This window comes from Hemitrygon akajei, chromosome 15 (assembly GCF_048418815.1).
Source record: "Hemitrygon akajei chromosome 15, sHemAka1.3, whole genome shotgun sequence".
NCBI lineage: Eukaryota > Metazoa > Chordata > Chondrichthyes > Myliobatiformes > Dasyatidae > Hemitrygon > Hemitrygon akajei.
This window is the reverse complement of record NC_133138.1, coordinates 79,251,056-79,395,234: the sequence shown is the minus strand read 5'-3', so window position 1 is coordinate 79,395,234 and position 144,179 is coordinate 79,251,056.

The window sequence follows — 144,179 nt, the reverse complement described above, 5'->3', positions numbered from 1 at the left end:
ATGTAGTGTTTCCAAATGTCCATTGAATGTTACCCCTCTGAACCCTGTCACAAACTCAGCCTTTTTGTGTGAACCATCCCCTAGTAGTCAGTATTGAAGTTCAGGTTCATCAGCTCCATATTTATAAATACTCTCCCATAATAATTTTTTTAACAAAACACTACTGTTTAACTAAAATAACCTAAGCAAATGCAAGTGGTTTTAGGTACAACACTCTTCCCACCACTGAGCACATCTACATGTTGCAAGAAAGCAGCATCCACCATTAAGGACCCCCACCATCCAGGCCATGTTCTCTTCTCACTGCTGCCATCAGGAAGGAGGAACAGGAACCTCAGGATTCATACCACCCGGTTCAGGAATGGTTATTACCCTTCAACCGTCAGGCTCTTGAACCAGAGGGAATAACTACACTCAGCTTTACACACTCCCAACACTAAACTATTCCCACAATGTATGGATCCACATTCAAGGACTTTTCATCACACGTTCACGATATATATTGCTTATTTAATTATTTTTTTTCTTTTTGTATTTGTACAGTTGTATTTTGCACATCGTTTGTTCGTCCCACCTGCTGTGAGCAGTCTTTCATTGATTCTATCGTGTTTCTTTATATTTACTGTGAATGCCCAGAAGAAAATAAATCTCAGGGTTGTATATGGTGACATATATGTAATTTGAGAATAAATTTACTTTGAACTTTGACAGAGCCCTTTCACAAGTTTAGAACTAAATTAAGTCCGGGTGATAGATGTGTCTAATGAGCAAGTACAATTACAATGAGACATGTACAATTACAATATTTAATAGACATTTAATTATGTACATGGATATGAAAGGTTTAGAGTGATGTGGGCCAAATGCATGCAAATACATTTTGGCAAGCACTTTGATATGCATGCATGAGTTGGGTAGAGGTATCTAATCCTATCAGTATATCTCTATGACTTGTGACTCTTATCTCATCATCCCCTCCTTGGGAAAGGAGGCCTAGACTGTCAATAATTCTTAATACCTTTTCAGCTTTGGGAATACTTTGATACAGTCCTTTACATTACGCTCTTTGTCTTCCACAATAGAACTGGTTATATGCATATAAAATAATCCTTGAAATAATTGAATTGAAGCTTTGATTAAGATGTGGAAATTTATGTCCTCAGAAGTGTCATGCAATAAAATTGACATCACTTCAAGTACTAGTGATTGGGGAATTCAGTTTGTTTGTGACATTTCCAAATGCCTACGAAAGGGCTCTTCTTCAGAAGTTAATTATTCTGCCTGAAGTTACTAGTATTCTGAAATTGCCAGGGGTGATGCGATAATTGAAACTGTTCTGTCCCTAAACACAGTTCTGATCTTTTTACTGATTCATCTATTTATCGGGAGCCATTGCAGCAGATTTTATCCGTGAGCACAATTTACAGCATTTTGCAGAGACTATATTCTAAATAAATACTTTGGAATTATTTTCAGGCTTGGTAAGATGACGAAACAAACACTAGTCCTCATAAAGGGATCAGAAGTGGACAGAATGAACAATTTCAAGTTTCTGGGTGTCAACATCTCTGAGGATCTATCCTGGGCACAACATACTGATGCAACTACAACGAAGGCATGACAGCAGCTATATTTCACTATGAGTTTGAGGAGATTAGGTATGTCAAAGACATTCAAAAATTTGTTATGGGTGTACTGTGGAGAGCATTCTAACTGGCTCTGTCGCTATCTGGTTTTGGGGGGTTGGTGTGGTGCACTGCACCAGACTCAATTGACTCCATCATGGGCATAAGCATCCTGAGCAACCAGGACATCTTCAGGAGTGATGCCTTAAAAAGGCAACATCCATCATTAAGCAACTCCATCACGCAAGACATGCCCTCTTCTCATTGCTACCATCGAGGAGGTGGTACAGAAGTCTGAAAGATCACACTCAACATTTAGGAACAGCTTCTTCAAATTTTTTATAAAATTCAGGCGGAAAACCGTCTTCTCCTGGAGATTTATTTAAATTTAAAGATTTATTAATTCCTACCTTTATGGAGCTAATATATCACGCGGAAAGTACACATAAACTTCCACAATCTTTTTCGACAGTGATCCTAATAGTATTGCCAAAAAAAGATAATCTTTTAAAACCAACATCATATAGGCCTATCTCTTCGTTGAATACAGATTATAAAATAATAGCAAAAATTGTATCTAATAGATTATCTAAATATTTACCAAAATTAATACATATGGATCAAACAGGTTTTATTTAAAATAGACAATCGGCAGATAATGTAACTCGGTTACTTAGCATAATTCACCTGGCACAAAAGAAGGAGGAAATGAGTGTGGCAGTTGCTTTGGATGCAGAAAAAGCATTTAATAGATTGGAATGGGACATTTTAATTAAGGTATTAGAAAAATATGGGTTAGGAAAATCTTTTATAAAATGGATTAAAACCTTAAATACTAGTCCCAAAGCTAAAGTAGTGACAAATGGTCAAATTTCAACATCATTCCAGTTAACAAGGTCAACTAGACAAGGCTGTCCATTATCACCTGCCCTATTTGTATTGGCGATAGAACCATTAGCTGAATTAATTAGAACCAATCCAGATATTGTGGGTTTCAGAGTTAACCAGGAGGAATATAAGATTAATTTATTTGCTGATGATGTTCTGATTTATTTAACAAACCCATTGCATTTGTTGCATAAATTATCTTTTAGATTGGAAGAATATGGGAAAATATCAGGGTATAAAGTAAACTGGGATAAAAGTGAAATTTTACCCCTTACTAAAGGAGATTATAGTCAATGTCGATTAGTAACTCAATTTAGATGGCCAACAAATGGTATAAAATATTTAGGTATAAGAGTCGATAATGATATAAAGAATTTATATAAATTAAATTATTTGCCATTATTGAAAAAAATACAAGAAGATCTTGATAAATGGATGATGTTACCAATAACATTAGTAGGCAGAGTTAATGCTGTAAAAATGAATATATTTGCTAGATTACAATATTTATTCCAAACATTACCAATACAACTGCCCCAGAAGTTTTTTCAAGAGTTGAATAAATGTGTGAGGAAGTTTCTTTGGAAAGGTAAGATGTCAAGAATATCATTGGAAAAATTGACATGTAAATTTGACCTAGGAGGGTTACAACTCCCAAATTTTAAGAATTATTATAAAGCAAATCAACTTAGATTTATTGCGTCTTTTTTTGATGAAGAAAAACCGGCATGGATTAGAATAGAGTTAGATAAAATAGGAGAAAGTATACCAGAAGATTTTATATATAAATGGGAATCCAAATGGATACGGGAAAAGAAAGAATCTCTTATATTAAAACATTTGATCGATTTATGGAATAAGGTAAATGTGGATGATGAGATAAAGAAATCTTTATTAGCAAAGAGAACCCTAATTCAAAATAGACTTATTCCTTTTACAATGAATAATCAACTTTTACATAACTAGTTTCAAAAAGGGGTCAGATATATAGGTAACTGTTTTGAAAGAAGTATATTGATGTCGTTTGATCAATGAAAGAATAAATATAAAATATCAAATAACACTCTTTTCTGTTATTTTCAATTAAAGGCCTATTTAAGAGATAAACTGTGTCAAACAATGTTAATGCCAAAACCTAATGAAATAGAAACTTTAATTCAAAAAGGAAAAATTTAAAAATTTATGTCTTGTATGTATAATTTGATTCAAAAACAGACAATTAAACCAGGAATTCATGTCAAGACAAAAATGGGAAACTGATTTGAATACTAAAATTGATGAAAAAAATTGGTCAAGACTATGTCTTGATAGTATGACAAATACAATAAATGTCCGACGTAGATTAGTACAATACAATTTTTTACATCAATTATATATTACACCACAAAAAATAAATAGATTAAACCCAAATTTATCTGACCAATGTTTCCGATGTAATCAAGAAATCGGTACTTTTTTACACTCTACTTGGTCTTGTTTTAAAATTCAACCTTTTGGGATAAATCTAAGACTTTTACTGGAACAAATTATTGGAATACAACTTCCACATAGCCCAATATTATTTTTATTAAGAGATATTGAAGGGATAATACCGAAACCTAAATTGAATAAATATAAGAAAAAAATTATAAAATTTGCATTGGCAGTAGCTAAAAAAGCTATTGCAGTTACTTGGAAATCAGATTCATACTTAACTATGGACCGTTGGAATAAGGAAATATATAGCTGCATTCCACTTGAAAAAATTACTTACAATTTAAGAAATGAATATGATATATTTTTGAAAATTTGGCACCCCTATCTACAAAAGATAGGATTAAATATATAGGTCCTTTGAAGATGAAATTATTAGTTATTTGGGGAAAAAATAAAGATATGTACTAAAGTTATTTTTAACTCCATGGAGCATGTGGGGATCCTCCGATATCCAGGCAATCTTTCTTCTTTCTTCTTTCTTTCTTTTTTTTCTTTTTTCTTTTTTTTTAGACAGGGATGTTAAGGGGGGAAGGGTTAAGTGGAGGGGGGAGGGCCAATATTAATTTTCATTACTCTATTATTCTTTTCATTTTATGTAATTCTCTTAAAAATTTAATAAAAAATATATTTTAAAAAAGAACAGCTTCTTCCCCTCTGCCATCCGATTTCTAAATGGACATCACCCCTAGGAGTCAGGAGACAGGTAGTTGGGTGACTGTCATGAGACGGAAGGGAAATAGATAGGAAGAGCAGAGCACGCGTGTGGCCGTTCCCATCAACAATAAGTGTACCGTTTTAAATACTGTTGGTGGGGACGACCTACCAGGGACAAGTTGCAGTGGTTGCGTCTCTGGCACCGAGACTGGACCCTCAGCTCAGAAGGGAAGGAGGGAAAAGAGGAGAGCAGTAGTGATAGGGGATTCAACAGTTAGGGGGACAGATAGGAGGTTCTGTGGAAGAGATCGAGAATCCCGGATGGTTTGTTGCCTCCCTGGTGCCAGGGTCCACGATATCTCGGATTGAGTTCTCAGTATTCTCAAGAGGGAGGGTGAGCAGCCGGATGTCGTGGTCCATGTAGGGACCAATGATGTGGGTAAAAAGAGTGAGGAGGTCCTGAAGGGCGAGTTTAGGGAGCTAGGTGCCAAGTTAAAGGACAGGATCTCCAGGATAGCAATCTCAGGATTGCTACCAGTGCCACGTGTAGGTGGGTTTAGAAATAGTAAGATAGTGCAGACCAACACATGGCTGAAGACATGGTGCAGGAGGGAGGGCTTCAGATTTATAGATAATTGGGCAGTTTTCCAGGGAAGGTGGGACCTGTTCTGGCGGGACGGTTTACATCTGAACTGGAGGGGGACAAATATTCTTGCAGGTAGGTTTGCTAGAGAGGCTCCAGTGGATCTAAACTAGATACGAGGGGGGAGGGGAACCAAAGTATAGGAACAGATGTATGGGAGAAGGAAGAAAAAGAAGACAGTAAAGTTCTTTGTACTGTTAGAGATAAACAGAGAGGAAGAGGTGGAGAATTTCTTAAATGCATTTATTTTAATGCTAGGAGCATTGTAAGAAAGGTGGAGGAGCTTAGAGCATGGATTGATACCTGGAAATATGATGCTGTAGCTATTACTGAAACATGGTTGCAGGAGGAGTGTGATTGGCAACTAAATAGTCCTGGATTTCGTTGCTTCAGGTGTGATAGAGGGGCAAGAGAGGGAGGTGTTGCGTTACTTGTCAGAGAAAATATTACAGCGGTGCTCTGGCAGGATAGATTAGAGGGCTCATCTAGGGAGGCTATTTGGGTGGGATTGAGGAATGGGAAAGGTGTAGAAACCCTTATAGGGGTGTATTATAGACCACCTAATGGGGAGCGAGAATTGGAGGAGCAAATTTGCAACGAGTTAGCAGATATTTGTAGTAAGCACAGGGTTCTGATTGTGGGAGATTTTAATTTTCCACACATAGACTGGGAAGCCCATTCTGTAAAAGGGATGGATGGTTTGGAGTTTGTAAAATGTGTGCTGGATAGTTTTTGCAGCAATACATAGAGCTACCAACTAGAGAAGGGTCAGTGTTGGATCTTCTGTTAGGGAATGAAATAGGTCAGGTGACGGAGGTATGTGTTGGGGAGCACTTCAGGTCCAGTGATCACAATGCCATTAGTTTCAATATAATTATGGAGAAGGATAGGACTGGACCGAGGGTTGAGATTTTTGATTGGAGAAAGGCTAACTTTGAGGAGATGCGAAAGAATTTAGAAAGAGTGGATTGGAACAATTTGTTTTATGGGAAGGATGTAATAGAGAAATGGAGGTCATTTAAAGGTGAAATTTTGAGGGTAGAATCTTTATGTTCCTGTTAGGTTGAAAGGAAAGGTTAAAAGTTTGAGAGAGCCATGGTTTTCAAGGGATTTTGGAAACTTGGTTAGGAAAAAGAGAGATATCTACAATAAATATAGGCAGCATGGAGTAAATGAGGTGCTCATGGAATATAAAGAATGTAAAAAGAATCTTAAGAAAGAAATTAGAAAAGCTAAAAGAAGATATGAGGTTACTTTGGCAAGTAAGGTGAAAATAAATCCAAAGGGTTTCTACAGTTATATTAATAGCAAAAGGATAGTGAGGGATAAAATTGTTCCCTTAGGGAATCAGAGTGGACAGCTATGTGTAGAGCCAAAAGAGATGGGGGAGATTTTGAACAATTTCTTTTCTTCGGTATTCACGAAGGAGAAGGATATTGAATTGTGTAAGGTAAGGCAAACAAATAGGGAAGTTATGGAAACTATGATGATTAAAGAGGAGGAAGTACTGGCGCTTTTAAGGAATATAAAAGTGGATAAATCTCTGGATCCTGACAGGATATTCCCTAGGACCTTGAGGGAGCTTAGTGTAGAAATAGCAGGGGTTCTGACAGAAATATTTCAAATGTCATTAGAAACGGGGATGGTGCCGGAGGATTGGCGTATTGCTCATGTGGTTCCATTGTTTAAAAAGGGTTCTAAGAGTAAACCTAGCAATAATAGGCCTGTCAGTTTGACGTCAGTGGTGGGTAAATTAATGGAAAGTATTCTTAGAGATGGTATATATAATTATCTGGATAGACAGGGTCTGATTAGGAACTGTCAACATGGATTTGTGAGTGGAAGGTCATGTTTGACAAATCTTATTGAATTTTTTGAAGAGGTTATGAGGAAAGTTGACGAGGGTAAAGCATTGGTGTTGTCTATATGGACTTCAGTAAGGCCTTTTGACAAGGTTCCGCATGGAAGGTTAGTTAGGAAGTTTCAATTGTTAGGTATTAATATTGAAGTAGTAAAATGGATTCAACAGTGGCTGGATGGGAGATGCCAGAGTGTAGTGGTGGATAACTGTTTGTCAGGTTGGAGGCTGGTGACTAGTGGTGCGCCTCAGGGATCTGTACTGGGTCCAATGTTGTTTGTCACATACATTAATGATCTGGATGATGGGGTGGTAAATTGGATTAGTAAGTATGCAGATGATACTAAGGTTGGTGGCATTGTGGATAATGAAGTAGGTTTTCAAAGTTTGCAGAGAGATTTAGGCCAGTTAGAAGAGTGGGCTGAAAGATGGCAGATGGAGTTTAATGCTGACAAGTGTGAGGTGCTACATTTTGGTAGGAATAATCCAAATAGGACATACATGGTAAATGGTAGGGCATTGAAGAATGCAGTAGAACAGAGTGATCTAGGAATAATGGTGCATAGTTCCCTGAAGGTGGAATCTCATGTGGATAGGGCGGTGAAGAAAGCTTTTGGTATGTTGGCCTTTATAAATCAGAGCATTGAGTATAGGAGTTGGGATGTAATGTTAAAATTGTACAAGGCATTGGTAAGGCCGAATTTGGAGTATTGTGTACAGTTCTTGTCACCTAATTATAGGAAATATGTCAACAAAATAGAGAGAGTACAGAGAAGATTTACTAGACTGTTACCTGGGTTTCAGCACCCAAGTTACAGGGAAAGATTGAACAAGTTAGGTCTTTATTCTTTGGAGCATAGAAGGTTGAGGGGGGACTTGATAGAGGTATTTAAAATTATGAGGGCGATAGATAAAGTTGACGTGGAAAGGCTTTTTCCATTGAGAGTAGGGGAGATTCAAACAAGAGGACATGAGTTGAGACTTAGGGGGTAAAAGTTTAAGGGTAACATGAGGGGGAATTTCTTTACTCAGAGAGTGGTAGCTGTGTGGAACGAGCTTCCAGTAGAAGTGGCAGAGGCAGGTTCGGTATTGTCATTTAAAGCAAAATTGGATAGGTATATGGACAGGGAAGCAACGGAGGGTTATGGGCTGAGTGCAGGTCGGTGGGACTAGGTGAGAGTAAGCGTTCGGCATGGAGTAGAAGGGCGGAGATAGGCTGTTTCTGTGCTGTAATTGTTGTATGGACATTGAATCCATAAACATTACCTCATTACTCTTTGCATTTTTATTTTATTTTAGGAGCAGGATGCAAGATGCAGGCAGGGACAACATACACTGAATGGCACAACCAAGTTGCAGGAATTGTGTACAGGAACATCTGTGCTGAGTGTGGATTGGTCACTCCCAAGTCCAAATGGGAAACACCCAAGTAGGTAGTGGACAATGACAGAGCTAAGATCTTTTGGAGCTTCCAAATACAGACTGATAAGCAGGTACTGGCCAACCAACCAGACATAATATTAAATAAACAGTTCATTTACAGTTTATTTTGAAAATAGTAATGAGAATTGTTTAAACAGAACTCGTGACTGAAAATGTAGAAACCTTCGATTTAAAAAAAACATAATGTTTCATGTAACACAATGTGGAAGTTAATTGGATGTCTGTTTCAGGCACAAAATCAATCTCCGTAATCAGCTTTTTAAATGGAAATGCTTCATCCATTTAGGAAACACTATACATAAATGTATGTTATGGATAAAAACCACAGATATGCTCAGCAATTCTTTACTATATTAAATAATATTCACTTTTAGAATACAATAGTGTGTACTTTTTAAAATGTTATCATTTTTCTTGCCTTCAATTTTCCAACTATTTGTAACATTCCATTAGTTTTTGGTCCCTTTATTTAAAATTGTCAATGACATTGGAAGCAGTACAAAGGAAATACGTCAGGCTAAATTCTGGGATGAGAGAAACTACACAAATTGGGATCTGTATTCCTTGGAGTTGATAAGAATGAGGAGGTGATCTTATTCAGATCATATAAGATTCAAAGGAATTATGTAAGGTGGATGTTGCAATGTTTTCACTAGTGTGAGAGGCTCAAACAATGGGATACAACTGCAAAGTTAGGGGCCAGTTCTTTAAAACAGAGGTACTGCATGTGGAAATAGTCACGCAGAGACATGGTGAATCTTTGGATTATCTGGCCTAGCCAGTGGTGGAAACTGAATCATTAGATGCACTTAACGTGGAAGCTGATAAATTTTTGATAGATTGAGGATCTAAGGTGTGTGGAGGAGCTGATGATGTCAGAGGTGGGCCATAAGCATATGTAATTGTGGGGCTGGGGCAGGTTCAAAAGGGCCTGATGTTTTATTCCTGATTATATCTGTTCTTGTTTTGGTAGAAGAAGTCAAAGGAGATATCTTGTGTGCTGAAGGACCCAGGAAACCACCTAGGGCTGCTCTGGAGCTGTTCCTGGCAGTAACAAAACTTTGCTTATAGCAACCCTACTCTTGGAAAGGGTTGAAGGGACAGGGTTTTTGGAAAGGAAGCAAGAGAAGAAAGCAACATGAACAGATGTTCAGTGTGCCCAAAGAGATTGCTTCTGTGTTGTATGATTCTGCTAAAATATTGATGATCTGCATGGATCAGATTACCTATCAACAAGCCCATAGCCTTTGATGATTCACTTTCATGACTCAGGTGTGCGACATCAATTGCAATTAATCCTTGCTTATCTGGCTCATCCACAGTTTCATAGGGAGCTGGAAGTTAGGCATTACAGAGTGGTTGATGACTCCTGTGTTTGCTTCACTTGCTGTGTATGCTGAAGTCGCATGCAACTGCTTTTGATGCTCCAATAATGAAATGTACAGTATGCAAATTAAATTCAAAACTATGTAATACAATTGACTCCTGTTGGGAGTTTGATTATGTAACACATGAAACAGGCGTTATGTAACATAGCTTAGTACATCAGCTTGAACTTTGAACAGGACATTGGTGACTGATTAACTAATAACGAATCAACCATTACTGTAGATTGCAAATTGTGTTGCACTGCACTTCAAGCCGGAGACGATATTCACTTTAAAGCAGGGTAGCCTCTAACTGGAGGCCACATTCTAGATAGTATGGTCGTGGTATTCCTGCAGGTAAAGCTGACAAAAATGCAACATTTCATTTCATACAAACTGAGGAGTACTGATAGTGTTTCTAACTGTATTCTGCTGAATACAGTGTAATCTAGAAGCAGGTAACCTGAACAGACAGATATACTGTCTATGTACCATTTTCTTTCTTATCAAAGTACATATATGTTACCATATACTACCTTGATGTGTTGGCACATGGTCAAGTGGTTAAGGCATTGGTCTAGTGATCTGAAGGTCGCTAATTTGAGCCTCAGCTAAGGCAGCGTGTTGTGTCCTTGAGCAAGGCACTTAAACACACATTGCTCTGCGACGACACTGGTGCCGAGCTGTATCAGCCCTTGCCCTTCCCGTGGGCAATATAAGTGGCATGGAGAGGGGAGACTGGCAGCTTGCCAGTCTCCCATACAACCCTGCCCAGGCCTGTGCCCTGGGAACTTTCCAAGGCGCAAATCCACGGTCTCTCGAGACTAACAGATGCCTATACTACCTTGAGATTAATTTTTTGCAGGTATTTATAGGAACAAAGAAATACAATGGGATTTTATGGAAAACTATATATAAACAGAGATATACTGTAAACTGACAAACACTGATGTACAAATGAAGACAAACTTTGCAAATAATAATAATAATACTGAGAACATGAGTTATAAAGAGTCCTTGAAAGTGAGTCTGTAGCTCTCAGAATCAGTTCAGCATAACGGTGAATGAATATATCCATGCCAGTTCAAGAGCCTGATGATTGTAGGGTAATAACTGTTCCTGGACCTGGTGGTGTGGGACCAAAGGCTTCTGTAGTGCTTGCTCTATGGTACTAGCAAGAAAAGGGCTTGGCTTGGATAGTGGGGTCTTTGATGATGGATACTGCATTCTTATGCCAGAACTCCATGTAAATGTGCTTGGTAGTGGGAAGGCATGGGCAGTATCACCACTTTCTGCAGCCTTTTCCATTGATGGTCATTGGTTTTTCCAAACCAGGCTGTGATCCAACCAGTTAGGATACTCGATACTGGGCATTCATAGAAGTTTGTCAAAGGTTTTGGTGATATACCACATCTATGCAAACTTCTAAGCAAGTAGAGCTGCCGTCATGCCTTCTTTGTGATGACATTTATAGGCTGTCTCAGGACAGATGAGCAAGAGGAGATCTGGAATTGATCAGCTAGGAATATACAAGGTAAATGGTAGGACACTGAGGAGTGCAGTAGAACAGAGGGATCTGGGAATACAGATACATAATTCCCTAAAAGTGGCGTCACAGGTAGATACGGTAGTAAAGAGAGCTTTTGGTACATTGGCCTTTATAAATCAAAGTATTGAGTATAAGAGTTGAAATGTTATGGGGAGGTTGTATAAGACATTGATGAGGCCGAATTTGGAGTAAATGTGCAATTTTGGTCACCTAATTACAGGAAGGATATTAATAAGGTTGAAAGGGTGCAGAGAAGGTTTACAAGGATGTTGCCATGGCTTGAGAAACTGAGTTACAGAGAAAGGTTGAATGGGTTAGGACTTTATTTCCTGGAGCATAGAAGAATGAGTGGAGATTTGATAGAGGTGTATGAAATAATGATGGGTATAGATAGAGTGAATGCAAGCAGACTTTTTCCACCTGAGGCTAGGAGAGAAAAAAACCAGAGGACATGGGTTAAGGGTGAAGGGGGAAAAGTTTAAAGGGAACATTAGGGGGAGCTTCTTCACACAGAGAGTAATGGATGTGTGGAATGAGTGGCCTGTTGAAGTGGTGAATGTAAGCTCACTTTTAACATTTAAGAGAAACTTGGACAGGTACATGGATGAGATGGGTATGGAGAGATATGGGCCAGGTGCAGGTCAGTGGGACTAGGCAGAAAAATTGTTCGGCACAACCAAGAAGGGCCAAAAGGCCTACTTCTGTGCTGTAATATTCTATGGTTCTATGGTTCTATAGGGTTGGGGAAAATGCGCAAGCTTGAAGGGTCGAGTTATCTATTCCTATTATTATGAGGTGGCCAGTTTAGATGGCCAGTTTGTAATGTGATGAGTGGTGTCCATCACCAAAGTCATCAGAAAGACAATGAAGCAGGTGATATAGAAGTCCTTATTCACTGCAACACTCAATAGAGTCTACCAAATTTTTATTTTAGACATCTCATTTCCATGCCTGCAAAATCAATGGTAATTGATGGTGATTCAATACAATTTCAATAGTTAAAATGACATCATTTGCTACAATGCTTTAGGTTAGATATGCTTCCTTTGAATTGCATATCTACAGTGGGAGATATCTCTGAATGTTCAAATACCTATGTCAATGCAACTTCCTTGAACTTATTTTCAATGGTTCAAATTACTAAAATCCATAGTTGCCTGGGTTGCTACAGGCCAATTAACACAGACTTATTTGTTTAACATTCGTCTGAATGACGATTTTATAAATCTTATCTCTTACTCTGTGGACCAGTTAAATTTCAATTTAGTGCTTGCAATTTACAATAAGAAATGAAAACTGTTTCTTGTTTGAACTAATATCTGCTATATTGACAACACTACAAAATACTCCCTAACGTCGTGCTCTCTCTCTTCTCTCTCTCTCTCTCTCTCTCTCTCTCTCTCTCTCTCTCTCTCTCTCTCTCTCTCTCTCTCTCTCTCTCTCTCTCTCTCTCTCTCTCTCTCTCTCTCACTCTCCCTCTCTCTTTCTCTCTCTACCACTTACCCAGGGCTTCTGTATTCTCCTGATCTATGCACTTAAATTCTTCCATGCCATACCAAATGCTCCTTCTCCACTTTGAGTATTCATTTGTCAGAGCTTCCCAAGAGTGAGTGGGCATGCGGCATTTATTCATGGAGTATTTGAGTACATCCTTGAATCTTTTTCACAGCCTGCATAGTTATCTCTTCCCATGACAGAGCTCAGATGGAGTTTTATATCAGGTTTGCAAAGAACATGACCAGTCCAACTTGGCTAAGTGCTTTTTGGGTCTTGGTGCTAGGACGTCGGCCAAGGAGAGGGCATTAGTGTTGAACTATAGACCAGAATCATCCTAATTGTCACAAGGGACCTGTACCAAATTTCAGCTTTGTGAACTTGCAACATTTAAGAAACAGATAGCTGTCAGCTTCTGATAAAACTGAACTACGTAAATGATTTTGGAAAGGAATCTAAAAGCCTGCACAATGTCACCTTGACTCCTGGCTGTGTGTAGATTTATCTGTTCATTGACTTTCTCAAGAAATTTCAAAAACCATTATGTTTGCTGTTAACTGCAGCTGAATTCAGAAGTTTATGGGAACCACAGACTAAATATTTTTACAGAAATTAGTTCCAAAATTTCTGGCCACCTCTGGGATTATAGCATCAAAATTCTAAAATAGATGTTGTGACACTCAGCAATTTTTGGAAAGGATGCAAGATTGTGTGATGTATTTCTGAGAGGAATGTAGTCATTTGGCAACCAACCACTTTTTCTTTATTTTTTTAAGCTTTTCGTTCAGCTTGTTGGTCACCTGTTAACTGAGAAGAGAGTAACTTTGGCTTTAGCAATGTAGTTAATGACTTTAGTTAATGACACAGATTCAAGTCTAGGATTAATAATAAGCAAATATGCGTTAAAGTTAGTCCAGGTAGCATTTTTAATTATATAAGTTGAACTTTGATGTCTAACATTTAAATTGTAAAAAATAAGCTTATCCTGGATAAGTCTTGCAGTTGAATAAAAATGTTGTTTTTATTTGCATAGAGAAGGAGGTTCACTGGCAAATTCTTACCCTTGTAGGTAAAGGTGAGGTACCACATAAACCACTGAGGTCTTTCTGAAGGAAATCTCACAATGCTTTACATAGGTGAGTAGTAGAGAGATACAAGGGTGGAAGAACCAGGAAATCTGGGGTGCAAGAGCAAAATTTATTGAAAGTAGCAAGCAAGTTGAGAAAGTGGTTAGAAGCAGTAGAAGAACAAAGAAATAATAAAACTGGTTTAGCCACAGCTGGACTACTGTTTTGAATTCTGGCCACAACATATTTGGAACAATCTTTTAAGAATATAGCAGGTCACTACAAAGATAGTTCCAGGAATTAAGGACTTTGCAGAGGAGATTCACTGGGTCATTGTGTGATCATTGCATTTCAGAGATCTGGTAATCCGGGTTTCCTGTGAAGCAGAGAAGGGTAAGGGTTATGCAAAATTGAGGATTATAGAGTAGATGGTAGGAAACCTTTTCCTGTAGTAGAGGTGTCTAAAACTAGAAAACCTAGGTTAAAAGAAAGGAGGTAGAAGTTAAGTGGAGACTTTGTGGTGAACTACATATATCTGCCTGGACACGCCCCTCTGCTGACTGCTCCTGTGGCTCCTCCCACAGACCCCTGTATAAAGGCGATTGGAGGCACTGCTCCTCCCTCAGTCTCCAGGATGTTGTGTGGTAGTCTCTTGCTGCTAATCATGGTCTCTTGAAGCTAATAAAAGCCTATTGTTCACCTCCCATCTCTGAGAGTTATTGATGTTGCATCAGACTTAGAATGTTTTCACCTAGAGGCTGTTTAGAGTTTGGAATGAATTTCCTGAGTGGCTGGTGGAAGCATGTACTCCTGAAACATTTAAGAAGTAGTGCCAAGCCATGAAAAAACTACAGACCAAGCACTGGTAAATGAGATTAGTACAGATAGGTTATTGATAATCAGTTTGACATGATGGACTCAAGGAGCCTGTTTCTGCATTTTATAACTGCATGAGTGAATGTTTAGGATGGTGAATGGTCTGCCTATTCGGTTGACTACTTTATTTTGAATGGTGTTGAACTTTTCAGGTATTGTTGGGTCTGCACTCAAATGGAAGATATTTGCCCACACTCCTGACTCGTGCTTTGCAACTTTGGGATATTTAAAGACAAATGATTCACCAGAGGATACACAGCCTTTGACCTGACATTGGAGTCATAATAGGTAAATGACAATCTAGTTGAGCTCTGCTCAGTTGTATTACCCAGAATGTTGGTGATGGCAGATTCAGCAATCATGATGTCCTGGACAGATGATTAGATTCGCTTTTCTTTGAGACATTAATGCACAGCATATATGTTACTTCTCATCTATCACTCCATGCAGTGTGAGTAACCAGATTTTTAAATGGCCGAAGTTCCAAAATAATATGTTATGTAATTTAATTGTACAGAATTTGTATAATGTATATTCAGTGCTCTTGAATTAAAATAAATGAACTAATTTTACCAGTCTCCCGAGGGCCTGCAAATGGTGTCATGGAGACGGGATTATTTATTGGGGTATACCACAGAATAAGGCTTTCTGATCCTTTGAGCCACGCTGCACAGCAATATCCCAATTTAATCCTAGCCTAATCATGGAACAATTTGCAATGACCAATTAACCTACCAAATAGAATGTCTTTGGACTGTGGGGGAAATGAGAGCACCCAAAGGAAACCCACATGGTCACAGGGAGAAATCCACATGCTTTACAGGTAGCAGTGAAATTGAACCCGGGTCTCTGGTACTGTAAAGCATTGAGCTAACGACAACTCTACCACGTTGCCCCATGACAAACTTGGCCTGTTTGGGTTACTGTTGAAGAAAAGGGATGATGTGGAATGTGTGCCATCCAATTAGTGGGAGGTTTATCTTGGTGAGGGACAATAAGGTTGGTCTAGGGCTTGCGTTCAGCGAGAGATGGAGAGGGAAGGTACTGGGGAGAACTGGTCGTAGCAGACGATCCGATGGGAGACCCATTCGTTCGAGATGGATGGCGAGTGACGTTTGAAAGGTGGTGCGTGCTTTCACGTGGACTGAGGGCCCAGCACGAGTGACAGAGAAGTTCAAGATGAGCTCCAACTTTTGCATATTTGTTTAATTACACTGGGCCCTTTACTTTTTGTTATTCTTTACTAAACCTTAATCAACAGAGCTGTAGTGGAGCGTGTATCAAGCTTCAGATTCCTTGGTGTCCACATTTCCGAGGACCTCACGTGGTCCCTGAACTCCTCCATCCTGATCAAAAAGGCGCAACACCACCTTTATTTCTTACGGAACATCAAAAAAGCTCACCTCTGTCCCAGGATACTGACAGACTTTTACCGCTGTACCATTGAGAGCATACTCACCAACTGCATCTCAGTGTGGTACGGCAATTATCCCGTATCAGACCGCAAAGCACTCCAGCAGGTGGTCAAAATTGTCCAGTGGATTATCGGCACCCAATTGCCCACCATTGAGAATATCTACCATAAATATTGCCTGGGCAGGGTGAAAAGCATTATTAAGGATGCATCTCACCCTAACCATAGAGTTTTTACTTTCCTCCCATCCGGTAGGTGCTACAGGAGCCTCCACTCCCACACCAGCAGGCACAGGAAGAGCTTCTTCCCTGAGGCTGTGACCCTGCTGAACCTCACATCACAGCTCTAAGCAATATTACACCCACCTTGTACTGTCTCAGTACTTTTATATTTGTGTGTTGTAGCACATACTTTTTATTCATAGTTATTTTGTAAATAACATTATTCTTTGCATTTCTAGTTAGATGCTAACTGCATTTCACTGGCTTTGTATCTGTACTCGGCACAATGACAATAAAGTTGAATCTAATCTAATCTTAAGTTATAACTCTTTAATATAATTCCTTTAATCGCATGCAATGTACTGTCTGTTATTTTGTGGCACTAATTTGCAACAGGGTAGCAAATTACCCAGCACCCACACAAACCGGGGTTTGGGGTGGGATCAAGCAGTCTCAATCTCACACGTTGACCGGAGATTGTCTCCAGTCAATCTCCGGAGACCGGAGGTTGTCTTCCCTAGACTTACGCAGCCAAGGAAACTAGAAAGTTTCACTTGTTAATGACATGTGAGTACATGAAATATTTTCCAGGTTCGACTGGCTTCTTAGAAACATAGAAACATTGAACATGTCCCTACTTTAGAACTACCTAGGTTTTACCTATAGCCCTCTATTTTTCTAAGCTCCGTATAGCCATCCAGGAGTCCCTTAAAAGACGCTATCGTTTCCGCCTCCACCACCGTCACCAGCAGCCCATTCCACACACTCACCGTAAAAAACTCTACCTAAAAAGTCTCTGCGTAAAAAACTTACCCCTGACATCTCCTCTGTACCTACTTCCAAGCACCTTAAAACTATGCCCTCTCGTGCTAGCCATTTCAGCCCTGGGGAAAAGCCTCTGACTATCCACATGATCAATGCCTCTTGTACACCTCTATCAGGTCATCTCTCATCCTCCGTCACTCCAAGGAGAAAAGGCCAAGTTCACTGAACCTATTCTCATAAGACATTCTCCCCAATCCAGACAGCATCCTTGTAAATCTCCTCTGCACCCTTTCTATGGTTTCCACGTCCTTCCTATAGTGAGGTGACCAGAACTGAGCACAGTACTCCGAGTGGGGTCTGACCAGGTCCTATATAGATACAACATTACCTCTCGGCTCTTAAACTCAATCCCACGATTGATGAAAGCCAATGCACCGTAAGCCTTTCTTAACCACAGAGTCAACCTGCACAGTAGCTTTGAGTGTCCTATGGACTCGGACCCCACGATCCCTCTGATCCTCCACACTGCCAAGAGTCTTACCACTAATGCTATTTTCTGTCATCATATTTGACCTACCAAAATGAACCACCGCACACTTATCTGTGTTGAACTCCATATGCCACTTCTCAGCCCAGTTTTACATCCTATCAATGATTCATTGCAACCTCTGACAGCTCTCCACACTATCCACAACACCCCCAATTTTTGTGTCATCAGCAAATTGACTAAACCATCCCTCCACTTCCTCATCCAGGTCATTTATAAAACTCACAAGGAGTAGGGGTCCCAGAACAGATCCCTGAGGCACACCACTCACTGGTCACCAACCTCCATGTAGAATATGGCCCACTACAAACAGCCTTTGCCTTCTGTGGGCAAGCCAGTTCTGGATCCACAAAGCAATGACCCCTTGCATCCCATGCTTCCTTACTTTCTCAATAAGCTTGCTAAAATCCATATACATTACATCTACGGCTCTACCTTCATCAATGTGTTTAGTCACATCCTCAAAAAATTCAATCAGGTTCGTAAGGCATAACCTGCTTTTGACAAAGCCATGCTGACTATTCCTAATCATATTATGCCTCTCCTGATGTTCATAAATCCTGCCTCTCAGGATCTTCTCCATCAACTTACCTACCTCTGAAGTAAGACCCACTGGTCTATAATTTTCTGGGCTATCCCTACTCCCTTTCTTGAATAAAGGAACAACATCCACAACCCGCCAGTCCTCTGGAACCTCTGTCCTCCCTCACTTCCCACAGTAGCCTGGGGTACATCCCGCCCAGTCCCGATGACTTATCCAACTTGATGCTTTCCAAAAGCTCCAGCACATCCTCTTTCTTAATATCTACATGCTCAAGATTTTCAGTCCTCTGCAAGTCATCCCTGCAATCGCCAAGATCCTTTTCCTTAGTGAATACTAAAGCAAAGTATTCATTATGTACCTCTGCTATTTCCTCTGGTTCCATATGCATTTTTACACTGTCACGCTTGATTGATCGTATTCTCTCACATCTTATCCTCTTGCTTTCCACATACCTGTAGAATTCCTTGGGATTTTCCTTAATCCTGCTCGCCAAGGCCTTCTCATGGCCCCTTCTGGCTCTCCTAATTTCATTATTAAGCTTCTTCCTACTAGCCTTATAACCTTCTGGATTCCTATCATTACCTAGTTTTTTTAACCTTTAGTAAGCTCTTCTTTTCTTCTTGACTAAATCTACACCTTTGTACACCGTGAATCTTGTACCCTACCATCCTATCCATGTCTCACTGGAACTTACCAACTCAGAACACCACGCAAATATCCCCTGAACATTTGCTGCATTTCTTCCGTACATTTCCTAGAGAACATCTGTTTCCAATTTATACTTCCAAGTTCCTGCCTGATAGCCTCATAATTCCCCTTACTGAAATTAAACGTTTCCCTAACTTGTCTGTTCCTATCCCTCTCCAATGCTGTGGTAAAGGAGATAGTATTGTGATCACTATCTCCAAAATGCTCTCCTACTGAAAGACCTTTCATTTCCCAATACCAGATCAAGTACAGCCTCTCTTCTTGTAGGCTTATCTACATATTGTGTCAAGAAACCTTCCTGAACACACCTAACAAACTCTACCCCATCTAAACCCCTCACTCTAGGGAGACGCCAACTAATATTTGGGAAATTAAAATCCCCCAACACAACAACCCTGTTATTATTACTCCTTTCTAGAATCTGTCTCCCTATCTGCTCCTCTGTGTCCCTGTTACTATTGGGTGGTCTATAAGAAACACCCTGTAGAGTTATTGACCCCTTCCTGTTCCTAACTTCCACCCACAGAGACTCCGTAGACAACCCCTCCATGGCTTCCTCCTTTTCTGCAGCCGTGACACTATCTCTGATCAACAGATGGGATCATGCCCCCACCTCTTTTGCCTCCCTCCCTATCCTTTCTGAAACATCTAAAGCCTGGCACTTGAAGTAGCCAACAGCATCATAGATCCAAGTGCTGATCCACTTGCAGGTTTATTTTAAACTTGCCATCTTCAGAAGTTTTCTGACAACTCTGCCATAGTTGGATGCATCAGCAAGGGAGATGAGGCTGAGTACAGGGCTACGGTGGGAAACTTGTCACATGGTGTGAGCAAAATCATCTGCAGCTTAATGTGAAAAAGACTAAGGAGCTGGTGGTGGACCTGAGGAGGGCTAAGGCACCGGTGACCCCTGTTTCCATCCAAGGGGTCAGTGTGGACATGGTGGAGGATAACAAATACCTGGGGATATGAATTGACAATTAACTGGACTGGCCAAAGAACACTGAGGCTGTCTACAAGAAGGGTCAGAGCCATCTCTACTTCCTGAGGAGACTGAGGTCCTTTAACATCTGCTGAACGATGCTGAGGATGTTCTATGAGTCTGTGGTGGCCAGTGCTGTTACGTTTGCTGTTGTGTGCTGGGGCAGCAGGCTGAGGGTAGCAGACACCAACAGAATCAACTAACTCATTCGTAAGGCCAGTAATGTTGTGGGGGTGGAACTGAACTCTCTGACGGTGGTGTCTGAAAAGAGGATGCTGCCCAAGTTGCATGCCATCTTGGACAATGTCTCCCATCCATTCCATAATGTACTGGTTAGGCACAGGAGTACATTCAGCCAGAGACTCATTCCACTGAGATGCAACACTGAGCGTCATAGGAAGTCATTCCTGCCTGTGGCCATCAAACTTTACAACTCCTCCCTCGGAGTGTCAGACACCCTGAGCCAATAGGCTGGTCCTGGACTTGGCATAATTTACTTATTATTATTTAATTATTTATGATTTTATATTGCTATATTTCTATACTATCCTTGGTTGGTGCGACTGTAATGAAACCCAATTTCCCTCGGGATCAATAAAGTATGTCTGTCTGTCTGTCTGTATCACAAAGGAGTTTGGAAACTGTGTACACTTAGTGCTTAAAATACTTTGAAATTTGGCAATAATTTTTTGTGATGGACTTTACATTGTTTGAATGGCTCAGTCATTGAGCAGATGCACCCTTACTGGAAGCCGGCCAGTGGGGAAGTGGCATCTACACCAGACTTTGAAGCGTGTGGCCCCAGGTTTGAATCCAGCCAGTTCCATCAGTATTGGGATGAGCGTTGAGCTAGCAACTCGTCCTATTATAAAACAGACCACTGCTAAAGAAACAGCAATTACCGCTGGATGTGCCACAAAACTTGGAGAGGAACTACAACCTTTGATAAGGCAATACTTTCTTACATCCATTAAATGCCAAATAGAAATTTATTCCATATTCAATTGACTGTTCTTTTTATATTTAGTTTAAAATATGTTTTAACAGAATATGTAATGAATTCCAAAGAAGGAGAAAGTACAACAAATATGACTCCTTTTACAAACATGAAGTTTGGCATGCCTATGTTTAAATTAGAACATAACCATTCTACATTCAGAAGTACCTGAATAAACATTGACGCAACTGAACAAATGCTTTATATTTTAATGCCAGTGATGAAGTGTAAATCAATTTGTTGATTTAGTTAAATGTTTATTTGGTTTTCCACATCCTGAAGTCTGACTAGAGGATCAAGTTTGCTTTCTTCAGTTTTTACTATTATATTAAATTGTCTTTTTCAGTTCATTTTTGCACTGAGTTAAAGGCAGCAGTGAGCCACAATCATTCTACTTGGCCCTAGGCTATGTTGGTTGAGGTGAAATAAAATAAACAGAATCCCCATTACTGATCTTAAACAATGTTGTTTCTCTGAGGTGAAATATTCAAATGTAGGTATTCAAAATGATGCAATACTTAGTATGTAGATGGGAAGCTAGAAGAATTGATGTATTTGTAATGAATTAATTGAATGTTGATCTCGCAAGAGTTTGTGCTAATTTTAAGTTTGGAGATGCAATCCAGGCAAAAGAGAGAAATGTAAGGCTTTGAGAGCATAAGGATACAATTCAAGGAAGCTGAGGAATGAAAGTGGGTTCTGTGACAATATGGAAGGGCATTGTATTTCTTTTATTTGCATTTCTGTTAAGCATGGCTGAATGGAGATGAGACTAGCTTGGAGAAAATACCTCTTTGTTATTAAAATTATGGTTAACAATATGTTAACAATGTGATTACATTACAGCAACAGAATAAAAATAATAAAAGCTAAATTAAATGCACAGAAAATTTATGAAGAAGAGATAGTTCATCAGTACATTTTGGGAAGCACAGTAGGTATCCTTTGTGAATCATGGCCTTAGTATTAAACATTTTTTTATTTTTAATCACATCTAATTGCAACCTGAAAATCATTTTGATCAAGCATTAGTGTTTTTATGAAACTTTATTTTTCTCTTGATCACCAGCTGAGGCAGCTGAAAACCTCATATGATCAATTATCCGTTCAAAGCAGGAGGCTGCTTGTTTGCCTGACTGGACTTGTGTGCATTGTATAATCTTTGACATGTTCAGATACGCCAGAACTGTGCAAGTCTTTCACTGACGGACAGCAGTTGCCTGAATTTAAGACTAAAAATTGGCCCTGATGTGTCTGTACAACCACATACCAAAAAAATAAAGACACACTCTCGGAAGAGAAGTTAACCAGTATAGTCACTTTTCAGAGAGATCAACAAATCAATGCGCTTTCGTAAGTTATCAGTCAATAGTTATTGCTAAAGGGAGTCATTGCATGAAAAGAAATAGATTCATACATTACATTTCCTCCCCCTTTAGATTAATGTAACATAAAAGTGTATATGTAACAAAACATTCAATTTCCCTTAAGAAACCATCTTCAAATACACACCCTTGCATAACAGCAGAGTTTTCTTGATTTTTCTCTTTTTAAATAGCAGTCCGTAACTAACTTCACTATACCAAAGATTCAGACTTTTGGATAGCGCTCTGTTTCTTCCCCTGGACCTGCAGAGTGGCGTTAGGCTTGGCCAGAGACGTGTCAATGACAACTTTTTTTGTTGCAGGTGTCATGTTGCTGTTGGTAATGTGATCAATCACTGAGAGGTAAGTCTGGTGGCTATAATGTATCTGCCTTGTTGGATGCAGTTGACTCAGGTGTGTTCTTTGGCTGAGCATCCAGTATCTGGACCACATGATGTCTCCATGTCTGAGCTCCAACATCCACCGTGTACGTCAATGGTCCAGTTCTTGTAGCTGTTCTACAGGGTGTCCACTTGCCTTTTCGGTAATCATGCATTTAGACTTAGTGTGCAACCTTGAACCTCCTGGCAGATTTATTTGGCAGCTGGCTGAACTGTTTATTCTGCACTTCCCTCTGTAGATCTGCTTTCAGGAGATCTATGCGAGATCTCAGATTCCTCATAAACAACATTGCAGGTGTTTGATTTATCATATCTTGAAGAGAGGACCAATACAGGAAAAGTAAGTTATCCGCCTTGTGCTGTAGAGAAATGTCCTCCTTGTCCATCACTTTAATGGACTTCTTGAAGGTTTGATTAAACCTTTCAGCTAACACATTCATTGCTTGATGGTGAAGAGCTGACTTGAAGTGTTTGATGCCATTTTTCTTCTTGAATAGTCTGAACTCCTCTGACGTGTATAATTATCTGTTGTCACTCACAATTTGTTCTGGTATGCCAAAAGGCAGGATACTTGGTAGTGTGGAGGAGCAGAGGGATCTGGGGGCACATGTCCACAGATCCCTGAAAGTTGCCTCACAGGTAGATAGGGTAGTTAAGAAAGCTTATGGGGTGTTAGCTTTCATAAGTCGAGGGATAGAGTTTAAGAGACACGATGTAATGATGCAGCTCTATAAAACTCTAGTTAGGCCACACTTGGAGTACTGTGTCCAGTTCTGGTCACCTCACTATAGGAAGAATGTGGAAGCATTGGAAAGGGTACAGAGGAGATTTACCAGGATGCTGCCTGGTTTAGAGAGTATGGATTATGATCAGAGATTAAGGGAGCTAGGGCTTTACTCTTTGAAGAGAAGGAGGATGAGAGGAGACATGATAGAGGTGTACAAGATATTAAGAGGAATAGACAGAGTGGACATCCAGCACCTCTTCCCCAGGGCACCACTGCTCAGTACAAGAGGACATGGCTTTAAGGTAAGGGGAGGGAAGTTCAAGGGAGATATTAGAGGAAGGTTTTTCACTCAGAGAGTGGTTTGTGCATGGAATGCACTGCCTGAGTCAGTGGTGGAGGCAGATACACTAGTGAAGTTTAACCGACTACTAAACAGGTATATGGAGGAATTTAAGGAGGGGGGTTATATGGGAGGCAGGGTTTGAGGGTCGGCACAACATTGTGGGCCGAAGGGCCTGTACTGTGCTGTACTATTCTATGTTCTATGTTTTATTTCTGGAGTAGATAGTCCTCAGTCTTTTCTGATGTGGTTGCCTTCATTGGTATGACTTCAGGCCACTTTGAATGAGCATCCACAGCAATCAGAGACATGGAGTCCATGAGTGGTTGAGCAGAGTCAACATGCACTCTTTGCCATGGTGAAGACGGCCACTCCCATAGGTGCATCGGTACCTGTGGGGGTGCATTTGAACTTCGTGATATCCTGAACAGCTTTTGATCAAGTCTTTAACCTGTCTATCTATTCCTGGCCACCACACCTAGCTCCAGGTGGGATTCTTCAGTCTGTTGCACAGTTCAGAGGGAACCACAACATGACAATCCACACATCAGGGTTCTTTGACGTACAGTCAGTTGGTCTCGTTACACTGAGAACTCTGGAAACAACAGATTACTATGAGCTGATCATCCATGAATAGTGATGTCATAGACTTCTGACAATGTCGGGTCACGCCTTGTGTCTCCTTGTATTTCAGGATTTGTTACTGGCAGGTGGTCCACCAGTACTGTGTGGAACACTTCTGCTGGGTCACAGAATGAAGGCTTTCTTCTTCAGCTGTCAACAGTGGAAGGCGTGACAAGCTGTCAGAGTTGCTGTGTTGTGTGGTACCCTGGAACTCTATGTCATGAGAATGGGCTCCGAGGAAAAGTGTCCAATGTTGCTATGGGGTAGCAGGCATCACTGGCATTCCCCTCCTGGGATTGAAAATGGACCTAAATGTCAGTAACTAGAGTAAATTTTGTCTGAAGAGATAGTGGTGGAACTTCTTTATTCCCCATACTAGATTAAGAGCCTCTAAATTGAATCCTATGCTCATCAGTGATCTTGAAACAAATGCAATTGAATGTTCAGCTCAATCTCTCATAGAATGTGACAAAATAACACCAATGCCATGAGGGGACGTATCACACCCCTGATGGGCAGGGATGGGTCATAATGGGTGAACAGTTCATCTGATGTTATTAATCTCTTTGTTTCCTTGAATGTTCTTTCACATCTTTCTGACCATTCCCACTTTGCTGCTGTCTGTAATAGTGCCTTCAATGGGTGCAGCGCTGTAGCAAGATCTGGAAGAAGCCGGTGGTAGTAGTTTACAAGGCCCAAGTACGATCTGTGACACATTTCCATTTTGGGTGCCATCAGCACTGCTTCAGTCTTCTCTTGTGATTTACGTAAGCCATGCTTGTCAGTGACATGTCCACAATATGAGATTTCATTCTTGAATAACTCACATTTCTTTCTCTTTGTGCACAGACCATACTCATTAGGCCTGATAAGCAATTTACCAAGGTTCAGGAAATGCTCTTCATCATTCTTGCCAGTCAGAATGATGTCATCAAGGTAACTTTGTGTTCCTGGAATACCTTAGAGCACTTGGTCCATTTCTCTTTGCCAAATTGCTGGAGCTGATGTGACGCTAAAGACGAGACGATTATATTGGAACGACCCCTTGTGAGTGTTGATTGTGAAGAATTTCCTGTTGACACCTCAGTCTCTATTTGCAGATAGGCTTGTGGCAAGTCAGTCTTTGAAAACCTCTCCCCAGCTGTCAACGATGCAAAAATATCTTTTATTCTATTCATGGCGGAGATACTGCACGTTATGCAGCACAGGGTTAATGCTCACTTTGAAGTCCTGCAAAGCCAAAGAGCTCCAGCCTTCCCTTTCTTGATCACTGGGATAACTGGCATGCCACTCCGCTCAACACTGAAGAGAAGGCCAGACGCCTTCAGGCTCTGAAGTTCAGTGTCTACTTGAGGACATACATGGCACTGGACGTGCTTTATGGAATTCTGGTGTTGCTGCTTCATCCAGTTCAGTTCATACATTTGAATTTACCAATACCTTCTCAAACACCTTCTTATTAGCATTAAGGAGCTGTGACAGTCTCTGGTTGGTGCCACCATTTGTGCTGCAGTTGCCTGCTGATGACACATTGATAATTTGTGTGCCAGTCTAGTTGGATTTTTCTCAACCATTCACATCCAAAAAGTGTTGTCCCTCCACTTTTCAACATATAAAGCTCTAACTGCTGTGTTTGGCCTCTGTACATCACATTCACTTTCAGTTTGCCTTTGGGAGACACATTTTCACCTGTGTAGGTCTTTGGCATCGCTGAGGTCTTTTCTAATAGTAGCTTAGAAAACAGTCTGTTGTAGTCAGCCTCTGACAAAGCTGAACCTGCGTCCAGCAGTGTTTTCAGTTATGCACCAGACATATCTGTTGCAATCATATAATTTTGCCATCTGCTTCAGTAATGGTATACAATTCTAGGCATGACAGCTCACGTTTATCAGACTCTGTGTTGACTGAATCATTTCACATTCATTCACTTCATGCATGAAAAGTTTCCATCTGTGTGGTTATTCCCTCTGGTTGTGCGTTTATCCGACTTACACTCTCTCTCTATGTGGCCTTGTCTGTAACACTTTCTGCAAACCATTTCTCTGATCCAATAAACACCAGGGGGAGGGAAAGATGTGCTTGGTGACAGGATCCTGTTGGAGATGGTGGAAGTTTCGGGTTTCGGAGCATTACATGCTGGATGCGGAGGCTGATGGGGTGATAGGTGAGGACAAGAGGAACCCTATCCCTGGTAGAGTGGCGAGAGGATTGGGTAAGAGCAGACATGCCTGAAATTGAAGAGATGCGGTTGAGGGCAACGTTGATGGTGGAGGATGGAAAGCCCCTTTCTTTGAAAAAGGAGGATATCTCCTTCATTCTTGGTAATGAGATCCGGTTGGAGATGGCAGAAGTTTTGGAGAATTATATGCCTGACACAGAGACTGGTGGGGTGATAGGTGAAGACTTCATCACCTCCCCCTTCAGGTTTCACCTATCACCTCCCTCCCCCAACCTTTAAATCTGCTCCTCAGGTTTTATTTTTCCAGTCCTGCCAAAGGGTTACGGCCCAAAACATCGACTGTACTCTTTCCCTATATGCAACCTGGCCTGCTGAGTTCCCCCAGCATTTTGCATGTGTGCCTTGGATTTCCAGAATCTGCAGATTTTCTCTTGTTTGCAATTATTTCTCATCAGCCCTTTATCCAACTGATGGCAGGTCTTTTCCCTCGGAATTCTCTCTAGTACATGCTCACCATTAAAGTCAGACTCACTGGCCTGTCCATACTTCAGTTCTTGAACATTAGAACAACATTAGCCATATTCCAGTCCTCTGGAACTTAAGTATCTCTAGGAGGCCTTCCTGGTCTCTCATCACGTATAAGAGTGCACTTGGTCTGGGGCAGGAGATTTCCCCATTTAATGTCTCTCAAGTTTGTAAATATCTCCTTCCTGATGATGTGCAAGACCTCACTATTTACTAAGCTCATGTCTATCGATGATATAGTACTTTGTAAACACAGACATGAAATACATAGTAAATATCCTGACCACCTCCACAGATAGGCGGCCCTGATGGTCTTTAACAGTACATAGTTTCTAACTAGTCACTCCTTTCCTGTTAATAAAACTGAAGAACTTCTTGGATTATCTGTAACTCTGCCTACCAATTCCATGTCTTTGCCTTTTTGACTTCCTGATTTCCCTCTTAAGGGAATAACTTTGCTCGCCCCCATTACTGAACTGTTCCCACAACCTATGAACTCACTTTCAAGGGCTCTGCATCCCACGCACTTGATACTTATGCTTATTGATTTATTAATATTACTTCTTTTTTTTCTTTTGTATTTGCATAGTTTGTTGTCTTTTGCTTATTGGTGATTTTTGTCTGTCCTGTTGGGTTATATTTCTTGGATTTTTCTGAGTGTATCCATCAGAAAATGAATTTCAGGGTTGAATATGGTGACATATACAGTAAGTACTTTGATAATAAATCTACTTTATCTTATATACACTTCTTTCTTCCTCCTGACTGCAGGTTTCACATCTCTTTTCAACCATGGTTCCTTCACCCTTACATCCTTTCTCAGCCTCAATGGGATAAAGCTATCCAAAATCCCATGCAAGTGCTTCCTAAACAGCCTCCACATTTACATTGTGCATTTCCCTATTCCCTATCATCTCCACTCCTAATAAGACCATAATTTGCCCAACCCCAATTAATTATTTTTCCATACCATCTGGTCATATCCCTGTCCAAGGCTATGATAAAGGCCAGGGAGTTGTGGTCACTGACTCTGAACTACTAATGCATTGTAAAATCTGTCTTCTGATCAGGTTGATGCATACTGTGGTACTAAATCTAGAATTGCCTCTCCTCTGGTTTGCCTATCCACATATTGTGTCAGGAATCTTTTCTGGACACACCTAACAAATTCTATCCATCTAAACCTTTTGCACTAAGGAGGTGCCAATCAATATTAGGGAAATTGAAGTTTTCCATGTAAACAACACCATTATTTTTGGATCTTTCCAAAATCTGCCTCCCGATCTTCATCTCAGTGTCTCTGCTGCTACTGGATGATCCATGGAATACTCCCATTAGAGTGATAGCTCCTTTCCTGTCACTGACCTCCACCACACTGATTCAGTAGACAATCCCTCCACAACATCTTCATTTTCTTCAGCTTTGATGCTATCCCTGATTAATATTGCCACTCCCATTCCCGTTTTACCCTCATCCATGCCGGGACACCCAGCAGCCGTTCCTGCCCTTGTAACAGCCAGGTGTCTATAATGAACAAAACTGTACTGCTTTATGCTCTGAGTTAATCACCCTTGTTCCTAATACCTCTCACATTAAAGTAGACACATTTCAACCCATCTAACTGGCTGAATTTATACCCCGTCCACTGCCTGTCCTTCCCCACAGTCTCTCTACATGTTGTATCTACTGTTAAAACAGCTATTCTATCCTCAGCCCTATCATCGGTTTTCATCCTCGTGCCAACCTAGTTTAAAACTTGCCCAAAAGTTCTAATGAACCTGCTCACAAGGATAGTCCTCCCTTTTAAGTTCAGTTGTAACCTAATCACAAGCAAGAGAAAATCTGCAGATGCGGGAAATCCAAGCAACACATACAGAAAGCTGGAGGGACTCAGCAGGCATGGCAGCATCTATAGAAAAGAGTACAGTCAATGTTGCAGGCCAAGACCCTTAAACTGGACAGGAGAAAAAAAGATGGAGTGGAGTTAAAAGGTGGGGCGAGGGGAGGAAGAAGCACAAGGTGATGGGTGAAAGCGAGAGGGGAGGGGTGAAGTAAAGGGCTGGGAAGTTGATTGGTGAAAGAGATACAGGGCTGGAGAAGGAAGAATCTAATAGGAGAGGACAGAAGGCCCTGGGAGAAAGAAGAGGAGGGAGGAGAATGAGAGATGCTCAGGCAAGGAGATAAGGTGAAAGAGGGAACGGGAGATGGGAAATGGTGAAAGAGAGGGGACAGAGCTATTCCCATTTTGAAATGTCTGCCATGGACTCGTCTACTTTCATGATGAGGCCACATTCAGGTTGGAGGAACAACATCTTATATTCTCTTTGGGTAGCCTCCAACCTGATTGCACGAACATCAATTTCTCAAACTTCCACTAGTGGCACATCGAATCAATGATTCTGTGCTGAATGCCTTTTAGAACAAAGCACCCAGCAGGCAACAGCAATGGCCAGGGATTTCCCGATTTCTATCTTTTTCATTCGATATGCAGGTGTCAGAGTTTCCTGTCAGAATTATAGTGTACTGGTTTAGAATCTTGACAGGTTCATTGCCATTAAAATGGCAAATTCTGATTCATTATTTCCACTGTCAAGTATAAGTTACTAACATGATTTTCTTATTGATTATTCTGTTTCAGCACGAAATGCAAAGGATTATGTGGGATTTGCAACAGGATTTGAAACATTCATTTTATTGTCAGGGTTTCATGATGTACTTTGATTTTAACTTTCAATTGAATAAAAGTCAGATTTCTTAACTCAATGCCTCAAATTTTCAATAATCAGATTATATTTATAACGTAATGGAAATATTCAAAGTTGTTGTATCAGCAGAAAAGTTTTCCGTTGGTAAAGGCTTTAGGTGCAGTTTCAAGTGCAGTAAAATTTTGTTCTGTAGTAAAAGATTCAGATTCAGATTTATCACAAGTACATTGAAACAAACAGTGAAAAGCATCATTTGCATTAACAACCGATACACGCAACGATGTGCTGGGGGCAGCCTACAACAGTTGCCAACATGGCATACACATCATGCTCAGTAGAATAATAAAAATCATAACAAAACGAAACATACATAATGACAAAACAGTTACAGTAAAACAACTCATGTTCCTCCACCCACCCATACACATACATAGTCGTCTAACCCCAGAACAGGCTGTCTTGTGCCTCCAGCCTTCAGCGGTCCTGTAGGTTCAAGTCTACAAGTATGTATGGAGTGTATGGGGTGTCAGGGAGGGGTAGCACCTCTGGTGGGGGAACGTGTCGTGTTCTTTTCAAGACGGTTAGTCCACCTTAGTCCACCTGGCACTCAGCCCTCACCTGTGACTCCCAGTAGCTGTTTGCATGCGACAGCGGCCACACCCCGGCAATGGCTTCAACAAGCTGGCTAAACCAGGTGAGGGTAGCCGATGAGTCTCAAACCCTCAGTGAGATAGGGAGTTGTCAGCATGTGAAGACAGACTCCAGTGGATTGAGCGGACGAGACCAATGGAAGGTCCAACGGTCAAGAAGGCGGTCTCTGCAAGCGTCATGGAATGTGTAGAGCACAACAAGACACAGAAGATGTCCTGGTCATCCACTGCGCCTACTCCCATCTCCAGCCATCTCGACTCTTGTCTTGCCACTGGATCCAGATGGGAATTGGGAAGAGAGAGTGAGGCTGATGTTGTGTAACTCTCCCTCACTTAAATCCAAATCGAGCGCAAGTCTCCACACCATCACTAATGTTGTCGAGGTCTACATCGACATTGATGATAGACAAACAACAGATTCAAGACACTGGGCCATCAACTTCCCCCAGGGACTTGCAGAGATCTTCGGACTTGGGGCGCTTGCCATTGCGCCTTGATTTCTGGACATCTGTTTGACGTCTGGGCTTCAATCTGGACTTCTGATCAATCTTCAGTCTTCATTCTTCAGTATATGGCCAGAACTTACCAATGATGACAAATGAGTTCACTGGATCAGGACTCGAACTGCCGACTAGCCAGACCAGAGAACATCCTCACTGGTCTGACGGCCCAACTTTCAACCACATCTACTTCTCTGGCCTTCAAACACAGAGGGAAGGCTTAGACTCCACTTTGTCTTCTAATTCCCCCACATCCCTGTCTCTAAACCATAAACTGATCCCGAACTTCCTCTCTGTCCCCAAAGTTATCCCTACAAAGCTAAAGAACTTTTAAAAATCAACTGAGCCTCAACCTCAACCAAGGCCACATCTCAGCACCATCTTGACCAGAAGGAGAAAATTGGTTAATCTATTTTTTTCAAACATCATACTGGATTGTCATCCTGCTCACTGTGTTCATTTCCAGTGCTCCTTTAATCTGACATTCACCCACACATTCCCAGTGCCCCCATTCACCCACACTCCTGGATTTCAACTCACCAGGTTAATTAGTAAATTTATCATCCTATTGTGTATTTTCTAAAGAAAAGTAAATTAAATGTGTGTTGGGTATTAATGGAAGAGTGTTCATAAAATCTACCACCAAAGTCCTGAATTTGCTAGAAATCTTTGTCATTGTTAAAGATAGTAGAAGGTTTGACATACATTGTTGTTTGACATACATCTTAATGTCCCTTTAAATTATAAAATTTCTCATGCTAAGTCGTTAAGATGATTTACAATGGTCTGGAGACTTTTTTCAGAGAGATGCAATCAGGAAGCAGGAATAGTCAGGAAGAGTTAACCTATTGCATTATTTTATTTCTCTCCGGTATATCAGCAGATGTTAAAATCATCAGTTGTGTTACTTTTATTTATGGTCTGGGTTTGGCTATTGGCTGATTTCCAAGACTATGACCAAGATGGCAGCACCACACATAGATTAGGAAAGAACTCAAGGAATAAAATTCCTTTGCTTATCTTTCTCAGTAAACATCCTAATTTTAGCCCATATTTTGTGTCAGGCTATGACAGAAAATTTAATCAGAAAACAAAATCTTCAAAGCTTCAACAACACACACAAAATGCTGGTGGAACACAGCAGGCCAGGCAGCATCTATAGGGAGAAGCACTGTCGAAGTTTCGGGCTGAGACCCTTCATCAGGACTGCCTGGCCTGCTGCGTTCCACCAGCATTTTGTGTGTGCTGTTGTTTGAATTTCCAGCATCTGCAGATTTCCTACTGTTTGCTCTTCAAAGCTTCATTACTTTTATTTTTCCTCCTTAAAATCTGTTGCTATTTTCACTCTCCCCTCACCTGCATCCTATCTGAAGTTACAAAGACATACAACAAAGAAGCAGATGGAAGTATCTGATGGGAGAGGAAAGAAGAGAAAGTGTTCTTTGATTATGTTGGCTACTTTAATGGGCAGCAGAGTGTAAGCGGAATCTTTGGAGGGAAGACTATGTTCATGATGTTCTGAGCTGTGCCCAGCTCTCTCTGCAACTTCTACTCTCAGGCAGAACAGTTACCAATTCACACCTTGATGCAATGGAGCAGGATGCATCCCATTGTACGTTCTTAGAAAAATGTGTCTACATGGTCTTTTTGAAATTCAGCATAAATTTAGCAGCATATTTTTCTCAAGTTGGCCATTTCATAGCTCAGAAAAATTTGATATCAAGCTTGAAGTCAGTTTACAAATTGGGTTTATTGCCTTTGATTCCATCATTGATACCAGTGTCCTTTGATAGCAAGTTTGAGTCATATTTCATAAATCATGTGAGTACAGTTAATCATTTTCCAAACATGCTTATGAACAGAGTGTGGTGTAGAATTTCTTGTATTTTTGGTTTTCTTGAATATTCTTGTTCTTCTTGTATGTTTTCTTCTGGTTTAACTTTCCTGTGCTTATTTGAATTTTAATATGATTTCCTTTTTCCAGAAAGTTTTCAGTAGCAGGTGTCATATCACTTGAATCTGGCAATTTTATAGATTAATTGTTATCACTAGCATTTCATTATCCCCAATCTGAGATCAAGACAAACATGACCGCTTTTTCTTTTTCTTTGTTCTCTCAGCTCCTCTTTCTATGTTTTTTCAATTGTTGTGCTTATAACACTCCATAAAACATTTATGCCTCATTCCTGACTTCCAAAGAACCTTTGGATTGCAAAAATATCAGGATCCAACAAGAGTAATTCTATTTCCCAATTTATTCTCCCTTGTATGCCATTGATTATCCACCTAAGCTGGAGATAACTGACAGGCAACAATTAAACTAACAGCCAACAATTCTTTGGAGTGTGGGAGGAAAACAGAGCAGCCAGAGAAAATCCATGTGTTAGAGAGAAGGGTCAAACTCCACATACTCAGTACCTGAAGTGAAGATCAAGCCTGGGTTGCTGCAGTTGTGAAGTAGCAGGTTTACTGTAGTGCCTATTTGATGTAATCCATCCAGCATACCGGTTGAATCAGAAATGGAGGCAGGTAATGTATTATCAGACCATCCATACATCACCCATCTCACTCTTCCAGATCTGCACCTCCCAGACAACTGGCCACTTGTTCCCAGTTCACCTGTGGAGCATGTTGAGACAGCTTACAGATTCATGTGGCACTTCGGGTAGTAAAGTGATACAGCTGGTAGAGCTGTCTCCTCATACCCAGCAACAAGGATTCAATGATGACCTCAAGTGTTTACCTGTGACTGTGTGGGTTTCCCCAGGGAAACCCAGGGAGCTCTGGTTTCCTTCTATACCTGGAAACATATGTTGGATGATTGGCAGCTGTAAATGATCCCTTAGTGTGTTGGTGGATGGTAGAGTCTAGGAGGAATTGATGAGGATGTTGGGGAAATAATGACACTTTAACAGTGAGTCTGCTGGGGTCATATAATGTGTCCGGTGTTCCCGGTGTGGCCTCCTGTATATCAATGAGACCCGATGTAGATTGGGAGACTGTTACGCCAAACACCTATGCTCTAACCACCTGAAAAAGCAGGATCTCCCAGTGGCTATCCATTTTAATTCCACTTCCTGTTCCCATTCCGTTATGTCTATCCATGGCCTCCTCCACCATCATGATAAGGCCACACTTAGGTTGGAGGAACAACTCCTTATATTCCATTTGGGCAGCCTCCAACCTGAGGGCATGAACATTGGTTTCTTGAACTTTCAGATATGCCTCCTATTCCACCACACCTTCACCATTTCCCATCCGCTTTTCCCTCTCTCACCTTATCTCCTTACCCGCCCATTGCCTCTCTCTGGTGCTCCTCCCCCCTTTTCTTTCTTCCAGGGCCTTCTGTCTCTTTTACCAATTTACTTCCTGGGTCTTTACTTCATCCCCCTCCCCCTTCAGGTTTCACCTATCACCTTGTGTATCTGTCTCCCCTCCCTCCACCCTTTTAAATCTACCCCTCATCTTTTTTCCTCCAATCCTGCTGAAGAGTTTCGACATGATACATTGATTGCACTCTTTTCCTAGATGCAGCCTGGTCTGCTGCGTTCCTCCAACATTGTGTATGTACTGATCAGGAATAATCAGTACGGTTTTCTGCATGGGAAGTCGTGTCTAATGAACCTCTTGTTTCTCAACCAGGTAACTAATAGGACAGATGATCCGGCATGGCAGGATGATCTAGAAGGTTAGGATGCAGAGGATTCAGGGGGAAGTAGGGAGGGGAATTCAGAGGGTGTTTTTGATGGTCGATTCTCCAACTGGAGGCCTGTGACTGAGGTGGTGCTGTTGGTGTTAGTGTTGGGAATTTATATTTATGTATCTGATTTGGAAATTAGTTTATATAGGGTGATTATTAAGTTTGCTGATAATAATAAATTATGTTGATAGTGAAGCAGGTTATAATGAATTGCAAAAAGATCTTTGTTGAAGAAATGGACTGTAGAATAGCAAATAGATTTCAAAGGTTTGTTTATTATCAAAGTATGTATCCATATACAATTCTGAGATTTGTCTTCTCCAGATATCCATGAAACAAAGAAAACTGTGTAAGCTGTACAAGGAGAACATCAAACTCAGTTCCTTGCACAAAAAATAACAGCAATACAACCAAACCCCCTCCCCCAAACAAAACACATGAACATCGACTCCCCGACCCCTCTCCCCACACAAAATGCAACAAGAATATTAAACCCAAACCCCTCTCCCCCGCTACACAAAAAAACTAACAGATCGTTAGACAACTTATCTACTTAGATAAGTGTGAACTAATGCACCTTGGATATCCAAGCCTGGATAGGACATACATAGTGAATTGAAGGACATTGACGAGTGTTGAAGAACAGAGAGATCTGGGAGTACAAGTAAACTGTTCACTGAAAGGCAAGTGGTGAAGAAGGCAGTTAGTATGCTGGCCTTCAACAGTCAGCGGACTGAGCTCAGGTGTACGGGCATTATGCTGCAGTTCTATAAGTTGCTGGAAAGGCCACATTTGGAGTAGAGTGTACAGTTTTGGCCACCCTATTACATTGGCAAGCTGGAGAGGGTGCAGAAGGGATTTACAAGGATGCCTGAGTTATAGGGGGAGGTTAACCATGCTGGATCTTTATTCCTTGAAGTTTATAAAATTATAAGGGTTGTGGATAAGGAAGATGTTCATAGTCTTCTCCGCAGATTTGGGGAGTCCAAAAATAGAGGGCACAGATAGAGGAAAGATAGTCAAGAGATCAGAGAGGATGGATTCTTTGCAACAACGAGTAGTGGGTACGTAGAATGAATTGCCCGAGGACAAGGTCAAGGCAGGTACAATTGCAACATCTAAGAGGCACATGACAGGAGGGGTTTGGAGGATTATGGGCCTGTAAACAAAATTATTATAAAATTCGTTAGGTGTTCTTTGCTGGTTCAGCTCGCAGTGTTTGTATATGTATTCACAAATGAAAGGAGTTGACACGTGTGTTCATGAAAACACTTTATTAGAACCAGCACAAATGCAATACAAAAGGAGAAGCAGATCTCTACAACATTAAGTGGTAGCAGTATGGAAATCAAAATAATACGCACTGTCCTTTACCATTAATTATCATTTCTGTCGTGATGTAGCCACATGCAGGTTGGAGGAGCAACACCTTAAATTCAGGCTGGGCAGCCTCCAACTGGATGGCATGAACATCAATTTCTCAAACTTCTGGTAATTGTCCCCCGTCCGCCCCTGTTCCCGTCACCATTCCCCATTTCTGTTTCCCTCTCTCACCTTATCTCCTTACCTGCCCACCACTTCCCCTGGTGCTTCTCTCCCTTATCCTTCTTTCACGGCCTTCTGTCCTCTCCTATCACATTCCCCATTCTCCAGCCTTTATCTCTTCCACCAATCAACTTTCCTGCTCTTTACTTCACCCCCTCCACCTCTCCGGGTTTCACCTATCACCAGACACCTTGTATGTCCCCCATCTTTTTACTCTGACTTCTCATCGCTTTACTCCAGGTCTGAAACAGCGACTGTTTACTCTTTTCCGTAGTTGCTGCCTGACCTGATAAGTTCCTCCAGCATATTGTGTGTTGCTTGTCATCCTGTAAATGAGCTGATCTGCAAAATGTCGATGGATTTCCATACTGCCTCTCCTCTCTCTTTCTCTCTATGTCTCACTGTGACTCAATATATTCTGACTCTGCCGCTGTCTCGAGGACAAAACTCTCTTCCCCTTACACCAAGAAGCTGCCTTTTTTATATCCTTCAAAGCCCTTTACACTGGTACTTTTCCATGCAGTTGGTAGCTGCACCTGCACAGTGACCTCGCCGTCCCTTGAAAAACATACTTTTCACCATTTTCCACAGTTATGGCTCTAGACTTGTACTCCCTTAACTTTCTCAAAACATTGCTGTGGACTGGTTCCCTTGTACTTTCTCAAAACAATCCCATTCCAAGCTAACACTATTTTGTCTTACAAATTTCCATTTTATTTTAGCATATTCCAAGGAGGAACCACATTGAACTTTTTCCTTCCAGGGAAGTGGGTCAAGCAGGGTTTTGGGATAATGTGTTTAGCATGGTCCACTGGGGCTGAGAAGCTTGTTCCAGTGCTGTATTACTCAGACCTTTCCCACTTATGAGAAATAAACTCTTCCCAGTTCAGGGCATGATTTTCTATGCTATCCTGCTCTTTGGCAACCTTACTCTCAAATGTTCTCCCCCTGACACTTCCTCCACTTGTCTGGCTGCAACTCCCTTTGATCACCTCTTCTCTGTTAGGCCTACCTAATACCGTGTTAAAAATCTCTCCTGAATGGCCTTAGAAAATTCCATCCTCTCTCGACAATCGTCCTACAGTCATAGATAGATGCATCACTGAATCAGACCCATCAGCCCTCTGAGTCCATGCCAAACATGAACTATTCCTTTATGCAAATCCCACACATTAATTCTTTATTTCTTATTCGCTCCACATTCCCACAAACTCCCTCCAGATTCTTCATTAGCCTGCACACCAGAATCAATTTTCAGGGGCCAATTAATCTACCATCACATTGTGAGTGCTCATTTTCTTCTGTCAGATTACAATATTACTTTGGTGGTAAACCTGAAATTTTCACTTTATTTTTGACTCGAGCATTTTCTTTTTAAGGTTTTGTTTTATTATTTAGAAATGTGGTAAACCAGCAACAAACTTTATGTGAAGCTGCTTTCAGATTTATTCTCACAGCACTTTCATACCCACTGAGACTAACTTGTGTGACGGTTATGTATTGACAGGCTAGCAGAATATCCAAAAGCTGCATCTAATCTACCAAAGTCTGCTAACAATCTCTAAGGCTTTCTTTGCAATTAAACTCCAATATTGAAATCCTGTCTTCCATTAGAATAATTACTTCTATTCCTTTTAATTGGTCATTTAAAAAATTAATTAGGGCATCTCAGCTGCTTGATTTTTTTCTTGTGCACCATTGTGACTGTGAGATTTATCTTCCCTGTTTGTAGGTAAACAATTTAGCCAAAGTCCCGTCCTCTCCAATATTACTGTTCCCTATTCTCCTCCCTCTTTCCTATAGTTTAAACTTCTTTATCTCAGCACAGTCCTTGAATTAAATTGGAATGTTCCAATAGGACATGAAAGAAAATTGGATGATTTTACCATAAAGGAGTGCTGTTCATGAATTCTGGTCATCTGACAGATAAATAATTACTTTTCAAAAGGTTTCAGTGTTGTGGGAAATGTAAGAGATTAACATTAGTGGTTCACCACAAGACAGCAAAGGGCCAATGACCACTTTTTCTGTCTCATCAAGAACACTGGTAGTATTTCTCGTAGCCTCCCAATCATGTCATGGATTCTTCAATGCCTGCTTGGGAAGCTAGGAATGGCTTTGGTTTAATACCTGTTTCAAAAGCAGAATTGGCAACAGTTCATCACTCTTCCAGCTTTGTGTCAGCCTAGACATGCTCAACTCTCCAATATGTTGAGTTTCAAGGTGAGCTTCCATTAAGTCTTTCTTTATAAATGGAGGGTCTTCGCTGTCAACCAAAGGTCAGCTGTACACTGCAGCTATGCAATATTGGGGAGAAATAGAGGTATTAAAACATTCAAGGCATTGAGATATACATGTTTGCTGTGTTTATAAAATGTTTCTGCATATGTTTTACAAATAACCCATGCAGTGGTGAAAGCAACACACACACAATGCTGGAAGCAGTCAGCAGGAACATCTGTGGAAAAGAGTAAACAGTCAGTGTTTCGGGCCGAGATCCTTCTTCAGGGCTGAGTGGCAGGGGTGGGGGAATGCCTGAATTAAAAGGTGCGGGGGAGGGGAAAGAGTCTAGCTGGAGGATGATGATAGGTGAAGCCAGGTCGGTGGAAAGGGTCAAGGGTTGAAGAAGAAAGACTCTGATAGGAGAGTGGTCAGTAGGAGAAAGGGAAGTGATAGGCAGGTAAGATGAAGTGAAAGGTCAGAGTGGGGAATAGAGGAGGGGAGCTTCTGCTTGGACACCCATTATGTGCTGTGATGCATGGGCAAGCAGTAGAGAGTACCATTGGATCTGTTCCTTTTTGTTCGGAAGAAGGGACATTGCTCAGTGTTGCCACTTCTGAACAATCTGATGTGCCTGGATATTTGTAATGGAAGGGAAGAAGGGAGAAAACAGTGTTATTATGCTCAGCTTTTGTCAATCGTTATTGTACAAGTGGAGAACTCCATTCTGGGCACTGAAAATTTGGATTTTTTTTCATACCCTAAGACCAAAGATTTGATACCTTCATTAAAAAAAAGTGGAATAGTTGGGGGAAAATGCTGGAGAAAAAGAAACAAATTGACCTGGAGTCTGCTGATGATACCAGACTTGACAACCACTTCAGCAACTAGGTTTCTCTACAGAAAACGAGAAACTAATTTTTGCCCATCTTTGTCAGCTATTTAAGTTACTGTCAAACCTTTGGCTAATTTCATTATGCCGTGGCAAATCTGCTGCACGACTCATCAGTAACAGTGGTAGATTATGCCTGGAATAGAAGATTTCCCAGGGTATGAAGTGGAATTGAAGCATGCATCAATGCCCAGGAGTAACATTCTTGTCAGAATTTATGATATATTGTGCAGAATCTGACATATTTCTTTATTAACCTTGATTTGGGTTACATGGAAGCAGAAAAGTAAAGCCCATTTTAACAAGGGAAATATTCAAAGCATTTTAATTCAGACAGTACTGCAATACAAAGACAATGGAAACTAAGTTGTCAAGTATAACTTGGAGCAATTGAAAATATTGGTATATGATTTGAGCATCTGTAACCAAGTGTAATGTTTCATCACTGTCTGTCTTCTTTTGCCAGAGGAAGTGAGATGGTAATTTTCATCAGTAAAAATTATGAATTTGAATCTGATGAAGTTACCTAACCAGTAACATGATTTCCATGATGTACTAAGCAAGGTCCGCATCTCTGCAGTTCCTTACCTCTGTTCTAAAAGGTCGGCCCTCAATATAGAGGCCGTGTCCTCTAGTTCTGGATATCTCTACCATAGGAAACATCCTCTCCACATCTACCTTATCTAGTCCTTTCAATGAGATCACCACGCATTCTTCTAAATTCCAGTGAGTACAGGCCCAAAGCTGCCAAACACTCTTCATATGTTAACCCCTTCATTCCGGGAATCATTTTCATGATCCTCCTCTGGCCTCTCTCCAATGACAACACATCCTTTCTGAGATATGGGGCCTAAAACTGTTTACAATACTCCGTGTGGCCTGACTAGTGTCTTATAAACACAGCATTATCTCCTTGCTTTTATATTCTATTCCCCCTGAAATAAATGACAACATTGCATTTGCCTTCTTTGCCACAGCCCCCCAGCACTGTATTCAATCTGTCACTTTTTTGCCCATTCTTCCAATTTGTCAAAGTCCTGCTGCAATCACATTGCTTCCTCAGCACTACCTACCCCTCCACCTGTCTCTGCCTCATCCACAAACTTTCCCATAAAGCCATCAATTTCATTTTCCAAATCATTAACAAACAATGGGAAAAGTATCTGTCCCAATACTGACCCCTGAGGAAAACCACCATTCACTGGCAGCTAAAGGAAAGGTCCCTTTTATTCTGACTTGCTGCCTCCTGCCTGTCAGCCATTCCTCTATCCATGACAGCATCTTTCCTGTAATGCCATAGGATTTTACCTTGTTAAGCAGCCTCATGTGTGGTACCTTATCAAATGCCTTCTGAAAATCCAAGTAAGTGACATCCACTGCCTCTCCTTTGTCCACCCTGCTTGTTACTTCCTCAAAGAACTCTAACAAATTTGTCAGGCAAGATTTTCCTTTACAGAAACCATGCTTTCTGATTTATTTTATCAATAGTCTCCAAGTACCCCGAAACTACATCCTTAATAATAAACTAATAATAATAATAATAAACTTAATAATAAACTACATCCTTAATAATAGACTCCAACACTTTTCCAACCACTGAGGTTAGGCCAATTGGCCTATAATTTCCTTTTTTTTGCCTTCCTCCCTTCGTAAAGAGTGGAGTGACATTTGCAATCTTCCAGTCCTCTGAGCCATGCCAGAATCAAGTGATTCTTGAAAGATCATGACCAATGCATCTGTTACCTCTTCAGCAACTTATCTTGCGACTCTGGGACGTAGTCCATCTGGTCCAGGTGACTTAACCACCTTAAGACCTTTCAGTTTGCCCAAAACGTTTTCCTTTGTACAAACGTTTGTAATAGCAGTGGCACTCACTCCTGCTCTCTGACACTCACGGGTGCCTGACACACTGATAGTGCCTTCCACAGTGAGGATTGATGCAAAGTGCCCATTAGTTCATCTGCCAATTCTTTGCCCCCATTACTACCTCAGCAACATCATTTTCCAGTGTTCCAATGTCATCTCTCACCTCACTTTTACTCTTTATATAACTGAAAAAATGTTTAGTATCCAGCTTTATACTATCAGTTAGTTTGTCCTCATATTTCACTTTGTCCCTTCTTATAGTTTTTTTAGTTGTGTTCCGTTGGATTTTAAATGCTCTCCCAATCATCCAACTTCCCAATCACTTTTGCTACATCATACATCCTTTCTTTGGCTTTTATGCAGTTCTTAATTTCTCTTGTTAGCCTGGGTTGCCTACCCTTGCCATTTGAGAACTTTTTTTTCTATGGGACATATCTATACCACACCCTGTGAACTATTCCTAGAAACTTCAGCCACCTCTGCTTTGCTGTCATCCCCACCAGTATCCTCCTCCAATCCACCTGGGCAAGCTCCTCTCTTGTGCCTCTGTAATTCCCTTTATTCCATTGTGATACAGACACATGTGAGTTATGCTTCTCCCTCTCAAACTGCGGTATGAATTCAAACATATTTTCATCACTGTCTCCTAAGGGTTCCTTTACACTAAGCTCCCTAATAAGATTTATGTTATTACACAACACCCAATTTAAGATAGCCTTTCGCCAAGTAGGCTCAGGCACAAGCTGCTGTAAAAAGTCATCTTGTAGGCATTCAACAAATTCCCTCTCTTGCATCTGACACTAACCTGTTTTTCCCAATCCCCTTGCAAATTGAAGTCCCCCATTACAATTGTGTCATTACCCTTATTACATGCCTTTTCCAGCTCCCTTTGCAATCTCAACCCCACAGCTTGGCTACTATTTGGAGGCCTATATATGATTCCCATAATATGGTTTTTCATCCTTGCAGTTTCTTAACTCCACCCACAAAGATTCATCATTCTCTGACGCTATGTCACCTCTTTCTAATGATCCAATTCCATCTCTTACCAACAGAGCCACACCATCGCCTATGATTTCCTGCTCGGGCTTTTGAGGTAAAGTATATCCTCTGATGTTAAGCTCCTAACTATGGTCTTCTTTTAGGCACAGCTCAGTGATGCCCACAACGTCATACCAACCAATCTGTGGTTGCACCACGAGTTCGTCCACCTTACTCCAAATGCTACACGTGTTTAAATACAGCACCTTCATTCCTGCATTGTTCGCCCTTTTGAAATTTGCCTCTGTGGTACAATTTAACCCTTTTCACTGTCTGCATTTGTACCCAATCATTGGCTTGTCCTTCCTTACATTCATGTTACCCCCATCATCTGCTTGTAAACCTGCTGGCTCATCTTCAGCTCTATCATATTGATTCTTATTCCCCTGCCATATTAGTTTAAATCACTCCCAACAGCTCAACTAAACATCTGCCTGCAAGAATATTGGTCCCCTTAAGATTCAAGTGCAACTGATCCCTTTTGTACAAGTCACACCCTCTCCAGAAGAGGTCCCAATGATCCAGAAATCTGAATCCCTACCACCTGCTCCAATTCTTCAGCCATGCATTTATCAGCCACCTCTTTCTATTCCCATCCTCACCGATGGGTGGTACAAACAGCAATCCTGAGATTACTACCCTTGAGGTCCTGCTTCTCAGCTTCTTTCCTAACTCCCTGTATTCTTTTTTCAGGACCTCCGCTCTTTTTCTATCTATGTTGTTGGTACCAATATGTACCACAACTTCTGGCTGCTCACCCACCCTTTTCAGGATATTGTGGACGCGTTCAGAAACATCACAGACCCTGGTACCTGGGAGGCAAACTACCATCCTCGTTTCCTTTTCGTGTCCATAGAATTACTTATCTGCCCTCGTGACTATAGAGTCTGCTGTTACTGCTGCCATCCTCTTCAGTTCCCTACCCTTCTGAGCCACGGGTTACCCATTTATCTGTCCCTTGTAGCCTTGGGGTGACTACTTTCATGTAGCTCTTGTCTATCACTGCTTCACTTTTCCTAACAAGTCAAAAGTCATCAAGTCTCTAAGGAGTCTCTCAGGAGCTGCATCTCAATGCACCTGGTGCAGATGTAGCCATCAGGAAAGCAGAAGCCTCCTGGAAATCCCACACTGGCTCTGTAGACATACCCCCTATTCTCTCTGGAGAAAAAAGAAGAAATAAGGAAGGAACCCACCTACTTACCTTGTCTTCGTCTGTTCTTGCCAAAGCCATGTTGAGCCAAAGCTTTACTACTCTAACTCCAATGACAACTACTCCCACAATGACCACTCTGCTAGGTAGTACCTCTCTCGTATAGGACTGGGTTTTTCAAGGTTGTTCTCTGTACCTGAACAGAAATGCTGCTGTAGCAGCTGCGCGGTACTCCAGTCAACGGCTCCCGTTGAGAACCTTCCTGCTTGTTAAAACTCTTCACCGGGCCTGCATGGGAATGCTTCTGCTTCATCTGCGCTGTTGTCCAATCATCAAGTTGTTATTCATAGCCATGGATCAACTGGATAGGATGTTTTCTAAGGCATTTCTATAAGAATTGTGAAGGTGGAGGTTAAAGTGCTAAATTTCTTTAAGTTCTTGAGGAAGTGCAGGTGAGCTTTCTTGACTGTGATATCTATATTGTTTGGCCAGGATGGGTTATTGGTGATATTTAAGTGCTCAAACCTCTCAAGCTCAGCCCTGTTGATGTAAACAGGAACATCTGTATGGGGGGGGGGGGCGATCAAGTATTGAAAGGCTCTTGATAGGATGCTCCTTACAGTGGGCATGTCAAAGACCAGAGGGCATAGACTCAGAATTCTAGAACATCCTTTTAGAACAGAGATAAGGAGGAACTTCCTTACGTGGAATGTTGTGAATCTGTGGAATTCATTGCTATAGTGGCTGTGGAGGCCAAGTCATAGGGTATATTTACAGCAGAGGTTGATAGGTTCTCAATTAGTAAAGGGTGTCAAAAGTTATGGAGAAAAGGTAGGAGAATGGAGGAGAGAGGGCTAATAAATCAGCCATGATGGAATGGTGGAGCAGATTGGTCTAATTCTCTTCCTATGTCGTATGGTCTTAAGGTCTGCTGTAGACCTGTATCAGCAGTATTTCAATCGCAGTGGGTCAAGACTGTCTGGAAGGCAAGCGTTTGTGAGCCACAACCAGTCTCTCAAAGTACTCCATGATGGTAGATGTCTGAGCCACTAGGCTCTAATCATTAAGGCACGTTATCTTTCTCGGTACCAGAATGGTAATTGTTTCATTCAAGCAAGTGGAAACCTCAGAATGAAGTAAGGTAAGATTAAAAATGTCTGCAAATGCTCCCACCAGCAGGGTCTCTCAGGACACAGCTGGGACCCCATCCCAGCCAGACGCTTCCTCTTTGGAAAATGGGTCTGACGTCTGTAATCGTGACTGTGGATTTAGGTGTGTTGGAAGTTGACGGAGCAGGTGGTGACATTCCATTTCCCTTCTGCACAGAAGATGAATGTAATGCATTGAACGCAGCAGGAAGCGAAGCGTTGGTAAAGTCAGCCAGTAAGCATGTGGATACTAAATGGAAGTGTCACTCTAAGGATCTGTAGGGATCCGCAGGGTTTCACTGAGTAACTTGGCTGAAATAATAGGGAATCAGACTTCAGCCATCAACCCTCATTGAAAATACCAAGCTAGATATCAGGAAAGTGGAAAACTGGAAAATGGCAATGGTACAGATGATACTGACAGATATGACAGTGTGGGAAGTGCACCGTAAATACCTTAGAGCTCAAGAAATAGAACGTTTTCCTAAAATTGTGAGAAGCTTTTATTCTGTGTCCACAGGAAAATACAGATATCTTAGTAAAAACATAACTAAGAACATTTGGAGGTTGAAAAACTAATTGAAAAGAGTAGTATAATAATAGTATTTATTTCACGGAGGTGGTAATAACAAGAAAACTACTTTCCCATCAGTCTGAGCTCTAACCATTATTCCTTCTCTCTGCCTCCTACATCAAATTCTTTTCCTTGTTAAAATATTGTTTCTGCAGTACCGTGTGTTCAGGCCAAGTCAGGTTGCATGGTCTTGGCTTGTATCTCCTCAAGCTTCAAGTATTAAATGGAGCAGTAATGTAACTGATATGGGGAAGGTGATTAATCAATTTGAAAAACTAGGTGGAAAGAAATTGTTTCCTCTGCTTAAAAATAATTAGAATGGGATGATTAGATGCTGATGTCAGTACAGGAACATCAAATACTAGTTAGATCAGAATGCAGTACTACTTACTCCATGAGCACATCTACATGCAGTGCAGTTTTAAGAAACATAGAAAACCTACAGCACAATATAGGCCTTTCGGCCCACAAAACTGTGTCGAACATGTCCCTACCTAAGAACTACCTAGGCTTTACCCATAGCTCTCTATTTTTCTAAGCTCCATGTAACCATCCAGGAGTCTCTTAACAGACCCTATTGTTTCTGCCCCCACCACCACCACCGGCAGCCCATTCCATGCACTCCCCACTCTCTGCGTAAAAAGCTTACCCCTGGCATCTCCTCTGTACCTACTTCCAAGCACCTTAAAACTATGCCCTCTCATGCTAGCCATTTCAGCCCTGGGGAAAAGCCTCTGACTATCCACACGATCAATGCCTCTCATTATCTTATACACCTCTATCAGATCACCTTTCATCCTCCGTCGCTCCAAGGAGAAAAGGCCGAGTTCACTCAACCTGTTCTCATAAGGCATGCTGCCCAATCCAGGCAACATCCTTGTAAATCTCCTCTGCACCCTTTCTATGGTTTCCACGTCCTTCCTGTAGTGAGGCGACCAGAGCTGAGCAGAGTACTCCAAGTGGGGTCTGACCAGGGTCCTATACAATTGCAACATTATCTCTTGGCTCTTAAACTTAATCCCATGATTGATTAAGGGCAATGCACCGTACGCCTTCTAAACCACACAGTCAACCTGTGCAGCTGCTTTAAGTGTCCTGTGAACTTGGACCCCAAGATCCCTCTGATCCTCCACACTGTCAAGAGTCTTACCAGTAATACTATATTCTGTCATCATATTTTACCTATCAAAATGAACCACCTCACACTTATCTGGGTTGAACTCCATCTGCCACTTCTCAGCCGAGTTTTGTATCCTATCAATGTAACCACTGACAGCCCTCCTCACTAACCACAACACCCCCAGCCTTTGTGTCATCTGCGAATTTACTAAACCATCCCTCCACTTCCTCATCCAGGTCATTTATAAAACTCACAAAGAGTAGGGGTCCCATAACAGATCCCTGAGGCACACCACTGGCCACCAACCTCCATGCAGAATATGACCCATCTACAACCACTCTTTGCCTTCTGTGGGCAAGCCAGTTCTGGATCCACAAAGCAATGTCCCCTTGGATCCCACGCCTCCTTATTTTCTCAATAAGCCAAGAATGGGGTACCTTATCAAATGCCTTGCTAAAATTCATCTACACTACATCTACTGCTCTTCCTTCATCAATGTGTTTAGTCACATCCTCAAAAAATTCAACCAGGCTCGTAAGGCACGACCTGCATTTGACAAAGTCATGCTGACTATTCCTAATCATATTATGCCTCTCCAAATGTTCATAAATTCTGCCTCTCAGGATCTTCTCCATCAACTTAAAATTTATATATTGAGATACAGCATGAAATAGGCTGGTCCGGCCCATCATCCCCCGATTTAACCCTAGCCTAATTACGGAACAATGTTCAATTAACCTACTAAGTGATACGTCTTTGGAATGTGGGACAAAACCAGAGCACCTGGAGAAAACCCACACATTCCATGGAGAGGAGGCACAAACTGGATAATGCCAGAATTGAACTCTGAACTCCGACACCCCGAGCTGAAATCGTGTCACATTAACTGCTACACTACCATCAAGGACCAACTACATGCAGGTCATGCTCTCTTCTCACTACTAACATCTGGAAGGAGGTGCAGAAGCCCCAGGACACACACTTCCAGGTTCAGAAGCAGTTATTACCCCTCAAACATCAGCTCTTGAACAAAAGGGATAATTTCACTAAACTTCACTCAACTCAACACTGAACAGTTTCCACAACCTGTGGACTTATTTTCAGCGACTCTTCATCTCATGTTCTTGATATTTATTGCTTATATTTTTTTCAGTTCTTTGTATTTACTGTGAATGCCCACAAGAAAATCCATCTCAGGGTTGTATACGATGATATATATGTACTTTGATATTAAATTTACTTTGAGCTTTGATCAAAATAATTTGCAGAGTGTTGCAAACTTAGTCAGCTCCATCATCGCAGTAGCCTATGCAGTATCCAGGACATCTTCAAGAAGTGAACCTTCAAAAAGGTGGCATCCATCATTAAGAAGTTCCATCACCCAGGACATGCCCTCTTCTCATTGCTACTGTCAGGAAGAAGAGCCTGAAGCACACACTCAGCGATTCAGGAATAGCTTCTTCCCCTCTACCATCGGATTCCCGAATGGACGTTGAATCTATGAGCTCTACCTCATTACTTACAGAAAGTTACAGTTTTTTTTTGTATTATTATGTATTGCATTGCATTGCTGTTGCTAAGACAACAGATTTCACAACAAATGCCAGTGATGTTAAACCTGATTCTGGTTCTGAACTTTGAGCAGGTTGCATTCTATGAGCTGATGAGGTAAGTTTCCTTTTACCTGGAGAGATAGAATCTTGAACTCAGCATCTTAATATGTGGACATTGGGTGAGGTGAAAGTCCGCGTCAATTCAAACAATACTCAGATACCTACACACCCAGTGCTGGGAGTTGTGATTAGCTTTGGCTCACTTGGAGCTGACATTCAATAGTTGAAACACCTGTATCTTAACTTCCAATAATTCTATAGTATTAGAGCAGATCATTCTAATACCTTATACAATTAGATCAGCTCCATTTTCCTAGCTGTTACCAATAGTCAACAATTTCTCCATTGATCAAAAGAAGACCAAAAGCCATGCCCCATATTTCTGGATGCTCCTCCTCCCATCTTCAAGAAAAGAAACATGCTCCTCAGCATCTGGCTTCCCGATCCATCTCAAAATCTTATGTACTTCGAGAAGATCATCTCCAATATCTCCAATAATTATAACTTGCTCAAATTTTCCTCAGAAGGTAATTCTTTCCTACTGGGAATTCATATTCTCCCAAGAGCCTATAATGTAAATGTAACTCTTCTTAAAAAGAAGACCAGGGTCTTCAGGCTTCTGCACCTCTTCCCTGATTGTATTAACGAGAAGAAAACATATCTCAGATGGTGAGGGCCCATAGTGATGGATGCCACATGCTTGAGGTAATTCCTCTTGAAGCTGTACTTGATGGAAGGGAGGATTGTGCCCATGATGGAGCTGGCTGAATCTACCCAAATGTAATGGCAAGAAGAGGGCATGGCTGGATGGTGGGGGTCGTTGATGATGGGTGTTGATTTCAATAGGTTCAATGGGTGCATTTAATGTCAGAGAAACGTATACAACATACATCCTGAAATTCTTATTCATGCAGACATCCACAAAAACAGAGGAGTGTCACAAAGTATGAATGACAGTTAAACGTTAGAGCCCCACAGCCTCCGCAGCTCCTTCTCCCATACACAAACAGCAACAAGGCAATGGCGACCTCCCCCAAACCCCACCAGCACCCTCCACCGAGCACTCAAGCGTGCAGCAAAGCATCATTAAAACACAGACTTGCAGGACCCAATAACTACTCATTCACCTGGTAATTCAACATACCACAAGCTTTTTCCCTAATAAGGGAGAAAGAGTCCCCGGTTTACGGTAAGAGGGGAGACATAACAAACAACTCGCTGATTTACGACGTTAAAAGTCCATTGTGTCGCTTTTTCTGAGCTCTGTGCCCAGAGAGTCGGCACCAAGAAGGCACAGCTCTCCTGGCACACAACCCTCGGCAGCTGACCCACTGGTCCCGATGTTCTGTGTTCTCCCACGATGCTTCAGTTTCATGGCAGCACTCCATGCAAAACAAGCTTAATGCTGGGGAGGGCTTTGCCTGTAACGGACTCAGCTGTATCCACTACTTTGTGTAGCATTTTCCATTCTGGGCATTGGTGTTTCCATACCAGGCCAAGATCCAACCAGTTAGGATCCTCTCCACTCTGCATCTATAAAAGTTTGTCAAAGTTTTTGGTGACATGCCAAATCTATGCAAACTTCTAAGAAAGTAGAGGCTGAAGAAGTTGAAGGTCTCATGAACTACACCCTTTCTTTCATTACCTAATAGCAGAACAAAAGCTGCATGTTTGTGCATAATTATTCATCCTTATCAATTTCACACACTGAAAAATGTCCCCAATACAATGTTGGACTTGATTAATTGGCATTTGAAGTTTTAATCTTATTTTGTGCTACAGAATAGAGGAAGGACTTGAGGAAGACTTTTAAACTCTAAATCTCCATCTCATTTGATTCCCTGCATATTTTTAACCTAACTCTTTGGGGTAAGGATTTTCCATCCAATGAGGCCCTTGTAAAACTGGCTATGATTTCCTAAAGAAGGAATATTACTTTATGTGCCACAGCCACCTTTAAAAGGCCCATTTGAGTGGAATCAATGATTTTCTACACATGTTTCATTGCAGGAATTAGTGCAAATTTTATGCTCTGGGTGCTTCGGTTACCAGCACATCTGTGACTTATCTGCCTGAAGTTTTATTTTTTGTGCCATCACTGGAATCACATTTAGAAATTCACAGCCTACCATTAATCCCTCCCCACTTCCCAACACACACAGGTCATTGAGTACTTCATGTTAATGCTCACCAAAAAGAAGAACAATTTAGGCTAACTGGTTAGCCAGCTCTTAAGGCCTTGTAAGGCTGCAGCTAAATCCAAGTGGTTTTGCAGCTGGATTGCTCCTATTAAGCAATGAGTTGCAAATCACTGTCTTCCTTCCGGAGAAATTTAAATTTTAAGTCTCCTTTAATATTTCAATGCCTCAAAGTAACACACCTCTAATAATACTAGTAATAATAGTAATATTACTATTACTATTAATAGTAAAAATACTAGTAATAATAATAGTGGCATTCCCTTCTGCTATTGCAATATGGCCAAGGACACCCAATATAGAATATTTTCATCAAGATGTTTAAAAATGCATTAAATTTTAATTTCAAGACAAAACAAAAAGAGAAAGGGCTGCAAATCCTCAGTGGAACACTCACAAGATGCTAGAGGAACTCAGCAGGCCAGGCAGATTCTACGGAAACAGTCAGTGTTTCAGACCGAGACCCTTCATCAGGACTGGAGAGAAAAGATGAGGTCAGAGTAAGAAGGTGGTGGAGGGGAGGAAGAAATATGAGATAATAGGTGATAGATGAAACCGGGGTAGGGGGGAGGGTGAAAGAGATAAAGGGCTGGAGAAGACGGGATCTGACAGAAGCGGACAGAAGGCCATAGAAGAAAGGGAAGGTGATGGGTACGTAAAGAGATAAAATGAGAGAGGTAAACAGGAATGGGGAATGGTGAATGTGAGGAAGGGGGCATTAGCAGAAGTTTGAGAAATTGATGTTCATGCCGTCAGGTTGGAGGCTACCCAGATGGAATATAAGGTGTTGCTTCTCTAACATATCACAATGGGAATGGGAAGTAGAATTAAAATGGGCGGCTACTGGGAGATCCCGTTTTTTCTGGCAGATGGAGTGTAGGTGCACGGCAAAGCGGTCTCTCAATCTAGATCAGGTTTTGCCGATATACAGGAGGTCACACCAGGAGCACCAGACACAGTAAATGATCCCAACAGACTCACAGCTGAAGTGTCGCCTCACCTGGAAGGACTGTTTGCGGCCCTGAATGGTGGTGAGGGAAGAGGTGTAGGGGCAGGTGTAGCACTTGTTCCACTTGCAAGGCTAAGTGGTAGGAGGCAGATCAGTGAGAAGGGACGAATGGATAAGGGAGTCGCATAGGGAGTGATTCCTGTGGAAAGGAGAAAGTGGAGGGAGTGAAAGACATGCCTGGTGGTCTGATCCATTTAGAAATGGTGGATGTTTCGGAGAATTATGTGCTGGATGTGGAGGCTGGTGGGGTGGTAGGTGAGGATGATAGGAACCCTATCCCTGGCCGAGTCAGGAGGCTGGGGAGAGAACAGAAGTGAGTTTGTTGGGGTCATCTACTTATCAGGTGCTTCTGGTGTGGCCTCCTGAATAATGGTGAGACCCTGCCACGATGAGGCCACTATCAGGTTGGAGGAGCAACTTCCACTGATACACAGCCCTCTCCTTCACCATTCCACATTCCCATTTCCCTCTCTCACCTGCCCATCACTTTCCCTTGGTGCTCCTACCCCTTCCCTTCCTTCCATGGCTTCCTGTCTTCTCCTGTCAGATTTCCTCTTTTTCAGCCCTTTTTCTTTCACCAATCGACTTCCCAGCTCTTTACTTCACCCCTCCCCTCCTTGCAGTTTCGCCTACCACCTACTACTTATATTTCTTCCTCCCCTCATCCTACCTTCTTACTCTGACTTCTCATCGTCTGATCTTCAGTCCTGATGAAGGGTCTCAACCTGAAACATCGACTGTTTACTCTCTTCCATAGATGCTGCCTGGCCGGCTGAGATCCTCCAGCATTTTCTGGGCGATGCTTGGATTTCCTGTACCTGCGGATTTTCTCTTGTTTGTGGAGGAACTTGGTGGGTTGGGGAGAAATTTGAGCAGTATCTTTTGAGGGGATGGGAAGGGATTTTTGATATTTCAGGTCAGGACCCTTGTGTCAAGGGTCCAGCCCAACAGCTGAGCCAAACTGTCCTCATAGTCAGGTGTTACAGCCCTGGAAAACTTCAAACACGATTGCAAGGGGCAATTGCGTTTTAGTTCCTTTTCTATGTAATGAAAGGAAATTTCCTTTTAATTAGTGTTGTTGATGCATTGTGTGTTATATTTATTGTGGAAACTGATAACAGCAAACAGTGTGATTAATCCAACCTTTTGGGGGCAGATTTTACCCCCTGCTGTTTTCACTAAATTGATTTAATACTTTTGTAAAAATTGCAGTTTGCTATTTTAATTGTATTTGTTATGTTCTGTCTTGTAGCCTGCAGGTTCGGGCACTAGACTGGTAAATTGCACAAGTTGAGGCATTAAATGGAATAATTGTGATATTATAATTTGTGAACTAATGGCAGGGAATATTGAACATGGCATAAATTCAGTCAGGCTGGTCAATGACCCTTGACCCCGCTGTTGACATGTTGCCTTTGAGGGTATGCAAATCACTTGCCAAATTTCCCATGTTCCAGAGGAGAGCACACTTGATTGACTCCAAACTAGTGCTGGATGTCCTTGAATAGTCAAAGATTCTATTTAACTAAGCTTTATTTTACTGTATGAAGTCCATTCTTCATCACTTACACAACATTGAATGGGGAATTTGCTAGGAGGCAGTGAAATCTTAATTTGCTTTAGAAGAGTTCTGTGCTATCCTAAAAGAATGGAACTCTGATACCTCTGCTGAAAGTGGCTGATCAGAAAATGACAGGTTTTTTTAAAGTGATATGTATTTATCATCTGTGGGTAACTTAATTTTAACAAAAAATGAACATTACCAATAATTTTAAGAGCTTAAGTGACACAATTGCCATAATGATTAATTCAAACTATGGAAATTCTGGTTTTTGAGAACAAGGTCATCTCCCAAGGCAAAAAAAAGGAAAATATTCTAACTGTGAGAAAGTCTACAGATGTTGGAAGTCCAAAGCAATGGACACAAAACGCTGGAGGAGCTCAGCAGGTCAGGACCTTCAGGACCTTCTTCAGTCCTGATGAAGGGTCTCGGTCCAAAACATCGGTAGCTCATAGTCTATACTGAGTGGGAAATAGGTTTTCATTGAAATTGAACTGCATGGTGCACAAAACATAGCACAATTGAATTTCTAGGCAGCACACACACAAAATGCTGGAGTAACTCAGCAGGCCAGGCAACATCTATGAAAAAAAAGTACAGTTGATGTTACAGGCTGAAACCCTTCGGCAGGACGCCCGTAACATCGACTGTACCTTTTTCCATAGATGCTGCCTGGCCTGCTGAGTTCTGCCAGAATTTTGTGTGTGTTGCTCGGATTTCCAGCATCTGCAGATTTTCTCTTGTTTGTGAATTTCTAGGCAAAAATGTTTTGATTTGAAGTGCTGTCACAATAATTATAAAGGAAAAAATCATCGCTGCACATGAAGTTGAAACAGCAAAGTTCCACAATGAGCTTGTAAGTGACTGATAACTCTGCTTTTGCTGGTATTGGTTAACAAATGAGTGCTGGAAAAGATCCTGGCACAATTCCCTGTTCTCATCATTGTATCATTTATTGTATGAAACAGGTAGATGGGTCCAAAACTCTATGATTTTATTTGAAAAAAAAGAAAGCAGTTCAGCAGTCCATTAAACTATCCACACAAAGTATATATATAGATGGAACTTCTGGACTTGTTGCTGACAATGTTATTTCTTCCAAGCTGACAACTATTGTGTGCAATACTAGCTAAGCTGTGAAAAAAAGACAAGTCTAATTAAGTATCAAATGTAAATTCTCAGCTGCTTCATTGTATATTCTAACCTTTACAGGTGTAGCACTTGTTCCGTTTACCAGGATACAAATTTACAAGGACTCCCTTGTCCACTCGTCCCCCCCATCCCTTCCCACCAATCTCCCTCCTGGCACTTATCCTTGAATGCGGAACAAGTGCTACACCTGCCCTTACACTTCCTCCCTCACCACCATTCAGGGCCCCAGACAATCCTTCCAGGTGAGGCGACACTTCACCTGTGAGTCGGCTGGTGTGGTATACTGCGTCCAGTGCTCCAGGTGTGGCCTTTTATATATTGGTGAGACGCGACGCAGACTGGGAGACCGTTTCGCTGAACACCTACGCTCGGTCTGCCAGAGAAAGCAGGATCTCCCAGTGGCCATACATTTTAATTCCGTGTCCCATTCCCATTCTGATATGTCTATCCATGGCCTCCTCTATTGTCAAAATGAATCCAAACTCAGGTTGGAGGAACAACACCTTATATACCGGCTGGGTAGCCTCCAACCTGATGGCATGAACATTGACTTCTCTAACTTGGCCAGGTGCCCCTCCTCCCCTTCTTACCCCATCCCTGACATATTTAGTTGTTTGCCTGTTCTCCATCTCCCTCTGGTCCCCCCCCTTTCTTTCTCCTGAGGCCTCCCATCCCATGATCCTTTCCCTTCTCCAGCTCTGTATCACTTTCACCAATCACCTTTCCAGCTCTTAGCTTCATCCCACCCCCTCCGGTCTTCTCCTATCATTTTGCATTTCCCCCTCCCCCCACTACTTTCAAATCTCTTACTATCTTTCCTTTCAGTTAGTCCTGACGAAGGGTCTCGGCCTGAAACGTCAACAGCGCTTCTCCCTATAGATGCTGCCTGGCCTGCTGTGTTCCACCAGCATTTTCTGTGTGTTGTTGTTTAAAGCATGCTAAAACTCTTTTCTGTAATAATGTTATCGCATCAGACCAGCCTGTTAGAGGGAAACCCCAGCTCAATGTCGGTGGTTGGGAGTTATGCGTATTTCCCCCAGTTACTTTACCCTACAATTCCACTTTATTGAGTCATTCCATGAAGAATCTGGTAGCAGAGCCTGATCGTGGTAAGGTTCCTCTACGTTACCCTGAGGAATACTCTCGCCAAGCATTTGAATATGGATTGGAGTGGGAAATGGAACCAATGTTTACATACGATAATTAGTGTTTTTAATTAGACTTTGACAGTAGAGCACAGAAAAAGAAGATTTGGCACATCAAGCGTTTTAATTTGTTGTTTTAATTTAATTGTTTAAAGGTTTAAAATCATTTTGGCCTTACTGAGGGTTCGAGTTCAAGTGTAGATGTCATTCAACCATAAATGAATACCCATGACTACAGCCGAACAGAAGTGTTATTCCAGGGCCAAGGTGCATGACACAGAACCAACAGTCATACACAGCACAAGACTCATATAGCACATACAATATAGAAAGCACATAAGATATCAGTAAAATACAGGCACAGAAAAGAAAAGCCAAGATCCTGAGTCAACTGATGTTGCAGGAGTTTGCAATTGAACACAATATAGCTTGACCTTTGCTGACCAAACACTGGGAGGGGGCAGCACTTACTTGGATGCCATGCGGACCACGGTCCAGGTGCAGGTCCTATGGACTAGAAAGTTTAAATGATTTCGCATTTACCAGATGGACCAAAGGTCCTGTTTCTGTGTTGTACTTTTCTATGACTCTCTGTGACTCTGTGATAATTAGGCAGAACACATGCAATACAATGCACACAATCCTCATTGTTTGGCAAGGAGTATTTTCAGCCATCAATAAAGGATTATTTATTAAGCTTCAACTCAGGTTATTTCAAGACAGTAATTTCATCTTAGGTACTCAAACAACAACAAAAAAGGCATCAATTAAGAATCAGTGCCACTGTGACCCCTTGCTTTAGATTGCATTCTGTGGCTTGCTGACAGGTGTCTGCTCATCTCTCCTATCAAATGTAATACTTACTGTGATGATTCACTACTAAACCCATTGCTAATCTTGATGTGCTATCTTTAGGCAGCAAATGGAAGGATTCAAATTGATTTCAAGAATTTCATAGGGGAAATTATATAGCTAATGACATTAAAACTTCAGGATCTGCTTGTTTTTTGGCTTTATATAACTAGATTGTTGAAATTTATTTATTCCCAAAGAAGCAATGTTGAACTGACAGTGCCAGTTGAGTTATTTTGCATGAGTTTCATGATGACAGTTTAGTTGAGCAAATGTAAAAACAAGGGTTTAAAAGAATTAAATGTGAATCCTTCCATCAAGTACATATTTCCTTGTTCAGAGAAGCATTTGTTGACTGCTTAATGTTGTATTTGAGTAACAAAACCAAATGATGAGTAACTAAAATCAGCAACGTATTTTAAGACTCAGTAATTACTTCCAACTCTTGTTGCCTAGACTAGGCAGGATAATTCAAATGCAATAATTGTGATAATTTTAAAATTATTTTATTTGGTTTCATGTTGATATTAAATTAGCAACATTGTTGCTAATGTCAAACTTTCCACTTTCAATATTGGCCAGTCAGATGCAAGTTTATTTTATTGACATGATGAATAGGGCTGAGTAAGAATATGTCATATTGGAATAAATAATGTTAATTGATTGAGAAGTAGCAATTTCTCTACCATATTTCAGGCAGACAATTTCTGACTTCTCAGGATACATTTTAATATAATAAGTGCAAAACATGACCTTGAAGGAAGCAATGGAGAAAGGCATGGCCAGCAATCCAAGGAGAAAGCGTGAACCACATTCCCAGGTTCGAGCATGCTGTATTAGCCACAACATGTCAGTAGTGTCAAGGTCACCACATTCCTCAATATCATCAATCAGGTGGTCACTACTGTCCTCCTTCACAGTCAGTAATGTGTGCAGATGACCAAGTATCGACCCCAGCATCAGTCAGTAGTACAGACAAAATCTCAACAGACTGTTCCTGAAGCACCAATGTCTGACGTCAAGATGGAAGAAAAACAAGAAGAGGAAGAAACTGTGGAACTAAAACAAGGAATTAAACATAACAAGAAGTGCTGCAGGACCAGTGACCAGAGAATCACTATTTGCTTTTCCAAAGCTTCTCCATCATAAACAAAGCAAGGGTGTAGTAGAGTGCTCTTGATCTTTTTGGGTGTGTGCAGCTCCAGAAACCTCCCAGAAGCTTGACACCACCCGCTCAACTCAATTGACAACCAAACCACCACACAAAATATTTCCTCTTTCTGTCATTGGTTTTCTTTCTCCTAACCCAAATGCATTTGCAATTATTCTCCCGGCTTCTACTACTACACCTTTCAGATCCATGACCTCTGCCACCCAGTAGAGAATGCCAGAGAAAGCCACTACTTGCAGGATCCACCAAGTTGTACATCATCCTGTCTTGGAAATATATCATTGTCACTGTGTCTAAATCTAAATCTCACACATCTGCAAGATTCCCTTCTCTAGAAGAATAGTTCCTGATAAAGATGGCATTCTATTCAGGCAAAAAGGATGGCAAATTAATGCTTGATTTGACTGTGTTCGTACATGTTGAAATGGGGTGGACATCTTGCTGTTTTATATGAACTTATCCAGGTTGCCCTTGTGACTCTTCCATTGTAACCAAATGCATCAATCAAGCTCCTAGCTGCTAATTGTTATTCAGAAATTTAATAATAGAAGCAGTCAATGCATGAGCATCTTGCAAGAACCAAGAATTTTACTCTGACCAAGAAGCGACGAAACAAGTTGTACTTCCATAAACGCAAAATATTTCGGAGGTATCGGCCTGACTTCTCCAAGACATGGGATTTCAGTTGCACTGAGCCAACAGCAATGTTGAGTAGAGTACTTTGCAGGCCAAAAGAATCAACCAAGCTATTAGGCATGACCAATGTGGTCTACAAAATCCAATAAGGATGGTTATGCAAATGTTAAACTGGGAGAAAACTATCCACAAGGGTTCATAAACACCCATTGGCTGTAAAGCGGCATAACCAGCTCTCCCTAGTCTTTACACATGAAGATCAAGAGGGGCACACATTCGACTAGGCATCAGTGACAATCATGGCACACTTGACATGCAAGTGAATTCCTAGAAGCATGGTTTTCCATAGACAATTCTGTAAACAGATATGTAGACCTCAATCCTACTGATGAGCTGATGCAGGCAAAATTCCAGACCACAACACACAAAGTTTGCCACAGAACCAATGAACCACGAGATTTGCTCCCCACATCACAATTGAGTTTCTGAAATGGTGACCAATCAACTGATTGATAAGTATATAAAGACCAAGCATTCAGAGGACACACCACAATTAGCAGCACACTATTGATGTCTCTTCGTATGGTGATGAAACATTTGCAAGTAAATTGATAAGATCAGAGAACAACTCAACCCAAGCAATGACATCAATATTTACTGTACTGTAAATATGAGCCAGTTAATTAGTCAGATTGAATCAAGAACATTTAGTATTTGGTAAAACTTTACAATTGATAAGAAGGCAGATAATTGAGCAGGCTGATTCTCTAAGTAAACTACTAACACCACGTACATGAGCCACCTAAGACCTAGCCCATACAAACTCCATCAGGTCTGCAGCCTGAAGATTTTAATATTAATTAATTTGATTAGGTTCTGGTCATACATGCAAGGATGCAATAAGATCCTGTGCTCACATGATGTAGACAGTGTACATGGAAATAATAAATACAACAATAAATGCGGTGACAATTGCAAAAGAAAATGGTGCAAAGATAGATTGCACTGCAAACTGACATAGTACGAAAATAAATGGTAAAGTGACACTTTACTGGGAGAGGGAGAATAAAATTTTTGAGAATGTTGTAGGGAGGAGATGTGAAAGAAGTGATTAGTTCAGAATATGATAGCAATGGGAAAGAAGCTGTTCTTGAATCTGGTCATCCAGGTTTTCAAGTTCCTGTCTGTTCCCTCAGAAAGTAAAAGAGGGTAAAAGGCCACTGACAAAGCTACTAGACATTCTAAAGCAATGTACCATGAGAGTAGACTGGATAGAAGAAAGTGACGAGTCTGTGATGGACTGGGCAGTGTTTACCTTTCTCTGCAGGTTCCATAAGGCAAGAGCAGAGCAGCTTCCAAACCAAACTGAGATGCAACCTGTTGGGCTATATTCTATAGACCCTATATAAAAGTTTGAGAGAATTTTCATGGACGTGCTAAATCTGCTCAGGTGCCTAGGATAGTAGATGCATTAATGTGCCTCCTCAGTATGAAGGAACCAGATTAGGTTGCTGGTGCTTTGCACGCCTAGGAACATGAAACTGCAAAACATCTCTACAACGACACTTCTATGTACTGTACTTATCATTTACGTCTGGAGAAATATTGTAGAAAACTTCTTAATACGAGTCCAGGTGGACTCTCTCATTGAACCTAGTTAGTATTTTTCTGGTTTGAATCTCCTTGTTCCATATTTTGTGAGTGAGGACACCCATTGGAAGGAACCTTGTGACAAAGAAAAGGAAGGAGAAAATCAAAACATATTATTAAAACTCCTCTTCCTGAACTATGGAAACTCTGAGAAGAATGGGCCAAATTAAATTTCTGCTCCAGTATTTTGTTCTTTCCAGTTTTATTTTGATTATATTTTATATCACTGCTTCAAAGAATTGGCAGTGATCAAACCCAGTTGCCCCAGAGTTCCAGTTACCTCACTTTTTAAGTGTTCAGCCTTTGACAGCTAGCTTATTAATTTTTCTCACCAAAAGATAGCTTAAAAAGAAAGGCACTTTATGAATTGCTCAATAATTGTTCAAAGCTGAAAAATCATTAGAATGTAGAATTACCCGAATGCAACAGTTGGACAGTCCTTTGCAGTCTCACAGCTATTGATATGGCTCAGCCATGTAAATGAATAAAGCTCTTGGAATATGGCATTGACAATTTCCTGTGGCTCTATTGAACAGAACCCCATTGTTGCCAATCCAGCAAGGAAGAAAAGAATGCACCAGAAAATGATTGTGTAGAGTACACCATAGCCAGCTGTTTTCACTGGGTGCATTAAAAAAATGTGTACAAACACTGAAGCTGTTAAAATTATAATGGAATGGAAAAATGTATTTATGCATTAACCCCACATACTTTGATTCCTTAGCACGAAAAGTCTACCAGTCTCTTGGGCTTCATTATGATGCAACTACGAGAGCTCAAAACTACCAGCTCAAAGCTCTAGTGACCCAGGTTCAATTTTGACCTTCAGTGGTGTCTGCATGGTCTCGGCATGTTTTTCCTTCAACTGTGTGGGTTTCCCTCGGTGCTCTGGTTTCCTCCCATATCCAAATATATGTGTGTTAGTAGGTTAATTTACCACTGTTAGTTACCTCTGGTGTGTAGATAAGTGGTGGAATCTTGGACAGGGTGAGAAAAATTGTAGAGGGAATAAAATGGAATTAGATTAGGATTAATTAGAAGCTTGATGGTCAATGTGGTAATAGCGGACCAAAGACCTATTTCTGCGTGGTATGACTGTATGATTATGTGACATTTTCTTGAATGTCTTTTTGACCAGAAAACTCCAAAAATTACTATTTTTTTGATAAAGAAATTCTTTTCCATCTCTGACCTATATGTCTACCCAACCTTATTTTGGTTCTATGACATTTGGTTTTCGATACCCCAGCCAGGAGCAACAACCATCGACACCTTCCTAATCCCATAAGAATTTTGTACAGTGAGATAACCTCTCAGCTTTATACAACAAATACAATGTTCTTAGAATCAATGGATGAACCTTCACTGTACTGTCTGATTTGCAATTTGATCCTTCTTTTGAGTAAGGAGTGCAAACCCTACATAATGCTTTGTAACAAAGCTGTGTCCATGAACTGCAAAACATCTACAATGATGCAGTAAATGCAGGGCTGAATTGAGCTGACCAGTTGGCAATGGTTTCAAAGAGTGTTGCTCGTTATCCACTTTTCCTACCTCAGGAGTTGCGGATTTCTGCACTTGTGTTGTCAAACTTGTGAAGATAAAACTTCCTGAAGTTCAGATCCTGCCACATTTGCCTGTTATTTCAGTAACTGGAGTTCCCATGAAGCTCAGCAAAAGAGCAAAAAAATCCATGAAGAGAAGGTCCAGATGCTCACTACTGTCCTGCCTTCAGCTTCCTGCGGGGAGAACCGATCTGATAAATGGGATGGTTAAATGATAATTTTATTTTAATATTAGCAGAGCTTTGTCTCTGGCATCCAAATATTTAGTATTGGCTGATGGAGGATGTAGAAGACAAGTATGATCAGTGTCCCTAGCCCAGAAAGATCCAAAATAGTCATTTTTCTTCAAGATTTCTTCATGTCACTTCCAGAACACAAGTGTAAAGGAGAAAAAAATAATTGTTACTCCGGATCCAGTGCAGCACAAACAAAACCTTAACAAGATTAAGAACAATATAATAAAAAACACAATAAATATAAATACATGAGATAGATTGATTGTATGTCCTTAAAATGACTCTAGGCACAGGAGTGTCAATATATAAGGTATCTCTGACAGGAAATGATAAAGTAATGGTGATAGGGGTTGTGGAGGTGTGGATTGGTGGTTGGAGGTGATGATCAGCCTTACTGCTTGGTGAAAGTAACTGTTTTTGCATCTGGTGGTCCTAGCATTGTAGTCTCCTCCCTGAAGAGAGTGGGACAAGCAGTCCATGAGCAGAGTAGGTGGGATCCTTTATGATGTAACTGGCCCTTTTCTGGAAACTTTCAGGCTTTATGTCCTTGATAGCAGGTAGGCTGTGCTGGCAACATATTGGACAGTTTTGACTACCTGTTGTTGAGTTTTCCTGTTTGCCGCAATGCAGTTTCTGTATCAGTTGTAAACTCAGTCAGCTAGTCTCCCAAGCATCTAGGACATCCTCAAGGTGTGATTCCTCAAGAAGGTGGCATTTATCATTACGGACCCGCATTACCCAGGACATGCCCTCTACTACCATCAGAGAGGAGGTGCACTCAATGATTCAGGAACAGCTTCTTCTCCTCTGCCATCAGATTTCTGAATGGGCATCAAACTCATTAATGCTACCTCACTACTTTTTTTCCTCTTTTTGCACCACTTATTTAATTTAACTTTTTAAAATATTACATATACTTCTTACTTTAATTTACAGCTTTTATTACTATGTATTGCAATGTACTGTTGCAGTACAACAACAGATTTCACAGTGATGTTAAGCTTGATCCTGATACTGATGCAGTGATGCAGAATGTTAGGATGCCGTCTACTGCTCATCCGTAGGACATGATTATGGATGTACATAGTCCAGATCTCTTCAGCTTCCTCAGAAAGCAGAGGTGTTGCTGAGCTTTCCTGAACGTGTGATATGTGTTGTTCTGGGACCATGAGAGGTTGTGCAGGATGTGCTCCCCCAGGGGTTTGAAACCGCTCGCAGTTTCCACTGATGTGTCCCCATTATACAGAGGGGTCTGAGACCTGAATTCAATACCATCTCCTTTGTTCTGCTGACATCGAGGAAGAGGTTATTTGCCTGGCAAGCAGGCCTCGAGCTTTTCCACCTCCTCTCCATAGGTCACCTCATCGTTATTGGCTATGTCGTGTCATTGGCGAACTTGACAATGTGGTTGCTTGGGTGTTGGTCCATGCAGTGATGTGCGAGCAGAGTGTACGGCAATGGGCTCAGCACACAGCCTGGGGGGGAGCACTCGTGTTGAGGATGATGGGGATAGAGCAGCAGTTATGCATCCTGCCTACCTGCTCTGTTGGTGAGGAAGTACAACGCTCAGTTGTACAGTGGTGCATTTAGACCAAGGAGTGGAACCTGCTCACCAACGTCTATGGGACATCGTGCTGAAAAGCAAACTGAAAATCCAGAAGCAGCGTTCTGACAGATGAGCTTGCCTGATTGTGTTCTGGGACGAGGAGAGGTTGTTTGAGATATGCACTTGCAATTACTCGAGTTTCCACTGCTGTACCGTTCACCAGTAGTGTTCTTCAGCAATATTTTTCATCCCCGCTATGGCAAGCTAGTGATCTCTGTCATCTGGAAACACAAGGGAATTTGGGAATGCTGCTAATGCAGAATTCCCCTCCAAGTCAAGTACAGCCATCACTTCTTTTCCATCACTTAGGGAATAAATGTTGAAACTTTCAAATAAACTGCACTTTCAGAAGGGCTGTAATGGTTCAAAAAGATGGTTGTCACCAACATCTCAAAGGAAACGAAGAAGCAATAAATCTTGCCTATGCTCATGATATTTGCATTTCAAATGAGAACAGCGAAACACAGAAGCAAAAATATAGGAAATGTAGGTAGTTGCCTTTGTTTTCCCAACTAATTGAGAGCCGCTGTTGCCTAAAGAAGTAATACATAATACATTTGATTAGCTCCCACATGACTTTGTGTTTGGTAGGTCATGTCTAATCAATCCTATAGAGTTTTTCGAGGGAGTTACCAGGAATGTTAATGAAGACAAGGCAGTGGATGTCTCCGTGGGCTTTAGCAAGGCGTTTGACAAAGTCACACTTGGGAGTTGGTCAAGATGATTCAGTCATTTGGCAGTCAAGGTGAGGTAGTAAATTGGATCAGATATTGGCTTTGAGGGAGAATCCAGAGAGGTAATAGATGGTTGCCTTTCTAACTGGAGGCCTGTGATTAGTGGAGTGCCATAGGGTTTGGTGTTGTTTGTCACTTATAAGACCATAAGACATAGGAGCAGAAATAGGCCATTCAACTCATCAAAATTGTTCTTCCATTCTATCATAGCTGATTTATTATCCCCTCAAGCCTTCTCCACATAACCTTTTTCACCCTTACTAATCAAGAACCTATCAACTTCCATTCTAATGGTTTGGCCTCCATAGCCACCTGTGACAATGAATTCCACAGATTCATCAGCCTTTGACTAAGGAAATTCCTCCTCATCTCTGTTCTAAAGAGACATGCATGTATTCTGAGATTGGTCCCAGACAACCCCTTTCCACATCCATCATCTATGAGATCCCCCACTCATTCTTTTGAACTCCAGTGAATACAGGCCCAAAGCCACCAAATGTTCCTCATACCTGGGATTATCCTTTTATTCCTGGGATCATTCGCTTGAAGCTCCTCTGGCCCTCTCCAATACCAGCACATCCTTTCTTTCATAAGAGGCCCAAAACTGTTCACTATATTTCAAGTGTGAGCTGACCAATACCGTATAAAGCATCAGAATTACATCCTTGCTTTTATACTCTAATCATTTTGAAATAAGTGCTAAAATTATATTTGCCTTCTTTACTACTGAATCAACCTACTTAACCTTTAGGAAATCCTGCACTAGGACTCCCTAGTCCCTGAGCACCTTTGATTCTTATATTTTCTCTCCATTTAGAAACTAGTCAATGCCTTTATTCCTTCTACCAAAATGTTAGACAAGTTAGAAAAGTGCCTAATTGAAGTAAGGGGAATTATGAGGCAATCAGGAAGGCAGTAAACTGGAAACTTAAATTGGAAACAGATGTTCTCAGCGAAAAGTACGGAAGAAATGTGGCAGATGTTCAGGGGATATTTGTGTGGAGTTCTGCATAGGTACATTCCAATGAGACGGGGAAGTTATGGTAGGGTACAGCAACCGTGGTGTATAAAGGCTGTAATAAATCTAGTCAAGAGGAAAAGAAAAGCTTACAAAAGGTTCAGAGAGCTAGGTAATGTTAGAGATCTAGAAGATTATAAGGCTAATAGGAAGGAGCTTAAGAAGGAAATTAGGAGAGCCAGAAGGGGCCATGAGAAGACCTTGGTGGGCAGGATTAAGGAAAACCCCAAGGCATTCTACAAGTATGTGAAGAGCAAGAGGATAAGAGGTGAAAGAATAGGACCTATCAAGTGTGACAGTGAGAAAGTGTGTATGGAACCGGAGGAAATAGAAGACGTACTTAATGAATACTTTACTTCAGTATTCTCTATGGAAAAGGATCTTAGTGATTGTAGTGATGACTTACAACAGACTGAAAAGCTTGAGCATGTAATTATTAAGAAAGAGGATGTGCTGGAGCTTTTGGAAAGCATCAAGTTGGATAAGTCGCAGGGCCCAGATGAGATGTACCCCAGGCTACTGTGGGAGGCGAGGGAGGACATTGCTGAGCCTCTGGTGATGATCTTTGCATCATTAATAGGGATGGGAGAGGATCCAGAGGATTGAAGGGTTGTGAATGTTGTTCCTTTATTCAAGAAAATGAGTAGAGATTGACCAGGAAATTATAGACCAGTGAGTCTTACCTCAGTGGTTGGTAAGTTGATGGAGAAGATCCTGCAATCTTCTAGGGCATTAAGAAGTGCTGTAGAACCAAGGCATCTTGGAAAACAGGTCCATTATTTACTGAAAGTGTTGTCATGGGAAGATAGGGTCATAAAGAAAGCTTTTGGCACCTTGTCCTTCATAAGTCAAAATATTGAGTACAGGGAAGGGGATGTTATGTTGAAGTCGTATAACATGTTGGTGAGGTTTAATTTGGAGTACTGTGTGCAGTTTTGGTCACCTGCTTACAGGAAAGATGTGAATAAAGATTGAAAGAATACAGAGAAAATTTACAAGGATGTTGCCAGAACTAGAGGACCAGAGTTATACGGAAAGATTAAATAGGTTAGGACTATATTCTTTGGAATGTAGATTGAGAGGAGATTTGATAGAGCTTTTCAAAATTATGAGGGGTATAGATAGGGTAAATGCAAGCAGGCTTTTTCCACTGAGGTTGGGAGGGACTACAATTAGAGGTCATGGATTAAGGGGAACATGAAGAGGAAACTTCTTCACTCAGAATGTTGTGAGTGTGGAATGAGTGCTGGCACAAATGGTGCATGTGAGCTCAATTTCAATGTTTAAGCGAAGTTTGGATAGGTACAGTACATGGATGATAGATATGTGGAAGGCAATGGTCCAGGTACAGGTTGATGGGAGCAGGCAGTTTAAATGTTTTGACCAAAGGGCTTGTTTCTCTGCTGTAATTTCCTGTGACTCTAAAAATCTATGTCCTGGTAAGCTGGTCCAGAAAGTTAAGGCACATAACTGGATCCAAAACTGCCTCGATGATAAAGGAGGGATCATTTCTGTTTGGAAGTCTGTGACTAGTGATATATCACAGGGATCAGTGCTGGGATCTTTGATATTTGTGATGTACATATATTAACAGTTTGATGTGAATGTCAGTGGTACAGTTAGCATGTTTCCAGCTAACACAAAAACTGACTATATCCTGTTATCGCTTTAGACAAGATGAAAAGCTGGGTGAAGGATTTGCAAATGGAATTTAATCCTGACAACTGCAAGGCAATGTACTTTGGGTGATCAAATACTGGTAGAGCTCATGTAGTTAACTGTGGGGCACTAAGGAGTATTAAAGAAGAGTGAGCGAATGGTTCCAGTCCCTGTAAGTGGTAGCACATGTAGATACAGTGGTGAAGAAGGCAGATGGCACGCTTGCTTTTTTAGGTCAAGGCACAGAATAGAGAAGTATTTTGTTCATTTCAAATTTCAGAGTAGATTTATCCTCAAGATTGTATACAACGTACAAGCTTGAGATTTGTCTCCTGACAGGCAGCCATAAAACAAAAAAAAAACAAAAAGAACGCATAACAAAATAAGACCAACGAACGTGCAGAGACAGGGAAGAAAACAAATTGTGCAAATGTAGTACCCCTGAAGAAGGGAGACAAGTGAAACATAAAAGTTGTAATGTTCATGCATCAGTAATTTCATGGTGAATTAATATGGCGTGTATTGCCTCACCCCAAGCATTCTGGCTGGCCTGAGCAACCAATCGATGGCGGATTCACTGCTCAATACTATAAGAGAGTACCTTGTACACAGATTCTCAGAAACTTCAACTAAACACATTTTCATGTTTTTGAAGGATTATCCCTTTGTTTCTCAACATGAAATAATATTTACATTAAATAAATTAAGTCTTTTTACAAATTATTTGAACAATTTCTTATAACAACACTGAACAGATTTCAACCTTGTCACACAAACAATTAAAGTAAGAAAACAGTAAGGGTGCAAGCGAGTCCACAGAAATGAAGCCTGGGGCAGCCGGAGCAGGCCACAGCCTCAGTTGGGCACATAGCAGAGTAAACGTCACGGAGCCTGAAGACATGAAGCCTGGGGCAGCCGGAGCAGGCCACAGCCTCAGTTGGGCACTGTGGTGAACTACATATACCAGTGTGGTTTGCTCCCAACAGACCCCTGCTGACTGCTCCTGTGGCTCCTCCCACAAACCCCTGTATAAAGGCGAATGAGGCCTGAGGCCGGCCCTCATTCTCCAGGATGTTGTGTTGTTCATTCTTCCAGTCAATAAAAGCCGATATATCACTTCTTACGTCTCAGAGTGAGTTATTGATGGTGCATCAATTTTATTGACTGGAAGTTTTTAAGCATGGAAACCGTTTTACGTCCGGAAAGATTGGATCTGGACCCCCAGGACCCTGAAGCGGCTCTTGCCTTTGAACACTGGCTTGCATGCTTCCAATCATACTTGGAGGAGGTTAGTGCAACTGACCCTGATGTTAGGCACAGGATTCTCCTCTCGCGAGTCACCCCAAAAGTTTATTCCTTCATCAGGGACCTCTCGACCTACGACGGGGCTCTGGCCGCCCTCAAACGACAGTATCTGCGGCCGGTGAACACCGTCTACGCAAGACATCGTTTGGCTACCAGATGGCAGCGGCCTGCGGAATCGTGCGCCGAATTTCTCCGAGCCCTACAGACACTCGTGCGGACTTGTGAATGCCAAACGCTCACGGCAGAACAGCATGCGGAACTCTTGGTACGAGACGCCTTTGTGACGGGACTGAGGTCAGTCTTGCATGCCCGGATGTGGGCGGCCATCTTTGCCGGCGTCACCATGCCCTGCCCCTACCTACTCGTGTGAGACGTGGGGGCCGCCATCTTGCGTGCCCGGATGTGGGCGGCCATCTTTGCTGGCGTCACCGAGCCCCACCCCCGACTCACCGGTGCTTACCAGGCACCAAGACGGCAGTTCAACTCTGGCCACCGTAACCCTCGACCAAAGTGCCCCACACCAGCTTGCCAGGTCAATGATGGACATCCTGGTGGAGGGCCACAGGACTAGCTGCCTGTTTGACACGGGCAGCACTGAGAGTTTTATTCACCTGGACACGGTGCAACGCTGTGGACTCGTGACACGGCCGGTACGTCACAGGATCACCTTGGCTTCTGGGTCGCATTCCGCAGACATCCGGGTGGGTTGTGTAGCGACATTGGTGGTGCAGGGCACAGAATATCGGGACTTTCCGCTACTGGTCATGCCTCAACTGTGCGCACCTGTGCTATTGGGGCTGGACTTCCAGAGCCATCTCGAAAGTGTGACTATGGCATATGACGTGCCCCTCCCACCGCTCACTGTCAGGAATCCTCAGTTTGGTGGGACTTCGCCATATACCCCGTTACTGCACACACATACACACCGAACCACACGTCCCGCCCAACACTATGCCGATAGCTGTGCTACTGACACCACTTGCAGTCTCTCAACCCTCAAGATCCCTCCCCCATCGCTGTTCGCCAACCTGACCCCCGACTGTAAACCGGTGGCAACTAAAAGCAGGAGGTACAGCGCAGGGGACAGGGCCTTCATTCAGTCAGAGGTGCAGCGGCTGCTCAGGGAGGGGATCATCGAGCCAAGCACAAGCCCTTGGCGGTCCCAGGTGGTTGTTGTTCGGACTGGGCAGAAAAGTAGGATGGTTGTGGACTATAGTCAAACCATCAATAGGTTCACGCAGCTTGACGCGTACCCTCTACCCCGCATCGCGGATATGGTCAACCAGATCGCTCAGTACAAGGTGTACTCGACTATAGATCTGAAATCCGCTTATCACCAGCTCCCCATCCGCCCAGAGGACCGCCCCTACACCGCCTTTGAGGCGGGCGGCAGGCTCTATCACTTCCTGCGCGTCCCATTTGGTGTCACCAATGGTGTCTCGGTCTTCCAGAGGGAAATGGACCGGATGGTGGACCAGTACAAACTGAAGGCCACATTTCCCTATCTGGATAACATCACCATCTGTGGTCGCGACTGGTCGGATCACGACGCTAACCTCCAACGATTTTTCCAGGTGGCCGTGGCTTTGAACCTCACTTATAACAAGGACAAGTGTGTGTTCAGAACCACCCAACTCGCTATCCTTGGGTATCTCGTGGAGAACGGGGTCATTGGCCCTGATCCCGACCGTATGCGCCTCCTGTTAGAACTCCCTCTTCCCACCACTCTCAAAGCCCTCAGACGGTGCCTTGGTTTTTTTTCCTATTACGCCCAATGGGTCCCTCACTACGCAGACAAGGCCCGCCCCCTGGTCAAGTCCACCACATTTCCCCTCTCTGCCGAGGCCTGCACGGCCTTCAGCTGCATTAAAGGGGACATTGCCAAAGCAACGATGCACGCTGTGGACGAGACCATTCCCTTCCAAGTAGAGAGTGACGCCTCCGACTTCGCGCTGGCTGCTACCCTCAATCAGGCAGGCAGGCCAGTAGCATTCTTTTCTCGTTCCCTTCAAGGCTCTGAACTTCGGCACTCCGCGGTGGAGAAAGAAGCCCAGGCCATAGTGGAAGCTATTAGGCACTGGAGGCACTATCTCGCCGGCAAAAGGTTCACCTTGCTGACCGACCAGCGCTCAATTGCATTCCTGTTCAGCAACCAACAGCGGGGCAAAATCAAAAATGATAAACTTTTGCGGTGGAGAATGGAACTCTCCACCTACAACTATGATATCCTGTACCGGCCTGGCAGGCTCAATGAACCCTCTGATGCCCTATCCCGGGGAACGTGTGCTAGCGCACAGCTCGACCAGCTGTATGCCCTTCATGCACATCTTTGCCATCCGGGGGTTACCCGATTTTACCATTTTGTTAAAGCCCGGAACCTGCCGTACTCCCTGGAGGACATCAGGACGATGACCAGGGACTGCCAAATCTGCGCTGAGTGCAAACCGCACTTCTACCGTCCTGACACGGTGCAACTTGTCAAGGCCACCCACCCTTTTGAGCGACTGAGTGTTGACTTTAAGGGCCTCCTTCCCTCCACCAACCGCAATGTCTATTTTCTCAGTATTATTGACGAGTACTCACGGTTCCCCTTTGCCATTCCCTGCCCCGACACCTCTACCGCGTCCGTCATAAAAGCCCTGCGCCAGCTCTTCACTCTGTTCGGATATCCCTGCTATATCCACAGTGATAGAGGGTCCTCCTTTATGAGTGACGAGCTGCGCCGGTACCTGCTAGCTAGGGGCATTGCTACTAGTCGGACCACGAGTTACAATCCCCGGGGGAATGGACAGGTGGAGAGGGAGAATGCCACGGTGTGGAAGGCCACACTTTTAGCCCTTAAGTCCAAAGGGTTGCCGGTTTCTCGATGGCAGGAGGTCCTCCCTGAGGCTCTCCACTCTATCCGCTCCCTGTTATGTACGTCCACCAATGCCACCCCTCACGAACGCCTATTCTCTTTTCCCAGGAAGTCTGTCACTGGGACCACCCTACCAGTTTGGCTGACGTCCCCGGGGCCAGTGCTGCTCCGAAAACATGCGAGGAGTAATAAATACTCCCTGCTGGTCGAGAGGGTTCACCTTCTACATGCGAACCCCCAGTATGCCTACGTGGTCTTGCCTGATGGGCGGGAGGACACGGTCTCTGTCCGTGACCTGGCGCCCGCAGGAGCAGCAGACCACTACCCCGAACACTCCACGGTAACTATGAACCCAGTACCCGAGGTGACACCGCGCACACCGTGCCCAGCACAGACTCCTCACGACACTCATGTACCAGACACCTCGTACGCGTATAGTCCGGACGCCTCGCACACACGTGAGGGATCACTGACACCTCCAGTTAGGCCAGAACCAGCACAACCTCTGTCCCCTGAGCTATCACCACCTCCGGCATCTATGCAATCACCACCTCCGGCACCTGTGCAATCACAGCCGGAACTACGCAGATCGCAGCGACAGATTCGACCACCTGATAGACTTACCCTGTAAATATACTTGTAAGAAACTTCGCCACCTGGGGACTCTTTTCCAACAAAGGGGGGGTGAATGTGGTGAACTACATATACCAGTGTGGTTTGCTCCCAACAGACCCCTGCTGACTGCTCCTGTGGCTCGTCCCACAAACCCCTGTATAAAGGCGAATGAGGCCTGAGGCCGGCCCTCATTCTCCAGGATGTTGTGTTGTTCATTCTTCCAGTCAATAAAAGCCGATATCTCACTTCTTACGTCTCAGAGTGAGTTATTGATGGTGCATCAGGCACATAGCAGAGTAAACGTCACGGAGCCTGAAGACATGAAGCCTGGGGCAGCCGGAGCAGGCCACAGCCTCAGTTGGGCACATAGCAGAGTAAACGTCACGGAGCCTGAAGACATGAAGCCTGGGGCAGCCGGAGCAGGCCACAGCCTCAGTTGGGCACATAGCAGAGTAAACGTCACGGAGCCTGAAGACATGAAGCCTGGGGCAGCTGAAGTAGGCCCAGAGCCTCAATTCAGCACAAAGCAGTGTAAATGTTACAGAGCCTGAAGACATGAAGCCTGAAGCAGCTGGAACAGGCCCACGGCAACAGTTCAGCATAGCAGAGTAAATGTCACGGAGCCTGAAGGCATGAAGCCTGAAGCCTGAAGAGCAAGCCATAGTCTCTGCCTCAGTGTAGTGAAGAGCAGAATAAGTGTTGTTGTGGAGGAGTAAGCAGAACCAGCCCAAGCTTTGCCTCTGGTACCGGCACTCTGCCTTTTCAATCCATCTGCCCAAGCATATAAATTGTCCAAACACTGGGACATTCCTCGCTCTAAGACCCAGATCCTGTCACATTGATACATGGTGGGCCTGGACCCTGAGCCACGTTTCAGCCGACCTTTCCAAATCGGCCCAGTGCTTAGATCGATCAAAACTCGCTTTAGGTTTAGGTGGACAGGCCCCTAATCTGCCTCTCCTACGCTCCATCTTTGCTCCACTCCACATGCCCTGACTTCACCTCAAATTTGCCTGGACCTCACTTAGACTTCACCTTGAAAATGCTTCGATCGCACCTACACACTTCAACCCTTGACTCAGCCTTACCTTCTCTCACCTGTTCATTGTTTGGAGTGATTGATTACCATGATCTTTCACAGAAAAAGTGATACTAATAAAGTATTTAGTTGTATTCCTTGTTTTGTTAACTGCCAGTAGGTTGTCACTCACCCTCAGCAGTGGCATCTTAAACCAGAAGTTCTATAATGTTAGCTTGGAAACCGACAAAATGCAGGTTAGACGCATTTTGTGTATAGAGTGCCTTTGTATTTACCACACTAAAGGAAAGATGTGCTTATGCTTGAGGAGATTTCATGTTGCCAGGATTAAAGGATTTTAATTATAAGGAGAGATTGGATAGGATGGGCTTGTTTTCCCTGAAGCAAAGAAGGCTAATCTGGTCTGGATAGAGGCATATAAAATCATGAGCGACATTGATTGGATAGATAATATGAATCCTTGGGTAGAGGTGTCAAAACACAATAATTTAGAATTAAAATAAGAGGAAGGAACATTTAAGAAGATTTAAGGGGAAAATTTTTGTACAATGACCATGGTTTTTATCTTGAAACAGCTGCCAAAGGAAGTGTTGAAATCAGAAATAATCACTATGTTTCAAGAGACATTTAGACATGCACTTCTCTGGGTACAGTGAGTGCAAGGCATAGTAGACTATGGACATAATGTGCTAACGTGGTTGGGTGAAAAGTCGAATTTGGCATGGACACAAAAGGCCAAAAGGCCCTTTTCTGTGCTGTAAAGTTCAAAGACTCCAGGTTAGTCTTTGGGTACTAAATACTATCATCTTTTTTGATAATGCATCTTTCCCAAAATGAAAATATCTCAAACAAAAGATCAAGAAATATTAAGTTCAATTGATATTCTGCATAGATTGACTTTCTGCCATTGTTTGTATTACTTTGTGACATGTTGCACTCTAAACCACTCCTCTGTAAGCCTTCAAGGAGATTCTCAATATTAAAATGGTTCTTTTGAGTGACAAGAACAAACTCATAAACAAGCTTCTCAGAATGAAGACTCAATGCTTCAGAAACATGGGGATGGTGATTATTCTAAAAGTAACGAAGTTGCCTTCCCCATCTAGGAACCATCATGAGATCATCGGCCACAAGCGTGCTGTGCAAACAAAATGGTGTCAAGCCAGCCATCCTTCAATCTCATGCCATCTACTCCCAACCTAAGCTGATTGCATCATAGAATTTTACATTTGTGATACATAATGCATCTTCTATATCATTAGAAAAATGAATGATGTTGCATTTTTTTTAAATACAAGATATATAATTTCTGCATTTTTGCAGCAAATTATATGATGACATAAGCTGCATCATGGAAAAGGGATGACTACACACATTTTTTATCAATAAAGTAACAAATATTTTCTCCTGAACAGACTGTAGTACATGACAAATAACAACAGGAAATTGTATATCTTTCATAAAGCTATATTTGTTTTTTTATTATGTTTTGCACAAGTTGTGCAAATATAATCACCAGTTTTCCTGTGCATAATATTGTCTTTCATTGATGTGAAAGCAATCTCAGGATTGCTACCAGTGCCACGTACAGGCGGGTTTAATCAACACATGGCTGAAGACATGGTGCAGGAGGGAGGGCTTCAGATTTATAGATAATTGGTCAGTTTTCCAGGGAAGGTGGGACCTGTTCCAGAGGGACGGTTTACATCTGAACTGGAGGGGGACAAATATTCTTGCAGGTAGATTTGCTAGAGAGGCTACAGTAGATTTAAGCAAGATACAAGGGGGGGGGGGAGGGGAACCAGAGTGTAGGAACAGATGTATGGGAGAAGGAAGAAAAGGAAGATAGTAAAGTTGTTTACACCATTAGAGATAAACAGAGAGTAAGAGGTGGAGAATTTCTTAAATGCATTTATTTTAATGCTAGGAGCATTGTAAGAAAGGTGGATGAGCTTAGAGCATGGATTGATACCTGGAAATATGATGTTGTAGCTATTAGTGAAACATGGTTGCAGGAGGGGTGTGATTGGCAACTAAATATTCCTGGATTTCATTGTTTCAGGTGTGATAGAATCAGAGAGGCAATAGGGGGAGGTGTTGCATTGCTTGTCAGAAAATACAAGAGTGGTGGTCTGGCAGGATAGATTAGAGGGCTCATCTAGGGAGACTATTTGGGTGGAATGGAGGAATGGGAAAGGTGTAGTAACACTTATAGGGGTGTATTATAGACCACCTAATGGGGAGCGAGAATTGGAAGAGCAAATTTGTAAGGAGATAGCAGATATTTGTAGTAAGCACAGGGTTCTCATTGTGGGAGATTTTAATTTTCCACACATTGACTGGGAAGCCCATACTGTAAAAGGGCTGGATGGTTTGGAGTTTGTAAAATGTGTGCAGGATTGTTTTTTACAGCAATACACAGAGGTACCAGCTAGAGAAGGGGCAGTGTTGGATCTCCTGTTAGGGAATGAGATAGGTCAGGTGATGGAGGTATGTGTTGGGGAGCATTTCGGGTCCAGTGGTCACAATGCCATTAGTTTCAATATAATTATGGAGAAGGATAGGACTAGACCCAGAGTTGAGATTTTTGATTGGAGAAAGGCTAACTTTGAGGAGATGCGAAAGGATTTAGAAGGAGTGGATTGGGACAATTTGTTTTATGGGAAGGATGTAACAGAGAAATGGAAGTCATTTAAAGGTGAAATTTTGAGGGTACAGAATCTTTATGTTCCTGTTAGGTTGAAAGGAAAGGTTAAAAGTTTGAGAGAGCCATGGTTTTTAAGGGATATTGGAAACTTGGTTCGGAAAAAGAGAAATATCTGCAATAAATATAGGCAGCATGGAGCAAATGAGATGCTCGAGGAATATAAAGAATGTAAAAAGAATCTTAAAGAAAGAAATTAGAAAAGCTAAAAGAAGATACGAGGTTGCTTTGGCAAGTAAGGTGAAAATAAATCCAAAGGATTTCTACAGTTATATTAATAGCAAAAGGATAGTGAGGGATAAAATTGGTCCCTTAGAGAATCACAGTGGACAGCTATGTGTGGAGCCAAAAGAGATGAGGGAGATTTTGAATGATTTATTTTCTTCGGTATTCACTAAGGAGAAGGATATTGAATTGTGTAAGGTAAGGGAAACAAGTAGGGAAGTTATGGAAACTATGACGATTAAAGATGATAAGGAAGTACTGGCGCTTTTAAGGGAATATAAAAGTGGATAAATCTCTGGATGCTGACAGGATATTCCCTAGGACCTTGAGGGAAGTTAGTGTGGAAATAGCAGAGGCTCTGACAGATATATTTCAAATGTCATTAGAAATGGGGACAGTGTCGGAGGATTGGCGTATTGTTCATGTTGTTCCATTGTTTAAAAAGGGTTCTAAGAGTAAGCCTAGCAGGATTCTCCATTAGGCGCTCATGGAGTGAGGTTGAATTTGGCTTCTCTCCATTACCATTATTTTTATTAACCCATGATCACCCTTATTTAACCTATTTTTATCTACACTAGAAGACTTCTATTTTTGAACTTTTTCTCGAGCTTTGATGGTGAATTTTTGAAGAAACAAGCACAGAAATGAGTATGATGAGCTCAAGGTCTAAAGGGACAGATTCAAAAAACGGGAAAGATGCCAACAGGAATGGTAAGAAGAAAAGAGGTTAACCTAAGCAAACTGTATTAACTTATGAGACAATGTTGGATCTTTTAAATGCACAATCTATTGAACTCACCAAAATATTAAAAATTTTAAGGTACTCCAGGACTCTTTGACTGCACTTGATCACGAAGTTAAACAACAACAATCCAAAATTACAGAACGAAAGAAAGATCAGAAAACTGATTGTTTGGAACAAACTCTGTCTTCATTAGTTAAGTAGTTGGAGAGTTGCAAATCCAAGATCATCGATCTCAAAAATCGATACAGAAGACAGAATCTATGTATAATCGGTCTCCCCGAAGATATCGAGAAAGGGGACCCTTTAAAATTCTTTTCTCAACTTTTAAAGCATGTGTTTACCTCTGAATTTCCAAACGAACCCCATTACTCGACCGCGCCCCTCGATCTTACCCCCGATATCCAAACCCTGGGGCCAGACCACGAGCAGTGATTGTCCGGTTCCATTATGTGCATTTTAAAGAACATCTTATCCGCATTGCTCTTCGGCAAGGCATAATTAAATTTCAAAATTATGAATTCCGTCTCGTGGAAGATTATAGCCCAGAAGAGATGAAGGCACAATTGGCTTTTAAATCTTTGATGTCGGAATGTTATGAAAAAAGTCTCAAACCAGTGTTACTTTATCCTGCACATCTCAGAATTTCTACTTCAGATGGACAATGCCATATTTTCCTTTCTACAAGCGCAGCTCAAAGTTTTTTGGATGAACGTTATCCATCTGCTTCGGACACTCATTTTTAATTGATCTATGGTTTTGTAGTCCTGGCTCTGTACTTAAAAGTCTACAATTTTCTTATGAAGTTCGATCTTTATAAGTTTAAGATTTTTGTTTTTGGTTACTAGTGTAGTGATACTTTACACTTTAACTATAGTTTATTTTACTTGATGTACTCGTCTTTTTTCTCTCCTTTTAATTTTGCTAATCTTTTTAAAAATTATTTGATTTTTGACATTTTTATTAACGATTGACGGGGGATTTTTTTTGGAGGAATATCTTGTTTCTCTTTTTGTTTTGTATAATCAAGATGGCGGTCCGTTGTTCTTAACTCATATTTCCTCTTGTTCTTTCATTTCGCCATTTTTTTGCATTCTTCTTCCCATAATGCCTTTTTGTTTTTTGAAGTGTTATTTTTAATTGCTTATGTTTTTTTCCGATTTATAATATACGCTGACGTTTACTTTCTCTTTCCGTTTTCAGAAATCATTTTATGAAGTTTGTGATAATATAATCCTTTTTTCTGGATTTTGGATGGTCTTTTTAACAGATTTTTGGAGTTGCCTTCTGGAGAAATGGGGGTAGAATTAGTGTTATTTCTCTTTCTGGCCTTCTTCAGGCTCAGTCTTGGGTCTTTGCAGGTGGAGGGTGGGGAGTCTTTCTATATTTTAGTTTTCTTATTTGGGCTGACTTAGAACTACAAACATGTCTGCAGTGTCGTCACCTCCGGTTCCTCCCTGAGCTTTTGTTCCTCTTCCGGGTTCATGAGTTCGTATTATGGCTAACTCTTTACATACCAAAGGGTTGATTCTATGAAATTATGGCTCAGATTATTAATTTTGTCTCTTGCAATACAAATGGTTTAAATCATCTGATTAAACAGAAGGAGACTTTTAAAGTATTCCAAAGACTGAATGTTCATAATATTTTTGAACAAGAAACTCATGTGAGGAAAGAGGATAATCAGTGTTTTTTTAGGTTTTGGAAGGGTGATCAGTTTCACTCAAATTTGCAGGCTAAAATGAGAGGTGTTTCAATTTTTATTGATCCCTCAATTACATTTGTTCATCATGATACTGTTTCTGATCCAAATGGCAGATTTTTGTTTATTACTGGGTTACTTTGTAATAAAAAAATGGTTATGGTTAATGCTTACTCTCCAAATGTGAATTATCCTGAATTTTTAAATAATTTGTTTACTGTTTTCCTTGATCTAAATGAATATATGCTGATAATGGGTGGTGATTTTAATTGTTGTTTGAATCCTTCGATGGATAGATCTATATCTACTCATGCCTTACCAAACAAGTCGGCTACTCTTATCAATTCCTTCATGAATGATTCTGGAATTTTGGATATTTGGAGATTTCTACGCCCCAAGGATAAAGTGTTTTCAGTTTTTTCACACATTTATCATTCTTACTCTAGAATTGATTACTTTTTTATTGACTCTCATCTCATTCCATCTGTGATTGACCGTAACTATGACATTTTTGCCATTTCTGATCATGCTCCAATGAAACTTTCTATCAAATTAATGGATACAGCTCCTAGTATTAGACAATGGTGATTTAATTCCAATCTGCTTCAAGACTTGGATTTTGTTAAGTTTATGAAGGAACAGATTGATTTCTTCATTTCAACTAATTTTACAAAAGCAATTTCCAATGGGACACTTTGGGACACTTTTAAGGTATATATCCGAGGTCAGGTTATTTCCTTTTCTGTTGGTATGAGGAAACGTATTAATAATGAAACATTATTATTGGTTGATACGATCAAAGAAATTGATAAGAAATATTCCATTGCTCCTAGCAAGGAGCTTTATAAACAGAGAGTCGAGCTTCAAATGGAATATAATTTATTACTTACATCCTCGATTGAAAATCAATTAATGAAAAGCAGAAGTGTGTTTTAGATACATAGTGATAAATCGCAAAAATTATTAGCTAATCAATTGAAAACTGCCTCGGTTTAATGTCAAATCATTAAGATTCATAAACAAGATGATAATTTTCCCTTGATTCTAACCTCATGTATGACTTTTTAAGGAAATTGAATTTCCAAAACTATCACTTGAAGAACGTTTAATATTAGAGACTCTCATTACAGATGAAGAAATAAAAGGTGTTATTCTTTCAATGAATTCTGTTAAAGCACCAGGTCCAGACAGTTAATCAGTAGAATTTTTTTTAAGTGTTTCTCTTCCATTCTCTCTCCTTGGCTAGGTAGAGTTTTTAAAGCAATTAAACCAGGTAAATTACCACAATCATTTTATAGGGCTTCTAGTTCCTTAATTTTAAAAAAGAATAAAGATCCTACTGATTGTCCATCATATCGACCGATATCTTTGTTGAATGTAGATTCTAGGATTTTTTCTAAAATGTTGGCAATTAGGTTGGAGAAGTCATACCTTGAATTATATCTGTGGATCAAACTGGATTTATTAAAAACCGTTACTCTTCTTTTAACATTAGGAGATTAATGAATATTGTTTACATTCCCTCATGTAGTACTCCAGAATGTGTCATTTCATTAGATGCTGAGAAAGCATTTGACAGAGTTGAATGGCAATATTTATTTACTGTATTTGAGAAATTTAATTTTAGTTTGACATTTATATCTTGGATTAAATTGGTATATAATACCCCAGTAGCTTTGGTTAACACTAATAATGAAAGATCTCCCTTTTTTCGCATATTTCGGGGCAGCAGGCAAGGTTGTCTATTTGATATTGCTCTGGAACCTTCAGCAATTGCTATTCGAGAAACACATAATATTTTTGGCATTACCCGCGGGAATGAGATACATAAACTATCATTATATGCAGATGATTTATTATTGTATATTTCTAATCCTGAGGAATCCATTCCAGCAGTTTTATCTTTGTTGGCTCAGTTTAGTAATTTTTTCAGGTTACAAGTTGAACCTTAATATGAGTGAACTGTTTCTTCTAAATATGTAGGTTCCAATTTATGGATGTTTACCCTTTAAATTGGTTACCGACTATTTTATATATTTAGGGGTTAAAATTACAAAAAAACATAAGGATTTATTTAAGGCTAACTTTTTACCTTTAATTGATCAGATTAAACATTTATTTACCAATTGGTCACCAATGTCTTTGTCATTGATAGGTCAGATCAATGCTATCAAGATGATTATATTACCTAAATTTTTATATTTATTTCAAGCGGTACCAATTTTTTTTCTGAAATCTTTTTTTGATAGTGTTGATTCTAACATTTCTTCTTATATTTGGCAGAATAAAAATCCGAGGCTAGGCAAAAGATACTTACAGAAGTCTAAAAAGGAGGGTGGTCTGGCGCTGCCGAATTTTGGATTTTATTATTGGGCAATTAATATCCGCTATTTGAAATTTTGGCTAAGGGACTTGGATACAACTTCAAGCCCTCATTGGGTAAATCTCAAATGTAAATCGGTACAAGGGTTTTCACTGGGTTCTCTTTTAGGGACTTCACTTCCCTTTGCTCTTTCTAAATTGTATAAACAATTGGATAATCCAATAGTTAAATACACTTTACGAATATGGTTTTAATTTCGGAAAATTTTTGGATTGAATCAATTTATTCCAGCCTGTCCTATTCTATCTAACTTTTTTTTCTATCCCTCTATTATGGACCAAGCCTATTTGACTTGGAAAACTAAAGGTATATTACGATGTTGTGATTTATTTTTGGATAATTGTTTCATATCATTTGAACAATTATCTAACAAACATAATTTACCTAGATCCCATTTCCTTAGATATTTACAAGTTAGAAACTTTTTAAATACTGTCCTTCCTACTTTCCTGAATCTATACTCTATGGATAGTTTGGAAAAAAATTTAGATTTAAATCCTTTTCAGAAAGGTGCAATAGCAACTATCTACAATATAATTATGAAAATTTGTTTAGCTGCATCTAATAAAATTAAAAATGATTGGGAAAGGGAACTTAAGCTTACTTTACCTATCGAAAAGTGGGAAAAAAATTCTTCAATTAGTTAACTCATCCTCTATATGTGCTAAACATTCGTTGATACAGTTCAAAGTAGTGCACAGGGCCCATATGTCTAAGGATAAATTAGCTTATTATTATTCTCATATAAGTCCAGTGTGTGATAGATGTCACTCTGAGACAGCCTCTTTAACCCATATGTTCTGGTCATGTTCCTCTTTAAAAAAATATTGGGAAGATATCTTTGACATTGTTTCAACTGTTTTGCTTATTGATTTACAACCTCATAATATTACTGCAATTTTTGGTTTACCAATGATAGAACCACACTACTTAACCTCTTCAGTGCGTCAGATGATTGCATTTCTTACATTAATGGCTAAAAGATCTATTTCACGGAATTGGAAAGCGATTAATCCTCCCAACACATTTCATTGGTTCTCCCAAACTATGTTGGGTTTAAACTTAGAAAAAATCAGAAGTGTTATATATGATCCATCTATTAAATTTGAAAAGACTTGGAGGCCTTTTATATGATGTGATTTGACCTCTTTCCAAACCTACTCTCTTGTGTTAATGTATGCACGGAGGTTCAGAGTTGATGACACTAATGGTCCTTTTTTTGATGTTATAAACAGCCCATGTTCTTTTCTTTACTTAGTTTTTTTTTTTGGTTAGTATTGTTTAGATTAGTTTTTTGTGGGGGTATATTTTCATTTTTTCTTTGTTTTCTTTTTGGATATGTTAATCCTTTTCTTATGTATTCTACATTTGTACTCAAACATTTTGGGAGGTTTATTACCTTTGTAACTTATTACCTAACTGATTATATAATTATATACATTATCCATTAACAATGTAATCCCAATAATTGTGTAGCAATATTATGTTATATCCATTATCTTGATATTAATAAAAAGATTGGAAAATAAAGAGTAAACCTAGCAATTATAGACCTGTAAGTTTGATGTCTGTGATGGGTTAATTAATGGAAAGTATTCTTAGAGATGATATAAATAATTATCTGGATAGATAAGGTCTGATTAGGAACAGCCAACATGGATTTGCGTGTGGAAGGTCATGTTTGACAAATCTTACTGAATTTTTTGAAGAGGTTACTAGGAAAGCTGACAAGGGTAAAGCAGTGGATGTTGTCTATGTGAAATTCAGTAAGGCCTTTGACAAGGTTCCACACAGAAGGTTAGTTAGGAAGGTCCAATCGTTATGTATTAATATTGAAGTAGTAAAATGGATTCAACAGTGGCTGGATGGGAGATGCCAGAGAGTAGTGGTGAATAACTGTTTGTCAGGTTGGAGGCCGGTGACTAGTGGTGTGCCTCAGGGATCTGTACTGGGTCCAATGTTGTTTGTCACATACATTAATGATCTGGATGATGGGGTGGTAAATTGGATTAGTAAGTATGCAGATGATACTAAGGTTGGTGGCATTGTGGATAATGAAGTAGGTTTTCAAAGTTTGCAGAGAGATTTAGGCCAGTTAGAAGAGTGGGCTGAAAGATGGCAGATGGAGTTTAATGCTGATAAGTGTGAGGTGCTACATTTTGGTAGGAATAATCCAAATAGGACATACATGGTAAATGGTAGGGCATTGAAGAATGCAGTAGAACAGAGTGATCTAGGAATAATGGTGCATAGTTCCCTGAAGGTGGAATCTCATGTGGATAGGGCAGTGAAGAAAGCTTTTGGTATGTTGGCCTTTATAAATCAGAGCATTGAGTATAGGAGTTGGGATGTAATGTTGAAATTGTACAAGACATTGGTAAGAGCAAATTTGGAGTATTGTGTACAGTTCTGGTCACTGAATTATAGGAAAGATGTCAACAAATTAGAGAGGGTACAGAGAAGATTTACTAGAATGTTACCTGGGTTTCAGCACCTAAGTTACAGAGAAAGGTTGAACAAGTTAGGTCTTTATTCTTTGGAGCATAGAAGGTCGAGGGGGGCCTTGATAGAGGTATTTAAAATTATGAGGGGGATAGATAGAGTTGATGTGGATAGGCTTTTTCCATTGAGAGGAGGGGAGATTCAAATAAGAGGACATGAGTTGAGAGTTAGGGGGCAGAAGTTTAGGGGTAACACGAGGGGAACTTCTTTACTCAGAGAGTGGTAGCTATGTGGAACGAGCTTCCGGTAGAAGTGGTAGAAGCAGGTTTGATATTGTCATTCAAAGCAAAATTGGATAGGTATATGGACAGGAAAGGAATGGAGGGTTATGGACTGAGTGCAAGTAGGTGAGAGTAAGCATTCGGCATGGACTAGAAAGACTGAAATGACCTGGTTCCGTGCTGTAATTGTTATATGGTTATATGTAGGAATAAGGAAGTACAGAAAATTAAATAATTTTTCCATGTTTCATGAGGACGATTTCTAATGTAAAGTTCAACTAATCAGTGAAATGCTGTAAGACATCTTCAGATCGAGCATCCCTCAACCTCCAAGCTCTGAGTCAAGTCCTGTAACTTACATCTGATGAGTCATTAGAGGTATTCCTACAGGATGTGTGTAATTTTGTATTCAATTTCAAAATGGTGTTCTTAATCTTTTTGGCATTCAATTTTGGCTGATTAAATCCTTGTGTTAATAAGGGAGTTGTTCTACTTCTAATATACAACTAAGAATGTGAAATGGGGATTAGATCCCAGACTTTATAGTTTATCAGAAACGAAATGTTTGTTTTCCACGTCTGTGGGAATAGCTGAAATTGTTTGGAACCCTAGGCAAAATGGCATTTCTGTGCCACAAGACAACACGGCAAAATGCATTGCAGTGAAATTGCTCTTGCTGTGGTATTTCAGCATTAACCCATTAACCAATGATGAGACTTGCTTCACTTTAACACAAACCCTTAATGAACAACCATCTACTATGGGTTTTCCCAGATGTGTTCTTTTATTTTCTTTGGAATCCAATCACTCCTGTGCTCCTTGCAGGAAAATATAGTCCTAAATTAGATTTCCTCCATACAAAGCAGCTGGTTTGCTCTGCCACGTATCACCAATAAAATAGACCAGAATAATTCATATGGGCAAAGCACTAAAACCAAGGCCCAAAACTCTTGGGGATCTGGGAAGTTGAATAATCTCCATTAAGTTTTCAAGTGTTTGCAAATTGCTTCTGAATTTGTTCTTTATTAAAGACATTTCAATCAACAAAATGATGAAGCATTTCTTAAAATATATTCCTGCTAGCCAGCATGCCATTCTCTCATTATGACAGAGAAGCCTGGAAAACAGCAGCTGGTTGAGTGTATATCATCCCTGTGGTGCACTTCCATCAGATTAATGAAAAGTGTATATTTAATTTGATAGGGACAATGGTAGCCAAAGAATTCGTAGCTAAAACTTAGATGAAGCTGTGCTATAAGCAAAGAAGAAGGACAGCCAGACAGATGGTTGTGAGATCCATTGAGTGAGGATGTGTTCAATCAGATTAGTTCCAGGAGAGGTTCCAAAATGCTGTGATGTAAGGGGTGGAATTTATGCAGGTATCTTAGAGTGTACTTACTCTGGGTCAGTTTGACACAGTGCAGGTCAGATAAACCTTTCACACTTATTGTTATGGCTTCAGCATCCAGTCATTACTGACAGCCAATAGTGGTACTTTAATCAAAGACTGAAGAAACTCAGATACTGAAAATATAAAAACAAGAAGAAAAGCTGGCAATATTCAATGGGTCACAGAAATGTTTAAGATTTCAGATCTTGCATCAGCCATAAGAAATTTGAGAACAGAGATATTTTTAAGCTGCAGAAAAGGGTAAGAGGTGGGGAGGACAATGGAAATGTCTGGGATAGGGTGGAACGAAGAAAGGGACTGACAATGGTGACATTAGTTTGTTAACTACAGATGATTTGTCTGAAGGTGGTGTAAATATGAGGAGATAAATGAAAACAGAGATAACATTCTTGGGAGCTTATTTTTGGATGGTTGTCTGAGGTAGTGCCCTATGTTTGTTGCCTTGAGATAGCTATTCTCCTGAAGTGCCCACACTTTAGAATAACACCACAGTGAGATGGGCACAGATGGGTTAAAGTGAATTATTTTGTAGTTTGCTGGGAAGTGATTCACAGATAATAAATCAATTTGTAATGACGAGTGCAATTGCCGAATCTGCTGTGCTGCCGAGTTTCTGGTTGTGACAGGGCCCTTTTGTCAAACACAGCTCCAGAGGCATCACTGACCTGTGCCCACTGGAAGTCACAGATGAACGACATGTCCAAGATGTCTTTCACTGGGACTCAAGACAGTTCTCCAGGACCATACCCTTCCCAATCCACAAGGTGCTGGACCTTACCATGTATCCAGCGAGATGCCAGGAGGCACTGCACTGTATAGGCCAGTGAACCATCTACCCAGCAGGGAGGAGGGGGGAGGCAGGGTGACTGGATCCAGGGGAGAGCTAGTAACTGGCTTGAGTTGGGAAACTTGGAATACTGGGTGGATCTTCAGCGACGCTGGTAGGCACTTTGTTGACAACTTCTTCCACAACAAACAGTGCCACTTAGCACGGTGCTAATTTAGAGCTCTTGACTTTCAGGGGAGGATCCCTTGATGCCAACCAGCCTGCCAGGCATGTTGTTTCTGGGTGACCTGCAGAGAAGCCCTGGCTTGTCTCCAGGTTCACTTGTAGCACTGGATCAGCTGTCCAGCAGCAGGAACTCCTACATCAATCTCGTCTCCCCTGGACGACGACTGGAGGTTATTGTGGGCGATCTCTGCCCAAACCAATTGGGAGCTCCTGGGCATGGGGTTGGAAGAGGAAAGGAGGTGCAGAGTTCCCTCCAGCTCCTCACTCACTCTGGCCATTGGGTTGGGGGTAGAAACCAGATGAGAAGCTGGCCGTGGCTCCTGAAAGAGTGCAGAAAGCATTCCAAAGACATGGTCCACGATCAGACACTGTGTCTTGAGGGAAGCCATGGAGCCTGAAAGCATATTGAACCATGAGTATGGCAGTCTCACGAGCCAACGAGACCTTAGGGAGGGAAGCCTTGGAGAATCGATCCATAATGACCAAAGTGGTGGTGTTTCCAGTAGACAGGGCAGCCCAATGATGAAATCCACCAAGCAGTGGGACCAGGGGTGATGGGTCACAGGCAGAGAACATAGCAGACCTGCAGGATTCTGGCGTGATGTCTTATTCTGAATGCAAGTGGCGGAACAGGCAGATTCAAAGTCGTGGGCATCCTGGGACATAGATGGCCATCAAACTCCTGGGTCCCTTGAGGAGTGACCCCACTCCAACAGTTTGGTGTGCATCATAGCAGGGACAAACAGCTGGTTGGGATGTTGCCCACCCAGGCCAAGGTGCAATTGTTGGGCAGCCCTCGCCTCTACCTTTATTCTGCAGATCACTGAGGAGCAATACACGAGCGAGGAAGAATGGGCTGTGGATCCGCATTGTGCTCAGATCCATCGAACTGCCAGGAGAGAGGGTCACCCCTGGGTAATCTTGCTCTCAGGACAATAGGTGAGGATGAAGTTCAACCAGGTGAAGAAGAGAGCCCACTGGGCTTGACGAGAGTTTAGTCTCTTTGTGTCCTGAATGTAGGAGAGGTTTGTGTGATCCATCCGAACTAAGAGAAGATGATTAGTCCCCTCCAGCCAGTGTCGCCATTCCTCCAGGGCCTCCTTGAGAGCTGGAAATTCCCGGTTCCCAACATCATAATTACTCTCAGCCAGAGTCAAACAATGGGAAAGAAGAGCACAAGGATGCAGCCAGCTATCCGCAGACGAGTGCTGAGAGAGTGCAGACAAGCTCCAGTGCCGACATCGGGTGCATCCACCCTGACTATGAACGGCCGTGATGGGTCTAGTGTTGCAGCATTGGAGCCGTGGCGAAACGCCGCTTTAACTCTGAAAATATCTGGTTGGCACCGTCTGTCCAGTGGAATCCTGCGAGGTCTTCCTGGTGAGTGCAGTTATAGGAGCCGAAATTCCAGATGAAGTGGTGATAAAGTTCGCAAACCCCATGAAGCTCTATACCTGTGACAGTAGATGGTCTGGGCCACTCTGTAACTGCCTGAACTTTACTAGGTTTCATTTGAACACTGGATAAGTTAACTATTTAACCCAAAAATGAAACTGGATCTTGATGGAACTCACATTTCTTGGAATTGGAGTATAGGTTATTTTTGAGAAGCCGTCTAATAACCCTCCGGACATGCTGGACATATTCCTGATGAGAGCGGGAATACATAAGGATGCTGCCTAAGTACACAAAAGCAAATTGGTTCAACATGCCCCTGAGCACATCGTTAATGAATGCCTGGAGTACAGTGGGGGCATTGGCCAGACCAAAAGCCATCACCAGGTACTCATGATAGCCATTAGAGGTGTTGGAAGCTGTCTTCCACTCATCCCCTTCTCTAATGTGAACCAGACTGCAAGCATTACGCAGATCAATTTTGGAAATGGTTGCTCCCTGGAGATGTTGAAATGCAGATGCCAGCAGGGGAAGATGGGAGCAGTTCTTCACAGTGAAGAACTGTTGTTCAGGGGCTGATAATCAATGCAGGGATGGAGCTTGCCATCTTTCTTGCTCAAAAAAAAAGAAGCCTGCCCCTGCTGGTGAGGCTGACAGACAGATAAGCCCCATGGCCTATGCCTCCTTGATGTATTCCTCCAAGGCCACCATTTCAGGCGAGAGAGGGAAGAGAGCCGGCCCAGGTAGGACATCTATGGTCATTGTGGGGCAGGGAGGTGGCCTTCCTTTCACAGAAGACCTCAAGAATATCCGCATATTCAGCCAGAATCCCGGATACATCCCCATCTTTAGCTGACGCAGGAGAAGATTCATGGAACGGAGCTTGAGCTGGACCCAGACAGCTAGGTAGACATGCTGGTCCCCACTCTTGCAGTGCTTTCAGAGACCAGTCAATCCATGGGTTATGTCGGGATAACCAGGAGAGACCAAGCATTAGCGGCTGTTCAGGGAATCAACCACATAGGGGCGGTCTTCACTATGGTTGCCAAATTGGAGGGGTTGGATGGAAAGATTAACCATCCTGGGTCTTTACATTGATAGAAACAGAAAATCTACAGCACATTACAGGACCTTTGGTCCACAATGTTGTGCCAATCATGTAACCTTCTCTAGAAGCTGTCTAGAATTTCTCTACTATATAGCCCTCTATTTTTCTAAGCTCCAAGTACCTATCTAAGAGACCCTACTGTATCCCCCTCTACCACCTTCGCTGGCAGTGCATTCCATGCACCCATCACTCTCCGTGTGAAAAACTTATCTCTGACATCCCCTTTGTACCCACTTCTAAGCACCTTAAAACTATGCCCCTCATGTTAGCCATTTCAGCCCTGGGAAAAAGCCTCTGGCTATGCACACGATCAAAGCCTCCCATCATCTTATACACCACTACCAGGTCACCTCTCATCCTCCGTCGCTACAAGGAGAAAAGGCCAAGTTCACTCAACCTATTCTTGTAAGGTATGCTCTCCAATCCCGGCAACATCCTTGTAAATCTCCTCTGTACCCTCTCTGTAGTATCCACATCCTTCCTGTAGTGAGGTGACCAGAACCGAACACAGTACTGCAAGTGGGGTCTAACTAAGGTCTTATATAACTGTAACATTACATCATGGCTCTTGATCTCAAACCCATTGTTGATGAATTTCAACACACCATATGCCTTCTTAATTCCTAGGTACTGATATCTCATTTTCTCATAATTCCTGCGTCATAACTCTCCATCTTTGAGCTAGAGAGATGTGCATGAGATTCTAGGCTGCAACGGAATTGATCAACGCCTTAAGTTCATGGGTCCGAGACACCCACGATAAGGAAGCTGCAAGCATTACACTATTAGTGGAAGCTGACCGAAGAGAGAACCGACCCATCAGGACTCCCCTCCCTGCTGACGGATATCCTCTTTTATTGGATGCTTGGGACCTGAAGCCCAGAAATGTCCTGGATCACTAGAATAGAGGCAGGAACCTATTCTTTGTCATCGCTTTCATTCCTCCTGAGACAGGCGCATGCACTCCACTTGCACAGGCTCCTCCTTGAACTGAGTGCTGTGTGATGAGTGAGAGGGTGAGGAAAGGCGATGATCAAACAGTAGCTAAGAAGATTGATACCTTTTTCCCTGTGCCACTCAGTTACCCGATCATGAACTCGAATAGCCAGATTAATCAGGTCATCCGGACTATCCTGCTCGTCCCGTCGGTGATCTTGTGCCGGACCCTTGCATTCAGTCCACATGGAAGACAGTGATGAGAGATCTTTTATTCCATCCTATCTCTAATGCAAACGTGCAGAATTTGGCTGCATAGGCCTTCTCTGTCCCTCTGTCTTGGCGCAGGTCCAGGAGTCAGAGGCAGCCTCCTGACCCCGAACTGGAAGGTCAAAAACCCTCTGAGGTGTCAGAATGACTGGGCTGCAGGGTATCCCTGCTCCCGTAAAATGCTGAACAGACTGAGTGGAGGTCTATCTAGGAGATTGACTATGTACGCCAATTTTCACGCATCTGTCAGCTCACATTGGGCAATAAAATTTCTGCAATCATCAGGATCACCAGAGTATCTGCCCGGTGGTAGAATACTTGTTTTTTCTATGGATGCAGGGGTCTGTGGTGGTCTGAAAACGAGTGTCAGTTTGGGACTGGGAGCATTAGTGGCTGAGGTTGTCAGGGCAGCAGAAAAGGAGGACCTGTGAGATGCGGGGAGTGGGACTGACATGGCCAAAGACTTCTGAATTGCACTGGTGAAGACACTAACAGTTCTCAGATGACACTGACTGTCCACGGAGTTTGTGGATCGCCAATGGAAATCGCAGACACCAACTCCAATTGTCTGCACTGAGCTGCTAAACGGTTACTGCGAGGGATGATACTCCAGATTAAACTAGACTTGTTGACACAAGATTATCTGCCTCATTGACTAGTGACTAGCCCTGTGACTGGTGGTGTGCCACAGGGATCAGTGCTGGGTCCATTGTTATTTGTCCTCTATATCAATGATCTGGATGATAACGTGGTAAACTGGATCAGCAAATTTGCTGATGATACAAAGATTGGAGGTGTAGTGGACAGTGAGGAAGGTTTTCAAAGCTTGCAAAGGGATCTGGACCAGTTGGAAAACTGGGCTGAAAAATGGCAGATGGAGTTTAATACAGACAAGTGTGAGGTATTGCACTTTGGAAGGAAAAACCAAGGTAGAACATACAAGGTAGATGGTAGGGCACTGAGGAGTGCAGTAGAACAGAGGGATCTAGGAATACAGATACAAAATTCCCTAAAAGTGGCGTCACAGGTAGATAGGGTAGCAAAGAGAGCTTTTGGTACATTGTCCTTTATAAATCAAAGTGTTGAGTTTAAGAGTTGGAATGTTATGGTGTGGTTGTATAAGGTATTGGTGAGGCAGAATTTGGAGTATTGTGTGCAGTTTTGGTCTCTGAATTACAGGAAGGATATTAATAAGGTTGAAAGAGTGCAGAGAAGGTTTACAAGGATGTTGCCAGGACTTGAGAAACTGAGTTATACAGAAAGGTTGAATAGGTTAGGACTTTATTCCCTGGAGCATAGAAGAATGAGGGGAGACTTGATAGAGGTATATAAAATTATGATGGGTATAGATAGAGTGAATACAAGTAGGCTTTTTCCACTGAGGCTAGGGGAGAAAAAAAACAGAGGGTATGGGTTAAGGGTGAAGGGGGAAAAGTTTAAAGGGAACATTAGGAGGGGCTTCTTCACACAGGGAATGGTGGAAGTGTGGAATGAGCTGCCAGATGAAGTGGTAAATATGGGCTCACTTCTAACATTTAAGAGAAACTTGGACAGGTACATGGATGAGACGTGTATGGAGGGATATGGGCCAGGTGCAGGTCAGTGGGACCAGGTAGAAAAATGGTTCGGCACAGCCAAGAAGGGCCAAAAGGCCTGTTTCTGTGCTGTAATGTTCTATGGTTCTATTGCTTCAGTAACTTCACCCAGAACAGAATCAATTGCCTATAGCTTGTCCCCTACCTGAACAATGAATCTCAAGGCCAAGGTTAGCTGTTCTCTGTCTGCTGGGTCCATCTTTGTGTGGTCAAGACTTGCTGTCACTACGTTCGGATATGGCCCAAGTGTCGAGAGAGAGAGAGACACTGAAGCCAGTTGATAGTTCACAGACTATATTGTGAGCAGGGTTTTAAGAGAAAGGAAAATAACAAATTCTGGGCCAAACAGGGCCGTTAACTAAAACTCTTGAATGGAAAACTAGATGCCAACACTGTGGCTGAAAGGAATATCTAAACATAAAACGAACACCACTAGTCTTCAGTGACAGTCGACTCGACAGTCCACTTTCTCAGGCAAGGCTGAATGCAAGCAGGTAGCATGACGTTGCTGTGCTTTGCTTAAGTCTCGACAAGTGCTATATTGAAAAGAAGAGAGTTAAATACTGCCATACTGAAATAATAATTAGCTGACACGTGTATATTCATGAGCGCAATTGCCAAATAAGGAATTCTGCCACTTCTATCCAGTCTTTTCTCCATGAAGCACCAGGCAATGTGGTTGACTGATTTTTTTCAGCAGGCAACTAAGAGAGGACAACTAATGCTAATCTTGCCAAAGCCATCCACGTCCCATGAAGGAAGAAATGAGAAGAAATCCTGCTGAAATCTCCATAGGCACACTGGAGAATGTCAAGCACGATAACATGAAGGGCCAAGGCCACATTCACAGTCAGTGCTGTCCCTGACTTACTCTGTTTGCAGCTGATTTTACCCTTACACAAAGAAAGAACTTAGTGCATTGAAATAGATTCAAGAATAATCAATCTCCAAAGCTCTTCAGCAGCTTTGCCCTTCTCTTAACAGCTTGCCTTGCTCTGGAAAACGTGTCTTCAGTTTTCCAGACATGTTTGGTTCCTAGAGGGGGTCTTAATGGGATATTTATGCATGGAAGCATTTTGCTTCAGCTCCAGCTTTTAAATCAACTTAATTCACCACCCAGGACATTGAAACTTATTGAAATCTTCAGAAGCATCTATAGTCGTACCGGTGGCCTGATAAAAAGATCATCAATTGACACAGTTCAAGATAATCTTAAATTGCTTTATTGGGAGTACCTGTAATCCATCTATTTCTTTGTTCCGCTGAGTAAGGTCAGGACAGCATTGTTTCAATAGTTTCAGAGTTTCCTAACATATGTATCATCAAAGTACATATGCAGGATGCAACCTTGAGATTTGTCCACTCCTCAGACAGCAGCCTCAAAACAAAGAAAACATGGAACCCGTTCAAAAAGAAACATCAAACCTCATCCCCCCCCAAAGGCGACAAAAGAAACACAGAATATAAAACACAAAATTGAAAGAGTCCAGGCATATCAATTTCAGCTCAGTGTTTGTTATCTGCTGGCCACCTCAATCAAAATTGCCCAAAATAGCAACAATAAAAGGACCAATCAGAAACCAGAAACATATCATAATGTGAACTACAGAGTCCAAACTGCAAACTATGTCAATTAAACCTTGCCCAAGACCCAGGGCTCTGGTACAAACCTACAATCGTCTGACAGCATCAAGGGAGAGAGAGATCATGCGAATTCAGGGACCTTCCTCTAGGAGAAACAAGTGAGAGGGAGAGAGAAACCATCACACGCTGATACCTTCCTCTGGCAGCCGCGAGCAAGAGGCTGGTAGATGGTGCCGAACACCCCTCGCCTTCTGCACTCACCTCGATGATTTCAATCTTCCTTGAAAGTTTAATCAGTGAGAAATGAAGTCAATAATGGGCTCGTGCCCCATCTCTAGGCTTCTTGGCCTCAAGGCCATACATCTCGCAGAACACCCTCGGGCACAGAGAAGTACTAGGTCGCTCACTCAGACCAAAAGCACACCATCAAACTGCAGATCACAGGCTCCAGCAGTCGTAGAACCACATTTGAAAGAAAAATAAGTTGTAGGAAAAGTGAAAAAAGTAGTTTTGTAAACCATCTAGAGAATGTTGCCCTTGGTAACATTGTTCTCTGGTTCTATCTTCTTCTGGAATTCGAACAGTATATGGTTTCAAATAAGTTTGCACATTTATTGACAAACCAATTTTCTTGGTTGGTCTGTTGCTTGCGGTCACTAGGAATATACTGTATAGGAAAAATTATTTCACAAGTTGCCATCCATTTTACTGCTCCATCACCTCATTTCTAAGCTTTAGGTTTACAGTATGTCTAAAAGTAGGCCTTTGGCCAAGCTAAGAGTTGAGCTGAACAGGCTTTAGAAACTCTTGTGAATTCTATGGTGTGTTGAAGCTGAAAGGAGTTATCTTTTGAAGAATATTAATAAATCACCACAGCTTGATGGGGTCCATCCCAGTTATTGAGAGAGACAAAGAGAGGTGATTGCTGGGAACTTGACAGAAGATCTTTATATCCTCTCTAGCCACAAGCGAAGTCCCAGAAGACTAGAGAGTGTGATGGTACTGAGATTGCTGACCACAAAGTTCTAAACTCAGACAAAGACATTAAGTCCTATCAGATATAAATAGCCACATGTATTCTCACTAAAGGGAAATTATACTCTAATGACCCAATCTTCAAAGATGAGTTTATTTCTCTGTTTATTCTCTACGGTACATTTAACAGCCAATATCCGTTGGATCCCCTCTCCCTCCCAAGGAGAAAATACTTCCAGCTAACAAAGTAGATTAAAACACAGTTCATTTATTCACAGCGATACATGTTTAAATGCAAACAACATTCTAAAACTCATTTAATACTCACAGAGGATTCCTATCTTAAACATTTTCCAATTATAAACCACTTCCAAAACACAAAGGATTTCCAAGACACAGATCCTTTCTTTTTAAGAAGGGCAATAAGTATAATCCAGGAATTTGTGGACCAGTGAACTGTCCATCAATAGTATGAAAGCAATTTAGAATATTCATCAGGGTAGGATTTACATACATTTGAAAACCATGAGCTTACCTTTGTGCAGGGCGGGTCATGGCTAATAAACTTAACTGAGTTTTTTGAGGTGCAAACTATGATGATTGGTGAGAACAGGGCAGTGAATGGTGTCTATGTGGACATTAATAAGGCATTTGACATAAGCTCTCCTGGTATGATATTGGAATCCACAGTGACTTGATAGGTTGGGTTCAAAATTGGTTTGTCCATAGAAGAGAGAAAGCAGTGGTGGGCAGGTATTATTCTGACCGGAGGTCTGTGACCAATGTTGTTCCACAGGGTTCAGTGGTGAGACCTCTGTTGTATACAAATCATGAGGATGAAATGGTAAATGAAACTATTAAGTTTATAGATGACACAAAATTTAGAGGATTTATGGATAGTGGGGAAGGCTGTCAAAGAGTACAGCAATATATAAGTTAGTTGCCAATACTTGCAGAGTAATGACAGAGGAAATTTATTTTAAGCAAGCGTGAGGTGTTGCATTTTTTAGGGGGAAAGGTCAAATATAAGGGGAAAAATACAATAAATTGCAGTACAGAGGAATCTTGGCACCAACTCCACAGCTCTCTGAAAGGGAGAAAATTGGTATCAGAATCAGAATCAGGTTTACTAGCACTGAAATTTGTTGTGAAATTTGTTTTTGCAGCAGCAGTATAGAGAAATGCATAAGAAAAATACTGTGTTACAATAACAAAGATAAAAGTATACAGTATTAAGTGCAAAAAAAGAGCAAAATAGTGAGGTAGTGTTCATGGATTCACTGGCCATTTAGAAATCTGACGCCAGAGGGGAAGGAGCTGATCCCAAAAAGTTGAGTGTGTGTTTTAGACTCTTGTATATCCTCCCTGATGATAGTAATGAAAAGAAGGCATGTCCTAGGTGATGGGGTCCTTAGTAGTGAATGCTGCTCTTTGAAAATGTCCTCAATGGTGTAGTAGCTAATGCCCGGGCTGGGATAACTGAGTTTACAATCCTCTGCAACTTTTTCTGATCCTGGGCAATGACACTTCCATACCAGACAGTGATGCAACCAGTTAGAATGCTCTCCACAGTACATCTGTAGAAATCTGCTAGTCTTTGGTGACATACCGAATCTTTTTAAACTCATAATGAAATATTGCTGCTGGCATGCCTTCTTCATAATTGCATCAATATGTTGTGCCCAGAGTAGACCTTCGGAGATGTTGACCCTGAAGATGTGTCCTGGGTTCAACATATTGAAACTGCTCATCCTCTCCACTGCCGACCCCTCGATGAGGACTGGCATCTGTTCTCCAGACTTCATCTTCCTGAAATCCACAACCAATTCCTTGGTCTTACTGACATTGAGTGCAAGTTTTTTGTTACAACTCCACTCAACCACTATCTCACTCCTGTATGCCTCTTTATCACTATCTGAGACTCTGCCAGCAACAAATGTTTCATCAGTGAATTTATAGATACCATTTGAGCTCTGTGCATAGTCAAACAGTCATGAGAATAGAGCAGTAGAGGAAGCACACAACTTTGACGTGTGTCTTTGTTGATCATCAGCAAGGAGGCATATTATTTCTGATTCACACTGACTGTAGTCTCTTGATGAGCAAGTTGAGTGAGGGACAGAGGCCCAGGTTTTGAAGCTTGTGCTGAGGGGATGATGGCGTTGAACATTGTTGTAATCAAAAAACAGCAGCCCGACATATTCCCAGGAAGAATACGTGACTATGGTAAGAGTTTCACCTATCACCTACTACCTTGTATTTCTTCCTCCCCTCCCCCGCCTTCTTACTCTGACCTCATCTTTTTTTCTCCAGTCCTGATGAAGGGTCTCAGCCAGGAGCATCAACTGTACTCTTTTCCATAGATGCTGCCTGGCCTGCTGAGCTCCTCCAGCATTTTACGTGTGTTGTTTGGATTTCCAGCATCTGCAGATTTTCTCGTTAGTAATTGGACTACTACATTGCGAAGTTTCTTCCAGGGATGCCTACCCTGAAGAAGTTTAAATCTTCCCTTCGATGGAAGTTCAGTGAAACCCTCTCTCACTGCTCCCCCTCTGTGATCTCTGCTGCCCTCTGACTCTCCCATTATGAGCCCACCCAGACCCGCTACAACAGCCACATATCTTTCCTGGGAATATGTCTTCACTGACACCTTTTACTTCTCCAGCCCTTTATCTCTTTCACCAATCACTTCCCAGCTTTTTACTTCAACCCCCCCCTCCAAGTTTACCTATCACCCACTAGTATTTCTTCCTCCCCTCCCTCCCACCTTCTTACTCTGACCTCATTTTTTTTCTCCAGTCCTGATGAAGGGTCTCAGCCCAAAACGTCAACTATACTCTTTTCCATAGACGCTAACCTGGCCTGCTGAGTTCCTCCAGCATTTTATGTGTGTTGCTTGAATTTCCAGCATCGGCAGACTTTCTCTTGTTTGGGATATGACAGGGTTGCCTTCATTCATTAAGCCATTGGGTTCAAGAGTCAGTTTTATAAAACTCTAGCTAGTCTACATTTATACTATTACATTCAGTTTTGGTCACCCCATTGTGGGAAGGTTGTGGCAGCTATAAACTGGGTGCAGAAGAGTTTTACCAGGAGGCTGCATGGATTAGAAGGTATGTGCTGTAGGGACAGGTCATACAAACACAGCTTGTTTTCCCTGGAGTGATGAAAGCTGAGGGGAATCCAGATAGAAGTTTTTAAAATGATGAAAGGCATAGATAGACAGTTGGGTATCTCTTTCACAGGAATGAATCTGAGGGCATGTCCTAAGGAAATGTGTGGGGCTGTTTGGTTTTACACAAGGATTGGGGGGGGAGGGGGTGCCTGGAATATACGGCCAAGGATGGTGGTGGAAACAGATAAAGGATCACCATCATTGTTACGTTCTGTGTCGTATGATGTGGGCAATCATGTTCTTCTATCTGTCTTTTGTCCGTGGGGATGACCCCTTCTCTCTGTTGTTCCTATTCTTTTTTTCTTACCGTGACCATGATTTTTCTAGGAATTTTTTTTACAGAAGTGGGTTGCCATTGGCATCCTCTGGGCAGCGTCTTTCTTTACAAGACGGTGACACCACCCATTATCAAAACACCTGAGAGACTGTCTGCCTGGTGTCAGTAGTCACATAACCAGGACTTGTAATACACTCTATCTGCTCTTATGACCATCCATCACCTACGCCCATGGTTTCACATAACCCTGAATGGGGAGGTGTGGTAAGCAGGTGCCACATCTTGCCCAAGGGTGACCTGCAGGCTAGAAGAGGGAAGGAGCTCCTTACACCTCCTTTAGTAGAGACATATCTCCACTCCGCCACCCCACAGATACGATAGAGGTCTTCAAGAAGCTTTTAAATAGGCAGATGAATATGCAAGATAGGGAGGGATATTGACCATCTGCATGCAGAAGAGATTAGGTGTCAGAAGCTTAATTAGACCCGTACATCCTCGAGGACTGAAGCCTCTGTCCCTGTGCTGTACGGTTCTGTGTTCTATGTTCTATTCAGCAGGTCAGACAGTATCCAGAGAAGACGGTACCAAGACATCAGTTCAAGAGGATGAGCTGTCAATAGACTTATCATTGAAAGCTCAACCATCTGAAACACTTCTTTCTATTTCTGTCTGCACAGCTATGAAGTAACCTTCTGAGAAACTTCAGCATTTTCTACTTTTATTTTCATGAAGTAAGGTGGAATAAACTCCTTAGGCTTCCAGCCGGGTACAGGTATTGACTATAACGGACGTTTTGATGACAAACTCTGCCATCATTGAAATGTCAGTTATGATTGATACCTGTACCCAGCTGGAAGCCGGAGAAGAGTTTACTCGTCATATACGCCAGGAAAACACTAGATCCTTTTTCACTGGTCATGGTGTTCTGACTGAAATAGAAATTGTGGAGAATGAATGCGATAAAATCTTAAAAAAAATAATAATTACTCATAAGCATGATTTGTAAGTATAAATGAACCACTCTAGCTATTTTTAGATAATGGTTTATTTTACTGCTCATTTATAGGAAAAATTATAACCCAACAATTTAAGTAATATTACTGGGAAATGTTTTATCACAATAATGCATTCAACTAGGAACATTAACTAATTATCTCTGGCAGATGAAGGTCCCAGCTTTGATTACCAGTTCTCATCTACTTTCATCCTGCAGGACTCAATGGAGCCATTGTAGTCATCTCAATAATTGTGTAGTAAGGAGGAGGAAAATATTCAGCAGCTGCTTGGTTATAAGTATCAGAAAAGAATCAGGCGGAAAAGTAATGACTCTCCCACCACCATCACGATAGCACCATCCCTCATCTCTTCCCACACTGCCTCAGGAAAGAAAAAAACAACATTATTTGCTATGGAGAGTCATATAAAATGGAAGCAGGCACTTCAGATAACCAAGTACATTTTCCAATGAACAGGCCATTCCCAGTTTATAAATATCTGACCTATGATTACCTCTCCAGACACAGAACATAGAACAGTACCACACAGTACAACCTTTCAATCTACACCAAAATCAATCTAAATCTTCCCTCCCACATAGTACTCCAATTTTCTTTCATCCATGTGCTTGCATAGAAACGAGCTCCAATAATATTAAATTTAAATATCCACTGCACGTATGTCCAATGAATGTCCTCTCTCTTCATTTTTAGTAATTATTTTTAATCAGCCTTACATGCTTTTCATGCCATTCATTACAATACCTACAACAGCTTATTTTGGAAGTATGGTTACCATTTCCAGTGATTTTGTGTATTTTCTGATTTATGGGTAAATCAATTTATAGACACCCTATATAAACTGTGCCCATTTGTTATCAGAGACAGTGTGTCCACTAATCTCATTCTTATTCCTTCAAAATTCCCATCAGCCCCACCATACACCAATGTCAATATGTACTGGCCAATTAATCTACAAATCCGTGGAATGTGGGAGGAAACTGGAGCTGCTAGAGGAACCTATGCAGTCACAGTGAGAATGTGAAAACACCAGTCAACACCAGGGTTAAAATTGGCTCTCCATAACTGTGAGGTAGTAGCTCTGCTAGCTTATTTACTGAGAGGCTTTAAAGGTTAGAACCCTGGATATGATGACATTGAGTTGCTTTGAAACCAGCCATTATGATCAACATTTAGCCAAGCAGGTAATCTGTGGCAATAACTGTAAAGCAGTGTAAGCACAAGGCAAGACCAGCTAACGTAGATCCTATATGGTCCCTCAAAGTGGATCACTCAAGATCTATGGCACCTCAGGTGACTGAAGAGGCCAATGTGGGATAGAAACATAGAAACATAGAAAACCTACAGCACAATACAGGCCCTTCGGCCCACAAAGCTGTGCCAAACATGTCCCTACCTCAGAAATTACTAAGCTTACCTATAGCCCTCTATTTTACTAAGCTCCATGTACTATCTAAAAACCTCTTAAAAGACCCTATCATATCTGCCTCCACTACCATTGCCGGCAGCCCATTCCATGCACTCACCACTCTCCGAGTAAAAGACTTACCCCTGACATCTCCTCTGTACCTACTCCCCAGCACCTTAAACCTGTGTCCTCTTGTGGCAACCATTTCAGGCCTAGGAAAAAGCCTCTGACTATCCACACGATCAATGCCTCTCATCATTTTGTACACCTCTACAGATTTTTCTCAGGAAATACTCTGAAGGAGGGGCAGGTGAAATTCCTTCTGCCATTAACACCGAGCTTCTATCTGTTTCTGATGCCTGGTCTCAGTGCCATCCTGATTCTCCAGCAGTCCTGGGTAAAATATTCAAAGATTCAAAGTACATTTATTATCAAAGTATGTATGCAGTATAGAACCCTGAGATTCATTTTCCCCACAAGCAGCCATGAAGCAAAGAAAACCATGGAACCCATTCAAAGAAAAACATCAACCCCACCCCCCCGTACAAATTCCCACGTATGCACAAGCAACAACAAAAAACAGCCAAAGAACACAGAATATAAAGCACAAAATTGAAAATAACCCAGGCATATTCAGTTCAGCTCAGTGTTCGTTATCTGCAGCCTGCCGATTCAAAATCACCCAAAATACCAACAAAAAAACTGAGCGACCAGTTACCAGAAACAGTCAATAACCACAGCTCTACGCACCTGGAGAAGAGGGATGCTTATGTGAGAATACTGTTCTTCAACTACAGTTCAGATTCAATGCCATAATTCCCTCCAGGAAGCTCAGATACCTCAGCATTCACCCTGCCTTGTGCAGCTGGATCCTGGACTTCCTGTCAGTTCGCCGGCAGGTGGTAAGAGTGGGATCCCTCACCTCCAACCCTCTGACCCTCAACACAGGAGCCGCTCAGAGCTGTCTCCTAAGCCTCCTCTTCTACTCTCTGTACACCCATGACTGTGTTGCCACCCACAGTTCCAATCTGCTAATTAAATTTGTTGACAATGCTACATTGATTAGCCTTATCTCAAATAATAATGAGGCAGCCTACAGAGAAGGAGTCATCACCCTGACACAGTGGTGTCAAGAAAACAATTTCTCCCTCAATGCCGCAAAAACAAAGGAGCTGGTTGTGGATTACAGAAGGAACAGAGACAGGCTAACCCCTATTGACATCAATGGATCTGGGGTTGAGAGGGTAAACAAGTTCCTCGTTTTACACATCACCGAGGACCTCACTTGGTCTGTACATACCGGATGTGTGGTGAAAGAAGCACAACAGGGGCAGTGTTTATTGTTTCATATTATGATTAATAATATTTTTCTCTGAGATTGTGGAATGAGCTTCCAGTAGAAGTGGTAGAGGCAGGTACGATTTTGTCATTAAAAAAAAAATTTGATAGGTATATGGACAGGAAAGGAATGGAGGGTTATGGGCTGAGTGCAGGTAGGTGGGACTAGGTGAGAGAAAGTGTTCGGCACGGATTAGAAGGGCCAAGATGGCCTGTTTCTGTGCTGTAATTGTTATATGTTTATATGGTTAACAGCGTCTTTTACCTCAGTTGGTTGAAGAAGTTCAGCATGAGTCCCCAAATCCTAATGACTTTCTACAGGAGTACAATTGAGAGCATCCTGACTGGCTGCATCACTGACTGGTATGGGAACTGTACTTCCCTCAATCGCCGGGCTCTGTAGAGATTGGTGTGGACAGCTTAGCGCATCTGTGGGTGCGAACTTCCCACTATTCAGGACAATTACAGCAACAGTTGCATAAAAAGGGCCTAAAAGATCATTGGGAACCCAAGTCACCCCAACCACAAACTGTTCCAGCTGCTACCATCCGGGAAACAGTAGCACAGCATTAAAGCCAGGACCAACAGGCCCTGGGACAGCTTCCTCCACCAGACCATCAGGCTGATTAATTCATGCTGACACAACTGTATTTCTAAGCTATATTGACCGATCTGGTGTATATCTTACTGTACAGACTATTTATTATAAATTACTATAATCTTCACATTGCACATTCAGATGGAGATGTAACATAAATCTTCTTACTCATGTGCATGAAGGATGTAAGAAATAAAGTCAATTCGAATTCAAATTCAAATTCATAAAGTGATCTACAAAATCCCAGGTATCAGTGGGAATGTTGTATTTTTTTCTAGGACATTCTGAAAATCTTGTTGAATCATTTGCTCAGACTTTCTGGTAATACCTTCCCATGATAAAACTCAAAAAGGAGTCTGATATCAGAAATGCAAATGACCTTCACGTTTGCTAAGGCCTTATTGGACCAATTAGCCATATGATTAACATTAGTATTCTACCCAAGGTCATGTTTCAACCTGTCCCCACCATATAACAGCACCTCCCAAGACAAATGTTAACAACAAAACCCTGGAATCTATTACACAAGTGCAGAATTTATTATCATGGCATCCACAGGAGAGTGAAATAGGAATATAGTAACAGGTATCCCAACTATTGAGTGTACAGTAATTCCCTTGTTTGATTGTTTACCAGTCTCTTTCCTATGTGTTGTTTGTGTTAAAACTAACATAACCAAAGATATGGAGGGGGCAGCCCACAAGTGTGGCCATACATTCCAGCACCGACATAACATGCTCACCGTGCTCGGCAGAACAACCCAAAACACAACAAAAAAGAGAACACAAAACGACAAAGGAACAACAGCAAAACAAGCCCTGTTCCTCCAGCGTGCGTACACACACACACACACACACACACACACACACACACACACACACACACACACACACACACACACACACACACACACACACACACACACACACACACACACACACACACACACACACACACACACACACACACACACACACACACTTCTAGCCCCCAGGACAGGCCATCGCCAGCCCCAGCCTCAAGTAAACTCATGAATCTGCCAACTTTGGGCCTTCGACTTCCTGAGCAGGCTTGTAGAGATTCACAGACTTGGGGCTCCCACCTTCGGGCCTTGGCTTCTGAACTTCCGAAAGACTTTTGAGCTTTAAAGTGAGTCCTGGGTCGATCTTGGAGCTTTGATCTTCAGTATCGACCCAGTACTCACTGATGAAAGTGGACCCGAACTCCAGACCGTGATCTCGGGACTTGCCGACGATGGAACTCCATACACTAGTATTCAGACTCTGGTCTCACCATCTCGTGTACCCAGGGCGTCACTATCCCTCATGCATCCAGCCTGCATGGAACTCTCATCCCGGAACGCGTCGATGACTCGCTAACCTGGGGGGTGGGATGTTGGGGGTCCACCACCCCATGTCCTTGCTGGTCTGCCAGCTCAACATCCAACCACGTTTACCCCTTTGGTTTATGAGCACAGAGTAGAGGCTTAGACTCAGGCAGGTCCTCTAGTTCCCCACATCCCTATTCCTCAGCCCTAACATAAGCCCTGTCTCTGTCCCCAGTAAACTGCTGTATGGGCCTAAAAACTTAACAAAAACCAACTGTCTGAGCCACAATCTCGACAGCGACTGCAGCTCACTACCATAGTAACTGCAAGCCAAAGTTCTCCTTAAGTTTCCTGCTTGAATCAGTTTATTTTACTAACTCCCACAAGCCTAGTGATAAAGCTTTATTCAGTTAGGGGGATGTTAATGGGGACAAGCTCCCACTACCTATTAAATCCTCCCAATTGCATGCACCTCAAATAGCCTCTGAGAAACAAGTCCAAATCTTGGCTTCAAGTGTGGTTTAGCCACGAAGACCAGTGGAACTGTTTCTGCTGACAGGAGAAGGGGCGAAGGCAGGTTGCTGGTGACTTAAAACCAGTCACTTCGAGCAGTTAGAGCTTGTTAGCCATGTTAGCGAGCTCAGCAAGAAGGAAAACTCAGATCTCAAACAGTTGCCTTGCAACTGTATCGACTCATGGGGAAGGCTTTGGGAGTAAAGCCCAAGGGAAAAATCTGAGCTGGGGTCCCTAAGACTGGCCTACATTGAGTTCAATGTTGCTGGCACCCAAACTGTATCATCTCTGCCGTTCCTTTGAGTTCATAAGATGCATGGAGAGGGGGACTTGCTACATGCTCTGCATATTGTACTGTCCAGGCTAGCATATCCAGACAGCTAGGATGCAATATCCTTGGTCATCTCTGACCGATGGAATCCCTCGCCCTACTATTTTTCAAGCTGTCCTACCATTAATAATAATCCCAGTGATCTAGTGGATCAGTGTTCTTGTACTTACAGTGCCTATAAAAGGTAATCACCCCCTTGGAAGTTTTCATGTTTTATTGTTTTGCAACATTGAATCACAGTGGAATTAATTTGGCTTTTTTGACACTGATCAACAAAAAAAGACTCTTCTGTGTCAAAATGAAAACGGATCTCTGCAAAGATATTAAAAATAATTACAGATATAAAACACAAAATAATTGTTTGCATAAATACTCACTCCCATCAAGTCAGTATTTAGTAGATGCACCTTTGGCAGCAATTACAGCCTTGAGCCTGTGTGGATTGGTCTCCATCAGCTTTGCTCATCTGGACTCTGCAATTTTTCTCCATTCTCCTTTACTAAACTGCTCAGGCTCTGTCAGATTGCATGGTGATCGTGAGTGAACAGCCCTTTTCAAGTCCAGCCACAAATTCTTATTTGGATTGAGGTCTGGACTCTGACTTGACCACTCCAGGACATTACCCTTGTTGTTTTTAAACCATTTCTGTGTAGTTTTGGCTTTATGTTTGGGGTCGTTATCTTGCTGGAAAACATATCTCCTCTCAAGTCACGGTTCTCTTCCAGACTCCATCTGGATTTCCTCTAGGATTTCTCTGTATTTTGCCGCATTCATTTTACCCTCTACCTTCACAAGCCTTCCAGGGCCTGCTGCAGGGAGGTATCCTCACAGCATGACGCAGCCACCAGCATGCTTCAAGATAGGGATGATGTGTTTTTGATGATTTGTGGTGTTTGGCTTATGCCAAACATAGTATTTAGTCTAATGGCCAAAAAGCTCAATTTCGGTTTAATCAGACCTTAGGACCTTCTTCCAGCTGACTTCAGAGTCTCCCACATGCCTTCTGGGAAACTCTAACCAAAATTTCATGTGAGTATTTTTCAACAGTGGCTTTCTCTTTGCCACTCTTCCATAAAGCTGCGACTGCTGAAGTATCCGGGCAACGGTTGTATGCGCAGTCTCTCCCATCTCAGCCACTGAAGCTTGGTGGCTTCCCTCACTAGTCCTCCTCTTGCACGGTTACTCGGTTTTTGAGGACAGCCTGCTCTAGGCAGAATTACAGCTGTGCCATTTTCTTTCCATATTCTTGATGATTGATTCAACCGTACTCCAAGGGCTAATCAGTGACCCGGAATTTTTTTGTATCCATCTCCTGACTTGTGCTTTTCAACAGAGTTCAGAGTTGCTTGGAGTGTTCTTTTGCCTTCATGGGGTAGTTTTTGCCAGGATACTGACTCACCAGCAGTTGGACCTTCCAGATACAGGTGTATTTTTACTACAATCAATTGAAACACCTTGTCTACACACAGATCTCCATTTAACTAATTTTGTAACTTCTAAAACCAATTGGCTGCACCAGTGATGATTTGCAGTATCATTATATGGTGAGGGGTGTAAATACTGATGCAATAAATTATTTTGTGTTTTATATTTGCAATGAATTTAGATCACTTTGTAGAGATCTGTATTCACTTTGACACAAAAGAGTCTTTTTTTTCTGTTTATCAGTATCAAAAAAGCCAAATTAAATTCAATTGTAAAGCAATAAAACAAGAAAACTTCCAAGGGCAGTGAATATATTTTATAAAAACTGTAATGCAATCTGATACAAGTTAATGGATGCTCTTTCCCTTTTCATAATCAGGCTGCAGACCTGTAGATAAATTGGATTGTGACATGCTTAATTAATCTTCACTGATATGTGCCAGCTTCTAGTTCTGCAGCGAGATGGTATAGGACAAGTGGCAGATGAATTCATTGGACTGTGACAGTGCAATGTTTGCTGCTACTGCTGTCCCTGGCTTGCCTTCTCTGCCAACCAAGTTTTCTATTTCACCTCACGTCTTCTGATGCTTTCAGGAACAATTACCCATATATATCTTGACCATTGCTAGGTATCTCTTAATTTTTGTTTGTTGATCCTTGCCCATCTTTGTATGCCTCTTAGAGTTGTCCGTGTAGTTGTGGAATGCAGTCGTTGGTGTGATGAATGACCAAGGTGAGGTTGGCAAACACCCAAGTGCTGGAGTATATGAAACTTGAAATTGAGACACAATACGAGACTGAAATGAGGACAGGGTTCTAAACTAGACGCTAGACAAGAATTCAAAGTAAACCTGATGACTGTACACTGTCCCTCAGTTCAGGTCCGCTTTAAATGTTAAAATCCTAGCACCAAAACATGCCTGCCAATTAGGAGGTTGTGCCTGAATCTTTAATGGGGACGTGCCCGCAATCTATATGCTGAAGAGTCAGAGCATCTATACCCCAGAAGCTGGTGTGGTAGAGTGCGTATCCTAACAGTTGGTGACCCTATGATCAATAGTCCTTGGGGTTATGGCCACAATTCACGTTATGAATGTAACCAATTAAATGTAGCTAATCCCACGCAACTGATATGTTTTATTGGTGAAGCAATGAATGCTGATGGATTTAACATTTTTCCAGAACTGTATCTGATGGTGTCTAGCCAGAAGATGTCTTTGGCATTTCAGTTGTCATGGGATGTGGAATAAATTTAGACAATATTTTTATGGCATGTGGGACTTCGAATCAGTTGGTGGAAAAAATTAGGACATGATTTCTGTAAATGAGTCAGCTGGTTTAACAGTATGAATAGTAGCAAATAAACAGCCATTGGAGTGTTCTCTTAAAGACAACAAAGTCACAGGATTGCATTAATGCCTATAGCACTAGAGCTGTTGCCTAAAGACAGATGAATTATGGAACATCCATCAGATTTAAAAGGAGATAAAGAAACATCAGGCTTATTTACAAAACAATGAAATTGCACAGAAAAGCAGAGAGAGGGGATAGATTTATGTATACAGTTAATCAGCAGAAGAAATACAGCTACCAATACTAGACCTACTGAGTAAAAGTTTCCTTTAGAAGGATATACAGTAACAATGACCGATTGTATGAAAGGGATGTTTTATGATTGGATATTGACTAGAGTCAGGATTTCCATGCAGTAATAGGTGAATGTCTATAGAAGGATCTGGAAGATGCCCATCATTTAGATTATCTTATGATGTGGAAGGAGGCCATTTGGCCAACCTATCCCATGCCATCTCTCGTGGCAACCCTATCATTTATTTCCCACCATGCTAATCCTTCTCATATCCTGATCAACTCCCCCTGTTTCTCCTCTAAATTACAGCAGCCAGTTAACTACAGTCCTGTGCCCCTCCCTAGCTTGCTATTGTGATGTAGGAAACCACACAGATATTGGAAGAATGTGAAAACTCCATACAGGCAACATTGCAATTTAGGATCTAAGCCAAGTTGTAGAGTTGTGAGTCAACAGCACTACCTGCTCTGCCACAATGCTGTTTCATCTGCCCCACCTCCTCTCAGATGCGTAATCATAGAAATGTATAGTAGAGACCATGTGTGACTATGCTTATGAAATAATAATTACTGTGTAAGTTATGATCTCCAAGTAATTCTGGAACTCTGTATCTGAATACTTCTTTGTATGTGCTCAAATAAAGTCATTACTGCCAGGAGTAGAACAGATAGAAGACCTTAGTGACAAGGTTTGCAAGACCCATTTTAATGATGGAACAATTACCCAGTATTATACACTCAAATATTTACCTGAATGAATAGATCCCTACAGACTAGATGGATGGGTGAATAAAAGTAAATTAGGACAGTATTTATAGAGACACAAATTGAATGAATCTGAAGAAGTAAAAGCCCCAAGTACATGAGGAGATCAAATAAAGGCAAGGAATAAATACAGCAGTGAAAGTAGAACTGAAGTTCAGCAAGAAACAGCAGGGGGGAGGGGGAGGAATAATGTCTCTTAAAGTTGCTTATAAACATGGAAGCCATCTGGCTTGTCTAGAAACTTGGGAGCTAATTTATCAACTTTAAAATTTAAAAAAACTTGAATAGAGGAATCAATAGTGGCAAACATTAACTTCACTTGAGCAAAACTGGGCTGGGAAGTGGCAGATGGAGTTCAACCCAGTAAGTGTGAAGTAGTTCATTTTGGTAGGTCAATAATGATGGCAGAATGTAATATTAATGGTAAGACTCTTGGCAGTGTGGAGAATCAGAGGGATCTTGGGGTCCGAGTCCATAGGATGTTCAAAGCAGCTGCACAGGTTGACTCTGTGGTTAAGAAGGCATATGGTGTCTTGTCCTTCATCAATCGTGGAATTGAATTTAGAAGCCGAGAGGTAATGTTGCAGCTATATAGGACCCTGGTCAGACCCCACCTGGAGTACTGTGCTCAGTTCTGGTCACCTCACTACAGGAAGGATGTGGAAACCATAGAAAGGGTGCAGAGGAGATTTACAAGGATGTTGCCTGGATTGGGGAGCATGCCTTATGAGAATAGGTTGAGTGAACTCGGCCTTTTCTCCTTGGAGCGAAGGAGGATGAGAGGTGACCAGATAGAGGTGTACAAGATGATGAGAGGCATTGATCGTGTGGATAGTCAGAGGCTTTTTCCCAGGGCTGAAATGGTTGCCACAAGAGGACACAGGTTTAAGGTGCTGGGAGGTAGGTACAGAGGAAATGTCAGGGGTAAGTTTTTTACTCAGAGAGTGGTGAGTACATGGAATGGGCTGCCGGCAACGGTGGTGGAGGCGGATATGATAGGGTCTTTTTAAGAGACTTTTAGATAAGTACATGGAGCTTAGTAAAATAGAGGGCTGTAGGTAAGCTTAGTAATTTCTGAGGTAGGGACATGTTCGGCACAACTTTGTGGGCCGAAGGGCCTGTATTGTGCTGTAGGTTTTCTATGTTTCTATGTTTCTATTATCCCATTCGGCAGCATTTCAATGTATGAAGTGTGAGTGGAGATTGAAAGATGGAAATAGAAGGTGGGAGTATGGGTCCCAATGTTGCCAGATGAGAAACTTTCATCCCACAATTCCCTGTAGCGTGCATGATTGTCTTTCAAACCGTCTTGTCTGTTTAACCTCTATGAGTAAGTAAAATTTTGTTTCTGAACTTGTTGATACTCTGTCAGATTTTAAATGTTGCAAGAAGCTTGGAAACTTTTGAGTTATTCAAGAGTGTGTGCAAAGACTGTTAGTACTTGCTAAGATTGTGCAGAAATGAAACTTAGATTAATCTTACATATTCTCCGGAAAGAAATGGGGAGAAGGTTGCTGGATGTTTGTTAAGTATGAGGTGCTGTGCCTTTAAGGCACTGCATAACTATGACAACAGTGTCTACAGCTTGAGTTCAGAATCAATTATAGGCTGAGTGCTGATTGTTGCTAATAATTTTTTGTAATGAAACAGAACATGCTGGAAAAACTGAGCATTCATAGGTATAGAGACATATAGCTCCTTCTCACCTCTTTATCTCCCCTCTGATGATGCAATGCTTCCATCTGAAACAATGGTTATCCTTTTACCTCCTCAGATGCTGCTTGACTTTCCGAGATCCTTCAGAGGTTTTTGCTCCAGATCCCAGCCTCTGTGGTCTCTTATGTCTCCATAAAAACAGGTCCTTCAACCCAACAAGTTAATGCTAACCATTAGCTAGTCAGATAAGATCCATGGAAAGAGAAATGGCTATTGTTGCATATCCAGTAGCTTTTATCCAACATGAGAAACTCCTGTAATTGTTTTCTGAAGTGGGTCAACGGCACAATGACTTGATAGTCCCTTTTATCTTCCTTCTACAAAGTTCTTTCTTTCCAGTTACAAGAGAAATCCAAAAGCACCTGAAAAGGGATGAGCTGCAAGTTGTTATCTATTGGGCTTTATGCTCTTTTCTTTCAATGACCTGAATCAATTTTGGATGAATTACTGTCAGAATTCCACACAGGTCTTGCATAATTCAGGTCAGCGTTGTGAGATATATGTGAATGTCTAATTCTGAAAATGAAACTTTCCATTTACATTTTTAAAACAAGCCAATTTGTGAATAATTTGAATGTGCATATTGATGTTGTTGTTTGAAACAGCTGGGGTGTGATCTTCCTTAATGAGGGTATTTTCATCCCTTCAGTTAGCAAAGGACTGGAGTTTTTGAGGCTTTGTTTGATTTTGGGTTCTTAAAATAGATAAATGAGTTGGAAAAATCAAACGAGATTATAACAATATTTATTGTAATTACACTCACACTTTATAGCTTGAAGTGCTTCCGGAGTGAGATTAATCCTTTCCACAAATTCTTCTTTTAAAATAAATATTTTAACTTTAAAAGTGATAAATTAACCACTGGGTTTTGAAACTGAGTCACACTAGCTTCTATTCTATTCTTTTTTAAACAAATAATAATAGTTTTTGAACTGCAAGAGATGCAGAGACTTCAAGGACTTATGAACTTGTCTACAAACATCACAATACTTAGGAATTAATCAGAAACATGTTGGAGATTGTATTATCTATTTTGAGACAAGATGCATAAAGAGAAATTTACTTTAAATCTAAGAGAATGACTAATACAGAGAAATATGCATTCTGTGATTTGATGCTTATTAGTGATAAAATTCAAATGGGAAAACAGAGCTGAACTTTAACAGATCTACAAAATGTTGTTTATTTAAACATGAGAAAACAGAACAAAGATGCAACACACAGAGATATTTTGGAATGCTTTCAGGACTTATATAATCAAGGAAGACTGCCAAGGCTGACGGCATGAATTCTCCATAACTTCCGCCATTTCCAACAGGTTCCTACCACTAAGCCTATCTTCGCCACACCCCCCACCCCTCCACCACTCTCTGCTTTCTACTTGACTTCCTTGTCCCTCTCTACTGTTTTCCTTCCTGGCATTTACCCCTGCAAGCAGGACTGGTGCTGCACCTCCTCCTTCTGCTCATTTCAGCACCCCAGACTGTCCTTCCAGGTAAGGCGAGTTTGTTGGGACCATCAGCTGTGTCCAGTGCTCCTGGTGCACCCTCCCCTACATCGGTGAGACCCAATGCAAATTGAGGACCACTTTGTCAAGCATCTTCACTCCATCCACCACAAAAAGTGCGATTTCCTGGTGGCCACCCATTTCAGTTCAACTTCCCATTACTATCCCAACCATCAAGTTATGGCCACAATGAGGCCATTCTTAAATTGGAGGAGCAACACCTCATATTCCATCTGGGTAGTCTCCAACCTGATGGAATGAATAACAGTTTTGCTAACTTCCAGAAATTCACTCCTTCCCCTTCTCTTTTTATCTATCCCCCACTCCAGCTCCCCCTTAGCTCCCCCTCTTCTCCTCATCTACCCATGACCTTCCTCTGATCCCTGCTCCTTCTCTTTCTCCCATGGTCCACAGTCCCCTCCTATCAGATTCCTTCTTCTTCAACCCTTTACCACTTCCACCTATTACCTTCCAGCTTCTTACTTCAAAACCCTTTCCCACACCCACGCATGCCCCCTCACCTGGTTTCATTTGTCACCTGCCAGCTTGTACTCCATCCCCCAACACCTTCTTATTTTGGCTTCTTTCCCCTTCCTTTCCTGCCCTGATGAAGGGTCTTGGCCTGAGATACCGACTATTTACTCCTTTCCATAGATGCTGCCTGACCTGCTGAGTTTTGCAGGTTTTACTTTAGACTGTCAAAAATGTAATGGGGGCTTCGTGGTTACTGCACTGCTACAACCACTCAGGGGTGTTGAGCAGATTGGAGTTCAATCCTGCTGCCATTCTGTAAGGAGTCTTGTATGTCCTCTCTGTGAAACGTGTGGGCTTTTTCTGGCTCTTCCAGTTTCCTCCCATAGTCCAATGACGTACCCTACTGAGTAGGTTAACTGGTCACTGTAAATTGTCCTGTCACTAGGTTAGGGTTAATCGGGCTTGTTGGGGGTTGCAGTGGTAGTGTGGCCCAAAGGGTCAGAAGGGCTTACACTGTGCTATTTCACTAAATAAATTGAAATCAATATTAGTGTGACTCTCAAGTTAACTCCAGGAAATGTGTAGTTAAGTATAATTAATTATTTTCTTTCTTGCAGATGTTTTTGTCTTTGAGGATCTAAAGGGGAATTGCATGCATTAGCTCGACCACAGCCTGAGACATAGTGAGACACGCCTCGCTCTCCGGTCTCCATGTGCCCTTTTGGCTTTTTGATGATGTTCAAAGGCTGATTTGCACTGGATGAGACGGGGGTGGGGGGATGCAGGATGTCGGCATATGCCAGTGAGTGTGCAAATGTGATAGTTGCAAGAGGAGTGACGTACTGTGGAAACACATAGTGAATTTTCACAGAAGAACAATCTCATTGAGGGGCCTCCATCATCATTATATTTCTGAACGGTCCATGAACACTACCTCATTATTCCTCTTTTGCACTAGTTATTTTTTGTAACTTACAGCTTTGTTATGTCTTACACTGTGCTGTTGTTGCAAAGCAATAAATCTCATGACATACTGTATGTCAGTGATAATAATTGGAAATGGAATTGGAATTGGAAGCAGTTCATTGCTGACACAGGTGTCAAGCTAGGGTGAAAAACTTGTCTTGCATGATGGTCATACAGATCAAGTCATTATTACACAGTGCATTGAGGTAGAACAATAGAAAACAACAGCAATGCAGAATAAAGTGTAACGGCTACAGAGAAAGCACAGTCCAATTAGATAGTAAGGTGCAAGGACACAATGAGATATTGTGAGGTCAAGAGTCCATCTATTGCTCTACAGAGTATTTAATTGTCCTTAAGCTTGGTGGCATATGGTTTCAGGTCTTTGAATCTTCCGCCCAATGGACAAGGGGAGAAGAGAGAATGTTTGGGGTGGGCAGAGTCTTTTATTATGCTGCTTGCTTTACTGAGGCAGTGAGAATTGTAGACAAAGTCCACTGGGGCAGGCTACTTTCCGTAATGGGCTGATGTTGACAACCTCTCCGAAGTTTCTTCTGATCCGTGCAGGGCAATTGTCATGCCAAGCTATTGCACGTCCAAATAGGATGCTTTCTATGGTGTTTCAATAAAAATTCTAAGTGTCAATGGGACATGCTAAACTTCTTTAGCATCCTGAGGCAGTAGGGCTCTTGGTGAGCTTACACAGCTGTAGCTTCTATGTATTCGAACCAGGACAACCCATAAGTGATTCCACTCACAAAGCCTGCCTCTCACCTGGTCTACAGCACAAGGCAAGCCCAGGGCTTGAGGCCTAGTTCTCGCTACAACCACAGCTCCAATGTCGCCTGTCCCTCCAGCAAATAAGGGTAACAGGCTTGCCATGACTTACATTATCACTGTCCAACAGAGTCTTGCGATCACAAGTGAAATGTCCGAGACAATCTCCCACGGTTATACTACAGCAACTTCTATGCTTCCGATTAGTGGCAGCAACACAGTCTGCAGCCAGGTCAGCTCCTACATACCCAAACCAGCTCCTACGAACCCAAACCAGCTCTTCCAATATCCCTACCCAAACAAGCTCCTTCAACACCTCGACCGGCTCCTCCTCCAGCATCAGTACACCACCCATTGGAATGCTCTCTTCAAGATAACAACATCACAAGACTGTAGCCATTTTAGGATTGTAGCAGGTGTTGTTATGTTCAGAGCATTTGATCTGTTAGCTCTGACAAAAATAAACAGAGAGGTTACAGTCTTGTTCCTAAAATAATTAACCTCTGCAGGAACAGAGAGAGGGATAGTGAGAAGGGATGCATTGTGACTACCAGTAGCTAGCCTATTGGGCACAAATGACCTTTGGAGGGACTTGACATTGATCAATTGAATCAGAGAGATGTTTTCTTATGATTTCATGCTAACAAGGGCCAGACATCTCAGCCTGCATTGGTTAAGAACTATTAGTCAAGAAAATATTCACCTATGAATTTCACGATGCAGGCCACAAGTAACATGCCGAGGATAATTAATGATTTCATTGTGGGATTTAAATCATCTCAGAATCTGCATCTGTGTATACTTAAATAAATTGATGAGTCAAGAAAATGAAGTTTTGATTGATTAGTTCAGGGTATTCAGGCTATTTGAAATCGCCCAACAGGAGTGAAAGTAGAAACTGTTTATATGCTTCATAACTTCATAGATAAACAGTGGAGAGTACACTGACTAGCCATGGAGGCAGGCAACCTTGGTACTACTAGCTTTCCTGAAGCAACACACTGAGAAGATAGACTGGATGGAGTGAAACCACAAGCTTGCAATGAAATGGGCAGTGTTCATCACCCTCTGCAGGTTCAGTTGGACAAAAACAGAGCAGATCCCATACCAGGCTGAGATGTAGCCCTTCAGGGTTCTTTCTATATGCATCTGTAGAAATTTGAGAGAATTCTCATGGGCATGCCATATCTTCTCAATGTCTAGAGAGGTATATTTTCTTTGAGCATTGAAATCGAGGCTGACACCTCGACTTCTCTGCATCCAGATGGAGGGACAAGGACAGGTAGCTGGAGTATGGATGCCAAGGAATGTGAAACTATTGACAACATCTACAGCAACTATATTGCTGAGAACAGTGTTTTGTTCACCTCCCTTCCTATCCAAAATCCTCACCCACCCCTCTCCCTATTCTTTAGATCAATTATAAACTCTTGTCTTGTACTCTGTCTCATCATTGAAGATCCAGTAAATATCTGAGGTTTGAATCTCAAACTTACAGGTCCAATTCGTGTTTATCTGGCCACACCATCATACACATACAGGGAGTAGAAGAGAGGATCAAGTAGACAACCTTGAGGATCACCAGTTGTGAGGATCAAGGTGGATGAAATACTATGATCAATTCTAATTGACTAAGGTCAGCCAATCAGAAAGTCTAGTAGCCATTTGCAAATAAGTGTCTCCAAAATGAAGTGGAGATATGTCTTTACCAATGTAGCCAATGTCACTCTTGGACAAGGTGTAGCACCTGCTTAGATCCTGATCAGGGTCACATAAAGCCATGGGAGCAGGTAGGGGATGGTTGTATGAGCAGTTGATGCATATCATAAATGCTGGTTATGCGACCACTAACATCAGGCAGACAGTCTCTGAAGAGTATTGATAATGTCTGGGATCATTCATCTCATAAAGACACTGCCCAAAAGAAGGCAATGTCAAACCACTTCTGTAGAAAAATTTGTCAAGGACAATTATGGTCATGAGACCATGATCGCCTATGTCATAGACACAGTACATGATGATGATAATGATGTCCTTAAGGCCAAGATCCAGGAGTTTAGAAATGAACAATGGAACATGCACAATCAATTGCAAGAACTATTTTGATTTTATGATACTTTAAAAAGATTAAAGTATCTTTACAAGGAACAGATAAAAGCTCAGAATAATATTGATATTTCTAATTGTACTATCAAAATGACCAGGTCATATATGAAAATGTATAAACTAGATGTTGTCTTACTTATTTACTGGACATCATGAACATCTTGTATTTTAATGACAACCCTCTAGCAGCAACCCGGTCTCTGCACTGTATCTGACACTGTAGCAGAGAAGGGAAAGGGGGAGAAGAGGAGAGTGGTGGAGATTCAATGGTTATGGTAAAAGATAGGAGATTCTGTGGATATGAAGGAGACACTTGGATGGTATGTTACCTCTTAGGTGGCAGGGTCATGGACATCTCAGATTAGGTCCACAGCATTCTTAATAGGGAAGGTGAGCAGTCAAAAGTTGTGACATATTGGTACCAACAACATTGGTAGGAAAAGGGATCAGGTGCTAAAGAGCTAATATAGGGAGTTAGGTAGGAAGCTGTAAAGCAGGATCTCAAGGGTAGTAATCTCTGGCTGCTCCCTGTGCCATATGCCAGACAGCTTAACAATAAGATGAAAGTGTGGCTGAAGAATTAATGCAGGAGACAGGGTTTCAGATTTGTGGATCATTGGAATCTCTTCTGGGAAAGGTATAACCCAGCGTTTCTCAATTGGGGTACCACGAGAGATCATGATTAAAAAAAATAAACACTGCTTTTTGGACTTCACGAAACACATGATGCAATTGCTCACAGTGGTGGCAATGACTGAGCAGACCCACCAGCAATCTCGTTAGAGGTCTCCAGCCCAGTAAGGCAATGTGCAGTAGGACCATGTTTACTCGAGACCATTCTCACATTTCAACACAAGAGAGGGGAAGCCATTGATAACCGGTGAACACTGTATTACACGGAGGGGAGGATGGTAGACTGGTCATTGGTGAACACTGTGTTGCATGGAGGGGAGTACAGTAGACTGATAATTATTGAGTGCTGTATTGCATGGTGGTAGGATGGTAGACGGATGAGGAGTGTGAAGTGCATTTTTCAATAATTAAATGGACTCACCCCTACTTGGGCCATGACACCAGCCTCTCCCTCTCGAATTACCTCCCCCAACTTCTCCTTAGATGCCGCCGACTGACTTACAGGAGCAAACAAACTCTACTGGTGTAGTAGAAAATTAGAAAATTGTTGCAAACGTTGCAAAAGGTGGATTGTGTAGGTTAGAAGTGAGTTATATTCTGAAGTTTTCGTATTTTTGTGGGTTTCTCATTTAGTTATTTCTCATGCCTTTTTTTTATACTTTATTAATCCCTGCGTTTTTTGACGTGTCTGACAGTACAATCTTCTGAGTCATTTCACTACATTAGCCAGAATCAGAATCAGGTTTATTATCACCAACATGTATCATGAAATTTATTAACTTAGCAGCAGCAGTTCACTGCAATCCATAATATAGAAGAAAATCAATCAATTAATCAGTCAATTACAGTATATGTATATTGAATAGATTAAAAATCATGCAAAAACAGAAATAATATATATTTTAAAAGTGAGGTAGCGTTCATGAGTTCAATGTCCATTATGGAATCAGATGGCAGAATGGAAGAAGCTGTTCCTGAATCGCTGAGTGTGTGCCTTCAGGTTTCTGTACCTCCTACCTGATGGTAACAATGAGAAAAGGGCATGCCCTGGGTGCTGGGGGCTTAATAATGGATGCTGTCTTTCTGAGACACCACTCCTTGTACTTTGTAGGCTAGTACCCAAGATGGAACTGACTAAATTTACGAACCCTCTTCAGCTTCTTTCGGTCCTGTGTAGTAGCCCCTCTCCCCATACTAGACAGTGATGCAGCCTGTCAGAATGCTTTCCATGGTACATCTAGTCTTTGAGTGATTTGGTTGACATACCAAATCTCTTCAAACTCCTAATGAAGTATAGCTGCTGTCTTGTCTTCTTTATAACTGCAACAATATGTAAGAACCAAGTTAGGTCCTCAGAGATCTTGACATCCAAGAATTTGAAACTGCTCACTCCCTCCACTTCGAAACCCCCTATGAGGATTGGTGTGTATTCCTTCGCCTCACCCTTCCTGAAGTCCACAATCAGCTCTTTCGTCTTACTGACGTTGAGTTCAAGGTTGGTGCTGTGACACCACTCCACTAGTTGGCATTTCTCACTCCTGTATGCCCTCTCGTCTCCATCTGAGATTCTACCAACAATAGTTGTATCGACAGCAGACTTATAGATGGTATTTGAGCTATGCCTAGCCACACAGTCATGGGTATAGAGAGTAGAGCAGTGGGCTAAGCTCACACGCCTGAGGTGCACCAGTGTTGATCGTCACTGAGGAGAAGATATTATCACCAATCTGCACCGACTGTAGTCTTCTGGTTAGGAAGTCAAGGATCCAGTTGCAGAGGGAGGTACAGAGGCCCAGGTTCTGTAACTTCTCAATCAGGATTGTGGAAATGATGCTGTTAAATACTGAGCTATAGTTGATGAACAGCATCCTGACATAAGTATTTGTGTTGTCCAGGTGGTCTAAGGCTGTGCGAAGAGCCATTGAGATTGCATCTGCCGTTGACCTATTGTGGTGATAGGCAAATTGCAATGGGTCCAAGTCCTTGTGAGGCAGGAATTGAGTCTAGTCATGACCAACCTCTCAAAGCATTTCATCACTGTCGATGTGAGTGCTATTGGGCGATAGTCATTAAGGCAGCTCACATTATTCTTCTTAGGCACTGGTATAATTGTTGCCTTTTTGAAGCAGGTGGGAACTTCCACCCATAGCAGTGAGAGGTTGAAAATGTCCTTGAATACTCCTGCCAATTGGTTGACACAAGTTTTCAGAGCCTTACCAGGTACTCCTTTGGTCCTTCCGCCTTGCGAGAGTTCACTCTCTTTAAAGATAGCCTAACATCATCCTCTGTGACAGACATCACAGGGTCATCAGGTGCAACAGGGAACTTAACAGCTGTTTCTCCCTTTCAAAGCGGGCATAGAAAGCATTGAGTTCACCTGGTAGTGAAGCATCGCTGCCATTCATGCTATTGGGTTTCGCTTTGTAGGAAGTAAAGGAAGGGGTTAACCAGGATTCCGTGAAGCAAAGGACACACACAGTCCTAATGTCCCTCTGATTCAGTGCAACAATGGAGACAAAAAACATCCGTCATTACAACGAAAACTAATTATCAATGGGTTACACATGGACTGGTGATCCAAGTTGTCCTATTCAATTGTGTCCAGTCTGTGGCAAACAACTTACAAATGTAGTAATGGCTCCAGCAAAATTGAAAAGACACTTAACTATATTCTCAGCTATATGACATGTAAAAGTGCTTGTCAGGATCCGATCCGGAACCGCGTTCCGGGTTTTGATCCGGTCCGGGGGCTCCGGACTCTGGGTCCTGCAGTTGTCCCTCCCGTCACTCGTGATCTAGTTAAGGACCCTCCTGGTTCAAGGAGACACACCTGTAACTCATTGAGCTGCAGGTGTTTATAAGGAGCCTTGGGACTGGGACCAGATGGGTGGTTGTTTTGTTCTGTTTCCCCGCCAGCTCCGAACTCGGCTCTGCATTCTGTTATCCCGCCCGGGCTCAGATCTACTCTTCAGCATGCTTCTCTGCCCGTACCAGTACTGCCAGGTTGGTCCGCTCTCTCACCTTTCTTGCCATGCGTTGGTCCCGCTTCTCCGCTCGGTTTTGTTTTTCGTGCGGTTGTACTGTCTGCCGGCCATTTCCGAATTTCCCGTTGTCATGGCTGTTGTGTTGGTTGACCTGGACCTATGCTCGTTCCTACCCCTTGCCTCCATCGGGCAGATCTGGCCGACCTGCCTCGGCCCAGCAGAGGTTCTGCCTGTTCCTATCCCTTGCCTCCATCGGGTGGCTCCGGCCGACCCGCCGCGGCCCGGCGGGGGTTCTGCCCCCTCCTTCTCTTCCGCCCAAACTCTGGGATAGTGCCCGCACCCGCCTAGGGGTCCGCGTCGTGCCCAGGCTTCCGGTGTTTCCACCTGGGAGGCACCCCTACCCGGGATACATGCGGTCCACCCAGGGAGGGCTCTCCGCTAGCCTATCGCCACCTAGACCTGTCTGTCTGCCTGCCTGCCTGAACCCCGGGAGCCTGCCTGCCTGACTGGAACTTCGAGAACCCGCTCCGCTTTGCCAGCCTGCCTGAACCCGGGGACCTGTCTGCCTGCCTGCCTGAACCCCGGGGCCCGGTCTGCCTGCCTGCCTGGAACTTCGAGAACCCGCTCCACTCTGCCAGCCTGCCTGAACCCGGGGACCTGTCTGCCTGAACCCCGGGGGACCTGTCTGCCTGAACCCCGGGGGACCTGCCTGCCTGAACCCCGGGGGACCTGCCTGCCTGAACCCCGGGGACCTGTCTGCCAGCCTGCCTGAACCCGGGGGACCTGCCTGCCAGAACCCCGGGGGACCTGCCTGCCTGAACCCCAGGGACCTGTCTGCCAGCCTGCCTGAACCCGGGGGACCTGCCTGCCTGAACCCCGGGGCCCTGCCTGCCTGACTGGAACTTCGAGAACCCGCTCCGCTCTGCCAGCCTGCCTGAACCCGGGGACCTGTCTGCCTGCCTGCCTGAACCCCGGGGGACCTGCCAGCCTGCCTGAACCCCGGGAGCCTGCCTGCCTGACTGGAACTTCGGGAACCCGCTCCACTCTGCCAGCCTGCCTGAGCCCGGGGGACCTGTCTGCCTGCCTGCCTGAACCCCGGGGGACCTGCCAGCCTGCCTGCCTGAACCCCGGGGGACCTGCCAGCCTGCCAGAACCCCGGGGGACCTGCCTGCCAGAACCCCGGGGACCTGCCTGCCAGCCTGCCAGAACCCCGGGGGACCTGCCTGCCAGAACCCCGGGGACCGGTCTGCCTGCCTGCCTGAACCCCAGGGACCTGTCTGCCAGCCTGCCAGAACCCCGGGGGACCTGCCTGCCTGAACCCTGGGGACCTGCCTGCCAGACTGGAACTTCGGGAACCCGCTCCGCTGTGCCAGCCTGCCTGAACCCCGGGGGCCTGTCTGCCAGCCTGCCTGAACCCCGGGGGACCTGCCTGCCTGAACCCCGGGGGACCTGCCTGCCTGAGCCCGGGGGACCTGCCTGCCTGAACCCCGGGGGCCTGTCTGCCAGCCTGCCTGAACCCCAGGGGACCTGCCTGCCTGAACCCCAGGGGACCTGTCTCAGAACCTGACTTTGAACTTCGGGAGCCGCTCTGCTTCGCCTGTCGGAACTCTATCTACCTGAACCCCAGCTACACTTTAGTGCCATGGCATCCCCATTCTGTCCTCCCCCTAGTACTTCAGTGCCTGCGTCCGGCCCCCCTTGACAGTGCTGGTTATTTTAAACAGCAATTGGAATCTCAAAACAGAGTAAACCTTTTGTTAATAAAGTCACAGTCAGTAAAAGATATCAGGAAGCAAGTTATTTAGTAGCAGAACTTATTACCCAGAAATCAATTTACAACCATTATTTAAATTAAATCTACTGAGTCTACCTTTAGAAAAATTAAATTCCAATTGGACTTAAGTCAATTATTTAACAAAAACTTACTATGTTTGGCTTATGAATTTTTTTAATTCATGAAACGGAAAGAAAGATTAATTTCAAGAAAGATAAGCTAAGTTTAACCACCTGTTTTTTTTCAAGAAAGGTTGGCTAAAAATTCATTCTGTACTCAAAAGAGCATTGACAACTATTTTTGGATTATTATATCTACAACTTACTGATCATGTTAACATACCAGGAGCTATAGATAAAATTATTTTTACACAGGGGTTGGTTCCCTGAGACCTGAAAATGATTTCAACGATTGAGAAAGACTGGTATACCCTGTAAGATAAGACGGGTTACACCTAAACTCAAGAGGAACTAATATCATTAGGCAAATATTTGCTAGGGCCGTGGGGAGAATTTTAAACTAGTTTGGCAGGGGTTGGAAAACAGAGTGATAGGTCAATTGATGGAGCGACTGGTGTAACAGTTGAGAGACTGTATGGGAAGATGGGCAGTGGATAAGACATAATTGCAGACAGTTGGAAGGTTTGAAATGTGTCTGCTTTAATGTGAGAAAGTATCAGGAACAAGGATGGTGAACTTAGAATATGGATCACCACATGAAACTACAATGCTTTGACCATTACAGAAACTTGCTTGTCACAAGTGTAGGAATGGTGGCTAGATGCTCTGAGGTTTAGATGTTTCGAAGGGGACAGGGAAGGAGGTAAAAGAGGTGGGGGAGTGGTGTTGTTAATCAGAGATTTTGCATGATAGCTGCAGAAAGGGAGGGTCTTGTGAGGAGACTGTCAACTGAGTCAGAGTGGATGGAAGTCTGAAACAGGAAGGAAGCAATCTCTCTATCGAGAGAGCTAGAAAGGGACATGAGAAGGCCATAGTGAGGATGATTAAGAAAAACCCCAAGGCATTCTACACATATGTGAAGAACAGGAGGATGACTGGAGTGAAGATAGGACTTATCAGGGATAAAAAAGAAAACAAGTGCTGGAGGCAGAGGAGGTAGGTAAGGCCCTTATTGAATACCTTGCTTCAGTTTTCACCAGTGAGAGGAACCATGAAGAATGAGAGGACGGTGTAGAAAAGGCTAATATGCTGAAACATGTCAACATTAACAGGATATGCTGGAACTTTTAAAAAACATTAGGATTGGTAAGCCCCTGTGGCAGGCAAGATATACCCTGTTACTAAAGGAAGCAAGGAAAGAGATTGCTATGCCTTTGGTGATGTTCTTAGAGTCCTCATTAGCCACAGGAGTTGTACCCAGGGACTGAAGGGTGGCAAAGTTATTCCATTGTTCAGGAAAGAGAATAGGGATACCCTAGGAATTATAGACCAGTGAGTCTTATGTCAGTGGTGGGCAAGCTATCGGAGAGGATTCTTAAAGACAGGATTTATGAGCATTTGGAGAAGGATAGTCTGATTAGGTTTAGTCAGCTTGGCTTTCTGACAGGAAGGTTGAGCCTCACAAGCTGGACTGAATTCTTCGAGGAAATGACAAAACAAATTGATGAAGGTCGAGCAGTGGATGTGGTGTTTATGGATTTTAGTAAGGCATTTGACAAAGTTCCCACGGCAGACTCATACAGAAAATCAGGAGGCATGGGCTCCATGGAAACTTGGCTGTGTGGATTCAGAATTGGCTTACCCACACAAGGCAGAGGTTGGGAGTATATGAAGTGTATTCTGTCTCCTTAACCAGTGGCATTCTGCAGGGATCTGTTCTGGGCTCTGCCCTAAGTGATTTTTATAAATGACTTGGATAAGGAAGTGGAAGGGTGGGTTAGTAAGTTTGCAGATGACATAAAGATTGGTGGTGTTGCAGATAGCGTAGAAGGTTGTTGGAGGTTATAGTGGGACATTGACAGGATACAGAACTGGGCTGAAAAATGGCAGATGGCGTTCAGAAACGAGTGAAGTGACACATTTTGAAATATCAAACTTGAAGATAGTTTACAGGGTTAATGGTGGGATATTTAACAGTGTGGAAGAACAGAGGGATCAATCCTCAAAGTTCTGCACGAGTTGCTAGAGTTGTTACGAAGGTGTATGGTGTGCTGGCCTTCATTAGTTGGTGACTGTGTTCAAGACCCACAAGGGTCTCTGAAACTCTGCTTAGACCACACTTGGATTATTTTGTTCAGTTCTAGTCACTTCATTATAGGAATAACACGGAAGTTTTAAAGAGACTGCAGAGGAGATTTACCAGGATGCCACCTCATTTAGAGAGCATATCTTACAAATGAGCTAGGATTTATTCTCTTTGTAGTGAAAAAGGATGAAAACTGACTTATTAGATATATATAAGATGATAAGATACATTGATAGAGTGATCAGCCAGATCAGAAATGGCTAATATGAGAGGGTATAATTATAAGGTGTTTGGAGTAAAGTATAGAGGGGATATCAGAGGTATGTTTTTACACAGGGAATGGTGTGTGTGTGTGTTGATTGTCATGCCGGGGTGAAGGTAGAGGCAGATACATTAGAGACATTTAATAGACAATCAGATATGCTCATGAACGAAAGAAAATCAGAATCAGAATCAAGTTTATTATCACTGGCATGTACTGTAAATAATAAGAATAATAATAATAAATAAATACATAAATCAATTACAGTATACATATATTGAACAGATTAAAAATCGTGCAAAAAATATATGTATATTTAAAAAGTGAGGTAGTGTTCACGGGTTCAATGTCCATTTAAGAAACAGTTGGCAGAGAAGCTGTTCCTGAATTGCTGAATGAGGAGATACAGGCTTCTGTACCTCCTACCTGATGGTAACAATGAGGAAAGGGCATGCCCTGGGTACTGGAGGTCCTTTCTGAGACAGCGCTCCTTGAAAAATGGAGTGTTATTCCGGAGGGAAGCATTAGACTGATCTTGCAGTTAGTAAAGAGGTTGGCACAACATTGCGAGCCAAAAGTCCTGCGCTGTGCTGTACTCTTCTAAATAGACTACTCCCTGAGGTACAGAAGCACTAAAGTATATACTGTATATCACACAGTGAAGCAATTCATCTCTATCTCATTTAATAACGATTGCAGTTAATAACCTAAGATTAGGTCCCATATTCTAGAGTCTCCTGCAACAAGAAATAATCCCTTTGCATTTGCTATGATAAGATTCCTCAGAATTTTAAATTTCAATCACATCACCTCACATTTCTTCAGAACTATGTGCAACACTAGTCTATCTCATTAATACCATCCTTTCTAATTCCTCTTCAGAAGACAAATCCCTTTTCTGAGGAATCAATTCAGTGAATTTTCACAGCATTGTCTCTAAGACAAGCAGATCATTCTGTGCCACAAATCCAAAACTGCGAACAGCAACCCAAATATGGACACTTCACAGCAACTACACATTCCTCACACCAGGAGTTGAATACATTAACTTTCTAATTGCTTCTTGTAGTTTTATGTAGCTTTCTGTGTTCCACTTTCAAGGATACCTAGGTCCTTCAGTATTATATAGCAGTTTCTCACAATTCAAAAACCATTTTTCTATTGTATTAATGAGCCTACATTTCTCCACGTTATCCTCCAATTGTTAACAATTTTCTTAATATAAGCTTATCCCCCTCCCAAAATTTTCACACTAACTTTGTAACATTGTCAAACTTAAATGCATTAAATTCAGCCCATGTGTCTAAACAATCGGCTTAGTCTTTGCTGAGCATAGCTAACAGTTCTACCAGAAAAGCTATGGTATCTACTTGCCAAGAGTTGGGAAATGGTTTGACAGAGAAGTTGCAGAAGGTTTTAAATCTAGTCAGCTCCATCTTGGGTACTAGCCTACAAAGTACCCAGGACATCTTTAGGGAGAGGTGTCTCAGAAAGGCAGTGTCCATTATTAAGGACCTCCAGCACTCAGGGCATGCCCTTTTCTCACTGTTACCATCAGGTAGGAGGTACAGAAGCCTAAAGGCACACACTCAGCAATTCATGAACAGCTTCTTCCCCTCTGCCATCCGATTCCTAAATGGACATTGAATTTTTGGACACTTCCTCACTTTTTTTAAATATGCAGTATTTCTATTTTTGCACAATTTTTAATCTATTCAATATACATAATTGATTTAATTGTTTATTTATTATTTTTTATTTTATTTATTATCATTATTATTTTTCTGCACTAGATTATGCATTGCATTGAACTGCTGCTGCTGAGTTAACAAATTTCACATCACATGCCAGTGATAATAAACCTGATTCTGATTCTGAAGTTGAGATCTTTTTTAACTAGTGGGTGAGCCATGAATATGGATTTGGCTGCAATTATATATTTGTTTTTGTTTTACACTAAGCTCTTGCACAGTAAACTTTGACTTAATGGCATAGTTTTAGTTTATCTTACAAATAATTAACCTGTGATGTCACTGCAAGCGAGTCTTCAATGTACTATTGTACCTCACTGGATTTGTGCATGTGACATTAAACCTGATCTGAATTTAGCAAGGGAACAACTACAAGATAATGGCCGAAGTGAAACTGAAATTCATAGAAACTTCTTCACTGAATATAGCGAATCTCTGCAATTCCCTGCCCCAGAAGGTACTGGAGACTAGATTATTAGATATATTAAAGTACAGCTACAGAAATATTTGAAAAATTAAGGGATATAGTGACGACACAGAAATAGAGTTGAGACTAGCATAGATCGATCACAATTATATCGAATAGTGCGACAAGTTTGAGAGACTGCATGGCCTACCCTCCACTTATTTTCTGATGTTCTTGTACAAATGCAAGTCATTAATTCACTGCCTGAGCTAGGCCCTGATGTTGAAATCTGTCAGGTGAACATGCTCCAGGGTCGAACTGCTCCATATGTGAGTACAAAGATAAAGCTGAGAAAGAAGAGCAGTTGACGTATTGAGTATAGTCCTGGTTGTCACACTTTAGGATGAACTGCATTGGAGAGAAAGCAGAGAGGATTCGTCAAGATGTTTTCTATTTTAGGGGACTTTAGTTATGAGGAGATAGAGTGGGCATCTTTTTCCTGGAGGGAGGGAAGCTGAGGGATGGCCTGATAGGGGTATATTAGTTATAAAAGTCATAGAAAAGGTAAGGTATCAAAAACAACAGGCAAAGGTTTAAGGTAAGAGGATAAATGAGATCTGATGTATATGTTTTTTTTAACACAGAGTGATTGATTACAGAATACAGTATACTGCCAGAGGAAGTTGTGAAATAAGATACAATCAATATGTTTTACATATAATATTTAGTCACATACTTAAAAGCATGGTTTAGAATAATACAGACAAAAGGTATTAGCATTGTTGGTCAAAAAGAGATGGTTGTTTCTGTGCTGTGACTATTATTAGGTCAGGTGGCATCTGTGGAAAGAGAATCAAATAAAGGATCTTTGGATTGAAACTAATTTTCCATTTCCTTGGAAACCGAATGTTTCGAGAATTTCCTGATTTTATTTCAGATTTCTGACATGTGCCATTTTCTTTCATTCTCATAACATTTAACATCTTTTCCAATTAAAAACATTTGTTCTAATGCTTCTAACTGCTTAATATTAAATTATGTTTTTTGTTGCTAATGTTATTTAAATACTTAACAGACTTCTTTAGCTGTTTAATTGCTTTTATCTGTTTAACTGATTTTAGTTTTAGATTTATTAATATTAATATGACACTTCAGCATTTGGCAAAGACTATGGATGTGGCTTAGACAGCTGTCAAAATTTTATTGACTTATTTATTCTCTCCTTATGTTTCCTTTCTAAGGACACTATGTATTTCCTTGTTAAGGCTGCATGTTGATCTAAGCAGTGGGTATAAAGAAAACAGCCATTCTCTACCTGATGCTCATCTTTAATGGCATTAATCTGTGCAGGAAAGCTCTGCTACCATTTAGTGTCAGGGACATATTTACTAACAAGTTAGTGATTGCTGACTCCATATTTTTCTGAGCATAGATAATCTCTCAAAGTAAGCAATTATTCTTTACCTGATGCTCATCAGTGAGCTTCTGCAAGTAATTAAGAACCGAACAGTCACCATTTACAATGGCAATGAGGGCAAGAATATGGTTGCCCTTTGATGTTCTCTCTGTGTGTCACTACAATCTGAAATGAACCATTGGTGTCGATGTTAGATCCTTGCAGATATACTTCTAATTTAGTCAGTCTAGCATGTAACAATGTAAACACAAAGGAGGCATTATACAATGAGCATCTAATCTAATTAAATACCATTCTGTACAAAGCAACCCATGTTGAAAATATTTCAATTGAACAAATGGTGGAATCTGAAGGGTTCTGTTCTCCCAGTCTGTATTTCAAAATCAATTTATTATCCAAGTAATAGATCTCAACAGATCTATACATAATGGAGACCGCCCAAGTAGGTCATTCTCCCTGAGTGCAGAAGACAAAAAACAGGGCAAGTACAAAATAAATAAAAATAATAATAGATAAACGAGCAATAAGTATTGAGAACATGAGATGAAGAGTCCTTGAAAGTGAGCCCATTGGTTGTGGGAACCTTTCAAAGATAAGGTGAGTGAAGGCATCAAGTATTTACAAGCTGGTAAGAAGACAAAAGATGTTGCTTACAATTCGATGTTATTAGATGTGAGCTTGTCTTGTAGGGTAAAGTAGCTTGTCATGCTTCAAGGAAGAGTTGATTTGGGAGCATACATAATGTAATTTAAACAGCTGCTTTTTACATTGTAGTGATATAGTATCATAGGCTGTTCATAGAAAATTACAGCTGAAGACTGCATAGCAGAAGGAGCAGCACTAGCTGCAGATTTCATCCCACAACAGAATGTGATGTGGGAGGCCATCACCAAAGTTAATTTGGTAAATCGGTTCATTATGGCCAAATATACTGAGGCTGCAGTGAAAAACTTTGTTTTGAATGCTATCCATGCAGATCGTCTCATCATACCTGTGATAAGAGAAATGCAATAAGGGAATGCAGAATATAGAGCCACAGACGATAAGGTGCACAACCATAACAAGGTTGATTGTGAGGTCAAGGTTCCATGTTACCTATGGGGGGGGGGGGGGGCAGGGAGACTGTCCAATAATTTTATAACAGCAGAATAGAAACTGTTCTTGAGTCTGGAGGTAAGAACTTTCATATCTTCTGTCCAGTAAGATGGAGGTGGAGAAAGGCTGTCTGGGTGGGTGGATGTCTTTAATTTTGTTGGCTGCTTTACTGAGATAGATAGATAGATAGATAGATACTTTATTCATCCCCATGGGGAAATTCAACATTTTTTCCAATGTCCCATACACTTATTGTAGCAAAACTAATTACATACAATACTTAACTCAGTAAAAATATGATATGCATCTAAAATCACCCTCTCAAAAAGCATTAATAATAGCTTTTAAAAAGTTCTTAAGTAGTTTACTTAAATACATTGAGTCCTAACCCCGGCACTTTAAAATATCTTACTCCTGGCAGTTGAATTGTAAAGCCGAATGGCATTGGGGAGTCTAGACAGAGTCCATGGAGGGGTGGCTGTTGTCCATGATTGCTGAGTTGTATCCAGAACTCTCTGCAGTTCCTTGTGATCTCAAGCTGAGCAGTTGCCCTACCAGGCAATGATGCATCTTGATAGGATACTTTCTATACTGCATCTGTAAATGTTGGCTAATATTCAAAGGGGATATTTGCCTCCTAGGAAGTAGAGGTGCTGATGTGTTTTCTAGGACATGTGGTTGGATGAGGACAGGCAATTTGTGAGCTCTCAAATCTCATTCATATCAACGCCTTTGATGTAAGCTGGGGTGTGTGCACTGCCTCATTTACTGTAGTTAATGACAAACACTTTTGTTTAGCTGACATTGAGGGAAAGGTTGTTGTCATTATGCCATGTCATTATCTTCCTCTTATACTCCATCTCATTTTTATTTGAGATTCAACCCAGCAGAAAAGTGTCCTCTGCAAACCTGTCAATAGAGTTAGAGTGGCCATGAAGTTGTGGAGTGTACAGGGAGCAGGGCAGAGGGCTGCGGATGCACGCTTGTGGCCACCAGTGTCGAGGATAGTTGTGGCTGAGGTATCACCACCTATCCTTACTGCTTGCAGTCTATTGGTCAGGAAGTCAAGGATCTAGTTGCAAAGGGGAGGTGATGAGTTTGCTGGGAATGATTGTACAGAAGGTGGAGGTGCAGTCAATAAACCATCATCTAACATAGGATTTTCTACTATCTGATGTTCCAGTGACTGGTGTAAGGGCGAGGAGATGGCATCCGCCATGGACGTGTTTCAGTTGAACTGCAGCGGGCCGAGGTTGTCTGGGAGACCAGAGATAATGTATGCCATGAGGAGTTAAGGAGAAAACACAACAATATGGCACACACCAGAGACAACTTACTGAGAACTTTCTGATCTTGTGTGAGATCTTAAAAAAATCACACTGCTGAGAGATGTCTATCCTCCCTGGAACAAAGCCAAAACTCTCCCTGCCACCAAAATCACTGTCATTCAAGGGACTGGAGCAGTTGATGTGATAGCATCACAAACTACTCTCACCACTGAAATCATAGCTTTAAAGTACATTTATTATCAAAGTACATATAAATTATGCAACCTTGAGATTCATCTGCTTACAGGCATCTACAAAGCAAGAAATCCGAAAGAAACTGATTTAAAAAAGAGTCCAACACACACCCAAAGGGGAGAGGGAGAGGCAGAGGGAGAGGGGGAGGGAAAAAAAGAAAACACAAATTGCACAAACAATAAAAGCAAGAAATATCAATCAGAATCAGGTTCAGTCCATTAACCCGATCTGGAGCAGCCAGAGTAGGCCCACAGCCTCACTCTCAGTTCATCATACAGTGGGGCAAATTGCTGGGAAGTTTGCAGACACGAAGCGCTAACCATCTGGAGCATGCTCAACCTCAGAGAAATACACATCACGGAAGAGCGAACAAAACTGGCACGATCCTCACCTCCAGTCCTCCCACCCTGCCTAATCAGTCTATTTGGGCCGGAATTTAAATCGTCTGAACACCGGGTCCCACCACAGTGACTCGCTAAAGGCCTACCCCACCTTGAATTTCAAAATTGAGTCATTGCTCAGATTGGTCCAATCGGCTCTGAAACTCCTACGATCTGACACTCTGCAGTTCACTCCGAAACTCCTCCTCTCTGACACTCTCCAGTTCACTCAGAAACTCCTCCTCTCCGGCACTCTCCAGTTCACTCCGAAACTCCTCTCTGACACTCTCCAGTTCACTCTGAAACTCCTCCTCTCTCACACTCTCCAGTTCACTCAGAAACTCCTCCTCTCTGACACTCTCCAGTTCACTCCGAAACTCCTCCTCTCTGACACTCTGCAGTTCACTCAGAAACTCCTCCTCTCTGACAATCTCCAGTTCCCTCCGAAACTCATCCTCTCTGACACTCTCCAGTTCACTCCGAAACTCCTCCTCTCTGACACTCTCCAGTTCACTCCGAAACTCCTCCTGTCTGACACTCTCCAGTTCACTCCGAAACTCCTGTTCTCTGACACTCTCCAGTTCACTCAGAAACACCTCCTCTCTGACACACTCCAGTTCACTCAGAAACTCCTCCTCTCTGGCACTCTCCAGTTCACTCCGAAACTCCTCCTCTCTGACACTCTCCAGTTCACTCCGAAACTCCTCCTCTCTGACACTCTCCAGTTCACTCCGAAACTCCTCCTCTCTGACACTCTCCAGTTCACTCCGAAACTCCTCCTCTCTGACACTCTCCAGTTCACTCAGAAACTCCTCCTCTCTGACACTCTCCAGTTCACTCCAAAACTCCTCCTCTCTGACACTCTCCAGTTCACTCCGAAACTCCTGTTCTCTGACACTCTCCAGTTCACTCAGAAACACCTCCTCTCTGACACACTCCAGTTCACTCAGAAACTCCTCCTCTCTGACACTCTCCAGTTCACTCAGAAACTCCTCCTCTCTGACACTCTCCAGTTCACTCCGAAACTCCTCCTCTCTGACACTCTCCAGTTCACTCCGAAACTCCTCCTCTCTGACACTCTCCAGTTCACTCTGAAACTCCTCCTCTCTGACACTCTCAAGTTCACTCCGAAACTCCTCCTCTCTGACACTCTACAGTTCACTCTGAAACTCCTGCTCTCTGACACTCTCCAGTTCAATCCGAAACTCCTGCTCTCTGACACTCTCCAGTTCACTCTGAAACTCCTCCTCTCTGGCACTCTGCAGTTCACTCAGAAATTCCACCTCTCTGACACTCTGCAGTTCACTCCGAATCTCCTCCTCTCTGAGACTCTCCACTTCACTAGGAAACTCCTCCTCTCTGACACTCTCCAGTTCGCTCCGAAACTCCTCCTCTCTGACACTCTCCAGTTCGCTCTGAAACTCCTGCTCTCTGACACTCTCCAGTTCACTCCGAAACTCCTGCTCTCCGACACTCTCCAGTTCACTCCGAAACTCCTCCTCTCTGGCACTCTCCAGTTCACTCTGAAACTCCTGCTCTCTGACACTCTCCAGTTCACTCTGAAACTCCTCTCTGACACTCTCCAGTTCACTCCGAAACTCCTCCTCTCTGACACTCTCCAGTTCACTCCGAAACTCCTCCTCTCTGACACTCTCCAGTTCACTCTGAAACTCCTCCACTCTCACACTCTCCAGTTCACTCAGAAACTCCTCCTCTCTGACACTCTCCAGTTCACTCCGAAACTCCTCCTCTCTGACACTCTCCAGTTCACTCCGAAACTCCTCCTCTCTGACAATCTCCAGTTCACTCCGAAACTCCTCCTCTCTGATACTCTCCAGTTCACTCCAAAACTCCTCCTCTCTGACACTCTCCAGTTCACTCCGAAACTCCTCCTGTCTGACACTCTCCAGTTCACTCCGAAACTCCTGTTCTCTGACACTCTCCAGTTCACTCAGAAACTCCTGTTCTCTGACACACTCCAGTTCACTCCGAAACTCCTCCTCTCTGACACTCTCCAGTTCACTCCGAAACTCCTCCTCTCTGACACTCTCCAGTTCACTCAGAAACTCCTCCTCTCTGACACTCTCCAGTTCACTCAGAAACTCCTCCTCTCTGACACTCTCCAGTTCACTCCGAAACTCCTCCTCTCTGACACTCTCCAGTTCACTCCGAAACTCCTCCTCTCTGACACTCTCCAGTTCACTCTGAAACTCCTCCTCTCTGACACTCACAAGTTCACTCTGAAACTCCTCCTCTCTGACACTCTCCAGTTCACTCCGAAACTCCTCCTCTCTGACACTCTCCAGTTCACTCTGAAACTCCTGCTCTCTGACACTCTCCAGTTCACTCCGAAACTCCTGCTCTCTGACACTCTCCAGTTCACTCTGAAACTCCTCCTCTCTGGCACTCTGCAGTTCACTCAGAAATTCCACCTCTCTGACACTCTGCAGTTCACTCCGAATCTCCTCCTCTCTGAGACTCTCCAGTTCACTAGGAAACTCCTCCTCTCTGACACTCTCCAGTTCGCTCCGAAACTCCTCCTCTCTGACACTCTCCAGTTCGCTCTGAAACTCCTGCTCTCTGACACTCTCCAGTTCACTCGGAAACTCCTGCTCTTCTACACTCTCCAGTTCACTCAGAAACTCCTCCTCTCTGACACTCTCCAGTTCACTCCGAAACTCCTCCTCTCTGACACTCTCCAGTTCACTCCGAAACTCCTCCTGTCTGACACTCTCCAGTTCACTCAGAAACTCCTGTTCTCTGACACTCCCCAGTTCACTCCGAAACTCCTCCTCTCTGACACTCTCCAGTTCACTCCGAAACTCCTCCTCTCTGACACTCTCCAGTTCACTCCGAAACTCCTCCTCTCTGACACTCTCCAGTTCACTCTGAAACTCCTCCTCTCTGACACTCTCCAGTTCACTCTGAAACTCCTCCTCTCTGACACTCTCCAGTTCACTCCGAAACTCCTCCTCTCTGACACTCTCCAGTTCACTCTGAAACTCCTGCTCTCTGACACTCTCCAGTTCACTCCGAAACTCCTGCTCTCTGACACTCTCCAGTTCACTCTGAAACTCCTCCTCTCTGGCACTCTGCAGTTCACTCAGAAATTCCACCTCTCTGACACTCTGCAGTTCACTCCGAATCTCCTCCTCTCTGAGACTCTCCAGTTCACTAGGAAACTCCTCCTCTCTGACACTCTCCAGTTCGCTCCGAAACTCCTCCTCTCTGACACTCTCCAGTTCGCTCTGAAACTCCTGCTCTCTGACACCCTTCCAGTTCACTCCGAAACTCCTGCTCTCCTACACTCTCCAGTTCACTCCGAAACTCCTCCTCTCCGGCACTCTCCAGTTCACTCTGAAACTCCTGCTCTCTGACACTCTCCAGTTCACTCAGAAACTCCTCTCTGACACTCTGCAGTTCACTCCGAAACTCCTCCTCTCTGACACTCTCCAGTTCACTCCGAAACTCCTCCTCTCTGACACTCTCCAGTTCGCTCCGAAACTCCTCCTCTCTGACACTCTCCAGTTCGCTCTGAAACTCCTGCTCTCTGACACTCTCCAGTTCACTCCGAAACTCCTGCTCTCCGACACTCTCCAGTTCACTCCGAAACTCCTCCTCTCTGGCACTCTCCAGTTCACTCTGAAACTCCTGCTCTCTGACACTCTCCAGTTCACTCTGAAACTCCTCTCTGACACTCTCCAGTTCACTCCGAAACTCCTCCTCTCTGACACTCTCCAGTTCACTCCGAAACTCCTCCTCTCTGACACTCTCCAGTTCACTCTGAAACTCCTCCACTCTCACACTCTCCAGTTCACTCAGAAACTCCTCCTCTCTGACACTCTCCAGTTCACTCCGAAACTCCTCCTCTCTGACACTCTCCAGTTCACTCCGAAACTCCTCCTCTCTGACAATCTCCAGTTCACTCCGAAACTCCTCCTCTCTGATACTCTCCAGTTCACTCCAAAACTCCTCCTCTCTGACACTCTCCAGTTCACTCCGAAACTCCTCCTGTCTGACACTCTCCAGTTCACTCCGAAACTCCTGTTCTCTGACACTCTCCAGTTCACTCAGAAACTCCTGTTCTCTGACACACTCCAGTTCACTCCGAAACTCCTCCTCTCTGACACTCTCCAGTTCACTCCGAAACTCCTCCTCTCTGACACTCTCCAGTTCACTCAGAAACTCCTCCTCTCTGACACTCTCCAGTTCACTCAGAAACTCCTCCTCTCTGACACTCTCCAGTTCACTCCGAAACTCCTCCTCTCTGACACTCTCCAGTTCACTCCGAAACTCCTCCTCTCTGACACTCTCCAGTTCACTCTGAAACTCCTCCTCTCTGACACTCACAAGTTCACTCTGAAACTCCTCCTCTCTGACACTCTCCAGTTCACTCCGAAACTCCTCCTCTCTGACACTCTCCAGTTCACTCTGAAACTCCTGCTCTCTGACACTCTCCAGTTCACTCCGAAACTCCTGCTCTCTGACACTCTCCAGTTCACTCTGAAACTCCTCCTCTCTGGCACTCTGCAGTTCACTCAGAAATTCCACCTCTCTGACACTCTGCAGTTCACTCCGAATCTCCTCCTCTCTGAGACTCTCCAGTTCACTAGGAAACTCCTCCTCTCTGACACTCTCCAGTTCGCTCCGAAACTCCTCCTCTCTGACACTCTCCAGTTCGCTCTGAAACTCCTGCTCTCTGACACTCTCCAGTTCACTCGGAAACTCCTGCTCTTCTACACTCTCCAGTTCACTCAGAAACTCCTCCTCTCTGACACTCTCCAGTTCACTCCGAAACTCCTCCTCTCTGACACTCTCCAGTTCACTCCGAAACTCCTCCTGTCTGACACTCTCCAGTTCACTCAGAAACTCCTGTTCTCTGACACTCCCCAGTTCACTCCGAAACTCCTCCTCTCTGACACTCTCCAGTTCACTCCGAAACTCCTCCTCTCTGACACTCTCCAGTTCACTCCGAAACTCCTCCTCTCTGACACTCTCCAGTTCACTCTGAAACTCCTCCTCTCTGACACTCTCCAGTTCACTCTGAAACTCCTCCTCTCTGACACTCTCCAGTTCACTCCGAAACTCCTCCTCTCTGACACTCTCCAGTTCACTCTGAAACTCCTGCTCTCTGACACTCTCCAGTTCACTCCGAAACTCCTGCTCTCTGACACTCTCCAGTTCACTCTGAAACTCCTCCTCTCTGGCACTCTGCAGTTCACTCAGAAATTCCACCTCTCTGACACTCTGCAGTTCACTCCGAATCTCCTCCTCTCTGAGACTCTCCAGTTCACTAGGAAACTCCTCCTCTCTGACACTCTCCAGTTCGCTCCGAAACTCCTCCTCTCTGACACTCTCCAGTTCGCTCTGAAACTCCTGCTCTCTGACACCCTTCCAGTTCACTCCGAAACTCCTGCTCTCCTACACTCTCCAGTTCACTCCGAAACTCCTCCTCTCCGGCACTCTCCAGTTCACTCTGAAACTCCTGCTCTCTGACACTCTCCAGTTCACTCAGAAACTCCTCTCTGACACTCTCCAGTTCACTCCGAAACTCCTCCTCTCTGACACTCTCCAGTTCACTCCGAAACTCCTCCTCTCTGACACTCTCCAGTTCACTCTGAAACTCCTCCTCTCTGACACTCTCCAGTTCACTCAGAAACTCCTCCTCTCTGACACTCTCCAGTTCACTCAGTAACTCCTCCTCTCTGACACTCTCCAGTTCACTCTGAAACTCCTCTCTGACACTCTCCAGTTCACTCAAACTCCTCCTCTCTGACACTCTCCAGTTCACTCCGAAACTCCTCCTCTCTGACACTCTCCAGTTCACTCTGAAACTCCTCCTCTCTGACACTCTCCAGTTCACTCCGAAACTCCTCCTCTCTGACACTCTCCAGTTCACTCTGAAACTCCTCCTCTCTGACACTCTCCAGTTCACTCTGAAACTCCTCCTCTCTGACACTCTGCAGTTCACTCCTCCTCTCTGACACTCTCCTGTTCACTCAGAAACTCCTCCTCTCTGACACTCTCCAGTTCACTCTGAAACTCCTCTTCTCTGACACTCTCCAGTTCACTCTGAAACTCCTCTTCTCTGACACTCTCCAGTTCACTCTGAATCTCCTCTCTGACACTCTCCAGTTCACTCTGAAACTCCTCCTCTCTGACACTCTCCAGTTCACTCCAAAACGTCTCTCTGACACTCTCCAGTTCACTCAGAAACTCCTCCTCTCTGACACTCTGCAGTTCACTCTGAAACTCCTCCTCTCTGACACTCTCCATTTCACTCTGAAACTCCTCTCTGACACTCTCCAGTTCACTCCGAAACTCCTCCTCTCTGACACTCTCCAGTTCACTCAGAAACTCCTCCTCTCTGACACTCTCCAGTTCACTCAGAAACTTCTCCTCTCTAACACTCTGCAGTTCGCTCAGAAACTCCTCCTCTCTGACACTCTCCAGTTCACTCTGAAACTCCTCCTCTCTGACACTCTGCATTTCACCCAGAAACTCCTCCTCTCTGACACTCTCCAGTTCACTCTGAAACTCCTCCTCTCTGACACTCTGCATTTCACCCAGAAACTCCTCCTCTCTGACACTCTGCAGTTCGCTGGATCCAACTCCATCTCCAACTATGATTCCATCTTCATCAGGCCTCAACCTCACTCTGACTTCTTCTGCTGGGATATGCATCGCACCTGCACGTCTCTACCCTCAAGTCAGCCTCATCTTTGCTCACCTCTTCATTGTTTGCGGTGATAATTTGCCACAGGACAGGTGTTATTAAAAAAGTATTTATTCATATTTCTTTCCTAATGAACCCACCAGCAAGCTGTCTCCCAGCTTCCGTAGCACCATCTTAAACTGGATAATAAATACTAGAGTGGCATTTTTGGCTTGATACTATTAACAGTGAACAATCAACGGCATTAGTGACAGGAGTAGAACTCGAAACATTGCCATGCTTGTAGTGATAGTTCTCACCACAAAGCAGAAGTGAGATTAAAGCGCACAATTCAGCACAGTGCATCAAGAGTGTGATGAGCATTTAATTCTAGTGACGTTGGAGCAACAATCAGCCTTCCGGAACAGTATATCAAGAGTGTGGGCATTAACGCTGTGATAACGAGTGAAAGCAAAGCCGTGGGAATGTAAGGGGGTGTTCCAGTTCTGTGCGTGACAGCAATTCTGTCACAGAAATGAGGAGAAGACTGCAAATAACAATCGAACAGATCTGATGTAGAAAACATGGATGAGAAATGGCATAGGGAATAGCCCTGACTAGTTAGCTGAGAAGACATTGGTAACAGACAGTCAAATGGAGCCATCCTGAGAGAGAATCCATGGATCAATAGGCATTACATTAGCAACAATGAGGATCTGCAAGAGGACAATTTCCTACACTGCTTTGATCCCTAGAATGCCCACTGATTACCACATCATGCATTATTTTTCTCTAGTGATTAGACAGTAGCAGGTGCCTATTCACTTCTACAGTTTGACATTCTTTCAAAGAACGAAGGGAACTATTTTATTAACTAAAGGGCTAATAAATAGCACTTCAATGTCATTCAGGAAAGGTTGCATGGTGTGAAATGATATGCAATTCAGCAATTTCTCAATTATCAGTCATGTAGAGACACACAGCTTTCACACTATCAACTCTGCCATTTCCTTTTCTCAGACAAGTCTGTGGTAAGAGGGTGTGTTACAATGCAATTACTTACATCCAGATACTAGGCCACTGCTCTAAAATGCAGTCAGCCTGGCTGCTATAAATCTTAGCAAGTGAGATCTATCTCCATTAAACTTGTGATTTCAACATCCAGCAAAGAACCAGCTTTAAAAAGGAAATGTGCGTATTACAGCAACAGAATCAGATTTATTGACTTTAGAATGCTTGAAATTTGTTCTTTTGCAACAACAGTACAATGCAAAAATATAAAATTATCATAAATTACAACAATAAATAAATAATGCAAAAAATGAATAATGAGGTAGTATTCATGGGTTTGTGTGACATTCAAAAATCTGATGGTAGAGGGAAAGATGATGTTTCTGAATCATTGAGTGTGTGTCTTTAGGCTCCTCTACCTCTTCCCCAATGGTAGTAATGAGAGTAGAGCATGTCCTGTATGGAAATGGTCCTTGGTGACGGATGCCCCTGCCGTTTGAAGATTTCCTCAGCAGATGCAAGAGTTGTGTCAGTGATGGAGCCTCCTCAACATCTGATAAATCAAATTTAAAAGTTCAGAAATGGCAAGTGCTTCTTGGGTTCCTGTTTCACTCCCATTGCTGTATCAAATGGGGCTCAAGCTGCTGTTGCCAAGTACACAAAATCATGATGGGGCAGAGACTGCTACAGCCATGACACATGCATATCACGTAGGAAATCTGAAAGCTGAAAATTACATCCAGACTCATTCTTGCCAAATCCTCAGTAGCCCCATTCACTTTGATGCATTTTGGAACTCCAAACTTTAATATGCTAGATTCTATTGGATCAACTGGCTTTGCTTTTGGCAACACTCGGTAAAAAAATATTTCTGTCTACATGCAGAATGCATGATCCAATAAAACCTATTCAGCAGAGACCAATTCAGACCCTGTTTCACTTCCAGTGCAAACTTAGCAACTCATGAGTAATTTAAAATATGCTTGCAATTGTTATTTTTGCTACTATTTGAAAATGCAATAAATTTATGAGTTATGATATTTTCTCTAAAGAGTTTTCTGTACATTGTGGGAAAGCAGGTGGGAGAGTTTTTTATTGACAAATTTAAACTTTGCACTGAGAATTGGATACTGGTTAAACCTCTGTCCTTCCTCCAAGGGCTTGAAATCATCTTGTAAATACTTTTCCCCCATTGAAATGATGCAAACAAGGAAAGCTTGAGATAGTCATGTATAAGAAAGGAATGGAAGGATACAGTCTATTCAGTGAAAAGGGTTTGGGGATTGGTGCGGCGTAGAGTATAAACATCACTGTGTTTCAGTTACATAGATTAGAATGTTTCTACATACTACCTAATGCTATTTAACCTTTTTAGTAAAATCATGAAAATCAAACATGGTAAACTGGTAAGTTTTTGGGTTGGAAATCATTTGCTCTACGATGCAGTTACAAGCTGGATATTCTTCAAGTCACTGATTCATTAGTAGTTAAGTCACCTGAGTGTCAGAAGATCATGAACCGCACATCGAGTACAGAACCTAGCCTGACACTCTTGTTCAGGAATGAAGAGCTGCACTGTCAGGAGTGTTCTTCATTCAGATGTGGATGGAAAAGATTCCCATCTTATTTCAAAGAAAAGCTGCAAGAAACGTCTTAGAATCCTGTCAAATGTCCCTTTAAAAATGGAGACTATTTGGTCATGATCATGTTGATGTTTGTGACACAAATTAGTTTTGTTGTCTCTTATACTAACAGTACTCCACTGCAAAGAAACTACATACTCTGGATTCTGATGTTGTGAATGAAGCACAAAGCATGTTTTACTTTCTTTTTACTTGAGTGTATTGTTCATATGTTGATCAGCCACGGACTTGTTTCATTTTCTAATTCTTTCTCCAGCTGCAGTGATGCCTGGCTTCATAACTGTGGTCTTGCAAAGTTTACTCGGCTGTGTGACGAACTGAGGCAGTGGCCTGCTCCACCTGCAGTGATGTCTGGCTTTGTGTCTTTCATAAAACTTCTGAAGCTATTTGCTTGTGTTTATTGTTTGCACAATTTTCTCTCACTCCCTCACTCTCTCTCCCTCTCCCTCTCCCTCACTCCCTCTGTCATGGTCCGCTCCATGAAATCTGCATTCCGGTTCACGGTCCGGTCCTGTTCCGTATTCCAGGTTTTCCAGTTTCCCCAGTTTCTATTGAGGCAGCTGACTCTTGTTTGGGCTGGCTTCATAAATAGCTTCAGGATTCAGCCTCTGGCTGCTGGGTTGTTCCTGTCCTAACCCCCTGTCTGTATCCCTTCACCTTCCTCCTGGAGCCTCGCCTAGTGCCTTACCTGCACTGCTGTCAAGTCCAACCACTGGAGCAAGATAAGGAACTGTCTTTCATTGTTTTGAACTGTCTCTGTGTCGATGCCTTCACTAGGTAGGTCTGGCTGTTTGCTGCTACCTAGTGTTGGAACCATCTTTGCGTTACTGCATTTACTAGGTAGGTCTGGCTGTTTGCTGCTACCTTGTATTGGGAACTGTCTTGTTGTATTCTGCATTCTATGTAATGTGTCCTGGCCCTATGTCATGTACCCAAGGAGGGGTCCTGGCTCTGTTCCATGTATGAGTCCTGGCCCTACATCCTGCTTCCAAGGAGGGGTCCCAGCTCTGTGTTCCATGTTCCTGTCTCTCCCTCAACCTAGGCTCTGTGTTCCTGTCTCTCCCTTGACAAAGGCTCTGTGTTCCTGTCTCTTCCTTGACCAAGTCAAGGCTTCAGGATCTCATCTAGTCCTAGCCACTTCCAAGAACCTTGTCCTGTCCAAGCCACAGCTTTGTGTTCTTGTCTTGTCCATGTGCCTCACCCAGCCCAGCAGTACCATGCCCAGCCTGGTGCTGGGTTCCCTCGTCCTGTGCTGGAGTCTCACGTCCAGTCCTGTGCCTCTCCTTGTCCTGTAGGCACGTCTTGTCCTCACCTAGTTCTGGAGTCTAAGCCTGAGTCAAGACCCAGTTTCTGAGTCCTTGTCCAGTCTCTGGCTCGGAGTCCAAGCCCAGGCTCCTAGTTCCCAGTTCCATGTCCTGGTTCCACTATCCTAGTCAAGTCCTAGCCCAGGCCTGGAGTCCTTGTCTCGTCCGGGGCCTGTGTCATGTCCAGTGTCCTTTCTTCCCCACTTTCCTTGCTTCCTTCTCAGGCCTAGTCCTGTTCCTGGTAGTTCAGTGTCTGTGTCTTGCATTTGGGTCTGTTCCCAACGCCCACCTTATGACACACTCTCCCTCTCCTCTCCCTCCTTCCCTCCCTCCCACACTGGGTGTTTGACAGTCTTGTTTTAATGGGTTCTTTTGGAGTTTCTTTGTTTTGTGGCTGCCTGTAAGGAGATAAATCTCAAGATTGTACAATTTATGCATACTTCCATGATAAATGCACATTGAACTTCTGAAATTTGGAAGGTGGTTTGTTAAATGTCAAATAATATGCTGCCATCACTTCACTATTCACCTTCACATTTAATATTAAAGAACTATTTTAATCACATATTACTGCACATTCAGAAATGCATACACTCTCAGGTTTTGGTGACAATATACCTTGGTCCTCTGTCATGAAGTACCATTTCAGTTATTTTCAGATAATTGTAAATCTTTTGAGATAATAATTAGATTTCTCCAATAGATCCAAATGTCTTTAATGAAAGGAGCATCAGATTTAATATTGTTTTGGGAAAAAATCTTCTGTGCCTTTGTTGTTACTGCTGCTATGCTTCATTAAGGCAAGTTGAAAATCTATGTTTCAACTGCTCTGGGCTCACAAGACCTGTGGTACTTGGATTCAGATAAAACAAGTTGGATTTCTTGCTTGAATGCTCTACACGTAGTCATCATGTGCATAACAACATTTCCACTTATTGTGTATGAAGAGCCAGCCGTGCAGTCTTTTTCCTGTGGCAGTATATCACTCATCAGTCTAAGGGTTAATCTAATGCAGAGAAACAAAGGAAACCAACACTAATACTTTCGCTAAGAATAATTAGAGTGTTATTGAGGAACTGTAAGTGCATTCCCTTACTTCCATGAGATTATTAGGTTCGCAAATGTTTTTTACCAGCAAATTACACCCAGTGGTCACTTTGCTAGGTACAGGAACGGGGCCCAGTGCGGTTGTCTGCTGCCGTAGGCCATCCACTTCAAGGTTTGACGTGTTGTGCATTCTGAGAAGCTTTCCTGCACACGACTCTTCAATAGGTGGTTATTTGAGTTACTGTTACCTTCCTGTCAGCTTCAACTGCCCATTCTCCTCTGACCTCTCTCATTAAAAGGCATTTTCACCCACAGAACTGCCACTCCTGGATGTTTTATTTTTGTACCATTTTCTGTAAACTATAGAGACTGTTGTGCATGAAAATCCAAGGAAATCATCAGTTTCTGAGATATTCAAACCAACTCACCTGGCACCAACAATCATTCCACAGTCAAAGTCACTTAGATCACATTTCTTTCCCATTTTTACATTTGGCCTGTACAACAACTGAACCTCTTGACCATGTCTGCATGCTTTTATGCACTGAGTTGCTGTCACATGATTAGATATTTGCATTAACGAGCAGTTGTACCCAATAAAGAGGCCACTGAGTCTGTCACCACTTTCAGTCATTTCCACTTTTTTAAAATAGCACCTCAGGAACAAAAGGAAGATATGTAGCACCATCTGTTTCTCAATGAAAGTCGTGAATCAGAGTGGGTCTACCCTCTGTTTGCATTCTCATTCCTTGGACCCAGAAGCCTATTGCTGTTGACACAGGGACTCCTGAAGCGGAGCATCCTCCTGTGATATAACTGAGGGCCAGAACAAGCTCTGCCCATAAAACTTCAGCAGCAACTTCCACCGCATCCCCTTGCCTTGCCATTTGTCTATTGTCTCTTACATTCAGAAATATTCAAAATTAAATAAACAATACATTTATTTAAAATACAGTAACAATATTAAAAACCATTATATCAATGTTCAATTATTAAGAAAATGAAGTGAAGCACCAACATTTAATAAATGTAATGTACAGTATTCATTCCTTCCTTACCCCCAACCAGATAGTTCTTATTCAGATTGTGAATGCTGTGTTGGGTTTGTTAATGCAGATCCAAGAGCAGATTCCTATACTCAACACTGGGGAATCTCATCAACATGCTACTCCGCTTGATGACTCCATGGGGAGACCAGTAGAAGAAGGCTACTTAGAAACTATCAGCTAAGATCATCCAGTAAGTGTGGGACTTTGTTCCTTTAATTTCCTGCTGAAGGAGCCCAGTGAATCTGTGTAAGAAATTCCAATAGCAGCAGGCTGCTAAATGCTGCTAATTATTTTCCCTGAATTACTTCAGCCACTATGCCAGGTTTAAAGGTGAACAACTTGTTGTTTCATTTGATCTGCAAGAGCTCTATGACCTTCCTTCCTTCCTTTCCTCCCTCTCCCTTTTCTCATTTAGACCTTTTCTCCTTCCAGGAGCCTCTGCCTTTACAACCCACAAGCTCCCTCCACCTCCTCTTTGGCACTCAGCCCATCCCTATCTTCCCATGTGTGCCAGCAATTGAGACTTCCAACACTGCAAACAAAATAATCTCCCATAGGGTACAAAAAAGAAAGAGCTTGACGTTTAAATATAATGAATAAACTAATTGAAAATGTATTAACCTAAGTGATGATATAATTAAACACAATGGATGAAGACTGCAGTAGTGTTTGTTTGTTGAGCTTTAAAGGTTGTTTTCCTAACATTTTTTTGCTGTGGTTTTAATGAATTTCCATTTTCATACTGCAGTCTTTCTGAAACAATGTACATCATTTCCCAATACATACTGGGGAGGAAGATTCTGCAGACACATGCCAGTTAGCTTCTTCACGTTCCTCTGTTTATTTTTCCTCTACAATTGGAACAAAAATGCAGATGCTGGGAATCCAAAAACAAAATGAGAAAGTGCACCCCCCTCTCTCCTCCCTGCCGCAAGGGTGAAGTTCTCTTTGTCTTCACTGCCCACCTACTGTACATCACCAGCCTCCTCACTCATCAGATCATCCTCCATAATGTCCCACTCCTTCAGCTCAATGCCAACATCAGACTTCCCTCCATTCCCCTTCATAGGGACCTTTCCATCTGCATTTCCCTGGTTCAATCTTCCACCTCCACCGTCCACTCCCCTTCCTTCAGCACACTCCTGTGGAGATGCAAAACATCTGTCACACCTGTTCCTTGCCACCTTCCATACAGCCAACAGCTGAAACAGCAAACACAAGGAAATCTGCAGATGCTGGAAATTGAAGCAACACACAAAATGCTGGTGGAACGCAACAGGTCAGGCAGCATCTACAGGGAGAAGCGCTGTCGAAGTTTCGGGCCGAGACCCTTCATCAGGACTCACTGAAAGGAAAGATAGTAAGAGATTTGAAAGTAGGAGGGGGAGAGGAAAATGTGAAATGATAGAAGGGGGGTGGGGTGAAGCTAAGAGCTCCCCTTTCCCTTTCCTCCCCTCCTCTTTCTTGATCTTTCTGTCTCCACCTCTGGAGACGGCTTATCTACTGATTTCTACTATAAGCCTACAGACTCTCACAGCTGCCTGGACCATTCCTCTTCCCACCCTGTCTCTTGCAAAAATGCCATCCCCTTCTCACAATTCCTCCGTCTCTGCTGCATCTGCTCTCAGGATGAGGCTTTTCATTCCAGGACGAAGGAGATGTCTTCTTTTTTTAAACAAAGGGGCTTCCCTTCTTCCACCATCAACACTGCTCTCAAACGCACCTCTCCCATTTCCCGCACATCTGCCCTCACCCCATCCGCCCGCCACCCCACTCGGGATAGGGCTCCCCTTGTCCTCACCTACCACCCCACCAGCCTCCGGGTCCAACATATAATTCTCTGTAACTTCCGCCACCTCCAACGGGATTCCACTAAAAAGCACATCTTTCCCTCCCCCCCCCTTCTGCTTTCCACAGGGATTGCTCCCTATGCGACTCCCTTGTCCATTCATCCCCCCCATCCCTTCCCACCGATCTCCCTCCTGGCACTTATCCTTGTAAGCAGAACAAGTGCTACACCTGCCCTTACACTTCCTCCCTCACCACCATTCAGGGCCCCAGACAGTCCTTCCAGGTGAGGCGACACTTCACCTGTGAGTTGGCTGGTGTGGTATACTGCGTCCGGTGCTCCCAGTGTGGCCTTTTATATATTGGTGAGAACCGATGCAGACTGGGAGACCGTTTTGCTGAACACCTACGCTCTGTCCGCCAGAGAAAGCAGGATCTCCCTGTGGCCACACATTTTAATTCCACGTCCCATTCCCATTCTGATATGTCTATCCATGGCCTCCTCTACTGTCAAGATGAAGCCACACTCAGGTCGGAGGAACAACACCTTATATACCGGCTGGGTAGCCTCCAACCTGATGGCATGAACATTGATTTCTCTAACTTCCGTTAATGCCCCTCCTCCCCTTCTTACCCCATCCCTGATATATTTAGTTTTTCTCCCCCTCCTTTTATTTTTCTCTTCCTGGCTATCACTCTGCCTGTTCTCCATCTCCCTCTGGTGCTCCCCTCCCCCTTTCTTTCTCCTGAGGCCTCCCGTCCCATGATCCTTTCCCTTCTCGTTCTGTATCCCTTTTGCCAATCACCTTTCCAGCTCTTAGCTTCACCCCTCCCCCTCCTGTCTTCTCCTATCATTTCGCGTTTTCCCCTCCCCCTCCTATTTCAAATCTCTTACTATCTCTCCTTTCAGTTAGTCCTGACAAAGGGACTCGGCCCAAAATGTCGACAGCTGAAACAGCAATTGGCTTGCAATAATTTCTTTTTAGTTTTTTGCATTCATTGCTCGTAATAGAGTCATCTCAACACTAGGGAAACCAAACAGATTCTGCTTTGCAGAACACCTCCATCAATCTGCAACTATGACACAGCTCCCAGTCAACTGTTACTTTAATTTTCTGTCTCACTCTATCACTGACCTCTCTACCTTGGGTGTCTTTAACCATATTTCGTC